Source organism: Engystomops pustulosus, chromosome 3, assembly GCF_040894005.1.
Source record: "Engystomops pustulosus chromosome 3, aEngPut4.maternal, whole genome shotgun sequence".
Classification (NCBI taxonomy): Eukaryota; Metazoa; Chordata; class Amphibia; order Anura; family Leptodactylidae; genus Engystomops; species Engystomops pustulosus.
Window position 1 is genome coordinate 136,930,999 of NC_092413.1, and position 144,179 is coordinate 137,075,177.

The following is a 144,179-nucleotide window of genomic DNA, read 5'->3' on the forward strand; positions in this document are numbered from 1 at the left end:
ATACATTATATAAAAGTTTATGCATTTTGTATTAAGAAATAAGTATTTGATCAAACAAGACATAATACTTGGTGGCAAAACCCTTGTTTGCAAACACATCAGTCAAAGTATTTTGTAGTTGATTATGAGGTTTGTGCTCTTGTCAGAAGGAATTTTGGTCCACTGCTCTTTGCAGATCATCTCTAAATCAGTAAGTTTTGAGGCGCTTGGCAACTCAGAGTTTCCCTCCGTAAGTTTCCTATAGGATTTCGATCTGGAGATGGGCTAGGCCACCACATGACCTTAATGTGCTTAGAAAGCTTTTTGTGCTTGACGATGTTATAGAGGTTAGATTATGACTGATTGTGGACAAGAGTCTCTGAAGTATCTAAATGATCTGTATAAGCCAGAACTCTTAATTGTTGGTAGGGGATCAAATAGTTTCTTTCTTTTATGGTCGGGCATGAGCGCAGAGTGATATTTGCCCCTTTCTCCTCCATTACAAGGTGAGCTCACTCACAGACACTTCCAGCTGGCAAGCACCATGCACAGACTTACTCTACAAGCTACAGGCAAGATAAGATCTTCATAGGCAGTGAAGGAGTTAACGAAGAGCTGACAGTGTATGTTACAGCTGAGATATAGTATCTGATATGATCATCTGATCCAAATCATCTCTCTTCCACTATGGGACAGATATTAATAGAATGCACATTCTCAGCACACAGCATCTCACAGCACTAGAGGAATCATGAAGTGTCTGCTTAAAGAGTCCCCGCCCACTGATTTCACACTGATCCTCATTGAATGGGCTGGAGGGTAGGTCACTGGTTGTGCCACCCTATGTGTAAAAATGGGATGTCACAAAGGCGCTGGTCCTCAGGGGTAAAAGGTGTCCTTTTATTCAGAGATATTTTGGACAGCGCGTTTCGCACTCCAATGAGTGCTTCCACAGGTCTAATACAATACACAAATAAATTAATTTTAATATTGATGATAAGTTAAAAAAGAGAGTCAACAGATGTGCCCAACCTCTATGCCTGTGTTGCCATAACATTAAACACAATGCCAATACCTTCCAGTCTAACACCACCTCTGAATGCTTTCATACCAAATTCGTCATATACCTTTTGGAATGCCCCTGTGGACTCCAATATGTGGGGAGAACGACACAGGCCCTGAACAGAAGGATCAATGGCCACAGGGCAAACATAAAGAAGGGTTTCCAACTGCATGGGATGTCTAAACATTATCTCATGAGACATGCCAAGAACGAGAACTTGTTAACAATCATGCCTATCAACCATATTATGGAGGACATCCACAACAGATATGAGACACTCTGCAAGAGAGAGGTCTTTTGGATTTTCAAACTTAACACCTTAAGCCCCACGGGTCTAAATGAAGTTACAGAGACTATCATTTATTGAATTCATCTAATTCATATAATTTTTTTTTTCTCTCTCTTTTTTTTCTTTATTTAGACACACACCAAACGTACAAGCTGTGTGGTAGGGGACCGTAGTTTACCAACAGCAACAATAAGTATTACCAAATACTTGGAGCAAAAAGAGGCAACACCCTCAGGGTATATTACAAATCGTATGCTTTATTAAAGACATAAAAAACAATAATCAAAAAGCAATAATGGACAGACTACAATGCTAAAATTAAAATACATGTGTCCAAGAATAACCGCCATCAAGGGCATAGAGGTAGGCAAGGCAAAGTCACTACACAGTAATGGATCCCATATAAATATGGAAATGTAGAGTGGTGAATAGCACTTAATAGATACACAAATAATGTGACTGAGCTAAAGAGACCATACCAGACAGATGGAACCACATGCAGCTGACCCCATGCGATAGGTGCCGAGAGCTTGGTGAAGTCACGGCTTTCGGCACCCGAAGGAGGGCGGCTACAATGAAGGAGGCGGGAATAAAATAATATTTTTTTTTTCTTCATCATTTTTATGTATTATCTGTCTCCTCCACTTCCAATGTGATCACCAATCACCTCAGAGGAGGCCATAAGAGTATCTGTTTATTTATTGTATTTTCCCTGAATGTACCATTTTCTAACTTATATGAACTTTTTAAAGCCTATGTTTTATTCCTTTTGGTATACCAATCCTCTGCATCCTAGTCTCTTTTTTAACTTATCATCAATATTAAAATTAATTTATTTGTGTATTGTATTAGACCTGAGGAAGCACTCGTTGGAGTGCGAAACGCCTTGTCCAAAATATCTCTGAATAAAAGGAAACCTTTTACCCCTGAGGACCAGCGCCTTTCTGATGTCCCATTTTTACACATAGGGTGGCACAACCAGTGACCTACCCCCCAGCTCATTTGCTATATGCCCTTGTTACCCAACCTTGGGGCGAGGGTGGGGACGCGGCAGCAGTTACTCATCACATATGCCTGACCCAGAGTTGTGCCTGTCTCTACCACAGCCAGCAAAGGTGAGTACCCAATCTCACCCAAGAGCACCTCTTACTCAAGAGCACCCTGGAACTAACCAAGGATAATCTCGCACTAGGTAGCGCAGTTTCTCTGAATATCCACAGTGATCATCATTGAGTTATAGGAGCTAAAACAGCAATAAAACTAAGTAATATTATATTACTCTAGGGGATTATAATTTGAGAACTTTCTTTCATAGACAAACTTACAAAATCAGCCAGGAATGAAATCATTATTTCTGTATCACCTTAAACTTTACAAAGTGATATACAAAAAGATTGTAGTGCGAGCAGACTAGCTAAAGTCTGTGTTATCAAAACACTTAGCTTTAGCTAGTTTGCCCGCACCACTATTTTCTTTTTCTATATGCCACTCACTATATATATATATATATATATATATATATATATATATATATATATTAATAAAATGGATTGTACGCTGGATTTTCTGTATTATTTGGAGCATGCATGTTTTGCCTGTTGGTCCTTGCTTATGGATAAGGAGGCTGAGAGTGTGAGCTTATTCATTATTCATTGAGGTGTGCCCAATCTACAATGTTTTCAATTATGATGTGACATATAAAACAAGTGTGTTATTTTATTGGACTCAGTTTATATAACTTATGATTTGGGGTGGTGACTATGTTTGGAGATATCCCCCCTAACTGTTCTTTTTATAGAATAATATTGGCTGATCACTAACGTGAAATAAATTTGTCTTTGATGCCCATTAGGTTTGCAATTTGAACTTATGATTAATTCAATGGTTTGGGAAGGTATTATTATTATTATTATCATTATTATTATTATAATTATTATTATGTGAATTGTGATTGATGGGTATTTTATTTTCTATACTTATCTAATTTTTTATCATTTTCATATATACACTCTGTACACTTCTGTAAACTGTCTGCGTTCTTGCACATGCATTTTGGCCTGTTTAACTCCTCTGTTTTGGGGTTTTAATATTGCACTATGAGCAATTGCCTATATACTCATATTTGTTTATGCCTGGATAGACTATAGTTTTTTTGTCTAGACCTAGTAAAATCTTGATAGTATGATAACCCAAAACTCATATTCACCCAATAATATCCATACCGTGATGTTTTTGAGTTCATATGCATGTATGCGTGTGTGTGTGTCTATACAAAAATATATATATATATATCACATACATACAAACATACATACAGGCAGTCCCAGGGTTACTGTATACAGATAGGTTCTGTAGGTTTGTTCTTAAGTTGAATTTGTATGTAAGTCGGAACTGTATAGTTTATTATTGTAACCACAGACAGAATTTTTTTTTGGTTTCTCTGACAATTGGATTTTAAAAATGTTGGGTTGTCATAAGCACCAGAAGTAACAATAAAGCTTCATTGCAGACACCTTTTATAACTAGGGGTCGTCTGTAACTAGGGGTCGTCTGTAAGTTCGGTGTTCTTAAGTAGGGGACCGCCTCTGCCTATATATATATTTATATTTTAACGACTTCCTGACTCAGGTTGGAATAGTACTGTACCATACCTCTAATTGCAGGTGTTGAGCCTAAATATCCTAAATGCAAAGGTGAAATCACAACATCATCATGACTACATGGTTTAAGTGGCACTAATCAGTCTCAGAGGAGAAAGTAGGACTGCTGTGGGGGAACAGAGAGAGGTGAAAAGCTTTGTGTTGTTCTATATTTAAATAAATAAAAAAATAAGGAGAGGGAGAGCACAATGTGCGAAGGAGGAAGGGCCACAATATATGGAAAGAGCAAATTTTAGCTACATAGCTTTGGCACTGGCACAGCGTACCATGTACATATGTGTGGTCTACTGTTCAGTGGTTGAAGTTTTGTTATTGCTCACAACTTCACAATAATTCTATTCACTACCGTTTCACACTGATAATACTTACTTTTCATTCAGTCATAATAAACGTATCTCAGCACACCCATGAGGAATCTTATTAACAGGGTTTGGAAGCCCTGTAAAGTATTTATTAATAAATTAGTTGTATATGTTGTAAAAATGACAGGTTTTCTGATAAGTTTTCAATTTAAACATCGACTTTTCTTTGTTGCCTTATTGAAAGCAATATATATAGGTTACGTACAGAATAGGTTCTGTTGGTTTGTTCTTAAGTTGAATTCATAAGTAAGATGGAACCGTATACATTATAATTGTAACCCCAGCCAAATTTTTTATGGTCTCTGTGACGATTGGGTTTTAAAAATGTTGGATTGTCATCAGAACCAGGATTAACAATAAAACTTAATTGCAGATGCCTTTAATAACTGTTATAGCTGTTTATTGTAGCCTAAGGCTAAAGTACAGTAAATTACAGACATCCAGGGGTCCGTTTGTAACTAGGGGTTGTCTGTAATTCGGGTGTTCTTAAGTAGGGGACCGCCTGTATATATGTAATCATAGTGCTGCCTAATCTGTGCATGTTATATAAATAAAGGAATTATTATATGTACAATTGAAAGCCATGAGTTAAAGTGTCCCAGTCATAACAAGTACACAGGCATGCTAACCAGGATCTATAAAAACATTTCCCATTGTCCATTGAAAAAGCCCATGTTGCAGTGTTCCCAGGTAATTACTACACATAGCATTGTTTGCCAGTATTTGTCTTCTTCAACTTGGTGAATATATGGATGTTGTCACACATATAATAGTTTATTATTTCCTGCAGGTCTAGAATAAAACAACAGTCCCCAGTGTAAACAGCTCAGCACTTAAGACCAAATGTAATCTCAAAGCTATTAAATATGATGTCTAGCAGAAACAGTAGCTGTCTCAGGTTTGACCCATTGCTTGTCGTGGAAGTCTCTGATTACATCTAGGATGTTCTGGTCTTTGTAAATGCCTCCCATAAATATTTCTAGTCAACTTTACACCTTTGAGATGTAGAAGAAATAATTAACTGGTAAAACTGTTTAGACAGTTCCTTTTAATTTGTCCTATTTATTATATACAGTAGTGAATGGTTGTTAATGGTGGTTTCTAAGCAAGAGGAAATGGAAGGACAGGTCAAAGCTGGTTTCAGAATCAATGGGCATAGCATACACTAAATAAGTGTCACTTATTGCAAGAATTAATGCTGTAATAGTTTTCATGTAATAGTAATTGGTACTATAATATTTATCATAACGTACATAAGCTAAAATCTAAATCTACATTTATAGTCTATTGTGTTAGAGCAGTGATGGCGAACCATTTAGAGTCTGAGTGCCCAAACTAGAACCAAACCTCTTTATTTAAATGCAAAGTGCCAACATAGCAATTTAAGTGATAACATGTCGCTACCTGTTTTGTCAGCATCCTGATGACACCAAAACAAGAAAGAGGAGAAATTCAGACCATCATTGTAGCTTCCTTCCAGGGTCCCCTGAACAGGATGAATTGTGGGGCCCAGAGCAGGAGCTCCAATAATAACGCACCCTTGTCTGCACCTCCTTGCTCCTCCTGTAGTCCCAGGCTGCTAAGGATGTGTAGCTTTAAAATAGCTCTGATCACAGCACATCCTGGGTGGCCAGGGACTGCAGGAGGAGGTTTTGAGTCCTGTCTGGGGTAATGGCCTGGGTGCCCACAGAGAGTGCTCCGAGTGCCATCTCTGGCACCCGTGCCATAGGTTTGCCACCACTGTGTTAGAGATATTATTGAAGTGGTTATCCAGAGTGAAGAAATAAATTAGCCAAAGGCTATAGCAAACCAGCTCACCCCCTTAAAAGTTTCAATCCCCCTTCCTTGTGGTGCATAATGCACGCCAAACCTGCCAGGCAGAAAGTCCAAGAAAAGGTAACTCCAGCAACACATGAGGTTTCTTTGGATAAAAGGATGTATTCTTTATTATGTTTCTTGTTTCAAGTAGCCATAGAGCACATATAGTGATACAACTATCAATGAGCTGCTGCGTTGCGCTATATATGCTGCATGAAACAAGAAACATAATAAAGAATACTCCTTTTATCCGAAGAAAAGTCATGTGTTGCTGGATTTTCTTGGTTATGCAGAGTGGTATCTTTTTTTGATACAGGGCTTAGAATTGGAGATAGATACCATTTGTAAAACATGAAAAAGCCGTACTCACTTAACAAATCAGTTCTACTCCTGTTATAATGCTGTCAGAAACCCTGCTGGTCTTAAATTCCTGGTCGCTCTAAAAACCAGAGGAAATGGACCATCAGCCAATCACTGGCCACAGCAGTAACTGGCCTCAATCATTGTTTAGCTGCCCTACATTTCAAGTATGTTTCAAGGGATCAGGAAATTATTTTCTCCAGCTGCGAAACAATTTACCTTTCCATGTATTTACTCTGCTGCTAGCAGTACATTATAGAAGCATTTAAGTCAAAAATCGAAAAAAAACAGCTACTGAAGGTGCATAGGCACCTAAAAGCTATCTGCACACAGAAATGTTATATGTGCAGATGTTATGTGCATACTTTCTGCAGATTTATACAGTAGCAGCCTAATGAGTAGGATTTATCCATATCCCATACATTGGGGGGGGGGGATTATAAACACACTTGCACCACAATTCTGGTGGATTATGCCCAAAACACTGTCTAAAATACCTTGCACCACAGTTATCAAGGCTTTTAGACCTATATTTGGCACTTTGCTGACTTGTCCGATTAAGGGGGGGTGACCTTTTGGAGATGGGCGTGGCCTTGTGGGAAATCATCTTTGCGCTCAAAATTCTGGTGCACAGTTTAGACCAACTAGAAGTAGGTCTAAAGTAGGAGCCAATAGTCTTATACTGCACCAGAATTCATCATCACAGTGATAAATCTGACGCAGCTAGTGCTTTCCAGCTGGAGACTGGCGGAACATAAGACATATTGTTGAGATCCCCCCCCCCCCTCATTGTGTAAGCTTACTATGGATTTCTGTCATTTTTATGCTTCAGATTCCGATGCAACTTTCAACATTTACATCGCAAAAGGTTGAGCAGCGCCCCCAATCTGCTGAAAGTGCAAGTAATAAAAATGCAACACAAACCACAGCCATTCCACATGCATGCCTAAGGTAACATGCACTTGAACGTTGTTTTTCTGTAGCTATGCTCACTTTTATTCTGCAGGTGGCATGTTTACACATTAATTTCAATGTACACACGATTGTGGTTTTTTACTGATCCGTGTGGAGGCTGAGGAAAACTCAGATTAACTTTGGAATGACATTGGAGAGAAAAACCATCTTCAGTGACCCTAAAGAAGCACTTCTTTACTTTATTTATCTACCAACATGGAAAGTAGAAGCAGATATTTAATTTGACTTGTTATTTAGCATAGTACTGTACCTGGAACTAATATCCTGTAGTTCAATAATAATTAGAGAATGTTAAATAAAGTTTGTGGGTGTCTGTGTGATTCTTTGTATACATGTATCTGTTTTGGGAGTGTATATATTCAGAGTGGCACACATGATTTAGTACGTTATCCTAAACACTTGCAGCTGTAGCCTTCCCAAAGAAGTCTAAAAAGAGGACAATATGCAGATAACACATGCACTAGAGATCAAAATTAGAGAACAACACACAATTTCCTAAATGTCAAAGTCCTGGTGTAGTCCTATGTGAGTACATTCTAACATGAGTAAAATAGCAATATTTCCAGCATATTCCACAAATTGAGTATCACGCGATGTTAACGCATGTGTTGAGTTTTGTAAACAGAAGTGTTAACAGCCGTTTAATGAGGCAAATCTCTCTTCAGCTGTAGCAATGTGTTTTTAAACGCATGCGTTAAATGCAATGTGTGTCCGCACCCTTAGATACCAGTAAGGGCCGTTCCACACTTGTGAGTGTGATGCGATGAACTCTCATCACACTCGCAATGCATGCTGCCGGGAACGCATGTCCCGAACGCTGCACCGCGGGAGTGAACTCAGCATGTCAGTTCGATCCCGGTGTGCAGCGTTCGGGCCGTGCGTTCCCGGCAGCACGCGTTGCGAGTGTGATGCGAGTTCATCGCATCACACTCGCAAGTGTGGAACGGGCCTAAGTCTGCAAGTAAGCTTTATTGTTCTTTGTTCAACATTTTTAAAAAGTAATCGTCACAGAGACCAAAACAAAACATTGTCTGGAGTTACAATTATAAAATATACAGTTCCAACTTACATACATATTCAACCGGGGGCGTAACTACAGCGGTAGCAGCCATAGCAGCCGCTATGGGGCCCGCAGTGTCTGGGGGCCCCGTCATCCGACGTGACACAATAAAGAATGAAGGATGTGCACATTTATATCTATATTGTACTGCACATGTCCAGCATAACATGTATATAACATATACTGTGATGTATATATGCAGTATCTGGTGTCTGTATACAGTGTATATATATATATGCACATGAGTGTATTTATATGTGATTGTAACTCGCATGTGTGAGTATACTAATATGTATATTTTTTAAGTGGGAAGGGGGGCCCCATGCAGTAGCCTGCTAGGGGGCCCTGTCTCTCCTAGCTACGCCACTGTATTCAACTTAAGAACAAACTTACAGAACCTATCTTGTACTTAACCTGGGGACTGCCTGTACATTTAAATATACGATATGTGTATACAGTATGCATTATTTACAAACTGTCAGACAGAAAAGAGCCTTCGGTCAGCACTACTACATTCATATTCATAACTCTTTTTTACATTGCTTAAAATAATGTGAAAGTCATGTGTGTAAACAACTATAACTTCATTAAAATTACAAGATGAGGCACCACTGTACAGTACTATTATGAAGGCTATCAGTCAGTTGTATGCCTCACAATAGAGAAGCCACTGACAGTATAAGTACAGTACAGGTGTTATAAAGTGTGTGGCTTCAGTCACACACACCCCTCAACAATAACACTTCTTATTGTAACATAACGCCTTGGTTGACATTGCTAATAAAGGACACCCTAGAAGCCCCCTTCCTAGACAAGTTTTGACGTCAACAGGGTCATCTGGGGATTTCGGGATACTGTAGAAAGGAGAGGAGTCATGGTGGGGTTTCATAAACTAGAGATGGGACCATATTTGTGATTAATCCAATCAGAGACCTATAAAGTTCGCCATCCAATTAATAATAACCACGTCATGGACCAAAAATACTTTGGTTGGCTACTCGCCCACTCTAGTTAATTATAAAAATCCAGACCGACGCTTGATGGCTTGTTTTTTGCGGGACATGTTGTGCTTTGCAACAGTATCACTCTGGAGGACATATGTTTTTTTTCCCTTTTTATTGCATTTTTTGTGGGATTAGAAAGGTAAAAATCATAATTTTTGGCAAGTTTTTAACAGTTTCTTTTACGACATTCATAGTGCGGGTTCAACAATTATTTACTTTGTGTCAGAACCTGTCCAGCTAACGCGCAACCACAACCAGACTTGGCGCTAGCTGTCAGACTACGTAAGTGGTGGCGAACTCACCCTGCGATGTCCCTGCGGGCTAAGGCCCTGCCTGAAGCAGATAAACCACCCTGATAAGGGGCGAACCCACTATCAGGAACCTAACTGACGGTCCCTGAGTGACCCTACAACAGGACAGGGGACACTTACTTCGTCTGGCAGCTGCTGGATGGTGGAGCGGACAGGTAACGGAAATACAGGTATAGACCAGTGTTCACACTGGCGGACAGAAACCAACACAAGACTGAACAGGTAACCGGAATGCAGGAATAGACCAGTGTTCACACTGGTGCACAGAATACAAACGCAGGACTGAGACAGGGACAAAACAATAAAGACAAGTCTTCAGGAACATAATCACAGGTCAGATACAGGTACAGGAGGGATATACACAGGTCAGGTAAGGTCAAGATCAAACGGGTTATATAAAGGTCAGGTAAAGATCAAACGGGTTATATACAGGTCAGGACAAGATCAAGCAGATTATATACAGATCAGGTACAGATACAGGCAGAGAAACGGAGACAGGTAAAACTGAACTAGATACTCAGGGAAGACAAGACTCAAATTAACCAGCAAGCCTGATGGATACAGGTACAGGCGGGATATACACAGGTCAGACTCAAAATAACCAGCAAGGTATGATGGGAATGGGCAGGTATATAAAGCCGATCCCGGACACGCCTCCAGCAGCACACTGGGGGAACTGTCCATCAGGCTAGTAACCCTTCCTGGGCAGGACAGAAATGCAAGGAGCAGGGTGTGGCTCAGTTAATCCAAACACAAGAATTAAGCCACAGTTCACACACAAATAAACGTCTCTATTCCGCCAACTGCGGATAGAGTGACGTTCAGGCACGGACGTTACACTTTTATTCTATGGGTTATTATAGATGCAGTGATACTATAGATGTGGTGTTTGTGTTATGATTTAGACTTTCTTGTGCCTTATATGTCTCTTTATATGTTATTTCTTCCACCATGGAACATGAACAAGCAATCATCTGATTGCTTGTTAATGATAATACTCTGCAATACTGATGTGCACATGCATAGGCTTACACTGTGCCGATTTGTCGGACGCTGAGCGTGAACCGGGTTATATGTTTGTAAAACCACGTGTATGTTTTCACACCACAGAATATACATGTTTAAATAATTTTGTATGTTGTCGGATGCACGACTGTTATATGAATAGCACTTTGCACTTTGCACTTTAATGCATTTACTTGCACACGAGCCCTGAACCCAGCATTTGATAATTTGACTCCATACTGATGAATAGTTAACGATATAACATACCTCCACCCTATGAATTTTATGTTTTAGCGTGATATCCTCAATCACCCAAAGTGACCCACTTGTGATAACAATTTTATAGATTTGTGTATTGTCTAAACTGAGTATTCAATAAAAGAAAGATATTTTGTTTATACACCTAAAACACTTAGCCAATTTAATCTTCAATAGCCAATTGCATGATTTGACATCATGTAAGAGACAGGAAGTTGAGACAATAATGAGTATGTTATGAGATAATAAATAAACTATGATTTCCCTGTAATGTATGTAGCCCCCATATTGTTGTAACTCACAACAGGAACACGGAACAGGAATGCAGGAACAGACTGGAACAAGGGAACAGGATCACAGAACACAGGAACAGACTGGAAGATAGGAACGGGAACACGGGAGCAGGAATAAGAATGCAGGAACACTAGAACACAGAGGGGCTTTCACTTCACATGAATAACTTGAAGATCTGGTGGGGAATGATGGGAGCTACCGAATTATATAGAAGACCCGTAAGTGGCCAGCGTCAATCACCTGTACACTGGCCCTTTAAATCTCAGAGTGCCGGCACGTGGGTCGCCCTAGGGAGGGGCGGTGGCCGCGCTCTGCCTAGCCGGGACGGGAGCCGGAACGTGGAGAGGTAAGTTCGGGCCGGGGGAGCCCCGCCACAGAGAGGAGCACAGGTGTGTCCATGATCAGAGACATGCATTACGGAGGCACCCGTGCCAACACCTACTACTACTTGATGACTGTTATAACCTTCTGAAAATGTCTACACCTATTGCTGTTCTATATTTATGATCATCATGTTTTTTTGCAAAAGATAGGTATTATGTTAATATTCTTTGGTAATTTTGCAGAACACTATTCATAGTGTACCACTTACAAAAATCCTTCAAATATTGAGCAATGCAAATTGCAGTACACTATTTCTGAGAAATTCAAGGGACCATACATTGTTTTCTAATTTTGATCGTATTCACGGATTACTTGCCACATGATCACAATCACAAGGTAACACAATCATGTAACCCTACAAGAGGATGGCACAAGCTAGTGATATAATTTACCAGCCTTCCATTTCAGTGGCGGAGTCACAGATTCTAGACATGAGACAAAAAATGAATTTGAATATCAGAAAAACATCTGTAATTAAAGTACAGTGCCTCACTGGCAGCTAATTTTAGGTGATGTAGGGAGGACTTGTAACCCTTTATCAGCAGGTATTGTTATTCAGGGTGGTCAAAATCTGGTGACAGCTCCTCTTTAAGTTTGTTTGGGAAACTATAGTGTGAGCTCTTGTGGGACAGTGAGGTTAATCTTGATGATCTCTGTGCTGAGCTGGGTTATTGGTTTAGGACTATGTACTGTAAGCAAAAAACTATAAAAAAAAAACAATTTAAAAAATTTGCCATAGAGTCACTAAACAAATACACACGGAATGTGAAACAAGCCTTGTTTACAATTTCAGAATGTTGCAATTTGGTTATTGCAGTAAATATAAATCACCCTTTTTATTTCCATATACTGTATCACTTGTGTCACTTTTCAAACAGTCTGAAATAGATGATCATTGAGTAAACAAATGAATTTCCTTCTCCTGCATATTGTAACTTATTTCTTACAATTATAAACATAAATAGGATGTCATTTATAAAACTGCTGTAATGTAACGTCTGAAATGGAAAAATAGGCACATAATAAATAAGCCAGTGAGATGTTTGAGGAGACCCCATACAAAGGCTAGTTTTTGTGTGCATTTCCCAAAAGTGCTTTGTGCCATTAAATAAATGCACACAGTACAGAATATAAGGAAGTTCAATTGGAAATGTGCTGCTTTTCTGAGCAAAAAAAAAATTTATTACATTTTGGTCATTGTTCAATTACAAAACAAACAAAAAGAAATTTATAATAACAGTTTTACTATTAATCCCTGTAACATGATACTGCTATACAACTTATGGTAGAATGTGCTCTCATAATTCTGGGGATCAAAGTCTGCAAAATAAATTCCAAATCCTTCCTAAAGAACAAACATCAATGAAAGAGTCCTAAGATGCTACTGAATATTACATTACATTCTCTTCAAGTCACCTGTGATCACGACTTAGGCGGCACATTCTCCCTGAGGAAAACACCTGAGAATGTCCCCAGCAAGAGTTTCTGGAAGTTTGTCACTTAAACAGTGTGCTTACATACAGTATGTAGGCAAACACAGCTACTGTGTAAGGGGGTGCTAAGAACAGAAAAAACAACATGACCATGAGCCCTGATTCTGAACCAACCAATTGGTCAGTGATTCCTCCAGGGGCCAAAGTGCAAAACACTCAGACAAAGATAAAAAAGAACAAACATGTCACAATGAAGAGGACATTCACAGTACAAAATCACAAAACAGTGAAGTTGCTTGAATAAAAGCAACAGGTCAGTATACCAGGAAAAAACTATGAACAGTCACAAGCAAGGGAAGGAGAATACTAAGAAACTCTATAGCAGTGGTTTTCAATCTTTCTAATGCTGTGATCACGCAATATAGTTCCTCATGTTGCGATGACCCCAAACCATGTAGAAGAATATAACATCTATAATACTGTCCTCTATGTACAGGAATATAACTACTATAATACTTGTAGACACATACATACATGTATACACTTATACCCACACATTTATGTACACACATCATATACACACATAGGGACATATTTATCAAGACCTCTGCGCAACGCCAGAGCTGTGGGTGGTGTAATTTTTTGCGACTTTTGATGGTGTTTTCATTGGTATCATTTTAAAGACTGTACTACCTTTTGATCGCTTTTTATTAATTTTTTTTATATTTTCCAAAATGGAAAAAAGAGCCATTTTCGACTTTGGGCGCTATTTTCCATTAGGGGTTAAACGCAGTGAAAAAACGTATAGATCGGACATTTTCGAACATGGCGATAGCTAATGTGTTTATGATTTTTACTGTTCATTTATTTTTATATCAGTTCTAGGGAAAGGGAAGGGGATTTTAAATTGTAGGTTTTTTTATTATATATATATATTTTTTTTTTACTATTTTTCAGACTTCCTAGGGTACTTTAACCCTAGGTTGTCTGATCAATCCTATCATATACCGCCATACAACAGTAAAGGGAAGGCCCGAAGCTGTCAGGGCAACGGATCGCCGCTCCCCGATAACGTCACGGGGAGCGACGATCCTTGCAAAGATGGCGGCGCCCATGCGTTCTGTGAGTTAGCACCCGTGATCGGTGCTAGCACCGTCCGCGGGTATTACCAGTAAGCCTTTGCTGAAATATGCAGCAAAGACTTACCGGCTATGGAGAGCCCTCTCCATGCACCCGCACCCAGCATGTGACGTACCATTATGTCACATGCAGTGATTCGGTTCGAATTGAATTTTCTCTAAAAATTTGGTGAACCGGGACGAATCGAATTTGCGCTAATTTGCCCATTTCTAATGTTAATGTCTGTTTTTCATGTCATAGAATTCTTCTGTGACTGCCATAAAGTTTTCCCAGTCCATGTTGCTTGCAAAGTGGTTGGTTAAGTTTAGATAAACACTGGGGATCAAAATTAGAGAACAATGTATGATCAGTTGATTTTTGTCTGAAATAATGTTATCTACATTGATCAACATTTGAAGGTTCTTTTGTAAGGGGCACACCAAGCCACTAGAATAGCGTTCTACAAAATAAGTAAAGTATATCCAAAGTAGCTAAGCCGGACTCTGCAAAAACCTGTGCATAGAACTTTATTGATTTGATGCTGTACAACAGGGTGCGGGGGCCAGGACTGCAGCTATTAAGCACCACTATATTGGAGAGCTTTCATGATTCCTGATTATAGCCTTTTTGCTGCCTGAAGCAAAACTTGAAAATGCTGCCCTCCCCCGGGCGCCCCATGATGCTACCTTACTCACTAGTAGTCAGTCAGTGACACAGAGACATTAGTGACATCTAGTACCTTACCGGTGATGATCTGGTCCATCAGGAAGAGAACTTCTTTACGATTTCTCCTGCCCATGGTTTTTCTCTGCTGAATTCACAGTCAAATGTCTTCAGCTCTATGCAGGACAACGCCACACGGCGCCCCTAAAAATGCCACATTCCCTTACAGTATAATGGATTGTGTAACTAAATATATATTATCCTCACAACATGAGTGAATACATTATTTCCCACAAAATAACATCCTTTATATAGTCACCTGAATAAACTATAGTATATATAGCGCCCACAATTTATTAGGTGCCCTAATTTAGCCCGCCCCCTGCATACACAGCCTCAGCCAGTTATATAGTTATATACACAGCTTAGGCACCCCAGTAATATACTGAGCCTCAGCCCCTGTATAAAGCCATGGCACCCCAAGAAAATAAAAATCTTGTACTTATCTTCGGGCTCCACCCTGGCACTGCACCACAGCTCCCTTCTGTTCTCCCACCAGCAGCTGCGTCTCCTGTATACACAGGCCGGCGCTCGTGATGACATCATTACTCGCGCCGGCCTGTGTCCTACAGAGCGGTGCACACAGGCATGTCTAGCTCTGTCTAGCAGGCGCTGATGTAATAGATTTTTCAGTTAGTGGCGGGTCTTAAAGGGTCCGCAAAATGCAGTCTGAGGAGGGGACTTCACCCCACCTCGTGGCATATGCGGCCCTGGCTATAACCACTAGTCCACTTCATTATCGATTTACAGCTGGATACTGGCAGTAGTGCATTTTCTCTAACGTTATGCATAAGTATATAAAACATATAAAACAAAAAAACATGATGATCATAATTAGTAGCACAGAAAAGGATAATAATAACATTTTATGTTGGTTTAAGCAGTCCTCAATCAGTAGGAATACAGCCATTGCTTTGAATGACTTCAGCCAGGGCCCCTACTATGAATTTCAGGTTCCCAGACTGTGGTGCCCCCTTCCCCTAGCACATTAATCTCTTATCTTATGTGTTCAATGTGTTGTAGTAGTAGTAATAGTAGTAGTATAACATTAAAGGGAACCTGTCAATAGGGACCTCATTTTCACTAAGGACAGGTTACAGAAGCCCATTACAGCTGCATTGTAAATATGCCTTTCTGCTTTCTCTAAGCATTTGCATTACAATATAATTGTGTGTTATAACTAACCTTGAAACCTGACAGAATGCTCTGTGAAGTCCTAGGGGTTGAGCTTTGATTAAGATGCATTTTAAAAAAAACTTCACTTGTCTGTGCTTCAGACTGCTCAACTCTTGGCCCCTAACTTTCTGCTCCTGTACAGCTCCTCCCTCCTGCTCCTTCACAGAGCTCACTGCCTGGTGAGCTGACAACAGTAGGAGAGAGAAGAGCTGTACCGGAGCACTTTGGTGGGGCAAAGTCCTGAGCGGTCTGCATCACAGACAAGTCACATGTTGTTTTTTGAAATGCAACCAAATCACAGCTTAACCCCTGGTCTACACATAGGATTCCAGCAAGCCTCCTGCAAGTAATGTCACCCACAGAACTTAATAAATAATGTCCCCCACAGCCCCCTGTAAGTAATGTCCCCCACAGCTCCAGTATATAAGGTTCCCCACAATGACAAGTATATAAGGTCCCTCACAGCCTCCAGTATATAATGTTTCCTGCCTGCGGCCATAGGGACCAGCCACAGGCACACACAACACACGAGTCACTACACGCTGCCTGCACTGCATCTCTTCCAACTCACAGGCCGCCAGCGTCAGATGTGGGAGATCTATGCACAGCAGTGGATTACAGAGCTGAAAGCTTTATCTGGACAACCTGCTGCCGAAGGGTTTCAGTTATTTTGGAATGGGACGCTAGTTCAAAGTGGAAAGTTAGGTGCCAGTTAAATAGGGATTGTCAGATAATTATAAAAGGGAACCTGTCATCAGAAATTAGTGTAATAAACCAATACCTGTATGTTGTCAAGCAGCTGAGCAGCTTCTAGATGATGTTTCTTTCTTGGCCTGGTGTGGTGGTATCATCCAGAAAATCAACTTTAAAGTGAGATGTACATTGGTTTTGTGAAGTCAAGGAGGCGTAGAGTTTAACACTGAAGTCAAACTTTCCCTGCCTTAATATGCCCCCTTCACTGTAATTATGGTCCTGCATTTAGGGACATCATCTCCTGAAGTCCACGGCATATTGCCAATTACAGGGGAGGAGGTGTTCAGAGGCAGGGAAAGCTTGAGTTCAATGTTAAACCTTCCTGACTTGATAAAACCAAATAGCATCTCACTTTAAAGTTGATTTTTCTGGATGATGCCATGAAGGAAACATGATCTCGAAGGTGTTAAGCTTCTTGGCAACATACTGGTATTGGTTTATTAGGCTCATTTCTGATTACATGTTCCCTTTAAGGAAATTAGCACCAGATGCCAGATTAACACCAGTACCTTGTGTTCTCTGAATTTGATAAGTGTTCTTTTTCATTTATCTCATTTACATTTTTTGTTCTGTGCTTTAGAATATATACAATTTATGAAATAAGCTTAATTTAATGCTATTTTACTCATGTTATGATATATTCACATAAGACTAAACAAAAACCTTGAAATTTAGGAAATTGTGTGTTCTCTGATTTTGATCTCCAGTGTACATATATGTCCCGTGAAAGGTATGTCTGTCCAATCCCTTTCACTCATAACAGTCTACAGATCACTTGGCGCTACAGTGCCTCCACACTGTGCTTACTTGTGTATTAATATAAAACACCAAGGTAGTGTCACCATATTTGCAGTTCAGGCACAATGAGTGGACCATGATACAGAAATGGCTTCTTATCAAATATATTTAAACACAAATTGAAATTTTTGCCTCTTGTACCAATAAATTATACTTTTACTTCAACTGACAAATAAAGCAGGGTTCTGAATTATGTGCAATTTTTCATGAAAGGCTGTACAATTAATGTCTGGATTTACTTGAATGCACAACCTCAGTTAACAAGCTCAGTCAAGATACCTGTCTTGGCCTTAAAGGAAATCTACCATCAAAATCAAGCGTAATAAGCCATAGACATCTTCTCATAGATCCACGCACTGTACCTATGGTAATCTTCTTATATTTGTTATCCATGGCCTCCTTCCTTGTGAAATCAACTTTCAAAATTATGATAATGAGACAGAATTTATAGGGGATGTTACTAGAGCCTCTCTTTGCTGTAGCTTTACAGGCTTTTTACAGGTTGTTACACTGTGTAGGAGCATATATCCCCCTTCCTAGAGAATGTAGTTCCCCTGAATTGGACTATTGATTAGATTTGTGTAGTCCTAGGACACCTAATACAATAGCTGATGGACTTTTGTGTAAATGTGAGATATTCACACTTTTACGTAAGGAGATTTCAGAAATATACTCTAATGCAGTGGTGTACAACCCATGCCCCTGCAGCTCGTACAGACCAATAAGCGCAGTGAGCAGTAAGTGCTCCTCACCCCTCCCCTTTCCATAGGTTGGCCGCACTGCAATATGGGCTTGTAAAGGACCTGCTCTATCTTTTGGTTTGTGTGGCCAATCACGGCATATGCGCATAGTCACTTGCATGAGACTTCAGGAGAATGCTTCAACAGAAGGACCTGAAGATGTTGTCCTATTCCTGCCTGTGTTTGAGGCCAGAGCCTTCCCATAGTAGTCACAATGCTGTCACCCGTGTTAAGTCTGAACTCCTCAGGCCATTTTCGATCATGTGCCAATGCATTAATCTCTTGCACCAAAATCTAACATCCCAGTCTAAATTTTGCAGGATTTGTGCGCCAAAAACAAAGACCCCACACCAAAATTGATGAATTCCCCCAAATTATCTGTAGTTCTGAGAATCTATAGGAAAACCCACAAACATACTGTACATGTGGATGACCTTAGGACTGATTTGGTAGTAATTTGTGTGGGATATATAAATAAAGGAATTATTATTATTAATAATAATTTAGTCTAACTACCAGCAACATATAGTTCTGTGAAACTCCTATGCAAGCAGAGCTTATAATCTTAAAATAATATTGCTAAATGGAAACACATAATTGTTGCCCTAATATTTCATGTGCAGTGTGCATAACAGCTATAGAAAAATTGAGAAAAAGCAGAATGGGTTAATGGTGCTTTGCCTTACTGGTCTCAGATTACAATGAGAAGCCTCTTCTTTCCCAGCAGGGTTTTGCTTACATTGGTCTTTAGATCTCAGTAGAAGAGCGCTGTATATTTATGTGAGCACTACATGAAGGTGGAAATAACAGACTCAGCAGCAGCAGCAGAAGGGTTGTACCTGGACTTCTACAGAATAACAGGGAGCTCCTGAGGAAGGATGAGAAGACACACATGGTAAGGTTATCAGGACGGCACAGCACCATGGGAGCCTAAAGTCCAAGGTGTTAGAGCTAAGTGAAATTGAGCAAGGAACTTGATGAAACTTCAAGCAACTACTGAGACCTGGATTAACAAACATGGAAATACTCCGTTCTGTCCATAATAGAGACGTATTTCACATCCAACACCTCCCACCCACAGCCTAGTGACAAACTACAGCTCCTTGTGGCTGCTGGTGACATCTCAAGAACTTATCTTGTCCCATGGACAAGTGACATTGACGTAAGCAGAGTGTAGTCTCCTGGATTCTAGTGAAGTTTTCTCAACTCCAGAGATAGTCGGGACGGGAGCACCTTCTGAGATATGGAAGTTCTCGGGATGATATTAGCCATATTTTGTAGCTGCTGCTACCTTGTTCAAGGTTTGGGGGAAAATCATGTGCATTCCAGCTTTATTTACAGGAGACTAAGGAACCATGAAAGAAAGGAGATACAAAGGGAAATCCTCTCCATTCTAGGCTTACCTCATAGACCGAGGCCCTTCTCACCTGGGAAACAAGCATCCTCTGCACCACTCTTCATGCTGGACCTATACAATGTTATGGCCAATGAAGAGGATCATGACATATTGGGGTACACCTTGAGTGGGTCTATGATAGAGAGCAGAGGGCTAAGGAGGGGATATCCAGCAGTCGCCAACGGTTACTCCAGGAAAGCCCAAGCCTATCGTGCAGCCCCCCTGACTACTCAGAGCGCCCCTCTAGCCAGCCTGCACGATGCTAACTTTCTCAATGATGCTGACATGGTGATGAGTTTCGTCAATCTAGGTAAGGAATCCTATGATGAATGGTCATATAATTGTTATTGATGTAATGTCATCTGCAAATGACACAGATAAGATGTTCATAGATAAATATATCAAGTGCTGATATACTTTCTCTACTTGAAGGGATCTACAATACTGAATTTTTCTAAAGTTTTACACAGTTCAGCTCTGTTTATGTCTTGGAGTCCAGGTATAATATCATTATTTGACAGATACTCAGATGAACCTCAATAAGCAAAACTCCCGAGGACCTCAGGTAGATTTCTACATAGAGTTATATCTCAATTCCCATCTAAATAGCTCCACACAGTCTTCATTTATCCGCTGACACATTATATACATTATCTTGCCAAATCATCAGAAATCCAATTTATCAAACCTTCCCAACTTCTTGTAGTTGTGTCGAGAGAAGAGAAGACATTTGACAGGTCACATCTTGGACTGATCAACGCTGCTTTGTGGTTTACATTGAATTCTTAAAACAAACATGATGTAAGATCCAAGCCTTCCATATGGTCTAGCTGCGATACATTATTCTTTTCTATAGGAACAAGTGTATACATAGCGTATTGATTGTTCTGTCTGGTCAAAGATCGTGTGTTGCTTGTTCTCTGGCAGTCGGTGGTAGGATCAGGGTAGGGGCTTATTGTATTATCTATGGGTTATCCCATGCGAAGCATGAAATACACAGAAGCTGTATTTAGATCATAAGAAGATATTGCCAAAGAAGGAGCAAATATATGTAAAATGCGCTAAAATAAACTGCTGCAGATTGATACTGGAGCAGCTGGGGAATGTATCAACTTCTTTTAGAGTCCCACTATTGAGCTACTACATGTATCTGTTATGTACAAGGTTGTTACTGTAAGTAACAGCACGACTGGCAGGTATTCTATAAAATAAGTACTACTATTTTAATTATTCTTAAATAGCAAATAAAACTGGAGGAATACTTTATGAAAAAAGCAAGCATATTTAGTTTTACATATTTACAAATCAGAATATTTAATATATACTAAGTGTTTAGCTTTTTCATGCGGACATCTATGTTGTATGGGAAAATCTGTATATACACTATGCATGTATAATTCATATCTATTATATATAGATATATTTAAAATGTGTGATGCGTACATGTTGCTATTTTGGTGTGTGTATATATATATATATATATATATATATGTATGTGTGTGTGTGTGTGTGTACTGTATATATACAGTGTTTGTAAATGTTCATATCATGTAATCATGTACCATCTCCTTATTTACTGTAGTTGTCATTTCACACATATGTAACTATATATTCCTTTGTTGGATCAGGCTGTTTATATTTAAATTGTGTGTAAATTTTGATATGTGTGCATATATATATATATATATATATATATATATACACATATTTATGGTGCTGTTATCTGTGTCATTTGTCTCTCTCATGTATCATGTAACATCTTTTTGTCTATAAATCTATACAATATATATTTAATACCTTAAATGTATTAATTTATATATTTCTCTATTGGATCTATCCAGCTTTCTGACTATCGGTCTGTCTATGGAAAGTTGGGTGCGGCTTGTAATTTAACAAACTGCAATTTGATGGCAAAAAGATTGTACATTACTGTACATGGAGATTGTCCTTAAAGTGCATCAGACAGAGGCGGAAAGTTACAAGGAGTCAGGGTTCTAGCATGGGGGTAAGAGACTGTACCTAAGGATATGGCAGCAGCAATCTGAGCTGTAAAGTCCTAGTGTTTGGTGGGATTCAGGAAGGAAATGATTAGTAAAGCATGGTGCACCCCAAAGAGCATGTACTGGGCACGAATTTGACATAGCGATTCTGTGCTAATAATATTATTATGACATAAGACAACACAGGTTAGGGGGAACTTAAACAGAAACAGATATTCGGAACAAAAGCTGCAATTGTATTCTGATTCAGTGTTCCTAAAGCTCATGTCTGAACTTCTCACCTCTAAAGAACACATTCACAGGGTCTACGACTCTAATAAAGGGAGACCACTCCAGTAGGCACAATTCTACATATTCATGGCTTACATAAACAAGTGGGTGACATTCAGTCTGAGGGAGAGACTGAGAGACTGGGACACATTCTCGGAGGTTATTTTTTCTGTAGACCATGGCCTGCTCCCTACTACAGTAACAGCTGCAAACTGTAAATATTCCTGCATCCCTTCCATCAAATATATGTGATTATATTATATACACAATAGAAAGATGCAGTGTTTATTCTCAACTCCTATAGGGAGGTAATTGCTGTTAGTGGAAATGGCTCTAGTGGGTGGCACAATTTCCTGCAAGTTAAAATCATCTTTTTTGGTCAGAGGTTATTTGTGAGAAAAACAGAAGCTGAGTTTTTGTCCAAAAAGCAACGAAATAAATCAGTGGGAGAAGAAAGGCAAATGATTTAGCATATGCTGAGTGATGGATATAAGGAATAAATATCATTTCCACCGCAGCTGAAGACAGAGACTGCAGTTAGAACTATTTCTGCTAGTCAGGTCAATGGAATAAACGTATGGATACATATTTATGAAGCGTTTAGATGAGTTGCTTATATTATCAATTTCTAATGCTGCAGATTAAATCCATATTCTGAAGTTTGCTGTAATCCTGATTGATAGTTGCTTTATTGTTATTATGAGCTAATCCTAAAATAAGCTTATTAGGGTTAGAGTTTGTTATGGTTGTTAGGGGATAAAATATTCATTTATTAATAGAGATGTCTTTCTATCTCTGTGTTATCTAAACCTAAGTCTCCAGTTTATTGCCGGTTGTTTTATTTTTTAAATACAATTATTATTGGTGTTCTAATAAAGTATACAATGATGTTTGCAGTAATTTATAGGCTCCTATATAGAGTATTCTGGATGTACATTTCGGTAGATTTGATATTTCCGTATATAGTTATAGTAAGACTACTAATCTCCTCATCTTTACATGTTGATCTGAGGTAGATACATCAGTTCTGTGAGTACAGTGAAATATCTCAGTTTATATAATCATTATATCATTACCATGAATAATTCTATAGGCCCCTGACACATCTCCTGCAATTACAGGGTTACCGAAACCATTTACAGGAGATCAAACAGGAGTAAAATTAGAGTTACGCCCCTAATAATAAGAATAGTCCTTTGTTATTCCTGTAAAAGAATGAGCTCATCCTAAATTCTCCTAAAGCTAGATCTAATTCTTGCCGGTAGTGAAAGGGTTTTCTGGATTATGTAGAGAGTGCAGATCAAAGCCGAGCCGGGATCAGACCATATTCACCCCATCACATCATTTGGAAGAATGGAGGGGGGCAATAAAGGATATCACCCAGGAGCAGGAAGGACACAGTGGGTATGTCTCCTCTTATTTGTGGGGCACCACCTAGTCCTGGAGCTACGCACTGAGGTCAGGAGAGCGCATTCCTGCCCATTAAGGGTGACTCATGCTCAAATCAATTGGTTCCGCTTTTAATTTCTACATCAAGGTTTAGATTAAGCTCCAAGCATTTGAAAATGATCAGTTTATGAAGTGCCAATTGCAGGCTCCCTCTGCACTCTGCATCCCCAGGGTTTCCTTGGGTTGGGTCCCTTTAAGTCATTTAAAATGGTTTCGCACAACCATGTACTCAGTTTCTTCATATCCTTTGTTCTTTCTTCTAAAGTCCTTTCATTACTTGACAATTTTATTTGGCCAAAGGCAAGAAAACTGTCCAGCAAGGCAGGTGGAGGCCACAGCCCATAGCTTTAATCTTCATCCCAATACACAGAAATCCACCTCTTTGTTATCAACTGATATGATAGATCCATTCTGATCTGGTTAAGATCAGTAAAATACTCTACAAACATAGTTTTATTTATATCTACACATAATACATTATATATTAAAGTTATTCTAAGACATTACAGATACATAATGCATAATATGACAAATATACACATTACATCATTATTGCACAGTTACATAATGTAAGTACACATTTTATGTTATAGGTATGCACCTACTATATATTAATATTCTTTTCAAAGGTGTATATAATCTACACATAAAATAATCATCAATGTTTCACACAAAATATCCTAGATCAGTTGTGGGATATAATTCAGTAATTCACTGTTATATAGAAATGTATTTCACCATATGTAATAGAAATCATTTAATAACCTGTTGAATAGTTTACAGATTATATGTTTATTATATATTTCCTTCATAACTCTTTTATACATACTCACATTATCTGTATGATAAATATGAGCTAAATATACAGACATGAAATACTTGATGTACAAGACTTTTAGTAAGTTTACTATTGGTACCACTATCTATCTATCTATCTATCTATCTATCTATCTATCTATCTATCTATCTATCTATCTATCTATCTATCTATCTATCTATCTGTCTGTCTGTCTGTCTGTCTGTCTGTCTATCTATCTGTCTATCTGAGGTTAATTAAGATATTATATCTTAATGTGTATAATAATTATACAAAATTCACTGGTATTGCTCTCCATTGATAATGAACATGTTACTGTTTCATATAATTAATTTAACATGCAACATATAATCAATGTGCACAAGTGTAAGTAAAATTGAACTTATGTGCAGAGTACATCTGTGTATGATTTTACTTTATATTACAAAAACACTTCATTATGTTTTTAGATTTTACCAATACTATTTTTTGTAGCTATCACTACTACTAATGATAATCATCATCATTCTCATCATAATATTAAAATAGGACCAACATTCTTCTAACATTTACCCTTTTGAGGGTACACATTTAACCAACATTAGAAATTATACAGTGAAAAACTAATAAACAACAGAAACAAGAGATTTGAGAATCACAACATTTCACAATCTTTGAGGTTTGTAAATGTAGAATATTTTACACCCTTTATTAAAAATGCAATTAATAGAACTTTAAGCTATATTTATTATTATGTATGTACAAAAGATGATATTAACACTGCATACATTATACGGCAGCATTATGAAAGGTTATGTGATATTGCATTTGGTTTGGAGAATGTAAGGTGTAGCTTTCTAATAAATAATAAAATAATAATGTAACAATGTAACATAGTAAAAAGGTTACAGAGTTATCCAGATATTCCCAGACTCCCCTGTTCTCATGTGCTGAAAGGTACATCTCATAGAGTAATAATCTTCCCACCCCCCATGGTTCAGCTAATCTTTTATAATAGTAGTAGTAGTCGTGGGAAAGCTGCTTTATGCTACAACTATCAGTGGCAGTGTGGTGACTGGATCACACTTGGGAGGAGATCAGAGGGAACAAGAAGTGCCATTGTTCTCTACCTATATTAAGAGTGGCCCAGGCTCAGTCACAGATTATATTTTATTGGTTATAGCTTAGGCTTTACCCATTTACTCTCCTCATAAAATGAAAGGTTTGCTATAGACTACAAAATAAGAGGATAGAACATGGGTAACAAGATTATCATGGAGAAGGTTAAGGAGACCAGAATTTCCTGATACAAACACCAGTAATTATTTCTCCTGAGGATATGTCACACCAAGTGTTTGCAGATTATTTTTGAAGCCATGAGAGTTTTTCCTTTTCTTAAAATTTTCAGACAAGGCAGGTAAAAAGTATTTCTTACATTAGGTACGTTTTTTGCCCCATGTACTTCTATTTCCAAAACTGGGCATGGAGGGTCGTGGCAATGACGCCCCAGCCCAGGGTATTTACTGCAGCCTCTGCTGGAAGAAAGGCAAAGGCTACAGCTAAAATCTCTGCAAGGTCTGATGCCAGAATATTTCTTTCTGGTGCACATGACATCCGCCAGAGTTACTAACGTACAGAAGCCTAAATCTGACATGCAGTGCGCCAGCAAGGGAAAGTGCCTGTCTTAATAAGTTTCCTGCTTTACATAAAAAGTAGCAGCGGTAGCTACATAAGAACCCACAGAGCGTTACTATTAATGCTTTAATGTAAGTCTTTGGGGTGTAAATGCCTTGTGTGTAAAGGGCTTAGAATATGCCTACCATTGATTTATGAGGATATGCAATAATAGAAAGCATGGAATTTACAATATCGTATGTATATAATAAACATTTTACTCTAGTTAGCAATTATGCTGGTTAGTTAGGTTAGAACATGTGTAGTAGTGCTTCTTCATTTAACCAAAACTTGGACTTTACTTAGGCCGGTCAGTACCACTGGCGTCTGGTTCCTTAAAGAGAACCCGTCAGGCAAAATAACCCCCCTAAACTAAATATATTTTCATAAACTGCCATTAGAGAGCATTGCTTCTATCCCTTCATTATCCCTCTACATGCCTGTAAACCTAAGCAATGAGGTCCTAAAGCTGTATGCAAATGACCAGTGAGATGTCCAGTGAGTCATTATCATATTCAAGCTGTCCAGCTTATTCATGAGTGGGAGGCACAGCCACACCCCCAGTGCTTGACTGACAGCCTGTATAATGGTGTGAGGCTGTATAATGATGTGCTTCTTGGTGCTGGCGCCCCCTGTAGCCTGTGTGTGTGTATAGGAGAGATACAACAGCTCCAGGCAGCAATGTTATAGCAGAACACATCAGGTACTTGTGTAGCTGATGTCTGTGTCTCTCTGTATTAGGAGGATGCAGCATGTCAGCAGATAAAGCACAGACACTAGCAATGCTTTACTATACATTACACACAGACATGAGCAGGGGGAGAAGAGGGGTGGGGTAACAGGGGTGACATCGCTGCCTCTGACCACGTGACTCACCTCATTTGCATAATAAAGAAAATATGATTTTGCAATGATTAATGTATGAAATAACTAAAGGCTGGGATGGGATCCTTGTGAGCTGCTCCAACAGATAGAGGTGACAGGACTAGTGACACAGACCTGATGACAGGTGTCCTTTAAGTTGTCCATCAACTTCAATTGGGAAAGAAAACAAACATTCTTTATAACTTCTTGTGGTGGTGGTCTTGCCTCATGGTGCTGTGGTGGCGAATGGCTAAGTCACTCAGTGTAGCATTGGGAACTGGTCCAAGTCTCCCATTGGGCTTCAAAGTGAGTTGTTTTTCCGTTTTGTATAGCTATGGCTTTTTCATACGCACAAGTGGTATTTAATTCTCTTATTACTTCATCCACTGGTGGACATAGGGGTTCCTTCCAATGCCTTGTGATGATGAGCTTGGTAGACTTAAGTAGTTGTACCGGTACTGTTGAATTTTTTTGGTCTATTTCTGCTATGTCTATTAGCAGCAGAGCTTGTTGGGGTGAGCATAACTACTGATATATCGGGATAGACATGTAAAATGTTTATTATATACAATTGCATGTTTACTTCCTTTTTTATTTCCAATAAAATATTTCTTTAACCCCTACGGGACACAGCATCTTTTGGCCTAAAGGACGCGGACCCATTTTTCAAATCTGACCTGTGTCACTATAAGTGGTTATAGCTTTGGAACGCTATGAGAAATCCAGGGGATTTTGAGATTGTTTTCTCGTGACACATTGTACTTCAAATTAGTTTAAAAATTTGGATGAAATCTTTTGCGTTTAGTTATGAAAAAAAACAAAATTTGGCAAAAAATTGGAAAAATTCTATATTTTCAACGTTCTAAATTCTCTACTTTTGATGCAGATAGTCATAGCACCCAAATAAATTCATAACTTACATTTCCCAAATGTCTGCTTTATGTTGGCATGGTTTTTTTAAGATTCCACATATTTTACTAGAATGTTATGAGGCTCAGAATTTAGGTATCATTTTTCACATTTTTTGTAAAATCACCAAAACCCGTATTTAGATGGACCTGCTCAACTTGTAATTGACACTGAGAGGCCTAAATAATAGCTAGACTCATAAATTACCCCATTGTGGAAACTACACCCCTCAACGTATGAAAAACCACTTTTAAGAAGTTTGTTAACCCTTTAGGTGTTTTATAGGGGTTAAAACAAAACGGAGGTGCAGTCTGAAAATTGTAATATTTTTTCACAATACACTCATTTTGGGTGGAAAATTAAACATTTACAATGGATTAAATGAAAAAAGGCTCCACAAAGTTTGTTACCCAATTTCTCCCGAGTACACCGATACCCTATATGTGGTGGTAACCTGCTGTATGGGCGCACGCCTGGGCATAGGAGGGAAGGAGGCGCCATCCAGATCCGATTTGCTATGTCACATTGTACAGGCTATAATTTTTTTCTTTTTTTATTGAGGACCTATAGGGGCTTATTTCTTTTGCCACATGAGATGCACTTTTCTGGTACATAATTTTGGGGCATCTATAGCTAATTGGTGAGATTTAATTAAAGCTTTGTTGGTGGAGGAAATGAAAATCGTCAATTTTTAGGAACATTTTTATGTGTTTTTTTTTGGCCGTTAACCATACCATAAAAATAGTATATTATTTTTATTCTATGGGTCGCCACGATTACAAAAATACTTCATTTATATATATTTTTTATTTTTTCCCATTTTTACTGAATAAAAAGTAATTTGGCAAAATTGTTGTTAATTTTAGCATCACCGTCTTTCATATGCATAACTTTTTTATTTTTCACCTCACAAATCTGTTTAAGGGCTTATTTTTTGCGAGAAGGATTGTTCTTTTTAGTGGTCTTATTTTAGATTGCGTAACTTTTTTAAATCACTTTTTAGAGCATTTTTAAAGGGCATTAATAAAAAATCATCTTTTTTTCAGAGAGAGTTTTTTGAGGTTGTTTTTTACGGGGTTCACTTTGCGGATCTAATAACGATTCTGTTTTATTATGCAGATTGTTACGGACGCAGGGATACCAAATATGTGGGGGTTTTGTGTATTTTATTCAATTGTACTGAATAAAAACTAATTTGGAGAAAATCTTATTCATTTTAGCATCACCATCTATTCATATGCATAACTTTTTTATATTTTGGCTGACAAATCTGGTTAGGGGCTTATTTTTTGCGAGAACAGTTGTTCTTTTTAGTGGGCTTATTTTAGAGTGCATAAAATTTTTTAAATCACTTTTTAGAGCATTTTTTATAGGGTATTAATTAAAAATTATCTTTTTTTCGGAACTTTTTTGCGTTTTTTTCCTCCGGCGTTTACCGTGCGGGTCCAGTAATGATTCTGTTTTATTATGCAGATTGTTACGGACGCGGCAATACCAAACATGCGGGGGTTTTTTGTGTTTTTATGTTTTTTATACTTTATTAAGTGTTTTTATGGGAAAGTGACATTTTAGGGGCTTATATTTTTATGTATTTATTTTTTATTTATTATAATGTGTAGTGTTAAGTGTTTTTGCATAATTTTACTTCTACATACTTGAACTTAAACCAGTGATACTCTGATCACTGGTTTAAGTTCAATACACTGCTCTACAATACTATTTTATTGTAGAGCAGTGTAAACTGTCTAAGCATGCTTGCGCATGCTCAGACAGTTTGCAGTCAGACCCGGAAGGGTTCTGGCTGCCATGGAAACCGGGCAGCTCCGGGGCACATGCCAGTCCTCGGAGCTGCCCAGGAGAGGATCGGATCCCCCGGTAAGCGGCACGGGGGATCCGATCCATAGGGGGAAGACCCTTACACGCCGCGGTCATGCTTGACCGCGGCGTGTAAGGGGTTAACACCCGCGATCGGAGTCGGCTCCGATCGCGGGTGTTAGCGCAGGCTGTCAGCTGTACTAGACAGCTGACAGCCGCTGCTTCTGGTACCGGCTCCGTTCGTGAGCCGGTGCCAGAAGCAGGACGTTATAGTGCGTCCTGGTGCGCTAAGTATCTAGCCACCGGGACGTACTATAACGTCCTGGTGCGCCTAGGGGTTAAAAAAAAAATATTGTATGTAAATCTGTTTGTATTGCTACATCTTTCTCTTGCTTTGCATGTTCTTCTTTATTGCTTTAATTCTTTTGTTTTATTTAATACTCAAACTCTTTGTCATCTCTTCTTCTTAAAGGGAACCTGTCACCAGGAGACCCATTTTTAGCACTCCCCCAGTCCCCAAAGAGCATAGTACATACACTGCCAAAGTGTTTTTGTATAAAAAAAAAAATAGGTTTTACAGAAAAAAAGATATGTTATATAGCACCTTTCAATACCATGTGCTGTGTGACTAGGCACTCGTCCACTGGGAGTGGCTGGAAAGGAGCAGTTTTCAAAGGGTGGGGGGAAACTGCTCCTTTCCAGCATCCTTTTCAAATATTTGAAAACACCCATCACTTGGCTTAGTGACGCCCCCTGCTCCTCTACAGCCAACCCCAAATGATTGGATATGGTGGACCTATTACATTTTTTATAAATATTATAAACAGGGAAAAGCTATTGAATCATAAAATAAACAGTGACCAAATCTGCAGATTTCATTTCGAAAAACCATCTATAAAGTATATGAAGTTCTTTACTTTTCCCCCAATATGGCTAAGTTCACACTACTGTTCATTTTAGGCAGATATCCGCCGCACATGCGTTTTTGTGGACGGAGAAAATGACAGTGACTGCAGTACTTCTTCTCCAGTCGAAAAGAAATGCATGGATACTGGATGAGTGCCTAACTGACCATAAAAGGATGATGTAAAATTTACATTTATGTGAATGGGATTTTTAACTGATGCCTAAAATATCTGTTCTTTACTTTTTTAATGGAGGTAAGGAACAGAGGTTCGAATAGTAGTGTGAACTTAACCTAACGCATGTTAAAATTCACCATACCTAAACCCCTATTTCTAATTTCTACTGGTGACAAGCTGATACCAGGGGAAACAGGATTTTTTTTCCATGTACCCACAGAAAATATACTTGACTGAGCCAGTGATGTATACATGGATATTATAATGGAGTTAGGAGGAATAACATGTGGCCTTCAGCTGCCTCAAGTGTATGACCAGCTTTACTCCTCACTTTGTATTCTCATCTCCACTGCTTTTTCATTTTCTCTCACCCGTTTCTTCCCACTTCACCCTAAGTCTTTCTTTATGTTTATCCTTGTGTTTCTAATGTAGAGATTAATCTGCTAAACATCATCGAGCTGCATGGAGTTTAGCCAATATTACCCACACAGTTGATGTTTTACAGATTGCCCACATAGTTGATGTTAAAAGTAAGGGATCATAAAAAATCAATTGCAAATTTGGAAGAGTTATGAAGCCATCAATTAATTTTACTTTGCTCATCCCTTTAACTACTACCCATTCTTAAAATTGTTTGCAGATGGAAAATAGCGGTGAAGCTGCACTGAAATCAAGGCTGTGGCATCTAGTAAATGATGCTTGTAACGTCTTTTTAATGACTATATGTATGTCAGAGAAGAGAGTCAGTAAAAACTCCCCTGTTATTACACCGATACAGTCTACTGCTTTTTTGTAACACCAGTTCACATTACAAATGTTTATATGGGCGATAATAGCATAGACCTCCTTTCAATTTGCACATCAAGCAATTATTTTTACTACCACTGTTGGTCATGTAGCTGTTAGTAAGTAGCAGTTACATTGCTAGTAAGTAATCATATTGATGAGGTTGATTCTTACCATCTTCTTTGCAATTTACTACCTTTTTGGTTCAGCAGCATGTTTATGCTGTTTTTTTTCTCTTTTCCAATGTCTAGAACCTCAGATTTTTTTTATCGCTGATCACTAAATAGTGACCCCTGTCCTTCACGAGAGGGGGTCCCATGCTGTGATCAAGCTTTTATATTGTTAATTCAATGTCTATTGAACCAATAAAAGTGGTAAAGCATTGCCATGTTTTGCTGTATACACAATGAAGTTCGGTCTAATTGATTCATATACATGACACGATTTATCAGAAGTGTATGAGAGCAGAACTGTTCTAGTTTCCAGGACAACCAATCAGAGCTCATTTTTTATTTTGCCACAACTGTTTATAAAATTTAACCTGCAGTCTGATTGGTTTCTACGGACAACTAGAACAATTTTACCTAAGACACTTCTGATAAATCTCCCCATCATATTGGTGGTGATCTGTTGGATCTCTTTGCTAAAAGCAGAAGCCTCTTCCAAAAGCAGACCCTTTGAGAAATTTTTACATTAAACAAATACCTTCTTTTGGAGGAGGGTGTGAACATGGGTGCCATTTTGGACAGGATAGCATGAAGAACATCTTCTAATAAAATTTCCTGTGGTTCCCATTTTTTACTCCCTCCCCAAAATTCATAATGAAAAATTCCCTCCCCCCTCAGACCTATTGTGGCGGTTATAGGGTCGATCAATGAAAGATTAAGTGCATGGGTAGACCAATTGTTACAGCCCTTAGTTGTTTCTCTTCCAGGTCTCTTAATATATTCAAAACATGTTATTTCCCTTTTAGATAGGTACTGTAGGGGTTCAGCTCAAACGTGGGGGTCGGCAATGACAAAGCTCTCTTGGACAGCAGGATTAAAGTTGAAACTGTGCATTTATTCCAGCAAAAACAGCAGTAACAAACAAAACATCAAATAAAAATCCTTGCCTGTCCGGCTCTAACTAAACACTTGGCGGCCCTCACTAGCCACTGGAGGGCTTCTCCCTGCCAGCATGAAACATACATTCAGTAACCCAGTGTCACTCACGTGTGGCTCTCACACAGTCCAGCCTCTGTGTCTCCAGGTAGAGAGCGACTTCTGGCTGCTCCACACCCATCTTTAAGGGATTGCACACCTGGTGCATTGTTAGACCCATTAGAACCTGGAAGCTTTGCTCTGGAGCAATGATCACACTTGTCTCCAATCCTGCAATTAGAGTCCTCTACCAGGTCTTCCAAGAGACCAACACATGGAAAACAGCTTCCAGTTTGACCCCATTCACACTGTGGTCGCTGTAATACACATAAACCTTCATTTTCTCGCCAATTCAATAGTGACTTTGTCACAGTACCCATGGAATAATTCTACTTCATATTGGCTTTCATGAGATGTAATAGGACTTTATCCTTTATTAGAACATTCCATAGTACTTAAATCATTAGGCTACCATCTAGAGAGGTACAGTAAGTACACAAATGAAATTAAAGAATTTTTATTGGAGTCTGTTAATTTTTTGCTTAAAACAATTATTTTTTGTTCGACAAAAGATTTTTTGTCCAGAAATGTGGAGCAGCCATGGGCGGGAGGTATTCTCATATTCTTCATATTGGGAAGAGTGGGCCAACCGGTGTCTCTCCCATGTCAGGTGGTATAGTCGTTACATCAACAACCTCTTCCTGATGGGAGGAACCGGCTTCTCAGAATTTGTTGAATACATCTATGAAAATAACATGAATTTAAAATTCACGTCTTCCTACAGCAGACTACATACATTTTTTAGACATCAATCTTAGAGGTAATACAGTTGTATGCGTGTCCCTTTATATTAAGCCCACGGCCACTAATTCGATTTTAGAAGCCACATCATGCCATCCACGACAAGTAATAAAAAATATCCCTATCAGAGAATTGATAAGAACTAAACGTAACTGTTCAGATTTGTCCACCTTTTATGCAGAAAGTCAGAAAGTATGCAATAAATTGTCCAGAAGTATCCTAATTGGATTTTGGACAGGGCTCAACATACGGTCGATAATATTAATATAGAGAATCCAAACCGGGCGAAACCCAGGGTCGGGCGAGAACGTGCAGCTGGCGTCCCATATTGGAGTTTTATATGCGCATTTTTATCGCTCTTTTGTGAGTATGTTTTTAACCTAAATAAATCCTGAGTGTTAAACTGTACTACACAGTTTAACACTGTGAATTTCTTCCAGCGATCTACCGCAACATATGTTGCATACGGAGGAGGTCACAAGAAAAACGCAGGAATGTTGGTCTGAATAGCGGTATATTCTTATCGGAGGATTCAGGAATTTGTGCTGGAGGAGTGTGAACTGCTCTATTTTGTGAGTATATATTGCTGGAGGTATATGCTAGAGGTAGTCATGAAAAAGGATATCTAATATCCGAAACGCGTAGACGCATTTCTGTTGTCTGTATCCCTTGGCAATTATGCGTTTTTACAAGATGGAATAAAGCTTTGAAAATTTTGCCTATTTCCTGGTGCATCCTTGGAAGCTGGATCTAACATAACTTCTACTCCTTCAGTAAACACTCATAGTAAATATGCTGTTGACTGTTTTATTCACCTGTCTCCTTCAGAATTAAGAAAAAAAAAGCAACCACAATGTAAATGTAAAATTCATATTGGAAGCAGCTGCTCTGATTTATTAAAACATGTCATAAAAAATTGAGCAGAAAGTGAAATATTTTGGTACTTTCATTACTTGTCTAGTTATTTGATATTGTGAGGGTAGAGTTATGTGTACTTTGCAAAACCTAACAGAAACCTGATTTTTCTATGCTTTCGTAGACTTGAATATGAAACTTTAGAGCAGCTTTGACTTGCACAAGATTTGTATCTTAAAATGCAGAATCATTCCCTACTGCACTTTATTGCTTACTAGCCATATTTTTTTTAAGTACATTACTATTAATAAGACATTTTCTCTCCTGACATATAGAGAACATAAAGATTTTAGTGGTGACATCTACTCTATCTATCCTTAGTGCTCTTGCTCTAATACTAATGAGCTGCCAATGATATTACTTCCTGGTAAACCTGTCTTGGCCTTGTATTCGCAAACACTGGTCAATCTAATTAGCAGGTAGAACATCAGCCTGAGCAATAATGAGGCAGGAAGTGTATATCCGACTACCTCATATCCCTGTAGGCACTGTAGTTAAAAGAGTTAATAGGATAGATGATCAATGTCAGATTGATGGGATATGACACTTGGGAACCCCAGCATTAAGCTGAATCCAGCAGCCTCTGACACTAGAATTTTCACAGAAGCGTCATGGAAACTCATTCTATGTGTGGTTGCCGAATCGAATGCTTCGCTTGAATAAGATCCAAGGTACAGTAGCTGTCTCGATAGAGCAGGGAGCTGTTATTCCAGTTCCAATCTCTCTGTTTCTCCCAGAATGAATTAGCTATGTAGCAGGGATCTTAGTGTGGGACCCTGACCTGTCTGATATTTATGACCTATGAATGGGTTATCGGTTTATAGAAGGTGGAAACATCTTTAATCTTTAGACACAATGCTAATGTATTTTGTGGTGTTAGTAAATGAGCACACAGTGAGGTACAGTTACATCACTGAGGACATCGCTGTGACTACTGGCTACTGTGGGGCATCACTGTGACTACTGACTACCGGGGGCATCACTGTGACTACTGAGGGCAATAGTGTGAGTGCTGACTGCCAGGGGAATCACTGTGACTGCTGGATACTAGAGGCATCATGACAACTGCTTGCTACTGGAGGCATCACTCTGACTAAGGGCTGCTGGAAGCATCACTGTGACTACTGGGGGCAATAGTGTGAGTGCTGACTACTAGGGGCATCAGTGTAACTGCTGGCTACTGGGAGCATCACAAAGACTGCTGGCTACTGGCGACATCACTGTGACTACTGACTACTGGGGGCATTAGTGTCACTACAGTTGTAATCACTGTAACTAATAGCTACTGGGGACAGGCACTGTGATTACTGGCTACTGGGGCAGGCACTGCTGCTGGGGGCTGCTGGTGTAACTATTGGCTATTGGGTTGCTGTTGCTGTAGCTACTGTGGATGTCTCTTACTATTAGCTACTCTGTTTGGGGGCACCATTACTTTTTTTGTGACACTGAGTGCACTGTTACTGTGTTGGCTACTATGTACTATATTAACTATGAACAGTATTAAGAGTGTGATAAGAAGTTGGGGAGATGATGATGGAGTTCAAAATCTGCAGAGTGGAGTTGTGGCTGGAAGAAGCTGAAATGGCAACCATTTTGATAAAGAAAATGAAGATTAAAGAGGCTGCCCTGATAAAACGTCATTAGATTTACAATAAGTGCTGGCCTTACACATGAGCTCACAATTCTGCACCTGATACACAATATGAACTGGGTTCAGGTACTTTATTAATTTACTGATCTTAGCTCTGGTGCTTTTACTTCAATGGGAGGTAATGATCTCCTCTACAAAAGTTAATATTGTGAACACTGCTCTACTATAAGGGCTTTCTATATAATTAAAGGTACAGTTGAAAGTAAACAGGTCAATATGGAAATGCTTTGTTATCTGAAACATGTTATAGAGCAGGGCGAGCTGAGCAGATTCAGATTCTGTTTCTGTAAAATATTCTGTATAGTTTTGATCAATGACATACACAAAAAGAAAGCCAGAATTCCATAGATATATTATGCAAAGAATATTTTATTTATTAGAAATAATTGTTTAAAATACAAAGGGACAAGGCTTGTGAAGAAATGTCAGCCATGCTGGAAAGGACAACATAAAACTTCTGGGGGACGTGTTATATAAAGGGATAACAATGGAGACACAAATAATATGTACAATTATCATTAGGTGCCAGGTATAGTACATAAATACAGATAAGAAATGACTGATTGTGTATAATAGTAAACATAATGGTACATAGTTACCTTTGATGTAATAGGTACCTGGCACAGAGTCCACACGTCCACCCAGTAGACTGACACCCCGACACGCGTTTTGGGACACTGCCTTTGTCAAGGGGACAGTTTTGATCAATGGTTTAGCAGGTTGTTTGGGAAGTTGTTGGTGTTACAGGAAATACAGGAATTACCCTTTGAAACCTACAGTAAATAGCTTTTCTGTGCCATTATTTCTGTAATAAAAGAGAGTTAGGTCCATGCAATAAACCATTATTTTAGGTGCTACATACAGTGCCTTGCGAAAGTATTCGGCCCCCTTGAACATTTCTACCTCTTGCCACATTTCAGGCTTCAAACATAAATCTATTAAATGGTAATTTTTTTGATGAAGAATCAACAAGTGGTACACAATTGTGAAGTGTAACGAAATTTATTGGATATTTTAAACTTTTTGTAAAAAATACCCGTATATACTTGAGTATAAGCCGAGGCCCCTAATTTTACCACCAAAAACTGGGAAAACCTATTGACTTGAGTATAAGCCGAGGGTGAGAAATGCATTGGTCAAAGCCTGCCAGCCAGGCCCCTGTAGTATATGACTAGCCAGCCCCCTGTTGCATGCAGCCAGCCATCCCCCTTTAGTATACAGCCAGCCCCTTTAGTATATAACCAGCCATCCCCCATTTAGTATATAGCTAGTCAGTCCCCTTTAGTATACAGCCAGCCAACCCCCTTTATTTAGTATATGGCCAGCCCCTTTCCTACACAGCCAGCCCCCTTTATAGTATACAACCAGCCAGCCCCCTTTAGTATATAGCCTTCCAGCCTCCTTTAGTATATGGTCTGCCAGCCCCCTTTAGTATATAGCCAGCCACCTTTACTATACAGCCAGTCAGACCCCTTTATAATATACAGCCAGACCCTTTTAGTATACAGCCATCCAGCCCCCTTTAGTATACAGCAAGGCAGCCCCCTTTAGTATACAGCCAGCCACCTTAACTATACAGCCAATCCCCTTTAGTATATAGCCAGCCAGCCCTCTTTAGTATGTAGCATGCCAGCCCCTTTAGTATACAGAAAGACAGCCCCCTTTAGTATACAGCCAGCCAGGCACATTTACTATACAGCCAGTCCACTTTAGTATATAGCCAGCCAGCCCTCTTTAGTGTATAGCATTCCAGCCCCTTTAGTATAACACCAGCCAGCCCGTTTTAGTATATAGCTAGCCAATCCCCTTTAGTATACAGCCACCCCCCTTTAGTATATAGCCTGCCAGACCCCTTTAGTATATATAACATGCTAGCCCCCTTTGGTATATAGCCTGCTAACCCCCTTTAGTATACATCCATCCAGTCCCCTTTACTATATAGCCAGCCCTCTTTAGTATATAGCCTGCCAGACCCCTTTAGTATACAGCCAGCCAGCCCCCAGTTTAACCAGCACATAAAATAAATAACCTTACATACTCACCTTATGGCGGTCCCCAATGCTCCCTTCCCTATGGCTCCTCTTCTTTCTTCTCTGTAACACAACCATACACTCTGCCGGCTGGCGCACTATGACGTGATCAGCGGCGACACTCTGCCAGTTAATACAGTAGAGAGAAGAAAGAAGAGGAGCCATGCCAAACATTCGGGATGCTGGAAGGGGAGTATGTAAGTTTTTTTTATTGACTAATGTATAAGCAAAGGTAAACTTTTTCAGCACATTTTTTGTGCTGTAAAAACTTGGCTTATACATGAGTATATAGGGTAATAAACTGATAAGTGAGGCGTGCAATATTATTCAACCCCCTTAAGTTAATACTTAGTAGTTCTACCTTTTTCTGTGATTTCTTGCACATTCTACCTTTGAAAACTGCCCGAGCTCAATGAGGTTGGATGGAGAGCGTTTTCAGCTCTAACCACAGATTGGATTCAATTGGATTCAGGTCTGGACTTTGACTTGGCCATTCAAACACCTGGATATGTTTATTTGTGAACCATTCCATTGCTTTATGTTTGGGATCATTGTCTTGTTGGAAGATAAATCTCTGTCGCAGTCTCAGGTCTTTTGCAGACTCCAACAGGTTTTCTTCCAGAATGGAAGAAAAGAGGCCGCAAACCATGATGCTGCCACCACCATGTGTGACAGTGGGGATGGTGTGTTCAGGGTCATGATCTGTGTTGCTTTTATGCCAAACATATCATTTGGCATTGTGGCCAAAAAGTTCAATTTTGGTTTCATCTGACCAGAGCACCTTATCCCACATGTTTTGTGTTTTTCCCAGGTGGGAAATCTATCATGGATATCTTTGAGAGATGGCTTTCTTCTTGCCACTCTTCAATAAAGGACAGATTTGAGCAGTGTATGACCAATTGAAATCCGCCTTTAATTTCTCCAAAAAAAGTATTGCGGACCTACTTGGTGTGTTCCCTGGTCTTCATGATGCTCTCTGCCCTAGAAACAGAAGCCTGAGATTATCACAGAGCAAGTGCCGTTATACAGAGACCTGATTACACACAGCTGGATTATATTTATCATCATCAGTCATTTGGATCATTCAGAGACCCTCACTGAACTTCTGGAGTGAGTTTGCTGCACTAAAATTAAAGGGGCGGAATAATATTGCCCCCCCCCCCACTTTTTAGTTTATTATTTTTTACAAAGGTTTAAAATATCCAATAAATGTTGTTCCACTTCACATTTGTGTCCCACTTCTTTTTGATTCTTTATCAAATCACAATTTTATATCTTTATGTTTGAGACTGAAATGTGGCAAAAAGTTGAAAAGTTCAAGGGGGCCGAATACTTTTGCAAGTTACTGTAAGTGATAAATGGGTGGCTATTAGAGATGAGTATAGTATACTCGTCCGAGCTTTATGCTCGTTCGAGTATTAAGGTACTCGAAACGGCTCGTTGCTCGGACGAGTATTTCCCCTGCTCGAGATCGAGCATTTAATTAAAAAAACACAGTGAAGAACAGTGAAGAATAGAATAAAAACAGTGAACACAGGATCATTTAAGTGAAAAACAGTGAAAAACACAGTGAAGAATAGATTACAGATGTTCGGCACATCTGCTTACTTGTCGGAAGATACACGCGAAACGGTGCGAACAAAATATTATGTGAAGAACAATATATATGTGTGAAGAACACGGTGAGCAGGACAGAGACACCGGGGAGCAGGACAGAGACACCGGGGAGTAGCACAGAGACATCGGGGCAGCGGCAGCACGGAGACATCGGGGCAGCACGGAGACATCGGGGCAGCACAGAGACATCGGGGCAGCGGCAGCATGGAGACATCGGGGCAGCGGCAGCACGGAGACATCGGGGCAACAGCAGAGAGATCGAGGAGACTTCAGTGGAAGAAGAGGAGCGGATCCCGGGACAGCGCATCTCCCGACAAGTAAGCAGATGTGTCGAACATCTGCAATCTATTCTTCACTGTGTTTTTCACTGCGTTTTTCACTTAACCCTTTCACGACCCGTGACGTAATAGCACGTCACGGGTCGGCCGCGGGTGCATGGAGAGGGCTCACGCGCTGAGCCCTCTCCATAGCCGGTAAGTCTTTGCTGCATATTGCAGCAAAGGCTTACCGGTAACACCCGCGATTGGTGCTAGCACCGGTCGCGGGTGTTTTCACCTCGATCGCCGCCGGCAATGCTGCCGGCGGCTTCAAAAGGATGGCGGCGCCGCCAGCTTTTCGAGGATCACCGCTCCCCGTGACGTCATCGGGGAGCGGCGATCCGTCGCCATGGTAACCGCGGGTCTCGCGAAGACCCGAGGCTACTTCGGGTTAACCCATGCATTACAATGTGCTATTAGCACATTGTAATGTATGACTAGTAAAATCCCCATATACTGCCATACTGTAGTATGGCAGTATATGATAGGATCCTGCAGACCCCCTAGGGTTAAAGTACTCTAGGGAGTCTGAAAAGTACTAAAAATAAAAATAAAAAAAGTTAAAAAAAAAATTATAATAAAAAACCCCTAAAAACTCAAATCACCCCCCTTTCTCTAGAACTGATATAAATATAAATAAACAGTAAAAATCATAAACACATTAGGTATCGCCGCGTCCGAAAATGCCCGATCTATCAAAATATGATAACGGTTTTTCACTGCGTTTAATCCCGTAACGGAAAATCGCGCCCAAAGTCGAAAATGGCACTTTTTTGTCATTTAAAAAAATGTAAAAATTCTATAAAAAGTGATCACAAGGTTGAACAGTCCTAAAATTGATAACATTGTAAACGTCATCAAAATCCGCAAAAAACGACACCACCCACAGCTCCATACACCAAAGTATAAAAAAGTTATTAGCGCCAGAAGATGGCAAAATCCCCCCCAAAATTTTTGTACAGGAGGTTTTAATTTTTTTAAATGTATGAAAACATTATAAAACCTATACAAATTTGGTATCCCCGTAATCGTACCGACCCAAGGAATAAATTAGACATGTCATTTGGGGCATATAGTGAAATCCGTAAGATCCAAGCCCACAAGAAGGCGGCACAAATGCGTTTTTTTACCAATTTCACTGCATTTGGATTTTTTTTCCCGCTTCCTAGTACACGGCATGGAATATTCAATACCATCTCTATTAAGTGCAATTTGTTACGCAGAAAATAAGCCGTCACACAGCTCTGTACATGGAAAAATAAAAAAGTTATGGATTTTTGATCATGGGGAGTAAAAAATGAAAATGAAAAAACAAAAAAGTGCCAGGTCCTGAAAGGGTTAAATGATCCTGTGTTCACTTTGTTCACTGTTTTTATTCTATTCTTCACTGTTCTTCACATCTGCTAACTTGTTGGGAGATAATATATGCGCGGAACAGTGAAGAATAGATTGCAGATGTCTGCATACATCTGCTAACTTATGAGAAGACATTCTTTTTCAATTAATTAACACATTTTATTCCCAAACCATGGTCCCTTTGAAATATGCTCGAGTCTCCCATTAACTTCAATGGGGCTCGTTATTCGAGACGAGCACTCGAGCATCTGGAAAAGTTTGTCTCGAATAACGAGCACTCGAGCATTTTAGTGCTCGCTCATCTCTAGTGGCTATTTATCTTTGCTAGGGTCGTCTCCTTGGCATTTCAGCATAAAAACAGAGTTATAAATGAAGAAATGGCAAGTTACGCAGAATAATTTCTTACAAACCTATATATCAACCTTCTCAGCTCCTCATGATTTTTAACAAGCTGCATGCATATTAAATTTCATTTTTTAATCGGACAAGTTCCCGTTATGATGTTTAGTTTTGCCATTCTTCAACAATCTTGATCATGTGGGAACAGTTGATTTGAGTTAGGGTTTCGCATACAATTCTCCATGCTATGTTAACCCATTAAAACTGCACATGTTTTGGAGATTTTCTGCTTGTTAATGGCTACAATGGCCATGACCTTTATAATTTTATAATACTAAAGTGATTTCTGCCTTTTCTTCTATGCTTCCAACATCAAGGAAGCTGGCCTATGTCAGCTGGATTTTGTGCTTTTATGGCATTGGAAAATAAAGCCCTTTTACACCCAACACAGAAACAGTAAGAGATTAGAAATTGAATGAATCTATGACCACCAACTGTCCTTTGATGGTAGATCCACGTCAGTGGATTATTGCAGACAAGATGGTGGCATGCTAGAATGTGCATCTGTATTTGAGGAGCCACACCCGCGACCCTCAGTACGGATCGCGGGTACACCCATGCCCTTCTATGTGGCGCGGCAACCCTCCTGGCCATACTCACATCTCCAACTCTCCTGCTTCCCGAGTAGGCCGCTCGCTCCAGCTGCTAGGCCGCGCGCCGGCTCTTCAGGATTTAAGGGGCTTACGTCCTCCTGATTGGCGCTGGCATTTCCGGCTCTGCTATATAATCTGGCAGCTCCCAGCATACCATACCGGATCTTCAAGCCATTCCCCCTTAAGTGAAAGTCTCCTGTGTGTCTCCAGCTTGTTCCCTTGTACCCTGCGTTCCAGGTCGTGTATCCTATGGTCCTTATCCTGATGTCCATTCCTGTGTATCCTGTGGTCCGTTCCTGTGTTTCCTGTGGTCCGTTCCCATGTATCCTGTGGTCTGTATCCTGTGGTCCGTTTCCATGTATGCTGTGGTCGTTCTGGGTGTATCCAGTGGTCCATTATTGTGTATCCTGTGGTCCATTCCTGTTCATGTGGTCCGTTCCTGCGGTCCATTCCTGGGGTCCGTTCCTGCAGTCCGTTCCTGGGGTCCGTTCCTAGAGTCCGTTCCTAGGGTCCATTTCCATGTTCCTGTACTCCTGCCATCCTGTGCTCCTGCTGTGTCTTCCAGGGTTCCTGCCCAGTTTTGTCCTCCTGCCATCCTCTGGTCCTGCTTTGCCTTCCAGGGTTCCAGCCCAGGGGTGACTTCCAGCCATCCTGAACTGCTGCCATCCTGTGGTCCTGCTGTGCCTTCCAGGCTTCCAGCCCAGCGGTGTCTTCAGTCCATACCAGCGATACCAGTGTTCCTCTGTGTTCCTGCTGTCATCCCAGGCTCTGTTTCCTGCATTTGTTACCTTGGCTGCCACCGCGGGTCTCATACCAACCATCGCGGTGGTCCAGATTGTCCACAGACTCTTCCCAAAGAGACTTTCCACACTCCCTGGAGTGTGACAATCACAAAACGCTCCTCATGTACAGATGTACATTCCTGCATCCCACCATCCTGCCTTCACTTATCCCTTGACGTGGCTCTACCATTTCACAGAGGCAAGTGTGGCCAAAATAATAACAATAACGAATATTGGAGCCAAAATAAAATTACTTGTAAATTGTATCAATCCAACGAGTGCTCTATTTATGTTTAAAAGAGTATTAAATCTATTGAAGGGGTGGGAACCCGAAAAGAAATAATTCCATTTGCCTTAAAATGGTTTAGAAAATGTTGGTTGCTTTGTCTCATTTAAGTCGGCTTCTCACATGGTTTATTCTGTCACATTTGTTGAAAGATGTTGTGACCTCCTATAGTTTTGTTGAAGGGGTAATCCAATTGCAAACTACATTTAACCATTGAGGACAGGCAGAATCCAGATGATATAAAAATCAAGCTGATTTGTAAAGCAACCACTTTCCAGCGACCACTTTCCACTTTATTTGCTTCTATCCTGGCAGAGTAATATCTGATACATATTTGATACTTTCATTCATAGAATTGTTTGTGAAAAGAAATACTTGCCTGCCTTTGCACCTGTGGAGACTAAAAAAGTGGTCCAAGTTTCTAGGTCATTTCCAGTACAATAAATATAATGCTAAATACACAATTTTGTTTAACTTTTAATATTGCATTGCTAGTTACATACAATGTATTAGTAGAATCACATCCCCAATACGAGCAACATTATTAACATTAACAATTGTTATATCCACTGCAGGTAATCAGGGCATAGTGCAAGAGTACTTCATATGTGTCTAACCTATGGTGTATGTATATGGCCACTTCTACAAAAATCCCACGTGTCCCTTAACCCCTTAATGCCGCAGCCCTTTTTTGGTTTTGCGCTTTAACTTTTCACACCCCACCTTCAAAAATCTATAACTTTATTTTTCTATGTACAGAGCTGTGTTATAGCTTATTTTATGCACAAAAATTACACTTCAAAATGGTGGTATTTAATATTCCATGCCGTGTACTGGGAAGTGGGAAAAAAATTCCAAATGCAGTGAAATTGAAAAAAAAACCCGCATTTGTGCCGTATTCTTGTGGGATTGGATTTTTACGGATTTCACTGTGCGCCCCAAATGACATGTCTACTTTATTCTTTGGGTCGATATGATCATGGTATATATAAATATTTTTTTATGTTTTCATACATGTACAAACATTAAAATCTCCAAAAAAATTCTTCATTTTGCCATCTTCTGCAACTAATGACTTTTTTCATACTTCAGTATACAGAGCTGTGTGTGGTATTATTTTTGTGACTTTTTCAATGCTTTCATTTTGAAGACTGTATGGCTTTTTGATATTTTTTTATTGATTGTTTAACATTTAGCAAAATGGCAATGAAAGTGGCATTTTCGACTTTGGGCACTATTTTCCGTTACGGGGTTAAACACTGGGAATAATCGTTTCTATATTTTGATACGGCAATATCTAATATGTTTATGATTTTGACTGTTTATTTATATTTATATAGGTTCTAGGGGAAGGGGGGTAATTTGAATTTGAATATTTTTTTTAACTTTTTTTACTATTTTTCAGAACCCCCTATGGTACTTTAAGCCTGGGTTGTCTGATTGATCCCACCATATACTGGGGGATACCAGTGGGTGTTTTATGCAATATGCCCATTTTGTATGGAGAAGGCTCAGTCCATGAGCCCTCTCCATACACTGGCAGCCAACATGTGGCGTAATATTATGTCACATCTCGGTATATTACAATATATTAGTAGGATATATATTACATAGGAGCTCCTATATCTCTATCTCAACATCTCTTTAATTACCAATCTATGGAGTTTTAATACCTATTAATTTTTTTTTAATCATTATTATTTTTTATGTCTCAGTTGAAAAAGTGGTTAATTACGCCCTCATCCCATCCATTTTTCAAATCTTGAGATAGTGATGTACACATGTCTCGCAAAAGTCTAAAAATAGTTGTAGACGTGAGTCTTAAAAAGCCAAAATTGGCCAAAATTGACGGGAATGGTAAATCCACCCCACTTTATGCATCCATATAAACTACTAACATTTTCTGATTTGTATGTTGCATTACATCCAGCTTGAGCCAGACACAGAAGTATCATGACCTTTACAAAGACTTTTGTGTGCCTTGCATTTGATTTATGCCATGTAGTAAACGCTGGGCACTGAACCTTGTAAAATGACCTAGAAAAGTACACTAATATTTTACTGAAAAGATTTGTGTTGTACCATTAATTCTTGGAATGTTAAGACATTACCCTTTTAGGAATAAACTCCACTGCAACAGTGATTTTTATGTACTGTGAAGTGTTATCCTAATGTGTACAAGTCAGTGTGGAGGAGGAAGTGAAGGGTTAGTTGCATCTGCCTAAATAAGACACAATGGAATAGAAACCCTTTAAATAGCTCATTCTCTTTTATCTACATTTCCCAGTTTAAATATATTTTTTTCCCCAAAAAATAGCCTGATACCTCTATGAGCTAACAGGCCTTATTTGGAAACTATGATGAATTTAGCAGAAAATTCAGAGTGAATTATCGGCTTTGGAATGGAGGGGGGTAGAGAGGAGCAACATGCATTCATAAATGTATTTTTCTATACTATGATATAATTTTGTTATGTTGCTATTGTTATGTTGCTTTAGTGAAAATGTGGTCACTATTGAATGCTTGTTTGCCATGTGCTTAGGAAGTAGATATATTCAGGATTGGAAAACGTATTTAGCATCATACCTAGATAATATTTTCAATAAATGTAAATTATGTATTTTACAAGCATTATACAAAATTTGATCCAAAATTGTAATGTAAAATCAACTAATATGGATCTGATGGTGCACAGATAAAAGAGGTGTTTTCATTTCAGCAAATGAATGTTATTAGTATAATAAATGTCTGTATCAAGTCATCATGTTTTCTAAATCTTGTTTACTTGTTTACTTCCAGTGGACAGAAATCTGACCATGGTCACACAGGTGCACGTCTTGTTATAACCCACAGCTCTAATTACTCTCTGTCATATAATGAGCAGTGCACCTGTGTAACCATGGTCAGATTTCTGTCCACTGGAAGAAAACATAGAAGCTTTGTATAGAATGACAGCAAGCAGAGATCTAGAAAACCTTATATTGGAAAATTGTACAACTTTTCATTATACAGACAATAACATTTGTCTGCTGAAATGGGAATATCCCTTTAAGTAAAATAATTGTAAATATAACCATTGTTTTGGCTATTTACCCATCTGCCTCATATTTGTTTATCTATTAATCTATATTTCTATTGAACCATTTGCCTGCCTGTCTGTTAATCTACTTACATTCCATCCATCCATCTATCTGTCAATTTATATATCTATCTTTCTATCAACCGTGTGGCTTTTTTCCATACATTAGACATGTCTATCTATCTGTCTATCTTTTTTTTTATTTTTTTATTTTTTTATTATCAATATGAAAAGTATACATCAATATAAAATATGACATTAGTTATTTTCAACAATCATTATCCATGTACAATGTGGCATTAATTATTATCAACAATTCTTACTTTCCTTAATAAATATATAACAATTTACAATTTCCATTTTTTCTTATCTATATATTCCCTCCCCACCCCTACCCTCTCTTGGTGGTTGACGACCTCTTATATCTATTCTTTTAAATAATCTGCAGCAAATAGGAAAAAAAAAAAAAAAAAAAGGAAACCAGGTATCTAGTTACATTATTGCACCCTTCCCTGTTTTTAGTACAAGTGGGCTCTTGTAAACCATTTTTCCCTTAATTTTTCCATTTCGGTTCCTTTACCTATTTTTTCTAGCTGTTCAGCGTGTAGTAAAACATCCATTCTCTCTTCCCATTCTTGCACGTTTGGGGTGTTATTTTCCTTCCATTTAAATAGAATTAGTTTCCTTGCTAATAACATGCCCTTCATCACATAGAGCACACTACTAGGAGACCCTATCACCCCAATTTTAGAACCCAATATACACACCACCTCTTCGTCTGGAATTGTGCAGCCGAATAATGATGGCAATCTTTCCAAGACTTGATTCCAATATAGGTGAAGTTTAGGGCATCGCCACAGCATATGTATTAGATCTGCATCCACTAGATTACATTTTGGGCATTTTTCATCTCTTGTGTTACTGAATCTATTAACTCTTTTTGGGGTGTAATGAGCTTTATGGAAGATGAATATTTGGGAAATAATATGGGCCAAATTTCTTGTGGTTTTTTTATTCATTTTGAGTGCATCTACCCATGCTTCCTTGGATAAATCGGGGATCGCTTTCCCCCATTCATCAAATCCTCCTTTAGCTGGAAGTGTTTCTTGATTGTTTAATAGGGCTTTATATACTCTAGACACTATACCTTTTCTCCTTACCTTGCTATCAAAAAGAAAGTCCAATGGATGTTTTACCACTACATATTAATCTCTTTTTCTATATTCTTTAAAGGCATACCTGAGTTGCACATAGAAGTACCAGTCCCTTTCATTTAGATTGAATTCCTTAATCATCTCCTCAAAAGACTTTAGATCACCCTTATTTAATATTTGTGCAAAAAAACTCACTCCTTTCCCCACCCAGAATTTAGAGTAGTTCAAGGGTCTTAGATTTCTTCTTGTGTATCCCCACAGCGGTGAACTTTCTAGATATCCTTTATAGTGTACTTTTTCTTTAGATTTTTCTTTACAAAAACACCTGTTTCTAATAGTGACCAAATATTGTATCTATACAAAATCCTATAGTTTAACTTTAATGTGAATCTTATCATATAAATGTCGTGATCCAATATATTTTGCCATTGTGTTGCTATAAAGTAGGAAGTGAAATCCGGTAATGCCAGTCCTCCTTCATCAATTTGTGACTGTAGTTTACTTAATTTTATTCGTGCATTTTTCCCGTTCCATATAAATTCCCTTAATAAAGTGTTTAGTGTATGCCTAATTTTAGTTGAGATAATAACAGGGCTGTTTTGTAGTTTGAAGAGTATCTGGGGCAGCACCATCATTTTAAACACCACTACTCTAGCAGCCATTGGTAAGTTCATTTTCCTCCATACTGCAACTTTGTGTCATATCTTGGATAAGGGGGTTGATGTTTAGACGAATATAGTCCTTTAGGTTTTTACTAATAGTTATTCCTAAATATCTCATCTTATCAACCACTGGAAGTTGATCCAAGATCCAATCTGATTGGACATCTGAATCCAGAGGTAGGCATGATGATTTACTCCAGTTTATACAGATGCCCGAAATTTTGCCATGTAATCTAATCAATTCAAGAAGTTCTTTGATGCTTTCCTCATATTTATTAAGAAAGAGCAGCATATCATCTGCATATAACTGGAGTTTGATCTCTCTTGTCCCCCACTTAAAGCCCGGGATTCTATTTGACGCTCTTATATTGCACGCTAAGGGTTCAAGTGCTAGTGCAAATAGGAGTGGAGAGAGAGGGCACCCTTGTCTCGTGCCCCTGTATAGTTGCAGAGGCGCCGATGCCCTCCCGTTAACACTAACTCTTGCCGATACTCCCCTGTATAGGATTCTAACCCAGTCAATAAACTGGGAACCAAATCCCATCTTCTCCAGGGTGGCCCAGATGTAGTTCCACTCGACGCGGTCAAATGCCTTGACCGCGTCCAGTGAAACCACCATCCGGCCACCCCCAGGCTCGCTTGGGGTTTGTAAGCTCCACCAGAGCCTCAAGATGTTGTCTCGGACCGATCTCCCCGGCATGTACCCCGACTGATCACTATGCACAATTGATTTAATTACTCTCATCAGTCTTGTTGCCAAGACTTTAGCTAAGAGCTTATAGTCGGAGTTCAGCAGGGAGATCGGTCTATAAGCATCTAGCTCTAATGGGTTTTTCCCCTCTTTGGGGATCAAGATAATAATAGCCTCTCTCATTGACTCCGGTAACTGTCCCTTCATAAATGAGTAGTTGTAAAATATCGGCATAGTTTGTTATTACCTCTAAGGGGATTCCATCTGTACCTACCGCTTTCCCTTTTGGGGAATCTCTAAGGGCTGATGTTAATTCTTCTAGGGATAGTGGCTGATCTTATAGAGCCCTATCTTCTAGTGACAGCCGGGGATCTGTCTATCTATCTATCTATCTATCTATCTATCTATCTATCTAACTATTATCTCATATATGTCTATTTGTCATTGGTAGTTAGTTTTGCATGTGTAAAATGAAACTTTAGTGATGTTTATCACAAGAATAAAGAGGTTGCTGGAAGCATTCATATTAAAAAGCATATTGAAAACACATGTGCTGTTATGATGCAAATATGTTTTCATTTAGTATTGTCATAAATGGTCACTGAGATATGGGGGTCATAATTAGTCTAGGGGATACATATATATTTATATATATCCTTAAACAATGGAGAAGTTTGACCCAGCAATTTCACATTAAAATTTCGGAATCAGGAACAGGATAGTTAAAATAATATTTTATTTCAGTTCTGGGCAAGAGGACAAAGGAGGGTTAGTCTTTGGGTTTACAGCTCCATATTTCAAACAGATTTATGTTTCTCATTTGTGTGTTTTATTTCTTTTGCCATTGTAGGATGTTGTTTGTTTTGTCTCTAGCTTCTTGCAACCTCAATGACCCTGACTTTCCTAGCGTTGTTCTTATCTGATGACTGTCTGACCTTTCTTGTTAATTGTCCTCAATTACTTCCTTCTCAAACTGTTCTTTAGTGATTCTGTTTCAATAATTTTTTTTGCTAACAAAGCCAAAACAATCTCTGGGAACTTTGTTAAGGGATTTTTTGGGGGGTTAGTGTTGAATCTAAAAATATTGATATTCATTCTAACAGAAAGGAAGTATCTGCACAGTTACTCAGGTGCCCTCAAAGATGAATGGCTATCATTGGCGACCATGAACGTAGCATTAGAATAGGTTTTTAGTGCTAGATACACAACATTGACTGCCCATGTGTAAGAGTGGATGTTGACAAAGCTATAAACACAAGGTCTTTTCTAAACAGACACCTATGACCATTGAGGTCTTCTACCATTGTTTTATTACTATTTAACATGTTTAGAACAAATTTACAAAGTTACACATCATCTTCTGCCAGTTATTTATACTTTAACAATGATGGCAGTAATTGTCAATACAAACAATTAGATTCAGTGTCATTTACATGTTCTTGTTATAGGTCAGGAAAGTAAGAACTGTCTAGCAGTTTGCCTAGCAGGTGTGTGGAGAATTACAGCCAATGAAGCTCCATTGGGGAATTCTTGGAATTATGCAAATACATTTTCCAGAATGGGATATGGAAAATATTGCCTCCTAGCTACCTTGTAAGGTAGCCCCCTAAACATCAAGCATTACTTTAAGGAATACTATATGGTAGCTATATGGTATATTATATGGTGCGGGTTAAAAGCCATACCAGTATATCTATTCCAGAAGGAACAGATTTGTGTGAACTGAGGTGAAGTGAGAAGGGGGAAAGGGTCTGCAATAAGGCTGGCATTGGGCTAGTCATCCAGAACAGGCTTGGTAGAGAGAATGGCTGGATTAGCTGGGATTCAAGCAACATCCATCTGGGTGCATTTTTGGGAGCGGCAATAGAGGGAAGTTGGGGTACTGGAGCTGCTTTATAATAAAGGGCGAAATTGGGAAGTGACTTACCACCCAGGCTACCATGTTTGAACATGGTAGATAGTGCAAGATGTGGGCATTTGTTGTTCCATACAAATATGGAGATATGGGAGTGGATAAGCTAGAATGTTTTTACAGGAATTAAAATGAAAAAATATAAAAACCGTGGTCGGACCACCATTTTTATTGTATGAATCGGCCTATCCAGGAAAGCATGGGCTTCTATTTGGAATTGTTGTAATAGTGATGTGTAGTTCCAGAGGAACAATGTGGACCTGTGATTCGTTAGGTGCACCCCAAGTTATGTGATGTAGTGTGGTTGAATCTTAAAACCAAAGGAATTCTATTATTCTTATTATTGATATTACATTTATTATTATCATGAAAGAAATGCACATCTCACTATCATCAAGAAGGGGTTATATGTATACACTTCAGGAAAAAGCCAGCTCTCCAAAGTTCAAGTGAAAAACCGGGTTTATTTATTCCACGTTGCGACATTTTGGCGACACAGCACCTTTTTCAAGCTTAGTGTTACATGATCATTAATCAAACATATATAGGCCGACCTTCCATTTCATTGAACCATGGTTGGGGTGTGAACTTAATTCAGATATACTTAAAGCATAGAGATATTCAGGAGTGTATTACATCAATCCATGTATTTTTCATTTAAAAAGTGAGTCATGTAGGATTAGGTGTAAGTTATACATATTGTGCAACAAACATTTTAAAAATCCTATACACATCCCACCTATTGGAGTATAGGCAACACCCCCATCTCTACAACTCATTCATAAAAAGAAATTACAACAATACCTTAAGTGGGACACCTGTCTGTACTCCCTAGCGCCTGTATTGTTAATTCGGACGCCACATGTGTTGAGGATCACTGTAAACTTCCGGAATTGGAGTTCAGCTTCCAGTAGTGGCTTCGATCAGCTGACTATGTCTCTTATCAGCTGACTGAGAAAGTAGACGCATGCGGACTAGGTCTTTTGCATTATCAAGCTTCTTTTTGGAATAAGGCATATAGCCCCATGGGTTTACATAGCAAACCCTGGTGAATCTGGTATGGTACTGAAGGTACAAGACCATTTAATCTGAGTCAGGTGCACATTAGTGTGACCCCGTACTCAAATGAATACTGGTCCCACAATGCATAGGGCTCCCTGGTAATCTATGGGAAGGGTTGACATAGTCAATCCTTCTGGGTTACTCGGGATAACTACCGACCATATATTGTGATTACCAGACTACCACTGTCATGGATATGGTGCATTGATACCTCACCACCCCAAACAAACAATGTCTTCCATCCACTGATGACACCAAGAATCTAGACCAGTGGTGGCAAACCTAGGCCCTCTCTATGGGCACATGGGCCATCTCCTCAGCATGGAGTTTACAATAAAGGACTTAGGTCATCCTACTGCAGCCCCAGCAGACCAGAACATTTTGCGTTCACTGCTATTTTCAATACATGACCTGTGGGGTCTGGGACTGCAGGAAGAGTGAGGATGTGTGGACGGGGTAAGATTCTCATTGAGGATTCTGGCCTGTTCCAGCTATAACGGTCATGGACTGGTCATATCCATTATGAGCAGTGTGAACAGAGACATGCTAAATCCTTTAATGTTATTTATAAACAGTGGAGCAATGCCATTTGGTTGAATTTAGCTCCCACTTGAGTTACTATGAAGTATTAGTATGATAATATGCAGGAAGATAATTTGTACAACCTTTGAACTATACGTGAGATGTAAGTTCACATAACTTGAAGCTGAGTGAAGTGACACTTATTAGACTGGTGTAACATAAGCATCACTTCACAAGCCCGTATATCATCAGCAGAAGGAATGTCGGGAATGAGGTCTGTAATTGATTGTGCTGATTTTCTACATAAATAAAGTTGTATCTAGGGGATAGATGTAAAGCAAAGGAAGGAACTCTTTAACACATAGAGGCAAGAACTGCAGTTGCTTATAGATAAAGTTCATCAAGATAAATTGCTTTAAATACAGCCGTACTTGTATGCACCAATGATATTGTTTGGAAAGCTTGGTTCACAAGGCAATATGTCAGCAGAGAAAATATAGAAGGAACTCTCCATTGCTGTTTTTCTAAATGAAAATATACATTGTGTCCACCAGGCAATTTATCATCTGAGTTAGATAATTGTTTATTTTTAAGTTTAGATTCTGTTTGTTATTCTAAACATTGGAGATAGAAAACAAAAACAAATCCTGCAATTCTGTTATATTGGAGAGCACTGATGTCAATTTACAGGATAATTCAAGTTGTTTGGAGCACATGCTTAAAAGAAAATCTCCTTGATTTGTGTTAGTAAAAAATAACAGATCAACAAACCTAAGTGCACATAGTGCATAGAGTGCATATTAATCAATGTGTCCTAATTCCTGCCTTGGGGAGCCCCAGCCCCATTGCCAAAGCTTGACTTATTTCTGAATTTCACAATTTATACCTTTGACTAAAGTATTACGCTATATAGACAAGTAGTGATATATATTCCTCATATAGGCTCCTACTGTATGCTTAAAAATGTATATAACATTAAATACTTTACCACTGGATATAATACTTTAGAATATTATGTTAATTCATTGGAACATAATTACAATTACATGGAAATGTGGAGAAAACATTATCAATGTGTGAAGCTAACCAGTCTCCATGACTGCTGGATCTTTTTTTTTCACTGTTAATCTGGTGAAATTTATAAGGAAAATACAATAAAAATGGAATTTTGATGGAGATGCTGGAATCTTTTTTTCCTTTCTAATCTAATCTGTTTTCCTTTTTAATATGCCATGGTGCAACACATTGGATTAGTTTATTCAATGAAACTAATATGCATGTTGTTACCTGCAGCAGGTACCAGACAGGAACAGTTTTCTGTCATTGATTGACTTAGATTTCAAATCTATACAAAAGAAATTTATGTCATACAAACACAAGTTTGGATTCCCACTAAAATCAATGGGTTTGAAATTGGGGCAAGACGGATCTCCATACACGCCACGTATCTGAACAATTGATTATAAAAGACCCCAACAACGCGTTTCGACTACAAACAAGAGCCTTCTTTTACAATCAAAGTTCAACTTGATATTGGAAGATGTGCTGTGTGTAGGTGGATCCTTTTTGCCCCAACTTCAAGTCTTTCTAATGGGTTGCTAGCACATGGCCAATGCTCCTAGTACTAAGCCACGTTTTCTGCTGTACTCCATCCAGATTGAGATATGATATCCTCAAGTCCTCAAGACTTACATCAGGTAAGCACACTATGAATCTTGCGCTTTGTTTTCTTCCTCCTAACATTTTGCCTATAGATATCCCAATCAGTTTGGTAGCCTTTGCTATAGCTACTACTACTAAAATCTATGGGCACAGATTCATGTGTGATTTCTTGTGAACAAGCCTGTAATATAAAAATATCCTTATAATAAATTTCCATGAAAACAGTTATTTCATGGTGAATGCACATAATTAAAGGAAATCTGCTATTTGATTTCATGCATTAGGAACCAAACATACCTTGAGACTGCTGTACCTACATTGATGCAGAGGCATATCTTGGTTTTGCTGAAAAAACAATTATAACATTCAGGACCTTGGGAAAGCTGGGTGCTGCTGGCAGCCATACATAAACCCATTACACGTGGAGCTTCTGAACTGGACTGATCAACAGGACTAACCTGAGCTGGATCACTAATACACAGCAGCTGGGGCATTGTGCAGCGATTGATTACTTTTGCCCGTCAGGCACAACACAGTGATTGCATAATTCTCTGGTGCAGTCCATAACTAACGTAAGAGGAAAAGCACTGGAGCCATGCAAAGGAGCCAGAGAGCTTAAAGGGGTATTCTCGCCTGGGCATTCACATTCAGTTTCACTAATCTTCCATTTATAAACATTTCTTCAATTGAATGTTATTGAAAAAAATGTAGTCATTCTGTCCCTTAGAAACGAGATGGCTTCCTCGGATACGACCACGTCATACTCTGGCAGCGGTGGCCAGACATGAGCTATTGAGTCCTGTCTGACCTCCAGGATTCAGCAATCATTACCACAGGGTGGCTGTGTGACATGCAGTAACTCCCGGTCATTTCATATACAATAACCTTTTGTTTCTTTGTGCAATCCCTCCAGCAGACGTGGCCGTGTCCGAGGAAGCTATCTCGTTTCTAAGGGACAACATGACTATATTTATGAGAAATTATCTTCACACAGGAACATATTTTTTAATAACATCTAATTGAAGAAATGTTTATATATGGCAGATTTATCAAACTGAATGTGAATGCCCAGACGAGAATACCCCTTTAATTATCATAATGTTATAATTGTTTTTTTTTTCAGCAAAACCACTCAGCACAGGGATTAACCAAGATATGATCCTGCATCAGTGTAGATACAGAATTTTCAAGGTATTTTTAGTAGATTTTTTTAACAGGCATGTGTGAAAATATGATAGGTTCTCATTACAAAGGACCTGTCACCAGCACCAAGTTCTTTAACTGCATACTTCATCATATCTACCTCATGTGCCTTCAACTTTCATGTAAGCAGTTTCCCCCCTGAATCAGTAAAGGCCTTGCAAAGATATTAATTTCTTTAACTTCTATATCTCTTGTGTTAACTCTGTGTTACCTTGAGAGGAGCCTTCCCCTTGGATCATTGTCTGATTTTCAAGAAGCCTAGTGACATGATGTAGTCTAATAGCCAAACCATTAAGTCTTTTCCAAAAGGAATACCTAAATCTTGGCGTTGCTGGTTTGATGTCATTGGATCTCATCAGTACAGTACAGCAAACTGGCTTGGCTAGGTGCCCATAGACAAAGGTCTGTAAGGGATTCATTCTCCTTTGCAGACATTGCTTTTGCAAGATGTTCAGGCATACGGAGTCTTAAACACCATGCACACTCCACTGGGAACTATGGGTAAGGATTATGTAAATACATTTTCCAAGGTGGGTAAAAAAATATGCCTATAGTACTACTTTAGAAGGCAGCTCCCACTACATCAATGATTGACTTTCAAGTACAGAGACAGGACAAGAGATAGCAACCAAACCAGTAAATCTGTTCCAAAAGGAATAGAAAATCAGCTGCAGACAGCACTGTTTTGATACCGATCATCAAAATGGATACAATGCTTTGAAATTTTGACATTCAGACACCTTGGGGGACACGTATCTTACAGTATTATTTTTTTATGCATAATTGAGACATATGGAAGGTCTTTTTGTGCCTTATGTATGATCATGTCTTTTTACTTGTAATACATGGCAGGCGCAACTTTTGGCTTTTTTTTTTTTAGAATTTTTGTTGCAATGTCTCAAATGACAAAAGCCATATGAGGGGGTTATATGCAAGAGTGGACAGTACTATACATTTTGTATTTTAGGCTGTAGCCTGCATTTTTAAGCACTGTAGCCCAACCCAGGTGTATGACGACATATGAGGCTGCGGTCACATGTGGTGTTAACAGCTGAGGAGATATGCCTAATTATAATGCTGTAAACATGTCATTTACAAATGCATGCAAGATGTGAACTCCCATGTTAACATAGTGTTAATACATGTATGTGTTAACACAATTTAAAAATATGTTATAACATTGCATTAACACATGCGTTTGGTAAATGGCAATGTAGTTAGGCAAATCTGCTCTTCTCAACTGTTGTGATGCGTTTGAAACGGAAGTGTTAACACCACGTGTAACTTCAACCTTAGAAGTAACCAAGAAGTTTTCAATAAAATGTGAATGCAAAAATTTATAACTTTAAAACAAAAACTTCCCAAATTTTTAATGCGCAGCAGTTTTATGTGCAAAATTTTAAACATTTAAAGGATGTGAAATAATTCCAAAAACAGGGTCCATGAAAAAAATCCTTCCTTTGCACCTGCCCTGAAACAAAAGTCGCAAAAATAAGCAAAACAAGTGATACATAACTGAAAAGTTGTAAGGAACATCTGGAAAATAAAGATACATGAGGCGCACTGCACAAGCTGCAGACCACGGAATGCTTGAAAAACTACCGCAAAAGTCACAGGGCAAGTCACGAAACAGAGAAAGGTTGCAAAAATGACAAAAGTCGCAAAATTAAGACATGTAAACTAGCAGAATTTAAGATACATGTCCCCCAATATCTTATCATCTACAGAAGTTTGAAGTTGACCTTTAGCATATGCTTAGTTATGCAGATCCTTGTCATGTAACAGCACTGCTACTGTTTGTTCCTGCTGGTGAAACAAACTTTTCCTCCTTGTATACTATAAATTACACTTGACCTCACATTCCCTAATAGCTCATACCCCAAGTTTCTTGCAGATTTGTGCCAGCGAACTGCCTAAAATGCCTTGTGCCACAGCTATCACGGTATTTAGACCATTCCTTTGGCACTTTTCCGACTTGTCCGTCTAGGGGTTTATGACCTTTAGAAGATGGGTGTGACCTTGTAAGAAAGGGGCATGGCATGAGGAAAAATCATCCGGGCAAAAATTCTGCCCAGTATAGACCAACTAAAACTAAGTCTGAAGTAGAAACCAGCAGTCTTATACTACACCAGAATTCATCATTACCATCATAAATCTGACACAGGAAAAGACAAGTGTTTTCCAGCTAAAGAGTGGCAGAACCTGACCTGGGAATCCTCCCAGTGTGTTACTAGGTTGATTCCCTAGCGAAAGGTCACTGGTCAAATCGAGGAGTAGCCATGAAGAATATTTCCCCACAAAAGAGAATTAGCTCATCTGATAGTGGTCTCTTGGTTAAGTAAATTGCCAGACTGTATTATGCAAGGCCATGATTCTTAGAGGAATACTAGATGAAGTTCATAAATCCATTCTAAAGCCAATAGATGGACAACCAGGCAAAATATTTTGGTCATCAAGTCAGCTCATCATAAAGTCTATCAGTATGAGTGCAAGATCACATATGTCAATGCAAGTACTGTGCACATTATACAAGTCAAGAACAAGTCTAGAACCTCCAAAAAATGAAGAAGCCTGGACTTCAATATCGTGATAAGAAGCTTCAGCTCAAGCCTGCAAAAATAGAACAAAAAGTGGACAGTAGAGGATTGGAAACAGGTATCAAACAAAAGTCAATAGATCGGGTTCTGATCGCTGCAAATGGATCTGGAAAAAGGGAGCTACCATAAGGAGAAATTAAAGTAACTGACAGGTTCAGGGAGCTTGATTGGGGATGTTTCAAAGAATTCTTGACCTGGATTGTTACAGTTGAATAAAATGGACCTGAAAAGAACAAAGATCCCACAGGACATCAATCAGATTTAATTTGAGACGTGTTTGAATATGATCACGATCATGCCCAGAAGAATTCAGGCAGTGTTTAAACCCAAAGTTATATTAACAAAATACTAACAAAAAAATTAAATTACAATTTAGATTTTTAGGAACTTAAAAAGTAAGGGTGCAGTTAGATGTTAAGAATCTCCATAACTAAGTGTATACAAAATAATTACAAGACAAATGTATGCAAATGAATGCATATAAAATGATGGTAGTCTCATTTTTAAAGTGGGTGGTGACAATATGACAACATTGTTACCCTTTTGCTCTTCAGGATAATTACATCTTACAACTACAGTGAACTGGCTTGTCTTGGTTGCCATGATTACTGTGATAGAACCAGTCCCATTGCGTCTTGCATCTCCCTTATGCAGCTCCCTATACCTTCCACTTCCTTCAACCATTTGTGTTCTCCCACGTCTATGGAAGGCAGGAAGGTGGAAAATAAAAGCTAGATTGTTCTGTCTCTTTGTTTCTACAACATAACATATTTTCCATTTGTTGAAAGCCAGCTATGCGTTGGTAGAAATGTGACCACTATGGTCAGTAAAGATGGAATGGTCACAACATAGCTAAACACCACCATTGCAACCTCTGTTACCAATGAGCCACTGATTGCCAAAACTTCTGTCCCAGCTGGGAGTGTCAGCAGAAGGAGTGGACACTGCCTCATGAAAATACACGGTACCCACCCCCCTTTCCCATCCCCAGAGGGATTTTCAGATTATCTTTTTGATAATGTAGTACACAGTTACTCTGTAAAGGTTGTTGTTATTGTTTGTATTAATAATTAAGTAGCACAAAAGGTTTTATATCCAATTAAACAGGTTTCCCCATTTGAATACTATGGGGCTGAGGCCAAAACACACAAAGTGATTTATGACCTTTTAGTGTCTCGAAACTGAACAGCTACATTAATCTTCTACTTACCTGACACCCAGTGCATCTGATATGTGTAATCTCTGCTTTCAATTGTAAAGTATTTTAGGAACAGTCAAAGGAGTTACTTGTGAGGACTTACAGAGCTTTTGAACATTTTTTTCTGATAACTTAGCCCATTCACCAGAGATAAACTATCATTTTGTTGCATTCAAGATATAAAGTCATGCACTTTGTAGTGTATGAGTCTACTGTAGCCTCTGTCAACTTCAAGTGGTTAAAATTGGCTGATTTACTTTAGGGCTTGTGTTAAAGAATTCAAGGGTCAAACAGTGAAATTAAGTGAGATTAGTGCAGTTGACCTTTGACTTCCACGTGATTTTAAAGTTTCTCGATTTACAACAGTAGGTTAAACAACTATGTACTGAAAATAAACTGTCTGATGAGAATGCACAGTGCAGCTATTTCATGCAGGCTTTCAAGATAGTGCTTAAATGCTGGATTAAACACCAATTTAATAGAAAAATATTAAAGAAAGTAGCACTGGAAAAATATTTGTGAGGATTTTGCTGATGCAATTAAAATCTCTTCTTAAGGTATGCATGAGTTTGCTTTTTTATTGGTCATAGAAACCCTGACTGTTGTAAACATACATTAAAAACAAAAAAAATAGTTATCTATAGAAGAACCCGTTGTTTTATATGCTCTACTCAAAACAAATCTCTATGGTGGAGATTTATCAGGGCTTCCACAGCAGTTTTCTGGTGTACAATTACTAAAATAATTGCAATGTCTTGCCCACTGAAAGAAATTGTGGTTTTTCTGGTGACTACACCACCTTCATGTCATGTGGGTTTGGAATGGGTGTGAAGGGGCGCAGCCACCAGTAGAGTGGACCGGGATGGGGTACTCTTGCCCAGTGCCTGTGCACTTTTTGAAAATCACCACTGAATGTTCACAGATTTTTACTCAAAACTATGCCAGGAGTAGGTGCCATGTCATGGCCAGCAGATACATCAGGTGGTCTAAGCTTCAAGATGAATCCTCCGTGACAATGGGAGGCCATGGCTTTATCATACACTGGCACTGAAGCGTAGGATAACCCCCCCTATGATTTAAAGTGGAAAGATAATAGCCGATTCTCTGATGTACCAGGCCACCAAGCATCTGATGGTCATTTGTTCATAGTTAGGGCTACAGAAAGCCCCGCTGCATCTATAAACTGATGGCCAAGTTTTCTTTACAACTATATTAAAAAAGAAATGTTTGAATGAGACAATTTTTGATGTTTGATAGTTCCACAAAATTGAAGATATAGTAGATAGTATACAGAGTAAAATTATGATGCTTGATGCTTGAGAATGCCTTTAATGATAAGGCGAAACGTCGCATCAATGGTGGAATAAACTTTTTTCTTCTTCACTACATATTGGAGTGCTGCTTCAACCTACTTTTTCAATTGCATTTAGCGAGTCATGTCAGACCCGCTCTGAAGACCTGCACCCGACCTCTGCACGGTGCCGTTCCAATCTGTTCCCTTTTTTCCAGAGTAAAATTATGTTCTTAGGCTCAAGAGGAAGGTCCTTTTTTTTAAATTATTAAATTTGCTTATGAACAGTAATATGTTGCTAGTGCCATGAGCTGGTCATTTATGGGCTTACAATTAAAGGTTCCCATAGCACTATGCTACGTATTGCACACACTGTTTCAGCCAGAAAATTAACTTAAAATGAACTAACTCTGTCAGCCTGCCAGAAGGAGCAGCAAGTTACAAGCAGCACGTGTTATTCATGCGAGTCAATGTTTGACTTAGCCCATATCTGCAGCATCTTCCTCTTCCCATCTCCCTTTCCTGATGACATCCTCTGCTCTGCTCATCCCAAAGGAGAGGGAAAGAGGGAGATGCCAGAGACATGGGTTCAAAGATGCAGGAACTCGAATGAGCAACAGCCCCCCAATGATGCTAGGGATAGGAGATGATGCTAGGGATAGGAGATTACCTAATAGTAGTGTGGGCAAAAGTTAGCACAGTGAGAACTTGTCATTAGGTTTATTAGTGAAAATCTGATGACTGCTTCCCTTTAATCCATGAAGGGAAAGATACAATGTAATCATACAACAATTATCTTAGGCATACATTAAATCAATATAGATGTGCTGAAACAACTGACATACATTAAAGTATATTAATAAAAAAGTCAACAGAGAAATCTAACAGATTGTAAACTATTGTTTCTTCTGACCGTGTTATTACTCTGTAATGTCTTATTTTGTTTGTATTGTAATGTCTTTTTTGTTGTATTATGTGCCATTTAAACAAAGATTTATTTATTATTTATTTATCAACAATTGAATGGTTTTTTTTCGGATTCCTGGAAAACCCCGTTAATTGTCGACAAATACCTTTGTTTAAATAGCGCCATAATATTCCACAGCGTATTATAGAGCGTATTATAGAGGTAGGGAGAGGTGTGAAAGACAATGAATGGGCCACATTTACTTACCCGTTCCTTGGAGTTCACAGAAAGGGCATTGTCCGACGATTATGCACATCTGCCGCGATTCACTATGATCGCGCCCCCGATATAATGCAAGTGTCTCTTCCCCGCTCAGGTCCGACGGAGTTCACCTTCTTCTTGCAACACAATATGAATCTTAAATCTCGTACTCAGTCCGAATTAGTCGGATCGTCTGACGGCCCGCCCCCCGATCTCTGTTGCATGAAAGCCAGCGCAGCTGCGCCAAAATCTGATTGCGTGCGACACAATCCCAGTGCAAACCCCTGTTAAATACCCATTAAAGATGTGGAAATCCCGAAAACAGAGAACAAGCTGTCGAAAGTGCAATCCGCAGCCCTTAGTAAATAAGCCCCAATGTACTTGTACCTAACATGCTTTTTTCTCAGTGGCCTCAACTGTCACTGAGCTCTCCAGTGGGCAAACAGTGGTACTGCCAGAGACGTTTTCCATAACTGGCAGTGTAAAGACAGCCACAATAGTGGATCTGGCAGGTTGAGCAGGGTAAGTAAGCTTACTTCTTTTGTTTACACCTGCCCCATTGGGAATTTCCAGAAATCCTGGTATACCATGTTAATTGATGAAAGCAGACAAGCCAGTCTGAATGTACAGTGGGCTCTGGTAATCATCAATGTCTGACCACTGTCCATAGTGGAAAACGACAGCTCACCTGTCCCCAAATTGCATACAGTCGTAGGGCACGGTCCACCCCTCTGCAAGCATATACAAAACTTTTGTGAGAAAAAAATCCCGTCCTAATCAAGTCATTATTAAGGAGAGGCAAACTGTCTGAAACGCTTTGGACAGTGGTGCACGGCACTGCACATGTAGGATTTTAGTTGGAACGCTTATTTTTTTCTCACTGACCACTGTACAACCTCACAGTGCAACATAAGCGATGATAAGCTTGAACAGCTTTGATGAAGTGTTGTGCAGAAAATGTGTAGACTGTGTCTTGGTGTAAAATGTGTAAATTAAAATGAAATTCAGCTACATATGAAAAAGTCTAGTACTCCAGTCAGTTTAGCATAATTTTTGTAAATAGGATATGAATGCACTAGTCTTGCATTCATATCAGTGTTTGGTTCCGCTAAACATATGTCCTACAGCATACTTGTCCCCCTATAGACCCAAATTAGTTGTTTTTATTTAGTTAGTTATTATAGCTCATTTTTTTAAATATACACAAAATCGAGTTTTAAAATGCTATGCAGTGAAAGGCCATGTTCACAGGAGGCAATTGAATTGTGTTTTGAAACACATTTCATGTGCATTTGAAGTATCTTCTACCCGGACATGTATGCATTTAGACATAAGCATTTGCCTCTGGGAAGTAGCAACAAGTGTTTTTTCCTATTAAAAAAGAAACAAGTGTTGCTACTCTATGAACCCAATCATTTAGGTCTAAACACATTTGGGGATGAGATTCTCTAAATGTACTTCAAATGCATTTCAAAACACAATTCAAGCAAAACTTGCAAACATGGATTTATGATACAGCATTAGGCATCTCTTATTAAAAGCAATCGGTGCCTCTGCCGGCTCCCCCTCATATTGTGACCCCTCATCTCCCCCTTAGATTGTGGCCCCTCATATTTTAAACCCTCACATTGTGACCCCCCTCATATTGTGTCCCCATCTCATCTCCCCCTCATATTGTAGCTCCATCTCATCTCCCCCTCATATTTTTCCCCCATCACATAGTGCCCTTCTTATCTCCCATTTATATTGTGGCCACCTTTTATCTCCTCTTTACATAAGCGCCCTATCTCACCTTTCCCTTATATTGTGGCCCTTGTGGTGTTCATGTAATGGGCCATAAACCCATGTGAAAAATTGAGTGCTTGTGCCAGTCACTGGAAGGTCATTCTCAGCTTGAATTCCCAAGATTTTCTTTCTCTGTCATTCTTAAAGTCACCTTTAAGTATTAGGACCTTTACATATTTAACACTGTGGCCTGGTCCAAAGAAGTGTTTTCCCACAGGTGTGTCCATTTTCTGGCTTATGGTGTGACAGTTTCCCTAATGTATATATTATTTTTGTAACACCTCATGCACAGTATTATTTATACAACATTGGAGGCTGTAAAGGAGAAAGTACCTGAGATTTTATAGTCCTGTTGTATGTTGGGGATGTGGATATGCTTCATCATAGAATGTGGGTACAAGTCTTGCATTTTTTGCAGGGAAAAGTTTCAATCACTGTTGGTGGTGAGTGGGCACTTTCTGATCTGGATATTCCTTGGATTCGGTGGCTGTAGGGAGGGGTAGATCTGGGAATACTTCCTTTGCATTTGAGATTTTTAGTAGTTCAGAGTGAGTTTTATGGTAGGGTGGAATTTATTAAAATTTCTGTGGAAAAACAATAGTACAATTTTACATAATAACTAGAGATGAGCGAACATGCTCGTCCGAGCTTGATGCTCGGTCGAGCATTAGGGTACTCGAAACTGCTCGTTACTCGGACGAATACTTCGCCCGCTCGAGAAAATGGCAGCTCCCGCCGTTTTGCTTTTTGGCGGCCAGAAACAGAGCCAATCACAAGCCAGGAGACTCTGCACTCCACCCAGCATGACGTGGTACCCTTACACGTCGATAGCAGTGGTTGGCTGGCCAGATCAGGTGACCCTGGGATAGACTAGCCGCTGGCCGCGCTGCTCGGATCATTCTGTCTCTGGATGCCGCTAGGGAGAGAGCTGCTGCTGCTCAGGGAAAGCGTTAGGGTGTTCTATTAGCTTACTGTTAGGCAGGAGTGATTCTCAAAGAACCCAACAGCCCTTCTTAGGGCTACAATAACGTTCTACTTTTTTTATTTTAATTTGCATCTTTTACCATTTTGTGAGGAATTAGCAGGGGGACTTGCTACCGTTGTGTTTAGCTCTTAGTGGCACACATATCCATAGCAAAGACCGAAGTGGGAAAATTCAGTAGGGGTTGGATTTCTATTAGGCAATAACTCAGTGTCATCTCATCTGGCATAGTACTGTGCTTCCTTTGATACTTGGCTAGAAAATAGCCATAGGAGAATACAAACAGCTTCTTGAAGCCTACAGTAGCGTTCTATATATTTGATTTCTGGTTGATCTGCTGGTGACTGTAGTTTCTGCAGTGCATGTACTTGCCAATTCTGAGCAATTTGTAGTGGGACTTGCGACCGCTGTGTTCTGCGCTTAGTGGCGCACATATCCATAGCAAAGGCTGAAGTGGCAAAATTCAGTAGGGGTTGGATTTCTATTAGGCAATAACTCAGTGTCATCTCATCTGGCATAGTACTGTGCTTCCTTTGATACTTGGCTAGAAAATAGCCATAGGAGAATACAAACAGCTTCTTGAAGCCTACAGTAGCGTTCTATATATTTGATTTCTGGTTGATCTGCTGGTGACTGTAGTTTCTGCAGTGCATGTACTTGCCAATTCTGAGCAATTTGTAGTGAGACTTGCGACCGCTGTGTTCTGCGCTTAGTGGCGCACATATCCATAGCAAAGGCTGAAGTGGCAAAATTCAGTAGGGGTTGGATTTCTATTAGGCAATAACTCAGTGTCATCTCATCTGGCATAGTACTGTGCTTCCTTTGATACTTGGCTAGAAAATAGCCATAGGAGAATACAAACAGCTTCTTGAAGCCTACAGTAGCGTTCTATATATTTGATTTCTGGTTGATCTGCTGGTGACTGTAGTTTCTGCAGTGCATGTACTTGCCAATTCTGAGCAATTTGTAGTGGGACTTGCGACCGCTGTGTTCTGCGCTTAGTGGCGCACATATCCATAGCAAAGGCTGAAGTGGCAAAATTCAGTAGGGGTTGGATTTCTATTAGGCAATAACTCAGTGTCATCTCATCTGGCATAGTACTGTGCTTCCTTTGATACTTGGCTAGAAAATAGCCATAGGAGAATACAAACAGCTTCTTGAAGCCTACAGTAGCGTTCTATATATTTGATTTCTGGTTGATCTGCTGGTGACTGTAGTTTCTGCAGTGCATGTACTTGCCAATTCTGAGCAATTTGTAGTGAGACTTGCGACCGCTGTGTTCTGCGCTTAGTGGCGCACATATCCATAGCAAAGGCTGAAGTGGCAAAATTCAGTAGGGGTTGGATTTCTATTAGGCAATAACTCAGTGTCATCTCATCTGGCATAGTACTGTGCTTCCTTTGATACTTGGCTAGAAAATAGCCATAGGAGAATACAAACAGCTTCTTGAAGCCTACAGTAGCGTTCTATATATTTGATTTCTGGTTGATCTGCTGGTGACTGTAGTTTCTGCAGTGCATGTACTTGCCAATTCTGAGCAATTTGTAGTGGGACTTGCGACCGCTGTGTTCTGCGCTTAGTGGCGCACATATCCATAGCAAAGGCTGAAGTGGCAAAATTCAGTAGGGGTTGGATTTCTATTAGGCAATAACTCAGTGTCATCTCATCTGGCATAGTACTGTGCTTCCTTTGATACTTGGCTAGAAAATAGCCATAGGAGAATACAAACAGCTTCTTGAAGCCTACAGTAGCGTTCTATATATTTGATTTCTGGTTGATCTGCTGGTGACTGTAGTTTCTGCAGTGCATGTACTTGCCAATTCTGAGCAATTTGTAGTGGGACTTGCGACCGCTGTGTTCTGCGCTTAGTGGCGCACATATCCATAGCAAAGGCTGAAGTGGCAAAATTCAGTAGGGGTTGGATTTCTATTAGGCAATAACTCAGTGTCATCTCATCTGGCATAGTACTGTGCTTCCTTTGATACTTGGCTAGAAAATAGCCATAGGAGAATACAAACAGCTTCTTGAAGCCTACAGTAGCGTTCTATATATTTGATTTCTGGTTGATCTGCTGGTGACTGTAGTTTCTGCAGTGCATGTACTTGCCAATTCTGAGCAATTTGTAGTGGGACTTGCGACCGCTGTGTTCTGCGCTTAGTGGCGCACATATCCATAGCAAAGGCTGAAGTGGCAAAATTCAGTAGGGGTTGGATTTCTATTAGGCAATAACTCAGTGTCATCTCATCTGGCATAGTACTGTGCTTCCTTTGATACTTGGCTAGAAAATAGCCATAGGAGAATACAAACAGCTTCTTGAAGCCTACAGTAGCGTTCTATATATTTGATTTCTGGTTGATCTGCTGGTGACTGTAGTTTCTGCAGTGCATGTACTTGCCAATTCTGAGCAATTTGTAGTGGGACTTGCGACCGCTGTGTTCTGCGCTTAGTGGCGCACATATCCATAGCAAAGGCTGAAGTGGCAAAATTCAGTAGGGGTTGGATTTCTATTAGGCAATAACTCAGTGTCATCTCATCTGGCATAGTACTGTGCTTCCTTTGATACTTGGCTAGAAAATAGCCATAGGAGAATACAAACAGCTTCTTGAAGCCTACAGTAGCGTTCTATATATTTGATTTCTGGTTGATCTGCTGGTGACTGTAGTTTCTGCAGTGCATGTACTTGCCAATTCTGAGCAATTTGTAGTGGGACTTGCGACCGCTGTGTTCTGCGCTTAGTGGCGCACATATCCATAGCAAAGGCCGAAGTGGCAAAATTCAGTAGGGGTTGGATTTCTATTAGGCAATAACTCAGTGTCATCTCATCTGGCATAGTACTGTGCTTCCTTTGATACTTGGCTAGAAAATAGCCATAGCAATAGGATAGCATTGTTTGGTTTTAAAAACTCAAAAAAAAACAAAAAACACAAAAAAAAAAAAAAAAACACAAAAAAAAACAAAAAAAAGTAAAAAAAAAAATAAAGTTATAACTCTCATTTTAAAAATGTTTAACCCGAGGGCTAGGGGTAGAGGACGAGGGCGGGGACGTGGGCGTCCAACTACTGCAGGGGTCAGAGGCCGTGGTCCTGGGCGGGGTGAGACACCACCTGCTGATGAGGGAGCAGGGGAACGCCGCAGAGCTACACTCCCTAGGTTCATGTCTGAAGTTACTGGGACTCGTGGTAGAGCACTGTTGAGGCCAGAACAGTGCGAACAGGTGATGTCGTGGATTGCTGACAATGCTTCGAGCAATTTGTCCACCACCAGTCAGTCTTCCACGCAGTCCACCCATGTCACCGAAATCGCCACTCCTCCAGCTCCTGCACCTCAGCCTCCTCCCCCCCAGTCTGCCCCCTCCCAGGAAAATTTGGCATTTGAACCGGCATACTCTGAGGAACTGTTTTCTGGACCCTTCCCACAGTCACAAACCACTTGTCCGGTTGCTGCTGAGCAATTTTCCGATGCCCAGGTTTTCCACCAGTCACAGTCTGTGGGTGATGATGACCTTCTTGACGTAGTGGAAGTGTGTAAAGAGGTGTCCGACGATGAGGAGACACGGTTGTCAGACAGTGGGGAAGTTGTTGTCAGGGCAGGAAGTCCGAGGGGGGAGCAGACTGAGGGATCGGAGGATGATGAGGTGACAGACCCAAGCTGGGTTGAGAGGCCGGGTGAACACAGTGCTTCTGAGACGGAGGAGAGTCCTCGACCTGAACAGGTTGGAAGAGGCAGTGGTGGGGCCAGACGGAGAGGCAGGGCCAGAGCTGGTGCATCAGCGCCACTGTCAACTAGTGAAGCTCCCGTGGTGAGGGCTCTTGCGGCGAGGGCTAGATCTTCAGAAGTGTGGAGGTTCTTTAAGGAAACACCGGATGACCGACGGACTGTGGTGTGCAACATTTGCCAAACCAGGCTCAGCAGGGGTTCCACCACTACTAGCTTAACTACCACCAGTATGCGCAGGCATATGAATGCTAAGCACCCCACTCAGTGGCAACAAGCCCGTTCACCTCCGGCCGTGCACACCACTGCTCCTTCCCCTGTGTCAGCTGCTAGTCAGCCCCCTGCCCAGGACCCTGCCACAAAAACCCCATCGTCGCCTCCACGATCCTCCACAGCATCCACCAGCGTTCAGCTCTCCATACCCCAGACGCTGGAGCGGAAACGCAAATATAGTGCAACCCACCCGCACGCCCAAGCCCTTAATGTGCACATCTCCAGATTGCTTAGCCTGGAGATGCTGCCCTATAGGCTAGTAGAGACCGAGGCCTTTCGCAACCTCATGGCGGCGGCCGCCCCTCGGTATTCGGTCCCCAGCCGCCACTACTTTTCCCGATGTGCCGTCCCAGCCCTGCACCAGCACGTGTCAGACAACATCATCCGTGCCCTGACCAACGCCGTTTCTGACAAGGTCCACCTGACCACGGACACGTGGACGAGTGCTGCCGGGCAGGGCCACTATATATCGCTGACGGCACATTGGGTTAACTTGGTGGAGGCTGGGACCGAGTCTGACCCTGGGGCTGCTCATATACTGCCGACGCCGAGGATTGCGGGGCCTACCTCGGTCCAGGTGTTTCAGGCCTACTATGCCTCCTCCTCCTCCCACCCCTCCTCCACCTCCTCCTCCGAACTACCATCCGTGGGCACGGCGCCATCAGTCGGTAGCTCTAGGCACAGCAGCAGTGCCGTCGCTAAGCGACAGCAGGCGGTGCTCAAACTGCTGAGCCTAGGCGACAAAAGGCACACCGCCCAAGAGCTATTACAGGGCATCACGGCGCAGACTGATCTGTGGCTGGCACCGCTGAACCTCAAGCCGGGAATGGTTGTGTGTGACAACGGCCGTAACCTGGTGGCGGCTCTGCAACTCGGCAGACTGACACATGTGCCATGCCTGGCCCATGTGTTAAATCTGATAGTGCAGCGTTTCCTCAAGACATACCCCAATCTGTCTGATTTGCTCACGAAGGTGCGCCGCATCTGTGCGCATTTCAGGAAGTCCAGCCCAGATGCTGCCACTCTCAGGGCAGCGCAGCGCCGCCTCCAACTGCCCGCTCACCGACTGTTGTGCGACGTGCCCACGAGGTGGAATTCAACACTGACCATGTTATCCAGAGTTTACCAGCAGCGCAGAGCGATTGTAGACTGCCAGATGTCAACTTCCACCAGAACTGGTAGTCAGGTCAGTCAGCTTCCTCAAGTCTACAATGAGGAGTGGACGTGGATGTCTGATATCTGTCAGGTGCTGAGTAACTTTGAGGAGTCAACACAGATGGTCAGTGGCGATGCCGCCATCATCAGCCTCACCATCCCGCTGCTTGGCCTGTTGAAAAACTCTCTGGTCAGCATGAAGTCGGAAGCTTTGCGCTCGTCACAAGAGACGGGGGAAGAATATTCCCTTGTTGATAGCCAAAGCACCCTGAGGTCTGTTTCTCAGCGCATATCGGAGGAGGTGGAGGTGGAGGAGGATGAGGAGGAGAATGTTGGCGAGACACAAGAGGGGACCATTGTTGAGTCCTTCACTGTTCAGCGTGTATGGGCAGAAGAAGAGGAGTTGGAGGAGTTGGAGGAGGAGGAAATGGACAGTCAGGCCAGTGAGGGGAGTGAATTCTTACGCGTTGGTACTCTGGCGCATATGGCAGATTTCATGCTAGGCTGCCTATCCCGTGACCCTCGCGTTCAAAGAATTTATTCCAGCACCGATTACTGGGTGTTCACTCTCCTGGACCCACGGTACAAGCAAAATCTTCCCACTCTCATCCCTGGAGAGGAAAGGAGTGTGAGAATGCATGAATACCAGCAGGCCCTGGTGCACAAGCTGAAACAGTATTTCCCTTCTGACAGCGCTAGCGGCAGAGTGCGTAGTTCTGCGGGACAAGTAGCGAGGGAGAGTAGGCGAGCAGGCAGCTTGTCCAGCACTGGCAAGGGTACGCTTTACAAGGCTTTTGCCAGCTTTATGTCACCCCAGCAAGACACTGTCACCTGTCCCCAGTCTCGGCAGAGTAGGGCTGATCTTTACAGAAAGATGGTGAGGGAGTACGTAGCTGACCATACCATCGTCCTAAATGATCACACAGCTCCCTACAACTACTGGGTTTCAAAGCTGGACATGTGGCACGAACTGGCGCTGTACGCCTTGGAGGTTCTTGCCTGCCCTGCCGCTAGCGTCTTGTCCGAGCGGGTTTTCAGTGCAGCTGGTGGCATCATCACCGATAAGCGTACACGCCTGTCGACTGACAGCGCTGACAGGCTGACGCTTATTAAAATGAATAAAGGCTGGATTTCTCAGAATTTCCAATCTCCACCAGGTGAAGGAAGCTCAACCTGAATAATTGATCCACTCCTCCTCCTCCTCCTCATTTTCCTCCTTCTCCTCCTCTTTGTACAGTAAAGCAGAGGAAAATGGCTATTTTTTGACAGGGCCCACTGGCTCTTGCTATAGTACTTCATGCATTTAATTTTTCTGGAGGGCCACCTACCCGGTCCTCTGTTTGAAACAATTTTTGTGAGTGCCACATACAGGCACTCAATCTATTCCATTTTTCTGGAGGGCCACCTACCCGGTCCTCTGTTTTAAAAAATTTTTGGGACTGCCACATACAGGCACTCAATCTATTCCATTTTACTGCAGGGCCACCTACCTGCTCCTCTGGTTTGAACAATTTTTGGGACTGCCACATACAGGCACTCAATCTATTCCATTTTACTGGAGGGCCACCTACCTGCTCCTCTGGTTTGAAACATTTTTGGGACTGCCACATACAGGCACTCAATCTATTCCATTTTACTGCAGGGCCACCTACCTGCTCCTCTGGTTTGAAACATTTTTGGGACTGCCACATACAGGCACTCAATCTATTCCATTTTACTGGAGGGCCACCTACCTGCTCCTCTGGTTTGAAACATTTTTGGGACTGCCACATACAGGCACTCAATCTATTCCATTTTACTGCAGGGCCACCTACCTGCTCCTCTGGTTTGAACAATTTTTGGGACTGCCACATACAGGCACTCAATCTATTCCATTTTACTGCAGGGCCACCTACCTGCTCCTCTGGTTTGAACAATTTTTGGGACTGCCACATACAGGCACTCAATCTATTCCATTTTACTGGAGGGCCACCTACCTGCTCCTCTGGTTTGAAACATTTTTGGGACTGCCACATACAGGCACTCAATCTATTCCATTTTACTGCAGGGCCACCTACCTGCTCCTCTGGTTTGAAACATTTTTGGGACTGCCACATACAGGCACTCAATCTATTCCATTTTACTGGAGGGCCACCTACCTGCTCCTCTGGTTTGAAACATTTTTGGGACTGCCACATACAGGCACTCAATCTATTCCATTTTACTGGAGGGCCACCTACCTGCTCCTCTGGTTTGAAACATTTTTGGGACTGCCACATACAGGCACTCAATCTATTCCATTTTACTGCAGGGCCACCTACCTGCTCCTCTGGTTTGAACAATTTTTGGGACTGCCACATACAGGCACTCAATCTATTCCATTTTACTGCAGGGCCACCTACCTGCTCCTCTGGTTTGAACAATTTTTGGGACTGCCACATACAGGCACTCAATCTATTCCATTTTACTGGAGGGCCACCTACCTGCTCCTCTGGTTTGAAACATTTTTGGGACTGCCACATACAGGCACTCAATCTATCCCATTTTACTGGAGGGCCACCTACCTGCTCCTCTGGTTTGAAAAATGTTTGGGACTGCCACATACAGGCACTATCCAAATTAAATTGTCTCCATAGCAGCCTCCACACGTTGTCTCCATTGCTACCTCCAAAAGTCGTCCATATAGCTGCCTCCATACATCGTCCCTTTATCAAACGAGGTGTGTCAGGCAGAAATTTGGGTTGTTTTCATGGATTCCACATCAAAGTTGTTAACTTTGTCGCCACCCTGCTGTGTAATCCCCAAAATATACTGGCAAACTTTTACCATTTAGGGATATTATTTCAGCGCTTCTTGCGCATCTGTTTACATTCCCCTCACCCGGCATATCCTAAACTTATAAGAACGCTACTACACTTGATCTTATACAAAAGGTTCTTAGAAGTGCTGTTTGGGGAGTAGCCTAGAGACAGGGGCTTGGATTGGCGAAAGCTCGCCTGGCAGCGGAACGCCAGCTCCATGCGCATCATGCGCTTCTTGCGCATCTGTTTACATTCCCCTCACCCGCCATATCCCAAACTTATAAGAACGCTACTACACTTAACTTGGTGCAGGCTGGGACCGAGTCTGACCCTGGGGCTGGTCATATACTGCCGACGCAGAGAATTGCGGGGCCTACCTCGGTCCAGGTCTCAAAGGCCTACTATACCTCCTCCCACCCCTCCTCCTCCTCCGAATTACCATCCGTGGGCATGGCGCCATCAGTCGGTAGCTCTAGGCACAGCAGCAGTGCCATCGCTAAGCGACAGCAGGCGGTGCTGAAACTGCTGAGCCTAGGCGATAAAAGGCACACCGCCCAAGAGCTATTACAGGGCATTCCACATCAAAGTTGTTAACTTTGTCGCCACCCTGCTGTGTAATCCCCAAAATATACTTGCAAACTTTTACCATTTAGGGATATTATTTCAGCGCTTCTTGCGCATCTGTTTACATTCCCCTCACCCGGCATATCCTAAACTTATAAGAACGCTACTACACTTGATCTTATACAAAAGGTTCTTAGAAGTGCTGTTTGGGGAGTAGCCTAGAGACAGGGGCTTGGATTGGCGAAAGCTCGCCTGGCAGCGGAACGCCAGCTCCATGCGCATCATGCGCTTCTTGCGCATCTGTTTACATTCCCCTCACCCGCCATATCCCAAACTTATAAGAACGCTACTACACTTAACTTGGTGCAGGCTGGGACCGAGTCTGACCCTGGGGCTGGTCATATACTGCCGACGCAGAGAATTGCGGGGCCTACCTCGGTCCAGGTCTCAAAGGCCTACTATACCTCCTCCCACCCCTCCTCCTCCTCCGAATTACCATCCGTGGGCATGGCGCCATCAGTCGGTAGCTCTAGGCACAGCAGCAGTGCCATCGCTAAGCGACAGCAGGCGGTGCTGAAACTGCTGAGCCTAGGCGATAAAAGGCACACCGCCCAAGAGCTATTACAGGGCATTCCACATCAAAGTTGTTAACTTTGTCGCCACCCTGCTGTGTAATCCCCAAAATATACTTGCAAACTTTTACCATTTAGGGATATTATTTCAGCGCTTCTTGCGCATCTGTTTACATTCCCCTCACCCGGCATATCCTAAACTTATAAGAACGCTACTACACTTGATCTTATACAAAAGGTTCTTAGAAGTGCTGTTTGGGGAGTAGCCTAGAGACAGGGGCTTGGATTGGCGAAAGCTCGCCTGGCAGCGGAGCGCCAGCTCCATGCCAAGATCCAACTAACATAGTTTTAACTGCAGCACCTTTAATCTACTACTAGTTCACTGCCTCCATACATGGTCCCCTTATCAAACGAGCTGTGTCAGGCAGAATTTTGGGTTGTTTTCATGGCTTCCATGTTAACTTTGTCGCCACCCTGCTGTGTAATCCACAAAATATACTGGCAAACTTTTATCATGTACCGATATTATTTGAGCGCTTCTTGCTCACCTCCTTTGGTTCCTCTCTGCTACCCATTGGTTTGAAGCCTGAGTCCATTTAGGGTATGTTGCCATGCCTGCCGCTGCTGCCGCTGCCTCTGCATGCCGTCCCCTATAGTGTCAGGGTCAATTATTGGATGTTTTAGATGCTATCTAGCTTCATTCTGTCACTCTGTCATGGCCATGCTGTTGCCCATAATTTTGGCATAATGGTGCGATTATGCAGCCTCAGAGGCATCCATGCATGCTGCCCCTGCTGTTTCCTGTCCATTTCCGTGGTGTTTCCATCCTTTTCTGAGGTTCCCAGGTGTTTGGCCAAGCTTCCCTGTGCAGAGCCTTGGTCCCCTTGAAAAATGCTCGAGTCTCCCATTGACTTCAATGGGGTTCGTTATTCGAGACGAGCACTCGAGCATCGGGAAAAGTTCGTCTCGAATAACGAGTACCCGAGCATTTTAGTGTTCGCTCATCTCTAATAATAACCAGATAATAAGCAGGTCATCTATATAGTGGAAGTATGCTAAAGGTTTAGTGGTGCAGGTTGTTAGACTGTGTGGAAAGCATTTAAAAAGCTTATGGCATGATATTGGCAAATATATGGGTTATGAATTTTAACCAAACTAACACCAGTGAGACCCCCCCCCATCTCCTTATTGCCCTTCATTGTGTAACATAAACTCCAGTTTTATTTCCTTAGCTTTTCTTAATGATGTATCACATGTACTAATTATTTAAATGTAACATCTCTCAGGTGTTGGGCTTCATTTGTAACCTCACTTGTTGTAGTGGCTTGTGTGCCCTGAAAGTTTGCACTAAATATAATGTTTCTGGTTAGCGGTAAAGGTATCATTCCTTAAGCACTTTAGTATTTTATACAAAAGTATTTAACATCACAGAAGATTTTTTTCTCAGGTAACACAAAACTTCCACACTTTTTTCAACATGTCCAATTTTTGGTATGACTATAATTACTATGCATGTTCTGCGCCATGGGGGTAATGGAGGACATGTGAGGTCACTGTATGTGCCTGTTTTGTAAAACAACAATAATTTATTGGCTATTGAAAACTTGGACATATTTCAGATTTTCGTGGTGTTTAAATTAGTTTGCCCAGTACCAACTACCTGTGGTCTCTATTGGTACACCACCTGTTGTACAGGACATTTTAGTGATTACTGTAATTTATGTTATATACAAAAAAAATAACAGTATCCCTTCTATTTTTCCTTAAAGCATAACGTTAAAGCTATAGTGATTTTACCAAATTATTATATGTTTTTATCATATTTTATTGTGATAAATGTGACCAGGTGGAGGGGAGGCCTTACAGTACGCAAATTCACTACTCCCCAGCCTCAGCTTAATTGGCCTAATTGAGCTAGGTTGTTTACGATCACTACAGGAGGTGCAGCTTCAAGGACTGAATCTGCAGCTGAATCGTCTCCATGCATTTCTCCCCCAAGTCTCAAACAAAGTGCCATATAAACTCTTAAACCAATAGGAGTTATGGTTCATCTCACCAGAAGAACAAATGCATTTTTGGATTTGTGTTATTCAGGCGATCAAGGAGGTGCTATTTGCGGGGCTCAATGCGATCCAGGAATTCACCAGGATCCATTGATACCAGAACCATGACCCCACGACTTCTCCTTGAGATGTTATGGCTATTCCAGAGCTCTGGTTGTAATACCAGGTAGGAGGGACCCATGACTCTTCCTATTGGGTGGGCAGACGTATGACTCCCCCTGATATTATCAGGCACCTCTGAATGTGCCTTGTCTTTTGTCTGTGAACCATTTTAACATCAAGAGCATGGGAGGATCTTAAGGTGTGGACTATCAGGTTCCATTAGCCACACACAAAGGTAACGAACTTACTGAATTGCTGTTACTTGTAGTGCTACCTTGTATTTTGTACTCTGTGTAACTATATACATCTCTACTGTATATATTGTTTTGTCTAGTGTGCAATAAGGCAATTAAATATAAAATCTAATCTGTGTTACTCTTTTATCTCAATCCACGAATCCCCATGTCCGAGTCTCGCTTATATACATGCTACCAGGTTGGTTCCGCACCCTATATAATCCCGTTACGGACCGGGCTTATATTAAAGGAGAACTGGTGGCGGCTTCTCAAGGTTGATAATATTCTGTCTCACTGAGGCTAGTGAGAAGATCTTATAGCCATTGAGGGCTGTGATTTATTGTTGTGCCATATCCGGAAGTTGTGTGGACAACTTTAAATCACTTCCTGCACCTCTCAGAACCCAAGCGTTCTGAGAGTGTCTATAAAAGGATAACTAAGTGATCTTGCATACCCTTCAGATACGCAACGTTGCGGTTTCCTTCACAGTTATTATATGATTCTCCCCTTGAAAACAAACATAACCATGCCTACTTTGTGCTGCTCATCTTTTTCTTTTTAGTTATGGCATTTTCTGTTCTGAAAGTGTTTGACAAAAATCTTTCTCATCAGAGGTAAAGTGGGTCGAGACTTATGTCTGTCAGTCCATGCCCTTAAGCTGAGGCCCGTTAGATTGCCCACAGATACCATGATGCAGTGTGTTATCTTTCAAAGTAATTTAGCATTAAATCCATTTAGATTCCTACTAAAGTAAATCCACTGAACACTGCACCGTGCACTGACATGTTTTATATGTACAAGAAGGAGCAGGGAACATGTAACAAGTGGTAGAAATCTTAAGTAAACCAGTAACATAAAGACTATAGCCTTTGCTGTGTGAGCATTATGGGTTAATATCTGCACAGAGCTGATAGTGCTCGTGACAAGGTGGTGGAGGAGAGTAACATGAGGAGAGGAGACAGACAGAGAAATGTGATTCTGTAGAATCACAGACTGGGATGGAGGGACTGATAGGGAACACGGAAGATCTTGCACCTCACTATTATGTGCAGGAGACATCTGCATTCACTGTCTTGGACACATCCAGCTCTGCTACATATACTGTCACATGACCAGCAGCTCCTTCACTCCCACTCTTCACAAAGTATGGATCCATAGGACTTATCAGCACATGGAGAAGAAGCAGCCATTGCAGCACTAAGGTAATCTGAGGGGGATAGCAAGTAAACTACAAGATATAGGTAGCAAAGATAATAGGCAAAGTTATTTTACATCCCAAGAACTATTGATTTGTGGAAAAATAAAACTTTACAGTTACTCCTTAAATGTGCCTAATCAGTGTGCAAAAACTGGAATCTTTTTATGAGCTGTTTCTTTCAAAATCTTTTGACCTGCTGACCATTCCAGACTCCTGCATCAAAACATATGACCCCACTGCTGCACCATCCTATGGTGGGATGCAATGCTCTCACTATTCCAAACCTATAAATAATCAGGATAGAGAGATAGACATACTTCTTCTTCCATGGTGAACTTTTTAGAATTTCAGTGTTTCATTTCTAGATATCAGGAAGAAGATAATTATACTAATAGAAATAACATTTTCAAGTTACTTTTACAGGTGTGTAGAGTCTTTAAGAATACAGGATAAGAGAATTCAGGATAATAAATGTGTAAATATGTTTTCTAGAGTTACTTCCAGTGCTACTTAAATTTTGTTTCCCAAAACATTATTGCTCGACACTTGTGACATGTATTGGGATAACAGTATGGTTGCCTATTCATTTTGGTAGAGACTCAGCAGTTTGGCTTTTGTCCCATACTATGTCTCAAGACTTCCTGAAAGACGGCATTGATGTCTTGGGAGATCCCTTATTTACGTTAGCATTGGGGGTATACAGTGGTTTTAATTTTTCCCATGGAAAACACATGTGTTATAGGTGTACTACATCTACAATTTTCTTCTTTACATTTTGTGCAGTATAATTGACCTGTTATTGTGAACTAATATGTTAGCATGTCACTTGTGCTAGCAGACTGAAAAAATATTCATTGTTAAATCTGTACTAGTCACATATGTTTAATTTTACTATAAGTCAGAATCATAGAAGTTTCTATTAATAAAATTAAAGCTGTGAAGACATCAGAGAAAGAGCAAAAGAAAGAGCATTGTCATGTATAATGATCTAGTGAGATCCCATCTCATATAGCAGTGATGGCGAACCTTTTGGGGACCGAGTGCCGAAACTACAAGCAAAAGCCAAATATTTTTCACAAAGTGCCAAATGGCAATTTAAAGTAACTCACAGGTTTCAAACGTATTAGCGTCCTGAGGGCACAAATACAGTAGAAAGTAGAAGAAATTCTGTTTATTATTGTAGTTTCCTCTAAGGTCCCTTAATAGGATCAATCACAGGTCCGGAGAAGGGTCTACAATGATAATCCAGCTCTGTCAGCACCTCATTGCTCCTCCTGGACTTGTAGTCACTTTAAAATAGCGCTGAACGTGGCACGTACTGGGCTGCCTGTAACTGCAGGAGAAGCTATTGAGTCCTAAATGGTGACCTGGGTAATGGCCTGGGTGCCCACAGAGAGGGCTCCGAGTGCCACCTCTGGCACCCGTGCCATAGGTTCGCCACCACTGTCATATAGGCACATGTAGAATAGGCACATATAGAATCTGAAACCTTAAATTATTTTAAAGTTTTTAGTTTGGGTGAAGCTAGTTCATTTTCAGAAATCACAAAATGTGCCACCAAATTGGATTTAAGAATACCTTAAGATGCACATCTCTTTGTCAAGCTATAAAATCGGACTAAGCAAGCTTTTTGGTTCTTTTCCTTCAAAGATATTTGTAATACAATATTCTAAATTATATAATACAATGTTTAAATTAAAGCATGTTAGTTATTCACCTCAATTCTGGAGATCCCACCTAATATAAGAAACTGATAACAAATTTCAAGTTCAAAGGGGGGTGGCTTAAGGCACAGGGAAGGACAGACAGAACAATGAGCCCTAAACTGAGCCCACAAAAGCTGTCATCTTCTTAATTTCCTCCAGTATCCTAGGTGATAAAGTACAACCACAAGGACAGTCCCTCTTTAAGCCACAATTCAGACATGAAACAAGACTGACAAACAAACAATACAGAAAGCGAGGTCAGGGGTCCGGATCACAATAGGTCACATATAGCATATATAGAATAATAGAACAGCAATAGCACAGGCAAAAGCACATGCAAGATACAAATCTGAGATATGATCACATAACCAGCAGGGTATAATGGAACTGGGCAGGTATATAAAGTAGTTACTGGACTGGATTAGCTCAATCAATCCAAACCCAGAAGAACCTAGTCACAGTTCACACAAACAGAAATTAACGCCACCTAATTTGCCATCCCAGGACAGAGAAACGTCCTGACCCACACGTTATACAAAGTTGTTATGAATGTCACGATAAAGAAAAAGGGTACAGGCCCTAAACTCACACAGGTAACCCATACAGTTTAAGGATACTGTCAACAAACAATGTGAAAAATTATTGGCATTCAACTGTTTTTCCAGTGGGAAGAAATTACACATAATAGAATTACAATCGAGAACCACCAAATCGCAGTCAACCCCTCAGAGAGAGGCAGATTTGTGATAAAACTCACAAATAAATGTGTCCAGGGTTTAGACAGAAGAGGCAAGGAATCAGTTGTCTTAGTACAAACATAACATGCAGCAACATATTTCTTCACATCATATAACAAGTTAGGCTACTGGTAACATTCAGCCCCGTTACCCGTGTCTGCTGATGTTCCTGCAGTGGAGGACTTGATACAGGATTTAAAAGCTATCTGGGAACAAGTCGGTACCTCATTGCTCCAAGCTTCTGCTCAGACCAAGCAGCAAGTGGACAAAAGACGCAGACCATACTCCTGCCAGGGTATGGCTATCCTCCAGATATGTCTGGCTAAAGATCCTTGGCTACAAATTGGGACCCCGGGTCCATTTGAGGTCATTCGCATCAACCCTTTGGCCTACAAATTGCGACTGGCTCCTAGCATGCGCATACCCAACTCCTTCCACGTTTCTCTCCTCAAACCAGTCATATTCAACTGTTTTGCCCTGCAAGTTCCTCCTCCTCTGGCGTCACAGGCTGATTCCACGGATGTCTTAAAGGTGAAGGAGATCCTGGATATGAAGACGGTGAGAGGTAAGTGGTTCTTTCTTGTGGACCAGGAAGAGGGGGAAGCCGAAGTGGGGGGGGGGGGTTGGGGTACTGTCACGGGTGCTCCTGTGATCCCTGCGGTCCCTCCATGTGCCCCCGCTCGAGCCACAGCTTCGGACTCACCTGTCCCAGCTCCGGCTCCCCAGTGGACTGCCGTGGGTGCGCGTGCGTCGGCTGTCACAAATTTAAAGGGTGAGTGCACCGCTAATTGGTGCGCTGGCTGAACACCTCCACCTTTTAAACTGGCACCTCCCTTCCTGCCCCGCCGGATCTTTGTGCCTATGCCTTAGAGAAAGCTCCACTGCAATATTCCTGCGTTCCTGTATGTTCCTGCTCCCGTGTCCTTGTATTCCTGTCTCCCTGTGTGTTCCTGCTCCTGAGTTCTCGTGCTCCCGTGTTCCTGCGTTTCTGTGTGTTCCTGCTCCTGAGTTCCCATGTTCCTGTGTTTCTGTGTTCCTGCGAGAACCTAGAAGAGAATCACTAGCTGCCCTGCAAGTGATATTATCGTTTGGCACACAGGAAGAATGCCCAGCCACAATGTGCATGCCACGACTAACGACAGGCTCACTGTCTGAAATATGGGAGAGATAATTTTACCCTCACCTTCATTGTTTTATTATCATGAAGTGCTAAGATATTTGCAAAAAAAACATCCCTCAGGAGCACTAGATGAACGTCAGTTTCTCTCTTGATGGATTTCTAAAAGATTTTAGTTGCACTAAAAACCATATTTGTCAATGCTTAAATTGTCAATTTAGTTACCTATTGTGAATTATTTGTCAACACTTTTTATAAATGGGCCACATTGTCATTACCATCATCAAAAGTATTATGTCAGGATTCGGACTTCTCTTGTAAATGAAACATTGTCGACGTTAGTGGTAGAGATCATAGGCATTTTGTACCATATCCTGTTTCTCCTCACAGACAGCTCATTTATCTTTGGCTTGAGTGTGGCCAGTTCTATAAGCCTGCCTATTTTCTGTCTCATTTCTCCTGCTAACCTCTACATGAAATAAAATCTGAAATCATTTTCACATTTGAAGTCAAAGGGGCTGTTAAAACCATTTCCCTCCTTATGTTTGTTGTTGGAAGAGGCTGAGGTTTTGTTACTCAAAAGGGACTTTGTGTAAACCATGTAGGAACATTCTCTCAGTAAGGATTAAAATGCATTTACTGGTTATTTTTGGTATTGAGTGTAAAGGAAGAAGATAAAAACATACTCAATGGAGACTAAAACAAATAACTATAGTATTCGCATAAGCATAAGAAAATACATATATTGGACTAAACTGTAAGTAAACCTGTATACACAAACATGGTCATAAAATGAGTAGAAAGGTAGCATTTAAGAAGCATAAAAAGCTATACGGCACTGCCGGATGGTCTCCACTAAAGTGAACTTTTCCATCCTGCAATATTCTGCTTAAAATGTATTGTTTTGTTATGTATTGTTCTGATTAAAATTTATTGTTTTGTTATATTTTACAAAAGCAATAATTAGAACATGGTAACTTAGGAAATTCTGTTATACTGAGATGTATATTTGGATTTTCCCTAACAAATGCTGTTCTGCTTTGTGCAGAGTAGATTGCCACTGAACATATTCAATAGGCATCAAAATAATAATTCTCCTATTTTTTTTAACAAAGTGTATTATTTCATCTATAAAAAAATGTTTGATATATAAAGAATGAAAGCAGTTAAATATTAAAAGTGAAATGATTAAAAATCAAATATATTTATATCTTGTGTCACCCCTTCTTCTTTATGGATTGTTAGTTATGGAGTTAGTTTTAATGTAATGACTTTAATATTTTCTGTACATTCTCTCTACAATTTGTACAACGTTATAGAAAATTATGGTGCTGTAAATAATGATGCATTATTATTTAATGTGGCTGGAAATCTTTTTTTCATAGAAATAGCATTGTATAAATAAAGATTTCATAATTATATTTCAAAAGTAGAGGACTAGTGATTAATATGTTTTAGCCATGAATAAACAATGAAAATAATGCAAGCAGTAGCATGCCTGTGACCAGACAACAACAGGAGATTGTATAAACCCAGCTTGTCATTGATTAAAATAGGAAGGATATCCTCATAAACTGAGTAACATGCAGTGAGCTGGGAGGTAAAGCTAACAAATTATTTCCTGACTGAACAGATCTTTTTCGGAAGCCAAGGAAAGGAACTGCAATCCATCTCGTACTGTAAAATACCAACACAATTTAGAACATATTTTCTATGTATTTTCATATTTCTTGCAAGCAATAATGGTATTTAACTCCTGGCTTTCAGACTTGAATTGCACTGAAATTTCCCTGATTTGAATGTAGTTATAAGCTGGCCTCATTTCTACATAACAGTTTGCTTGTTTTTGATGTTTAATAAAAGTAGATACACAGAAGATAAACTGTGATACTCTGTTGTAAATTTGCAGTATCCATGCATTGGACAGGTGGATTAGATTCAGTCTTTTTCTCTAATTTTATTGGAATATGATTTTTGTGGTCGAGTTTCCTGAGAATCGCATACTATAGTAACAAACTGAATACCCAGATGTTCTAGTAATTGATTTAACATAACATCTTTATAGAGGTGTACAGTAGACACATAATACAGAGGCTTTGTGGCGATAAAATCTGTGACCACAGTAGCAGTGACAGCATTTATTCTTGGAGTAAGAACAACATTTATTCCACTGATAGGTCACATACATACAAAATATTGTAGATTATGGTTTTAATAATGCAAACTGATCTGTATCATTCTCAAACATTTGATGATAATATCTTTCTCAGAATGTATGATATGTGGCTAGTTTTTTTAACCTTTGTTACAATGGAACTATATAGATGTGCTAATTACTCCACTGGAGATCAAATTAAGAGAACATTGTATGATCACTTGATTTTTTTTAGAAATAATGTAATCTTAAATGATCACCACTTGCTGTCTTATTCAGTGAAGAATGCAAGGAAGGAATCACAATTACATTCACTCTGCCATGTAGTTTTTTGAAAGCTCCAACTCCTGCTGCACAAAACAGTCCCCAAACCATGACACTTCCTCCACCACCTTTCACTGACTACTTCACACACTTTGGATCCATTTTTGTGGATTAACATAATGTTTCCCGTCAGATACAAATAAATGAAACTTACTTTCATTACTAAAATGAACTGTGAACCACTTCTCCTCTCTTTACACAACACGCTATACAGCAAAGGTAAGTTCAGCCTTTTGATTCTTTCTGCTAAAGAGAAGTTTGGTCACTGCAAAGTGGGCTTTCAGTCCCAATGCTCTTAAAAGTTATGACAATACATGACAAGACACGTTCTTACCCTATTCAGTGCTGAACTGGTGTGCAATTCCAGCTATGGTGTTGATTATCCATGGAGATTTTCTGCATTTTCCTGCCATTTTGGGGAACTTGAATGAGTTTGTAATGTTGTAAAGAAGCAATATTCTAGATATCACAGACTTTGAATGACCAACTTCTCTTACCATGGCTAATAGGATCACCTCTTTGGCCTGTGGACATTCTGCTGCCAGAGCGTTTCAGTCACTTTGGAACGGCACACGTTTTTTTGTAAGGTCCGTGAAAACTGGAAAATTAGGCTGCCAGTTTAAAAGGGATTGTCAGATATTTAAGGAAATGAGCACCAGACGCCATATTTACACCAATAACTTGCAGGTATCTGAAAATGTTATCTAATTTTGATCAGGCATCTTTTACAATGATATAATTTACATATTTACTCTGTACTCTAGCATATATACAGTTTATGAAGCTTAAAATTTTATTCATATTAGGATACATATACATAGAACTACACAATGGCCTTGACATTTATGACAATTTTGATCTCCACAGTGTGAGTGAAAATAAAAAAAAAATATATATATGTAAATCCATAATAGTAACCTATAATACATGGTATCTCAGTATTCATGCATTAGTATTTTATTTGGATTAGAATTATGTGATTTGTTTTTCTACTATAATAACAGAGATTTTTTTTTGCATAATGATGAAAAAAGTAACGGAAAACTGCTGGAACATTGGCCAAATTCTAATTTAGTCTGTGGAGATAAAACAGATAAAACTACAACATTAGTTTTTATCAAAGGAAATCTACCATAAAATCAAGAGACTCTAGGGATCCAGGCAGTGTGACTAGGGTAGTCCTCTTATATTTGATATCTGTGGCCTCCTTCCTTCAAGAATCAACTTTTAAAATTACACTAATGAGCCTGAAGTGGTATGGGGGTAGAGTTAATTTCAGCACCCAGTGAGAGGGGTAACAACCACCAAAGCACTAGAATATTTTTATTAGAATATTAGAATATTTTTAAATGTTGATTTTAGAAGGAACGAAGTCCATGGATTTGCTCCGTTTACCAAATGTTGCAAATGAACCGTTTTTTATTACAGCAACAATAAAGCGAGACGGGCAACTGTTTTTAATATGAATATAATAAATATGAGACCAAAAAACATTATGTAAGGAAATATATACAACTGAAAAAACATGTATACAAAAATATCTACAAAGTTAATATTTGAAAGGCAGTGAAAGGTAAAATATGTAAAACAGTGTGCATACCTAAATGAATGGATTCAAAAAGTCAGGGACTTCATGATAACATACTGAACTGAAGACCTCTTGATTAATATCGTTAACCCCTTTCCGCTTTTACGCTCTGCAACAGATAAAGCTGACACTGAGCTACGCTAGTTAACACCATAACCTCAATCAGTAATCATGGGGTGTCATCTGTAACTAACATCATACACCCCAATTTAACACCTGAGGTTGGAGTGAGTTCTGATTGCGGGTGTCAACCTGTTAAATGCTGCACTCAGGACCTCAAGGTTGTCCATAATCAGTGCCTGTAAAATTCTCCATCTGCATAGGCATCAGTATGGCAGGGTATTATCATGAACAAGCAATCAGATTATTTCTTTTAATTGTCCCATAGTTGCACTGATAAAAAAGTTTTTAAATAAAAAAATGGATATATATTAATAAAAATGCCCCATAACCCTTCATTACTTACATTTAATGAAAAAAAGTGGAAATCACCACACAAAACACGAATATCACTGTGGCCTAAATCATTATTGAACTGGCACAATGAAAAGAATTTAAAAGCTCCACCAAAATAATGATCTTGTCACACAAAAATGCAATAAAAAGTGATCAAAATATGTATCTACTCCAGAATGGTACTGGTGTATAGAAGCAATGTAGACAAAAAATAGGTAAACCTCTTGGAAGATGGCGAGGCCAAAAATGTATATTTTTCAGAATAATTTGTAAATCATAAGAAAAAATCTAGAAATTTCATATAGTTGTAATCATACTAACCAATAGAGTAAAGATAACATGTAATTTAGGCTGTACGGTGAACATAAAAAACAAGTCAACATTTATTACATTTATTTTTTTCAATAAAAATGCATCTCATGCAGCATAAAAATAAGCCCTCACATGGCTACAATAATGGAAAAGCAAATATTTCTTAGCTTTCTAAAAACTGATATATTCTTTAGAGAAAACGAGGCTGCCGAATGGCCCTTCTTCTCTTCTGTGCCTCACTGTGCACCTGTACAATACATTCGCATATGAGGTGTCTTTTAGATGGGTTTGCTTTTATCTTTTGTGAATGTGTCAATTTTATTGCTAAATGAACATATAACCAACAAAGTTTTATTGCTATGAAGCTGAAATGGTTAACAATCTTTCTAAAAGTTGTTTCAAATTATTCAAGGGATGCAACTATGATGCCAACATAAAGCAGAAATATGATAAAGGTTAGTTTGCAAATAATTTTTGTCATAAAATATAATTTATTTTTTATAAAAAGCAGATCATCTACAAGTTTAACCCCTTCAGGACCGCGTCACATAAATATACGGCAGCTTTTACTGTGACAGATTGCAGAAAGGACAATTTTTTTTACATCATGACAGTGGCCAACTTCAAATGGCTATATACCTCCAGACGGTCAGCAGAAGGCAGAATGTAGAAGGAGCTGCAGGAAACACTTTTACTTTTCATTATTGCAGAAGTACATGCACCCTCTGCATCTGTAGCTGAACCATGGAACAATGCTGTACATATTTATAACATAGTTTGGTAAAAGTTACTACTTTAATACTCACTTTAATAAAGTGACAAAAAAGCTTATTTTTCACATTTGTAGTCAAGTATTGGCAAATTCAAATATGTAATTATTAAATCTATGGTATCAAGATAAAGTCCCACTTGTCTTGAAAAACACAATGTTAAATTTGTTATGATATGTAAAGCTTTTCCAGAGATATCATTTAAAGAACGTCAAAAATTGACCTGGTCTTTCTGGTACCAATGACCATTGGTATTGAATGGGTTAAAAATGATGAACTTTTAATTTTTTTTTTTTTAAAGAAATGCATATAAGATTACAAAAAAAGGGGGCTGAGCCGGAAGTCATGAATTGGCTGTATCCTGGCCAAGTAAGCAATGGGCAATCCAGAGAAAACTTAACTGTTTCACTTAAAAAAAAAAGTTTAGTTAAGAAGAGTACAAACAGCATCCTGAAGTACGCTGACGCTGACCCTGATACTTCTTCTTCCCCCAGAGGAAGTACCATTGTGGTGAAACATGTGTCGGAGTCAGTGTCTATGACCTTTTGATCTTTTACCTTGCATGGCCATTCAAATTTTAACTTTGTCTGTGAAAAATGAACAATACTGTAGATATAAATTTTTATATATATGTATTTTATTTTGCATATATATATTTTCAGTTGTATATATTTTCTTAAAGACATTTATTTGGTCTCAAATTAACCAGGCAACAATTTTGACCAAAAAACTGACATGACTGTAGTGATACATCCGCCCATTAAACTCTGTGGAACAATTTTGCCTGGATGCTCAGTGATCTGTACAGAGGTCACTGTCCAGGGAGGGAGAGTAGAATAAATATGAATATCGCTTATTCACTTCTCTTGGGAAGTGTTTAAAGGGCATGCTCTGTGACCGCTGAAGAGGTTAATGTGCAGAGACTAGAGGTAACTGTCCCCTTAACTTGAAACTCCTGTGTTATGTGGCTTCAGTTTTACAATAGAAATGTTACCCATTATTAAAATCTTGACGCTGATTATACTGATGATGCTGATGATGCTGAAAATAAACCTTGACTCAAAAAGAATCTCAATTATTGTCAGGGTCAGTATTGAAAATGCAAGATTTCGATTTTTTTTATACCAGATTGTAACAAGGAAAATTTGATAAATATCTGCAAATCCAAAAATTTACATTTAAAATATACTTTTCCGTAACCAATAGGCCAAATACGACAGTAAGTCCCATAGAGTAACATGTTATTTATTTCCATTTGTGTATAAGTTCTCTTCCTTGAATAGCAAAACATGATTTCATCCCAAATGATTTTCCTCAAAATAATATTCTGGTTACTATTTTTTTAGCAGTCACATTTTTAAACCACAAAGGTTAAACTAACATGTAATATCCTGAATTCTATCTCCTTCACCGAAAAAATAGGTTCACTTTTCCTTCATCTGGGAATTTCACTTATTTTTTTATCAATAAAATTCCCATTTATGTTATATTACTCTTTGCTCTATAATTTTACACTGAATCAAAGTATTCATCATTTGCTGTTATGATTAAGATATTGAAATAGCTAAAGATCATATGGTATTCAGGTTTTTTTGCATTATAGATATATTAAATGCATGTTGCCTTTGTAGGGAAGAAATATTATTATTTTTGAAAAGTTTTTTACCATAAGTTTTTTTCAATGATGGTATAGAATAGAGTGCCAAATAATCTGTACTTTATGCTCCCAATGTGAATTACAAGAAGCAGCAGGATTCATATTTTTTGGCTGCAATATGAATGTTGCATGCGACACATATGTGGCACGGGCACTTCTTAAATACATGTGCAAGCAGTTTGCAATGAAAAGAATGTGCAAAATCCACCAGAAAACTTGTGCAACCACCTTAGTACATGTGGCCCAATGTCTGTTGGGGATATGCAACTTTTTGGCTAAATAGTCACACAAAAGTAGCAAATCTGCATTAGCTAGCTTTTCATGGAGACGAGAAGAGTGGAGTGGATTTATGCCGAAATATGCATATTTTTAAAAAGTTGCACTTTATAAATCTTTTCATCACATCTAGATTCACTTGATAAATTTGGAGTGAGTTGACACAAGTAAGAAAAAGATGCAAAAAAGGCCCACATTAGGAGCAAATCAACGGATGCATCAATTGTGAGATATTTTGTAGACAAAAACATAAGTGCAACAATACATTCACCCTACAGTACAACATGCATACAAAATAATACATAGTTTTAGTAAAACACTTGAAAAAACAACAAAAAAAAGACCATTTTGAAAGTACATGGAAAAATCCTGTTACTACCATCAACCAATTTTACCCATTAGAACTATACTGTTGATACGGGCAATGTAGCCAATTTTTTTTATACATTTTTGAGGTACACTAAGGCACATTCAAGACTTCGAGAGGATGGGGGCATAAGCAGAAATGATTTCAAATACCTTCAAATTTTATGAACAATAAATTCATCACTGTCTCTCTGAGCAGTCACTTACTAAACATTGTAGATTATTGACCTCAGTTTAAAAGATCTGCACATGACACAGATAATATTGGTATTAATGTGTTAAGATGGGAAGATGTGACTAATAAAATGTGACTTGGTACTCCTATGCAGCTTTGCTAGAGATTTGGATTTTCCATAAAAGGGATTTCCCTACACTACAGAGTCCTCTTTCATTCTTACCTTTCCCTTGCCTGTGTCTGAAACTACTTTTATAGCATGAATGTTTTAGCTATGTTAGTATTATTTCCAGTTGCTCTCGTGAAATTTAAGTAAACTAATGAGTTTTTTCTTTCTCGTTTGAAGTGAACACTATTTCTCCCTTCACCTGGAAGCTATGTCTGGATTTGTGGTTTTGCTGTTTACCCACTGTCATACGGGGCTGCCAGAATGTTTTCATTTCTAAGTCATATAAATTCACAGTTAATCATTGACTGTATTTAGGGTTCACTCCTGGAATTTTCTTTTTTTTTTCCTTTCAGTTGAACGAGACAAGGACTTTTCACACCAACGGAGGCACTACAAGGAATTCCGATTTGACCTCACTCAAATCCCACATGGTGAAGCTGTGACAGCAGCTGAGTTTCGCATCTATAAGGATCGAAGCAACAACCGTTTTGGCAATGAAACACTAAAGATTAGCATCTACCAGATCATCAAGGAATATTCAAATAGGTAGTGTAAAAAATCCATTTCATTTCTAAAATATCACTGTCATTAACAAAGACCAAAAAATACTGCAGACCATGTAACTTCTTTTGTAATGGAACTTTCACACATTTTATATTGGGTTGCTACAAAACCAAATCCATTTTGGGCATTTTATTTCAACATTCTGAAAATTCTGCTGCTGAATTTCCATCGCATAAATTAAACAGCATGTCTGTGACGTTTGCCTTTAGCCTTACGTTGATTTGGAATGTTTGCAAAAAACTGAACCCAACTTGGATGAATAGACTAAAGTGATATGGTTATCCAGAGTGTAGAGTATTGTGGTCATAACACAGACATAAAAAGGACAACTATCCTGCCTCATGGAGCGACAGCATGTGTTCTAACTACTCCTCCACTTAAACTCATCCTCACTGTTGTAATGGAGTTAGGAGGCATGGAGGCCAATGTTAGTCCACTGACTGGCCAAAGGAGTCAAATGAATAGAGGTGTTAACAAGGGGTGAAAGAGCTCGGGTGAAGTAAATTTTCTATCTGCACCCTCTTCGGCTTCCCAGAGGTCTTACAGTTTAGCTGGAAAATTCTTTCTATAAAAAGTGCTACAATTTTCTAATATACTCTGACACAAATATAACAGGACATAATAGGACACCAAAAGTATACAATCACAAGGCTGTCATCTCCATCATTATTGTATGAAAGAGCCCCCTGCATCTGCATCATTAGCTATTATAAAATAAAATTGAGAGTGAGACTTCAGGTTAGTTTTTCCTAAGCCACAATAAGATCACATGAAATAATTGAGGATGGGATCATGGCAGGTTATCATTTCAATCTGAGACAAATGTTAACTGCTTTAGCATGATTCCATGCAGAATAATACCCTGCTGTTGCTGTTTTGCAGAAAATACTGTTTGGATAGGATATTTGTCTATTGATAGGTAGTTCTCATGGAGGCAATTTACTCGATTTAACGAACAACCACCATATGTTTTTGCTGGACATTCACATTGAAAATAGGAATACATACCATATCAGGTAGGAAGGAGTATGACTGCAGAATCAGATTTCTCAAGGTGAATTTGATGTCTTCTCATGGAGGTGTGCACAGCACTGTAAACCTAAAATGGTAGCATATTTCTATGGGAAATTATTTGTTGGGTTTGTTTAGGAAACCTGTCATGAGATTTTCACCATTAAACATCATGACAGGTTCCCCCAGAAGTATTCTTACCCAGTCAGTTTATCTTATATAAATCCATATCCCTCATCTTTTCTCTTCTGCTGACTTGACCAATGCCTGCCTTAGCTCTCTCATTCCCTTCTGCCTCCTTCCCGAGGCAGAGGGGAATATAGGAACTGGGGGAAGCGTTGGCCAAGTCAACTGAAGAGAAAAATGGTATCTCTCTTACTGTACTGATCTGTAAAATAAAGGTGTTGTGAGCCCTGAAAATATTGTAATGACAAAGCCAGTAAATAATGTCACAGTTGGATTTTTTTCTATTGATGATGTTCTAGTCTAGTGATGTTTTTCCAGCATACTAATGCATTCTATTGAAAGGAAACAGCAAAAGGCAAGTCATCACACTACTATTGGATGAAAAGATAAAATAAATACTGCTCTTGGAATGTTTAGATGCCGTAACCTGGGAAGGAGGCAGAGAACTACCTTCCTATACAGACAAAAGGCACACAAAAGAGATAGGGCACACCACTAGTGTGATTTCATATATGTAGACTAAGGAGGTAAATAGTGTATAGTCGGGTGGTCTCTCACCTGTCAGCGCTATATTAGCCCTTTGTATAGTGGTCCCGGCTGACAATCCCTGCATGTATGTCTTCCGGGTGTCCAGGGAAGCACATTAAGGAAAGTTAGACTAGCTGTAAATGAGATGTGTAGAGATGTCTGGGACTCAGGAGGACATAATGGGTGGCTAAAAAATTGATTTGGTTGATCATCAAATCTTTTTATTGAGAAAATGGTATGTGTTTTGTTCCGGAACCTGGGGCCTTGTCAGGCAGATATTTTGGGCTGGTATTGCTTTCCTTTCTTTTGGAATGGTAAAGAACAAAAATGGTAAAATGACCTGTCAGGAAGGGGCTAAAGAGATTCAATATTTATTGATCTGCAGGCTGACATTTATATATGGAATTCTTTATCTGAATCACGGCTAGCAAAATGATCTATTAAAATTGAAAGTTAAAAATTCTCCTGATACTTAAAAAGACATTATGCTAAAAAGTGAAATAAGCAGTTCGTGAATGTATTCTACCAGTCCAACTATGATGAAAGGGCAAATACTGATATCAAATTATAGTGTTGTTTGTTTGCTGTTACTGTATGTCTTTTTAGCGTGGTGTAGACGGTTATTAAGTCAGCAGGTTGTGCCAAGTTTACAACTTATCCCCTTATTATGGCCAAACTGTGGTCAGATTTCAGGTTTCTATGGTGATTTAAATTCAGTTTACTTGAACTTTGGAGAGGCTCTGGGATTGGGGAAGTAATATAATTGTTATAATTAGTCTGACAGTTTGAATGAGGTCTCAAGGAAATAATCTGTTGAACACCCAAAGTGTGCATATGTAAAAACAAAGGTCCCCTTAAAAGGAGCCAGGTTTACAGCTTATCCTGCTTCCACAAATACAAATTTCAGACATTTTGCAGACTTTTGCACATTACACATTTAGTACAACATATAATCAATTATTTCAAGTGTCAAGACTGTAAACTAAAGCAAAGTAAAAAATGATTCCATAATTCGCTTTCTTGTTTTCTGTAGGGATGCAGACCTGTTCTTGCTAGATACTCAAAGAGTTCCTGCATATGAAGTTGGCTGGCTAGTTTTTGATATCACTGTAACGAGTAACCACTGGGTGATTAATCCACAGAACAATCTGGGTTTACAGCTATGTGTTGAAACATCTGACGGTAAGTTGCAAATTCAACAACTAGTAAAACTGTTTTAGGATATTAAATGGGTATTCTATTGTACAGTATATGGGGATGTTCTGGTGAAGAGACCAAGGCACTCATTGAAATGCTGAAGTCTGCTTACACTGAAAATTCATAAATTCCCCTTTAAGTGGGGTTGTGTTGTTGCGTTTCCTTTTAATTACTACATGAGCCTTTAATATTATTAATGGATTCTTAGAGGTGTTTTATTCATTCAGTTTATTTTTTTATTTTAATGTTTATGTAATTTATTATAGATTTACTATAACTCGCGCTATAAAACTGGCACATTCAATAGCAGAAAGTTAGGCTTGTCACCGGCAATTTAAAGAAGACCTGTCACTTTTAAAAACAGCATTAGGAAGTTAGTAAAGTAAGCAGCTCCTAGTGCTTCAACAGTCCCAGCAGTTTTACAATGCTAGCGTTATCGGAAACCTCAGATAACGCTAAGCAGACACGATGTACACTAGAAACTGGTGTATTCATGAGGGGGCGGTCTGAGGTGCTGCCTCTTCCCCAGACTGCCCCGCTCACTCCATAGGCCGGTGGTGACTGCCCCTAATCCCGCTCCCTCATGAATACCGGCCTACAGAGTCGACGGGGCGGTCCGGGGAAGAGGCTGCACCTCGGACCACCCCCTCATGAATACCCCGGGCCGCTTACAGCATGATCCGGCAGCTCCTAGTGCCATTTTTAAGGGTGACAGGTCCTCTTTAAAGTTTCTATTCTGGCACAATTGACTTTACATGTAAGATGTCAATTATTAAGAACAAGAAGCAAAAGCCGGGAAATAATGTAGACCAGAGTATTAGGCCCTAATCCCAATACATTTTAACTTTGCATGTTTTACTGTTATTAACATAGCTGAATTATAACATACATGGTGCAAAGCTGTGATCAGAAAGTTTGTACCATTGTGCTGCTGTTGTGATTCAGTAAAGGACAGGGCTCTGCTATTTTCAACAGTTACAAACTCCATGAATAGAGAGGCAGAATACATTTCTGTTAAATGGGGAACATCTGACCCCTGCTTTTATGACCTGTTGGGGTCCTCGTGGTTGCAATTTCAGTGGTCATACAAGTTAAATTGTGATTGTTGCCTCTCAAACAATTATATTTGACTTTATGTAGGTGCCAAAGATACATATTATGTATCTAATAGTACTACAGTACATAGTTTCTGATGATGGGATCATGTCCTGTTTTTAGTAAGGAATTTAGGGATGTAACATGGATGATTAATAAACTGCCTGGAGAATACAAGGCGTGGAGATAGCATGTACTCTTGTAATATTATGGCTTCTAAGCTGAAACATGGTAAAATAAATTAACTATATCTATTAAGCCTAAAGAAGCAGGTATTTCAAATAAAATATGTACATAATGTCAGGACATCCTCAGTGCTTTGCTCCCTAGCATTATATCCTTATTTCAACCCGAGTGACCTAATACCACTATCATCTTGCTGTATTATGCTGCAATCAATCTATCATTTTAATTAGAAACAGCCTCAGTACAGAGAGAGGTCAGAAGAGAGGGAGTTGAGGCATTGCAGCACCATACAATACAGATACCTTTCCCAGCCACTATAACATAGGGCCACCATTTCTTATGATCTCTATGAATGCAAAGACTGTTGTACTTTAACATAACCTTCATTAGAACTCTGTTTTACCTAGGTTTATTCAGCCCGGTAGCCCCACACAGTAGCTAGACTGTCTTTTCTGATCGGATGCTCTTCTAGACAGGGAGGTGAAATGACATGCAGACAGTCTGGATTTAAGTAAACTGAGATCATAAGAGAAATGTTTTCTTAGAAAATGCTCAATTTGAAAATGTAGAATGGAAATTAAGAAAAGTAAAACAATAAAAAAATACAATTCAGTTTAAGGAGTTCAAAAAGGATTTGGGTGTTTTTCTAAATGCTGCCCTTTGACTCATTATGGGTATTTGCTTGGAATTGGTCATTGATCTGGGTGTTCACTGGGTCAGATAACATTTTGGGTCCCAGGCAAACTTAGGACTGTCGCCCCCCTAATCCACAATGCTGCTACACCTGCCAGAGCAGAAAGTCTAATGCTCCCACCTTTACCGTGGCTGTATCTGCATCCTCATGCAAATGAAAGAATGCATGGGGATGTGGGTAGGCATCCTGTACCGTCCAGTTGTGTTTTTTTTCAAAACCCATCCATGAGATATGATCACTAGGGATGAGTGAACAGCAAAGTTCAGGTTCATACCAAACTTTGTCAGTTTGGGTCCCCCGGAAACCGACCCCAGACTTCACAGATCGCGGGTGTTAACTGATTAAATGCCAATGACAAAGTGGCGTGTTACATTTAAATTGATCTGGTAGAGAACACTTTTTCATTTTCAATACATCGATCCATAGATTCTATATCTATCTACGTATCTATCTATATATCTATCTATCCATCCTTCAAGCTAATCTATCTATCCCTCATAATAGTTGCCATCTATAGATGTCTAATTTTTATCTATCTATCTATCTATCTATCTATCTATCTATCTATCTATCTATCTATCTATCTATCTATCTATCTATCTATCTTTTCTTTCTATCTACCTATGAATCTATCTACCTACCTACCTATCGGTCTCTCATTTCTAAATGCCTACCTATCTTTCTTTCTATACCTCATATTTATCTATAATCTATCCATGACCTTTTTTTTTATCTATATATCTAATATTAATTGTTTATTAACTATTTCTGTTTCGTCTATTTCTTCATGTAAAAAAATGTAAAACTGCCACTTACTATCTGAAGAATAACGGATCACTGTACAACTGATGACATCAAAATTTACATTGATTTCAATGGGATTTAAAACTGATCCATTCTCTTTCAGTTTTTTACTTTTCTAGGCAGATACTAGAAATGAAAACTACAACTGTAGTGTGAACTGAGCCTAAGAAGGTTTCTACACTAGTTTCCCCATGTGAATTGATTGATGGTGCACATTTTAAGTGCTACTAGTGAAAGAGCATCCTTTAATTATGTATATAATGTATTGTGAAGCTGTAAAAAAATAATTATTTTTTATCCAGACTTTTTGATATTTAATGTTTTTATAAGCACTAACCAATTAATGGCCAGCCATATGTAGCACATTTTCATACTTAGTGAAATTAAGGGCTATAACTTTTTTGCAGTGTAACTGTCATGAAACATAGGGCCAGTTAATGTTAACAAATGTTAACAAAGGATGAATTTTTTCCATGTTTAGTTTTTTGAGGGGGTGGTATAAAGTTTTTTTTGTACTATAAAGTACCTTTTTAAATTTATAAAGGATCTCTCAATATGTATAGTCTTGGGCAGAGGTGGATGAAACTTCTGCGTTATTCACAGTGTAATATATGGCTCTGGTGTACCTTACAGATAGAGACCCAGTCTAAAAGACGTCACTGCAGACTAGTTCTCCCACCAGCTGATGTCTTAAGGCTGTGGGTGGTTGGTATCAGGTTTATCTGACCTTTTTCTACAGCTTAGTGAAATACTGCAATAACATGACATATTTGCATTTTCATATTCTTACCCCTTATTATTTTTTTAATTTCTTTTTCCGTTACAGTTTACCATACAGGATACATACTTTTATGTTGTATGCCTACGTATCACACTACATTATATTTTAAAAGATTTACTTCTACTTAGGCAGCTTGTTATAGATAAACGGTGACATTAATCAAAGTGGATCTCAGGTTCGCCTACTTTTGCACCTGGTTTGTTCTCTTTTTTGGCTTTTGATCTATGATGGATCTAGTTTTGCCTTAGTAAATGCGTTTTGGAATTGTCACATGTCCGATTCATTTGAGCCTAAATTTGCCCCAAATTTGTCTCAAATTATAAGATCTCATTTGTGACCAATAAGACTGAGAAAAGGTGAAAGGATGTTCAGGGCTTCATTTTTGCATTCTTGAGAAATTTTACATTTCAAAACTGCGCTGAAGTATTTTTTATGTTGCAGAGAGGCAATTTTTCATTTGGGAAGCGAAAACCTTTGTTTTTAGTAGTAAAAGTGAGGGTTTTTTTTAAAGTGCACCTGCTCAGAGTAGGTGCATTTTTGCGCCTTTTTTGCTTCTTTTTAGGCGCAAATTTGTGATAGATCCCGTGCAAACACCTGTATAGCAGCCATGTCAGATAAAGCGCAGGGACTCAAAACCACTAAGTACTGGACTTTGCCTTGTGCCAGAAAATTTCGCAAAAAAGTGCCAAATTAACTAATTGCACCAGATTGTTGCGCAAAAAAAACGCTAGAAACAGTCTAAAAAACTATGATTAACGTCCCCCAAAATGTATTGAGAGCTTTCAATCTCTTCAGTAAGAGCAGCAGTTATGGTGCCTGCCACTACACAGACCAGCTTCTAATCTAATAGATCTGGATGTCAGGAATCAGCCACTGACTGACCAGATATTGATGTGTTTTACTGAGGACTGGACACCAATATAAAATCCCCTTAAGCACCTTATTCTCTATATGAAATCTAACACAACCATGCTTTGATCACATTCTGTGTCCAATATAAAATTGGAAAAAAATCAGGTATCAAGTTTTGTTTTTATAAAACTTAATCGTTTCTTTCATTCATTTGGTATGAGATAGCTAAGGTATAATAAAATTAGATTCTATGTCAAGTGTTTGAAAATGCTTGGTTTAGTCTAATAAGTAACCACTTTCGGAATTCATACTACCTGTCATCTTTGTTTATAAATACATAGATACAAACTTTAAGGTTAATTTATGAACAGAACAAAGTTCAACTTTGATTTGGTTGTATATCTACCAAGTGTGGGAGCAATGGAGCAGTCAACTTGAAGAATTTTCTTTACTTACAGTACTCTACAAATTGTGCTTATGCATGCAACTGTAAATGGCAAACCAATAAATTAATTCAACCCAAGGAGAGGAGGAAATCTAACTTACACTGTGACTGTGGTAATCTTCTTATATTTGTTATACGTGGCCCCCTTCCTTCTAAAAGCAACTTTTACCCTTTCTGTTACATTGTCTTATCCCCTGGTTCCTCAGCACTTGTGCAGTTGAGGGAGTAAAAGTAAGTTGACCTATAGACGCCCTCGTAGCACTTTCCCTTCACTTAAATAAATATTAAGGTAAATTCTTATTAATAGTACTGCACCAAATCATATAAACATAGGCTATATTCACCCTGCTATGAGCTACACAGGAACGTTAATGGTGAATACAACCTTATAGCTACAGTATATTTACTTTAAGATCAGTAGCATTTTATGGTCTTAATGAATAGTGAATAATATTTAGGTTTAGAACTCTACAAACATTGGTAAATGGAATTATAGAATTTTGGTGCAATTGGTACAATTGCATTGAACACTCTTCTAACCACCATATTTTTCAAATTTCCTGATATCATTTTTGTGCAATGTTTTTGGAGGAATGGAAGTGGGAATTTCCAATGACCGATTTGGCCCAGTCCATACAAATATTTATATTTGTTCTTAATATTGTTTTCCTTAAAGATTACAATGCTAGAATAGTGTATTTTCTTATAAAAACTTATAATAAGTCAACATATACTACAGCCTTGCAGCTCTGGGGTCCTGGTTTCAAGTCCCATCCAGGTCAACATCTGCAAAGAGTTTGTGTGTTATCTCCGGGTCCTTCGGTTTCCTCTCACACTGACTCCAAAACATACTGGTAGGTTGAATAGATTGTGATCCCCATGGGGACAGGGACTGATTTGGCAAAACTCTGTGCAGCGCTGTGTAATCTGTGTGTGCTATATAAATAAAGAATTATTATTATTTACTAACATATTAGGTATTCCTAGCATGAATAAATCACAGTGAAACCACAGTTAAATAATGTGCTAAATTATAATATTTTTTAATATACTTTATATTTTGTCCTTAGGCAAATATTTAAATGGATACAGGTGAATGAATACAATGTATCTTGACATATCTAAGTAATATTCTTGAACATTGTAACGTATTCCAGATTTTGACTAATTGTGAACTGAACTAGCCTTTTTATCATTAAGATTATCTTCAGTAGAACAATAAAAAGGACCACAATATTATGAGAAGTCCTGTATGGTTTGCATTCCATTACATGACAAACATTCAGATATTTTCTATAGACCACAAGGATGTGTTTGGAGATATGATCTTAAAATTAATAAATTTTTATTAGAAGTAAAGGATACAAGCCAAATACAATCTTAAAAATGCTTAAAGCAATAAACTGTCTAACTTGCTAAATTTATCAAGAGACATATAGTAAACGAAACATGAACAGTACATCAGAATTGGAAAAATATCTATCAGATATGTTTTATCATATTGGGCTACTTTCGATGTGATGTTTATTCCTATTTTTACCTCTTTGGAAAATGTTCTCAGAAAAATGTTTTTTGTATGATTAACATGATGTCAAAAATACATAACAGGATGTCAAAAATACAGACTCTTATTCAACAGGTTTGTAGAAAACAGCTTATGTCAGATGACTGCTACATTTATATGTATTGCATTGCACCAAAAACCAGAAAAAAAAGTTTCCTCCAGGCATCCTTTTATAACGTTAGGTCTTGCTCAGAAAAAATAAATATAGCAGATCAGTTTATGTGATCTAAATACCTAATATAGTCTAAGATCGTGCCCGTAACACACAGTAAAAGTGAAAGCAGTAACAGAGCAGAGGAGTGCATTATTTTTTATTATACATGTCATATTTTTAGCAAAACCACAAAAGAGAAAGGCTGCAGATTTTTTGTAGCAGTAAACTTGCAATGATTCTTTCAAAAATCCACATTACGAAAAATGTGAAGTTTTAAAATCCACTTCACACAGCTTTTAAAGCAATTTTTTTGGAAGTATATACATGAGATTTAAAAAACTCATCCATGAGGCTGGAAAAATTTCACTTGAATTTTTTTTTAATTTAGACTAAAATCTAGCTTGGTTACTAAATAAACCTCAGTGAACGGGGACCGTAAGTGTTTTAATTTTTTTTTTTTTTACAAATGTTTTTTTGTGGCTGTGAAGAAACTTCAAAATTCACTGTAAAAAGACCTTTACCAAAACAAATCATGCATACTATTCGGATTCAATCAATCAAATTAGCAAAAATTATGTTTTTTAAAAATTATGTAATAGAAAAAATCTTTCTTGTACTGTATAAGATACAAAATGCCAAAATCTCAGTTTTTTTTATTATATATTTAAGACACTCATCAATACCAGCATACAGCAGTCGCCTGTTGTGTATGATGAGCTCTCTCCATACAATATTAACTCCAATTGCCATAAAATACTTATTGTTGTTACCATTACATCAGAATATCCAGATTGTCAAGACAGAGAAAAAGTGGAAGACCCTAAACTCACATATAGCCCTGTGCTAACTCATAGGGACCAAGTGGTGAACATTCCCTACTCTGAGTATCTGCTCAGAACAATAAAAAATGATCTGAGAGTGACAAACAGAGGGATTCGCAGACAGACAAAATAACAAGATGCTGGCAAGGTACAGAATTGTTAGGTCAAAGAGTAATAAAAAACAAAGCAAGTGTCAGAATACATAGCAGGCAAAAAAGTGAACTGAGGATTAGGTATTTATGGAGATTCTAGACTCTGGCCCAGCCACTGATTGAATCGGCCGTCCATCACTTAAACCAGACATGACAAAACCTAACTTAAAAACAAGATGTTATCACCCAGGTTTTCACAGAACATACACTCAACTCAGCCAAAGCAACTAACTCTGCAGAGCAGCCTTGGGTATGGTTGACAAACCCAGAATTCTGTAGCAAGAACCCATTCAGTGAGTTTTGACACATATACCATATATTTTCAGTTGATCAAGGTCATAGAACATTGGGTGGCCCAATGAAATGCTTTGAGCACACTATCAGTCATAGATTAAAAATTGCATGATTAACATGACAAACCAGGAAGCCATATCTACAGAGCACATTTTTTATGTTAAATTATTCATTATACCTCAGTTGAGAAAGGCTGACTCTCAAATGAGGGAGACAAAAGATGGAGATCAAAGATTTCAAGATTGGGAGGTGAATGATTAGCCATGGATGTTGACATCATTTTGATCTGATTTGTTCTAATTCCAAGTGGTTGCTGTGTAAAACCTTAAGTCCCAACTTACAATTTTAGCTACAACCTAAGTGTTGAATTCTTCTAATATTATTATTGCTTATTATAATGATTAAGCTGGTGCTTCATAATCTTGTTTCATTTGCTATACTGTTTTAATGGGCTTTTCTGTCATAAGCAAGAATCTATATTGCTTATTTACATGGCTTCGTTGGCAATAGCAGAACTTGAATGACAGTGAAGGTCAGGTCAGAGTACGGAGGAACACATTGCACATACTTTCCTAATGAGATGTCTGTTGTTGGGGAGAATAATGATGCTGGCATTATGTTCTAGAAATAATAATGTGGTTAAAAAAGGTCAAAATGTTTGTGGCCATTTTCATATGATGAAACTTGGAAGTCCAGCATGGAAAGTGAATAATAAAAGTTACTCGATACTTTTATTAAGGTAACATGGAATGTTGGCAAAGTTTGACTCATATAAACTCAAATGTAACTCAATAATTGTTTTATACATGTCATATTACACTTTTATGTGGATTAAGAAAGGTCTCCTTTGTGTTATGTTTACTAAAATATGCTATTTTTAAAGCAAATTAAGGTAAAGGTATCTAGATGTCAAGGAGTTAATCTGTGCATATTAGCCAGCCTTAACAGGTATCCTTACATATAATTGGACTCTGGAAAAGGCTGAGACCCATGGGTATCCAGAGCACTAGGCCATTACAGTCCCAGGGTATTTTTGGTTCTTTATGACCAAACAAAATATATCCCTTATTGCATCTGTTTAAGGGTGACATTAGTAAAGTAGTAAAACTTCTACTTTTCATAAAATTAAGGCCTCATTTAGACAAGCGTCTGCATACGAACTACAATCTATGGCCAGGCGAGCACATGTCAGTGCGCTGGAGAGGAGGAGGTATAAGCGCTGTTCACTCCTCCCCTCTCCATAGAGAAGTGCAGGGCCGGCGCCGATACATGGCAAAATATATGACATGTCCTATATTTTTCCGTGCACAGTCACTTTGCTGAAAGAAAACGTGTGCTCACCGCACTGTGGCCGGGTGCCATAAGCGTTAATGGGGAACCATATCCTTCACTATTACGGCTATATGAATGAGGCTAAGCATTCTCCTATTACGGCCATCGGAATGAGGCATTCTCCTCAGTTTAACACACCTATATGGTGTTGATAGAGTGATCTGTCTTCTATTAAGCCAGAAACCTGTGCAACTATAACATAAAAGCTTCACAATGAGCTCCAATAGGAAATTCGCCAAAACAGAATTACATAATTTTACAATAGGAAAAATTTTTACAAAAGTAACAAAAGACCATTGGGGAACTTTTCTTACTGTGCTGGGTCAAGTTAGACATAAAAGTGGCCAGTAGTATACCAGTATCCTACTCATTAAGAGATTAAAGGGATTTTTAATTTTGTGTATTTGTAGCATATCCAATGCATATTTCATAAATACATGATAGATGCAGGCCCTACCTCTAGGGTTCCTATAACACCTATACTGCAGCAGAGCCAAATGTTAAATCTTCAAATAGAGTAGGAAAGCTGGTAACAGATTTCCTTAGCTTAGTGGTAATGTGTCCTTACATGTTATGGCAACTTTCATCTGTTAAGCATGAATAACTCTGCATTTGGCATAGCCGTGTGAAGAGGGTCAATGAAACCTCTTTTTGAGATAAGACGATACATGTCAAAAAATCACAAGATCACAGATACATTATGAGGCCAACATATCAGAAAACTGACCTGCTAGACATAGAAAAGTTACTATTTTTTCTCACTTCATGGAAATCCTTGATTTTTTGTCCTTATAAGCCCTGCTTCCCACTTAAGAAATGTCAGCAGATCAGGCAGGGGACAAATTGGGCCAAGAGTGGGGACACCTTGGCTTGCTAGATTTAACATAACCATTCCCAGAAAACTGGCACAGGGTTAAGCTGAAATCCTTTCTATTTTCATTTGGATACGAGTAATGCTAAAGAATTGTCAAGAGGTCTGGACCTATTAATATTAATTTATAAATACCAATGTGTTTGAAAAAAGAGAGAGAAGAAATGGTAAAAGTCTGCAGCATAAATATAGTATGACTTAACTTTAGAGAACTGAACTGCCAGATCCTCAACCATTTGAAGAGATAACCAGTATAAATTATTTATTATGGATTTCTACTTGGGCCAACCAAAATTAGTTACTTCCTGTACTCTAATGCTCCATTACCTACCACACTGGACTTCCTAGTTGTTTCCTAACACTCAACGAAATGCTGAAAGAGGCCTCTGCCAATAAGTGTTTGAAACTGTCAACCACCTCTTTCAGGATTACCTGTGGATTAGGGAGCAAGAGAGGAGGTGTAGGGCAGCAGAGACCAGGAGCATCAGTACAATACAACAATTGAGCTGGGAGCAGTACGTAACTATAATTGATATGACCCTCTGTAGAAACCCCATTTTTTGTTTTGTTTTTTTCTTCAGTGGGTAAGATTGTGAAAGATTTTATTATCTTTCATAGTATTAACCAAATAGTTGACAAAATAAAATAAGCACTACCCAATACAACAGGTAAGTATTCTCTGTATAAAGCAATAATTATACATAATCTTAAAGCGGTATACTCATGAAGACAGAATTTTTAAATGTACCCAGGATAACAGAATAACACATACTCTAATTCAATGTTATTTTTAAAAAAAATGAAGCATTGCCTGTCACAATCAATCCTGGCATTCACATTTTGGTTGTCCCTGGATCTGACCATAAACTCCTCACTATGGTGACTATGGTTGGGCAGATTCCTCTGGCAGGAATAGCATCTCTTGAACTGCAGGGGGAGGGGTAGGAGGCAGAGAACACTGCAGTGGACAAGAGCAGCAATACAAATTACAGACAAAGGCACTTTCTGTAGGCAAGCAACTTGCAGAGACCTGCTCCAAAAACTACAGAAGAGTTAACGTCTGGGTCAGAGGGTAGAAGGGGATAAAATAGCTGGGTGCTTGCTTTATTGGTAAAATTACAGAGCTGAGTGTGTCATTGTGTCTTATATTAATTTCATGACTCTAATTTGTCTCATCTCTCATTTTTCATGTGTCAAATGCTAGTAGATGCTCAAGAGCAAAATGAAAGTGTAGATAAACCCTGTACCCTGATAATCTAAGCACATTGTCAGCACACAGCATCTCACAGCACTAGAGGAATCATAAAGTGTCTGCTCAGCCAGTGCCCGCCCACACTACTGAATTTTACACTGACCATCACTGAGTGATAGGACCAAAAACCGCAATAAAGCTGAATAAAGTTGTAAAGTATGGGGTTAAAAGTGATCTTTATTGTGTTCATCACTAGGTCATTAACATTTGAGAACTTTCTTCCACGGGTAAACCCCTTTAATAAACAGCATGTAAAACAAATCACCAATTTTTAACTTTAATGTCACAATATATCAAGAAAGCGTGTGAGAGAAATCCTGATACATTATTCTATGTGCCATTAAACCACTGATTGCCAAAAACCGTCTGGCAACATGTTGTCATGTAGACTCTTTGGTAATTGCAAACATTCTGTTTTGCAGCAGCCAATATTTCATATTGTTCTTCAACACAAAAAGAGTTAAAGGTGTTGTTCTTGGGACCTTCCTTAAAAAAATTGGCCTGCTGCCTTTGTGCTCCTCATGGTTTCTATTTAGTAGTTGTCATCACCACCTTTAGTTGTAGAACTTGGCAAACATATTCTTTATAAAAGAAAAACATCTGGGTCTTCTATGTCTTCATAGTTTTATAAAGGGATCTCTCATTAAGAATTGCATTTAATTTATTTGTTAGGGCAGATGGCAACTTTGCTACTTTTTACATGCCCCCACCACAGAATGATTCAATTTATTTTGCTTTCCAAAAGAGTTTCTTCACACATGGACATCCATGTTAAATGAACCTAAGCAAATATATCAGACCAATGCACAAAAAGCTATTCTCATGTTTAATTATTGTTGGAATTGGTCCTTTTATAAGTGGTTCTGTAAAGAATTCAATCCACGTCCCATTTGCTGAATGAATCTATCAGCTAAATGTATGCTGCTCCTCTGAACAGCTTGAATTTTATCTATGTCTGCTGAAGCAGCCAAAAATATTTTCACCTTCACTATTGTGTTACATGAATGCTCCCACTGAAAGTAGCCATCTCTACGATGTGTCAGCTTTATGTGTCACCTCTATTAGTTTCATAATTGGAAGTTGAAAAACGTAAGAACGGCAGTGGTTCAGCTGCATGGTAGAAGTCTTTACAATCTTATGACATGAACTGTCCACAATGGAAAAGAGGTTTATCCAGGATACAGCCATTTTTTAGTAGTTGTCTGTTAAAACACCATTTTAAATTTGGACACCTTGCTTGAAACACATAGGGGCAGATTTACTTACCTGGTCCTGTCGCGATCCCGCGGCGTGTTGTCTGACGAGGATTCAGGTCCGGCGGGATTCATGAAGATCGTGCACCCGAGTTCCTGCATCCGACGCTTCCCCTCCGAGGTCCGCCGGAGTTCACCTGCTTCTTCCCGCGGTTTGTCTGAATCCATTGGGTTGTCTGACAGCCGGCGCCCCGGTTTCTGTCGCGTGCAAGCCAGTGCCGATGCACCACAATCCGATTACGTGCACCAAAATCCCAGGACAATTCGGCGGAAAAGGGGAAACCCGGCGAAAGTACGCCCGACAGACCCTTGGTAAATGAGCCCCATAAGGTAATGTGGGGATCAGGCACAGAAAAGACAGTGAGCCCAAATACTGGACTCTCCAAAAATCCCTAACTGCTTGCCTCATGTACTCTAGGTAGTAGGAGACAAATGGTCGACAATCCCTCCCTCCCTAAGTGCAAAACATATAGACAAGGACAAAACAATACAAACAGAGACGATTGGTTTACAAGTCAGATCACAGCAGAGAGAGAAAACAAAGTACAAAATCAAAATTATGAAATGGAACAGGAGCTGAGATTAGGATACTAGGAATGCAATGAATAAACTCTCTAACAAGGTGTTAATCAAGTCAGGAAAACTTTTATCAGGACCCTATGAAGGGTAGGCAGGACACTTACATAATGTGGGAGCCATCAACTGTATAATTAAAGTTTGGAGAATGTCCAGAATTGCATTGAACTGTAACATTTTGTGGGCTATAAATGTACTAGCCCACAAAAAGCTTCAACAAAGAAGGTTATCCAGTTTCTTACAAATATGTTGCTAAAACACAATTTTCAGCTTATAACTATATACTTATCAAATTGCTTATACAATCCCTTTAAGTGTCAAAGGTGAGCATGGGTACTTCTGTTTGGTCACAAGTGAACACCTAATTTTTTCTTATTTTCAAATACAATAAGTTAATAAAACACTATAATTTACGTGATTAATTTGTATCTATTCAATTGGCAGAAGCTTAACCCTGAACATTCTCAGGGTGGTATAGCAGTACCCTGTCTGACCAACATCTTAAACCAATTTGATGTGCTAAACACCTGAATAAACACATTCTATAAGTGTTCATGTATTGAAGTAGGTCAGTTCAAGGTATGGTATTTGGCTAGAACTCTTAATTTCTCTTTTTACAGCAATAAGGCTGCCAGAAGGAGGAAGTCTGAGCTGAATTAATACATTTGTTACAGTAGAAGTAAAATGAAAACGGCTTTAACCTCAAATCAAGCTGCCTCTTTCATTTATGCCAGTGATAGGCTTTTTTTTTAAGGAATGTAGAATTTGGCACAGTGCCACAGCAAGTTTTTATTTTAAAGCAGAACCAGGATGGTTATTTGTTTAAGGTTTACATCTATGATTACTTGTGAGTCCTGTCTCTACAAGGATTTTGTTTTATATTGTTTCACATTTGGGATGCAGATGCCCACTAGTAGTGCTTGTGGCTATTTTCCATCATATTACTGCAATGATAACTATCTGTAATATTAAACACATTTTTTTTCAATGTGTTTCAGAGCAACTTTTGAGGACACTGATATTGCCCAGAACGGCACATAGCTTTCTCCAACTACCTTGAGTTTTAAAAGGACCTCTGTGTCCTACTCCTGTCTAAAACAGCTGCACAGCTTCACTTGACACTGTCTGTGTTTCATGTGGACACACAAAGTTATTTGAGCTGCCAAAAAAGAACAGGTTTATTTGTAGAGACCGTCCCTGATGCAGTCTAAGTGACTTGTTATATTTTTCTTTTGTTCCAGAGAGAGGTACAAGTGTAATGTAACAAGATAAATGCAAACTCAGAACTATGTAACATGCCTGAAAGACACACAACTTGTGAAAGCAATTGTACGTAACCATGTTATTTTTAAAGTTTCATCCATCTTAATGAAAATAATTTACAGGACATATGTGAATAATTGGAAAGAATAAATGCCTTTCACCGAGTCCTTGATGGTTGAGCTATTAGGTTTTAAAGCAATTCAAGTTAAAAGAAATACAAATTTCAACATAATTAGAAGAAGAATATCTACAATCCATTGGGTTCCTCTTAGATCACCAAGCACATTAGATAGAGAGATAGACCATTGCAAGTAACCTATAACCACTATATGAATGCTAGTCACACTTTGTGCGTGTGGTGGTAAGGGGGCTGAGATGAATGGCTTGTGATATCTTGTGACAAACAAATCTTGATCTCAAGTCAATTATTGAAAATATCTGAATCTATTACTAGTATTATTTGAATGTAACAATAATCCCCTTTCTTAATAGCTGTGATAGAGGATAAATGTATACAGAACACAAGTTGGTTGATACCGCAATTTCTCCTGTATTCTACATCCATTTTGTAATAGAAGAGGTTAAATAGAACTTCTTTCGAGGGGATCCATCCTTGGGCAACCCTTCTTCTCCAGCCTGAACCACAGTATCTACTTGTTTGCCTGCTTGCACATCCTTACACCAGCTTTCACCCTTATACCCTCCTTTTTAACCAGCCTGCACCTCTATATCCACCTCATGCTCCAGCCTGCAATGATGGATGATAAAATGGTCCTAATTTTTAGTTTTTGTTTTCCCTGTGTTGAAGGACCTTGATAATGATGTAATCTCTGGCCCTTCTAGCAGTGGAAACACAAATTCATTTGATGGTATTTCTGCTGTTAATTGTATCAAAATGCCATGAAATTCCAGCCCCAGTCTGATAGGGAGTTTCACCTGCTAAATCACCCTACTGTTTAAATTGCATGTTCTTTAATCTGAATTGAAAATATAACTTACTGGTACTGGTAACCTACTTGATTACTGTGGCACCCTGCATTCCCCACACGTTATGCCACTGCCAGCTAACCCTCATATTATTTTAGTGTGCCCCCTGAGCTCCTTATAAAATTATGGCCCCTCTGTACATGCAGTTACAATGTGCATGAAATGTTAGATTTTCTTTTAACTCCACAATAATATATAGGGGGTAAGCACCATATATCCACATTTTTATAAAATTTGTATAGTTTACCTTATACACTAATGCCAGCCTCTTTTTCTCATACATTAGTGAATTTTTGGTGACCTAGCGCCAGTCATCCCCTTGCTACCAGCACAGTGTACTTTGGTTAAACACAGGATGTCTGTGTAAGAGTGCCATCCCTTTCTCTTTTTTACACATGTATTATAAGTTTGGCGTGTGCTGTTGTTTTGGACTTTTCTGCTGGTCATATGTATCTTAACATTTTTTCCTTATTGATGATACATGTGGCTTTTCGGTCTCTAGTGAATTTTCGACTTTTTAAAACAAAAGTCGTAAAAAGTTGCAAAAGTCACAACCAGTTCCAAGTTAATTTCTACACCTGTTCAAGGACAGCCATAGATTTGCAACAAAATTTGCTGCTTTTTAAAAAAGTCACAACTTTCACATCTGGATACAGGTGATAATTCAGAAAATACTGCTGGAGAGTAGATAATGGTGAACTTTGAAAGGAGTAGCAAATGAGCAAAGGGCAAGCCAAAAGTTTGATACATGTGCCCCAGTAACTCACCTCTCCTCGCTCCCCTGCAGCAGCTCTTCTTTCCTCTATTGCTCATGTGTGCCACAAGGGGGTGACATTATATCATTGTGCTTGCCAGCCTCTTCACTCAACAGCGGCAGAGGCATTGAGATAATGCAGAGAGAGGATGGCTTTCTGCATTATCACTGTATTTAATAGAAGCTGATGTCCTGGGACATACCTCTCTGGGATTTTCCCAATGCATCTCGGGTAGTTGGGAGGTAATTATGCTGTCCATATAATTTTGTCCTACTTTTGATGCACACTAAGGACGGGATCTAATATACATACCAGTTGTGAGGCATTTAAACAATTAATTTAAATCATGTGTACAAAAAAAATACAAAAAGAAAAGTAAAATACCATATTAAAACAAGTACGAACTTAAAAATGCTGTAAAATATTACTGTAAAGATGAAAGGATTTTGAATGGTCTACAGTGAATGCAGTACCTATTCTATAATAACATACCAAACACACTCCTCTTATAGCACATACTCTTACTACATCAGCATACTGTAGTAACTTAAGTAGTTAAGGTTAAACACAAACAGCCAAGTTAAGACAATCACTGTGAATTTTTCCTTCAACTCCATTAAACATAATTGTCTCCAGTGCTCGCAGTCAGAATGTAATGTGGAGGTTTTTACATTTCATTTAACAGAATTCATGCAAGGATAAAAGTGTTTAGAAATGTTCTGCATTTCTGGGTAAATGTAGCTTATTTTCTATGTAACCTACCCAGCTGTGGACGTGTAAAGCAGTGTGGAGGAACGTTTCCACAACATGAATATTTATATATATACGATCGCTTCTAGCAATTCTGGGAAGATATAGTGTTAGTGGTGATTAAAACAGAATCACCTATAAATGTTTTTTGTGCATTTAATTCAGTATATTTAAGTTTCAATTAGACTAAAAGGGTCATTGTTCTCCAAGCTATGAAAACTACTGCACATCTATCTCTATCGCTTCCGGAGAGCAGGGAGCATTAACCATTTTGCAATTTTATGCCTTTTTGTTTTACAATGTATTGTAATGTATTGTAGCAATGGTTATTACTGCAGTTTGACCGTATTGTTGCACATACAGCTGTATATCATAGATACATGACTGGCACTGGTAACATACACTTACATGAGTTGTATAGACATCACATTTTAAATCTGTGGGCATTGATATACACTTGGTCCAGATTCTGTTGATCAAACAGCTTTCTCTTTTCTGGGAAGATTTGTATATGTGTCTGTATTTTGTGTGTGGGACTTTTTATTCATTCATCCAGAAGTGCATTTGTGAAGTCATATAATGATATTGGATAAAATACTTTGGCTCAATATCTCCATTCTAGTTGAAGGGGTTTGTCAATAAAAGAAAATTTTTAATTTTAAATCCCATAGTGATGTTTACACAATAAAAATAATTTGTAACCCCTTACTTTACAATTTTACTCAGTTTTATTGCAGTTTTGGCTCCGCAAAAAGTGATGGTCTTTGCAGTGATGGTCAGTGTAAGATTTCAGGGCATGGACGAGGACTCTCTAAGCAGACACATTGGGGCAGATTTACTTATCCAGTCCATTCGCAATTCAGCGGCGCGTTCTGTGTGGAGGATTCGGGTCTTCCGCCAATTCACTTAGGTAGTTCCCCCGATGTCCACTAGGTGTCCCTGCTGCACTGAAGTTCGTCGGAGTGCACTGAAGTTTACCAAGCCAGGCCGGGTGAAGGTAAGCGCGTGTCAAGCGACACTTTTTTAAAAAAAATGTGGCGGTTTTTCAGAATCCTTCGGGTTTTCGTATGGCCATGCCCCCAATTTGCGTCGCGTGCACGCCGGCGCCAATGCGCCACAATCCGATCACGTGTGCCAAAACCATGGGGCAATTCAGAGAAAATCAGCGTAAAACGGAAAAATTCGGGTAACCCGCCAGAAAAACGTGATTCGGGCCCTTAGTAAATGACCCCCATTATGATCCCTCTAGTTTTATGTGCTGAAAGTGGTCTAGGTTTATATAGACTGAACATTCTACTAGTACTGACACATAGAAAGAGAGATGAGACAGATGAGAGATGACATGATGAGATCCATTAGATGTTACATATCTGCTCTCATACTATGAGATCTCCTGTCCCTCCCTCTCCCTTCCCCAGATAAAGTACTTATCTGCCTGTAACTTGCAGCTTTTCTCTTCTCACAATTTGAGGTGTCTGCCGGCAGACAGTGAGTGTGTGTCTGTGATCTCCGTCCTGGAATGCAGGAGGGAGGGGGTTTGAGGCAGAGAAGAGCTCAGCTCCACATCAGATAGAAAAGCAAGATGGCTTCAATGACCCTAAGTCAGAAGATCCAGGGTCAGAAACCAGGGGTAACTGAAATTGTGTACACCAGGACTGATAGAGACAGGTTGGACTTAAATCTGTTAAATGATGTATTTTTTTAATAACAGTAAATTAGATAATTTGTTATTTTGTTATCCTGAGTACATTTAAAAAATGTGCCTTTGTGGGAATACCCCTTGAATCTAAATTGTGTTCAGAGGGTTCAAAATGGCCCTGCATCCGGCAGTTCTTCTTCCACACCATACTAACGAAACAATGTATTTATTCTGCAACAGACAAAAGTCCCTATGGTGCTTCTAAATGGAAGCATACAATCGAAAATGTCTTTCTATGTTGGATGTTTAAAATTTAACTACACCAACTCTCCTAGGCCAACCTGTGAAGGCCAACCTCATATTTCTTTACATTTTTTCACCAAACCTAGACTAGTCCATAACACAGTCAAATAGAGAAGTAGAATCTGTTTAATTTCTATAGGATATCAGTCCAGTGATGTCAAGATTAACACCACCCTATGCAATGTTTTGTATTGTGCTTAGCAATGTTGTCAGAATTAGTGTGTCAGGCCCCAGGGGTAGTGGACCCATTGGACCACCAAAGACAATGACGTAAGCCGACACCTGGGAGCGGAGTCTAAGTTTTCACCAGAGCCCGCCACAAAACGGGTTAGACTTGCTGCTGCGTGGTACCACCAGGTTGCTCCACAGGCGCGGCTTTGTTTGCGGTGGTGGCCAAGGCACTGTACAGATTCGTAAGGTAAGATCATGGTGGGGGATTGGCAGGAGGTCGGGAGAGGCAGCACAGGATCAGAGTCGGAGACGTAGTGATAAGTCAGGACAGGCAACATGGGATTGGAGTAAAAAATGGAAGTGGGGTCACAACAGAAAATCGCAGAGTAAACACAGGGCATCAGGAACAAGCTTTGGCTATAAGCCACACAGACCCGGCGCGGTGTGCAGAAAGAGGCCAGGTTATAAAGAATTCTGGAAATGGCCAGCACTAATCAACGGTGCACTGGTCCTTTAAATCTTCGAGAGCCAGCACGCCCTAGGAAATGGGGACGCAACTCCCTAGGAATAGGGCCTGGTGAGTGATGGTGTGGGAGTTCTGTAGCACAGAAAGGGGCATGGGTGAGCCTGCGACCCAAGACGTGGGTCGCGGGAACACCTGTGCCAAATGTAAAGCATGCAAGCAGTTTTTGGCCATGTTAACAGTGTCATAAAGCTCCTAGAACAGTTCTTGAATTAGCAGAATGTTGCTGATTTTATGCATTAAACCCAACAACACTGCTCTGTGGCTTTCAAGGGCTTATCACTTGGGGGGCTGAGTTTCTGTTTTTTCATGTTTCCACTTTTCAATAATAACATTGGTTTCTTATGGAAGATCTAAGAGGATAGAAATCTCACAGACTGACAAGAAGACTAGTAATTATAAGCATATAAAAGCAGTTTGCTTTACTGTTGATAATCATAATTATTTCTATGTTTACTTCAGGTAGGAGTGTCAATGTGAAGTCAGTGGGCCTCATTGGCAGACATGGCCCTCAGTCAAAGCAACCTTTCCTAGTTGCATTTTTCAAGGCTAGCGAAGTTCTACTCCGCTCAGTCAGAGCTGCAAATCCAAAAAGGAAAAAACAAGACAAGAACAAGTCTACAGCTCAACATGACGCATCCAAGATGCCCACCAATGCAGGCAAGTAATAAATGACCATATGAATGACCATTCATAAGGAAATCAAAGATAAAACATTTAAATGTGGATTAAGGGCTGGCCCCAGTGATTAGTAGGCCCGTGGGCGGCAGAGCCTTTGCAGTGAACATTAACAATTCAGAAACGAAAAGTCTCCTGTTCCCTAAAATATTCCTTAGTTCCCTAACAGCCCTGTCTGGTCAGGGCAGGACGAACCTTAAAATTTGCACCCCTCACCAACACCAAGTAATAAAACTGAAGCCTCAAATTAGCTGCTGCAGAACACAATACACACCTCAGCTGCAGCGGAACCTCATAATACGTATTTCAGCTGTTGTGGAACCTCATAATATACATCACTACTGCTGCAGAACCCTATAATAACATTACTGCTGCTACAGAACCTCATAATATGCACTTTAGTTTCTGCAAAACCTCATAATTCACAACTTTGCTGCTGCAGAACCTCATAATACACATCACTGCTGCTACAGAACCTCATAATATGCACCAGCTTCTGCAAAACCTCAAAATTCACATCTTTGCTGCTGCAGAACCTCATAATACGCTCTTCAGCTGCTGCAGAACCTCATAATACACAACTTTGCTGCTGCAGAACTGCATAATACACATTTCAGCTGCTGCAATACATCATAGTACACACCTCAGAAACCTCATAATATGCACTTCAGATGCTGCAGAACCTTATGATACACAACTTTGCTGCTCTCTGGGCCCCGACACTTGCCTAGGTTTGCCAAGTGCTGGAGCTGGCCCTGTGTGGATTCCCCATTTAGAGAAATGTTTGCTGTAACAATATAGCAAAAGTATCATAGATATGAAGGTATGCTTATGTCTGATCAAGCTTACTTATTAACTAAAACCTGAATTTATCACATGGCACTTAAAATGAGTCCAGGTCAAAAGTACCTCCTAAACCAATAACAGTGCCATTCAACAGCAGAAACATTCATTTTAGACCATAAACTGATGAAGCAATGCAATGAAATCCATCCTTTTCTTTTTAGTGCAATACAGGTAGGTATGATTTGCCCATTTAACACAGATCTACTATTGATGATCCAAAGAATAAAAAAAACCTATTAAGATGTCATTCTTAATGAAATGGTTTGATCCAGTTTTAGTTGCACCAGTTTTAACCAAACAGTAGGAAGTGTATATTTCGACAAATCAACCAAGCACCATTTAAATCACACACTAGTAAAATTTAAGTTATCCCAGTCTAAATAAAAGAGAGGATAGGATAATTTGCACCACCATTTTCAATGGCAACACAAGTTCATATAAGATGTAAGACTGTTTACTGGACATGAAAGGAACCATGGGGGTTGCTAAGAATTTTTTTTGTTATGTCTGTACTCAGATTACAACACGAGTGAACAGAAGCAAGCATGTAAAAAACATGAGCTCTATGTCAGTTTCCGTGACTTGGGTTGGCAGGTAAGCATACAATGTTCCAGTAATGTTTTTGGGCCTCTTTTTAATACAGATATATTGTTTGCAAATGAAAACAGAATGAAAATTATCTGTGTCCAGTCATTACATAAATGTAGACTTGTCTTGACAATTCATCTATAGACAACAATGTCTTCACAAGTCAACAACAGGTAGTTTGTCTACACTCCATGAGGGAGATTTAGCACTACTTCTACTCTAGTTTGCTGGCATGGAAGCAGTGAAATCATCACAAATTTTTGCACAGTGCGAGAATTTGCAATTAAAATAGCTAATATGCCACCTCCACACCATGTGAGCATGTGAGAGCGTAGAGGGGCATGGCAGACGGTGGAGGGGGTGTTCTATTGAAGAACAGGCAAACTTTCGTTTGTTGGTTTTTACGCAAAACTATGCCAGGTCGGACCTGTCGGCCTTGCCACCCACCAGATACATCAAGAGGCTTACCTCACCGTACATGGGGGAGGAAGGGGGGAGGGGCATGGCCGTTATCATATGCCGGCACTGGAACCTCTAAGAGATTCAGGCCTACAGTTGGACATTTCCTACTTCAGCCTATCAAAGAACAGCATATTCACAATATACTGTAATAAAGTTTTATTGTGGTATTCATTCAGAGCTCCTAGGGGTCAAATGCCTTAACCCCTTCAAGACCAGGTTTTTTTTCCCCCATTTTTCACTCCACTCCTTCCACAAGCTGTATCTTTTTTATGTTTTCATTTACAAACGCTGGAAACAAATTCCAAATGTGGTGGAATGGGCAAAAGAACACAGTTGCCCCATATTTGGATGGGTTTTATTTTTACGACTTTTAATGTGTCGCCAAGATGACACCTTTCCTTTATTCTTTGGGTGAGTATAATCAAAGAGATGCCAAATTGTTATAGTTTAGTTATGTCTTAATAATATATTCTGACTCCCAAAATTCAGTGCAGCGAGCTATGCAATGTGTCATTGTTTGCGGAATGAGAGTACATTTTCATTGGTACCGTTTTGTAAACTGTACAACCTTTTGATCACCTTTTAATTAATCATACTTTTATAGACAAGACATTTTGTGACATGGCAATACCTAGTATGTTTATGATATTACTTTTTTATGTGTGTTTTAGGGAAAGATGGTTTGTTTATATTGGTTTCAAAATTGTAAAACTTTTTAAATTTATTTTTCATTATTATTTTACCATATTACAATAAACTGCATTGTAGCATATTGTAAACTTCTTTTATATTACAGTATGTCTCATTCAGACTGTAATATAGATATCATAATGACACTAGCAGGCTTCCAGCTGTCACTGCACTGAACGGCACCCTCCAATGAATTCACAGTTCAACCACGGGACCTAACAGTTTCACTGTCAGAAAGTTGTACAGTTATAGTACCAGTAATCTCTGCAGTTTATCCTCGAGGTGACAAGACATTATACATCTCTGTAAATGGAAAATAAAAATATATGTATTTTTCAATGGGAAAGTAAAAAACTTGAAACTCATAATTTTGGAAGGGCCTCGTCATCAAGGAGTTAAATATTTGTGCCTTTTATTGATATCCATAACCTTCAACTCTCTGATTCTTCTCAAGTGGATTCTGCTGTAAAAGTTAGTCTTTTTAAAGGGAAAGTTTAGCAGAAAACATTTTTTCAACACCTCACAAGTGTCATGGCCGTTCATCTTCAGTTTTAAAGATCTGTGTATCATCCATTACAATAGAAATGCAATGCACATATTTTGGGAACAGCAATAGGAAGAATGGATGACTATCTCACAAGATTAATGTACAAAGCACCTCTAGAAGGAATACATTTTAGTAATAGTATAGACAAAGGAAATATCCACCCTGCAGATGATGTCACTCATTTTTATAGACATATCAGAAGATGTTTTAAGGTCACGCAATTTGATATGTAAGAAAGAGTGAAGCTGAATATTTTATAATAATGTCTTTGTTTGGTCATAGGATTGGATTATTGCTCCAGAGGGTTATGCTGCCTTTTATTGTGATGGGGAATGTTCATTTCCACTTAATGCTCATATGAATGCCACAAATCATGCCATAGTGCAAACTTTGGTAAGTTAATAAAACTATATAGAATTACTATGTAAACTAGTGTGTGCCTGCACAGTGATCAGAAAATTTGCAGAAATTTCACAGATCAAATTATTGTTTTTGTACATTTGGTACATTTTTTCAGAATACATCAAGAAAAAACTAAACAGCACTGGTAGTATTTTTAATGCCTGTAGTTTGCTTGTCAGTTAGTCTTTTATGTCTTTCGCATTCTAAAATATCTCTGAATGTTGTGAAATTTTACATTTTTATTTGTTATTAAAATTTGGGGAAAGGGGGGGGAAAGAGAGTGGTATGAATTCCTTGCCATCTATTACTGACAGTTTTTCTGTAATTTTAATTCACATTGATCCCCAACTATTCAGATTATATTATATATATATTATTATATATTATATAACTTTATAGTTATTTTCATTTTGTGGGGGTCAATGAGTTCAGAACGCTGTTGTATAGGTTGTTTCACTAACCATTGGTGAATATACCTTATTGTCTCTTCTGTGTCGGGTAGGGAGTCTTTTGTGAGTACTGTAACAGTGCAACAGTTCAACCTTCACCATAGCTGTTGTACCCCCAGACATAAGTCTGTAGCTGCATAGGGGTGCAACAGGAAAAGTGTGGGGGGCAGTACATTTGTCATGTTATTATTACTACATGTAAACAGTTCTTTTTGTTTACTATTGCAGGTCCATCTCATGTTTCCTGAACATGTTCCTAAGCCATGCTGTGCACCAACAAAGCTTAATGCCATTTCTGTTTTGTACTTTGATGATAGCTCCAATGTTATTTTAAAGAAATATAGAAATATGGTTGTAAGATCATGTGGGTGCCATTAAAATGAAGATAAGAAGACATTTTACCACATAATAGACAACATCTTTCCATACAGAAATTAGCTAGAGTACACATTTCTAATACTCATCATGATATACATGTACAGTTTTATGTAAATATTAGAATTTTGTAATTTATTTTGGTATAAAATTGCATTCATTAAATGTGACATAATTTGATTAACACAATTTATAACAAACATCAAAATTTTATTTAAATAAATCAGGGTAAAGTACATTTTATTCTGAAACAAACATTTATAGCCATTGCTAGTATTTAATGATGTCTCCGTAAGAAATCATTTACACCCATAAAGCTGTTGCGTAGTATTTATTTAGAAAATAACCTTAAAAAGGCAATAATTAATTATATTGATTAGATTGTCACCTGTGCATTAAAACTATTTGAAACATTTGTTTGGGTCAAATATTTTATTTTTCTCTACCCTACATTAAAAAAAACCTCCTTGTTATGCAATGGAATTATTTTTGAGGAATTCTTTATTTATTAATTTGTATCTTGCTTAGAGAATCCTATGGGAAATTATAAAACAAAATTACATGTACAGTGCATACTGGGGAAATGTATCAATCTGTCACAGGATAGTATTAGAAGTATTAGACAAGACTACACCAGATTTATCAAACAAAGTTTAAAACTGTCAAGTCCTTCTTTGCACCACTATAAGTTGTTCTATTGTCTGAGCCAAAATGTGGCACATCATCTTCTTTATTTTGATATATTCACATCACTGGCTCAATGATTTCCATGGATGTCTCACAAAGCCATTTTTTCAATTAGTGTTTTTATATTGGCTTATTTTTTCACTGATCCAAAGCCCATAGAAGTCTATGAGGGCGCAAATAAAAATGGAAGAAATGCCCGTTTTTTTTCACTGATGAGGCTGAAAACCCAGGTGTTATGTTTTCAAAGCAATGCTAAATCTTCATTTTTTTGTGGACACAAAGACAACATGACTTCAGGGAGACAAAACGGAAGAAAAACAAAGAGACAACTATCCTTTGGTTCAGGACACAGACACAATTAATATGTTTTTTAAATTTTCATTAGTGAGATGCAGAAGTGTGTTTTCCAGTAAACGAGCAATTATAACCACCTGAATTTGGATGATTTACTAAAATGGGATTGGAATGGGTTCTCCAAACTTTTCTGTAGTTGTCAATGATGGAATTTATTTATAAAGCATGTGTAATATTCACTTTTGATCCCTTATTCCATATACACAGCTGTAAGTCAAATTCAAAGTGTGAAAAGTACTGATAGAGTCAATGTCAAGTTCAAGATGCTTTCCAATATAGTATATTTTCTACACAAGTAAATGTAGACAAGTCAAGGTATTCCTAATGTGGACTTCTGATAAACTATTATGTAAGAAGATGGCACTTCAAAGTAATGTGCATTATGCAATTCATTGTGCAAAGAATAATCTTGAATACCCAGTGTAGGTTGTTGGAACAGACTAGGTTGTTTATGATAGAAGTATCCAGGGTGCATGTTATAAACAGACAACAGGAAGGTTTTTAACAAACTTAAAGAGGGGGATTTATTACCTGTGCTGTAGGATACGACTTTGGTGTTCCCAACTAGCTTTTTCACTGTAATAGATGTGGTGCACAGACATAATTTTCTTGTTAGTATATGTGATTATATGTCATTATTATATTTTGCCGCATGGCAATCATAAATAAGACAAAGCCCAGATTATGTCAGAATCAGGTCTGTAAGTTGCATTCAATTTCTATCAAAGTGTTTGCAGATACAGTATATTGCAGTGTTTTGCAGGGATAAGGTGTTTGCCAAAGGTTACAAAGGATAAGGATACCTTATTAAAGCATAAATAGAGTCTGATCGCGGGCACACATGTGCCCCTACTCCCCCCATCCTGCACTCACCTCTCCACGCTCCTGTCATTGTCAGTCTCCTCTCCGGGAAAACCTTACCCTGGGCTACTCCTCTAAGGGACAGAGGCGATCAAGTCACTGCTACCCATACTGCATTCTTTGCGGAATTCCACTCCGTGTTTGAAGTACCCGCACAAGCCTCCTCTGCTGAAACAATGCTCCTCAACCTGCACCAAGGGGATTTGTCCGTGGGTGAATATGCTGTCAAGTTCCGTACTCTGGCTTTCAAGCTCCCCTGGAATTACGCTGCCTTGTCCGCAGCATTTAAAAAAGGACTGTTTTCCCAAGTCAAAGATGCTTTGGCTGCCCGTGATCTGCCAGCAATCAGCCTGCCCACTCAGATAGACGTGCGGTTCATGGAGCGTGCAGAGGAGTTGTGTCACGAGCAACCCCAAGCCCCACTTCCACATCTACCTCGCTTGGCTCCTTGGCTTGGCTCCTGTTTTCCAAAGGCTGCTCCAACCTCCGGCTGCACAGTCGCAGAGAAGCCTATGAAAGTTGATAGAGAACGACTCCAACACAAGGAACATTCCAGATGCTGCCAGGAGAATCTCTGCTTGTACTGTGCCAGTCCAAATCACTTCATTGGGGCTTGCCCGGTCAGTCCCCAAAGTGCGGGTAACACCAGCACCTATGGCTCTTTGGAGAAGCGTCCCTAGTTGTGAATACAGATTCTCCACACCTGACTATTCCTCTCGAGAAGCCTCTTGTTATTTCCTCAGTCAGCTGTCAGCTTCTTTCCGATCTGGTCCGGTACCGCATTGAACCTGTCTGTCTTCAAGTTGGAGCTCTTCACAAGGAAAGACTGTTTTTCTATGTTTTGCCACGCTCCACCTCATCTTTTGGTCACACCTCACACCTCGGTCCTCAACTGGAGGACTGGGGAGATCCTGCTTGGGGACACGAATAGCACTCACGCTGCATGGTGACACCTATACCTGTCCTGATTTCTTCTGTGTCTCCCAACTCTCTGTAGGGTCTTCCAGCATACTACTAGGACTTTTGCTTGCCAATGTTTTTTCCAAAAGACAGGCAAAGACTTTGCCACCACTTCGTCCCTATGATCGCTCTGTGGAGCTCCGGTGCCTCTCCTCCTGGAGGCTGTGTCTACCCTCTTTCTGTTCCTGAGATGGCTGCCATGTCTGAGTACATCAAAGAGAACCTGCAAAGAGGTTTCATATGCAAGTTTTTATCTCCGGCTGGTGCAGGGTTCTTTTTTGAAACCAAGAAGGATGGCTCCTTGTGCCTCTGCATAGACTATCATGGGCTAAACAAGGTCACGGTAAAAATCGCTACCCCCTGCCGTTGATCACAGAACTCTTTGACCCTCTGCGTGGTTCCAAGGTGTTCTCCAAGCTGGATCTTCGGGGTGCTTACAATCTCATCCGCATCCGCAAGGGTGATGAGTGGAAGTCAGCGTTTAACACTCGCGACAGGCACTTCGAGGACCTAGTGATGCCCTTTGGACTTTGACATTTTCAGAGATCTCCTGTATACGTGCGTCGTGGTCTACCTTGATGACATCTTGGTATTTTCCCCAGACCTCGAGACCCATCAGTCCCATGTACGGCAAGTTCTTGGCAGCCTCCGGGCTAACTGTCTCTTTGCCAAACTGGAAAGATGTCAGTTTCACCAACGCAGCCTTCCATTCATTGGCTACAAAATCTCCGACAGAGGCCTCCAGATAGATCCTGCTAAACTGTCTGCAGTTCTACAGTGGCCATGCCCAGAAGGTCTATGAGCTATACAGAGGTTTCCTGGGCTTTGCAAACTATTATTGCCAGTTTATTCCGAATTTTTCCACCATGGTGTCTCCCATCGTGGCACTCACCAAGAATAGTGCCATTCTTCATTCCCTGCACACTTCAATCTGCTGGTCCATTTCTGCCCTGCGGACAAGAATACACTGTCCCATGCTTCGGATGTCGTTGGAGAAGAGACAGTTCCTCGGCATATCGTCTCGCCTAAACAAGTTGTTGTTGCAGCTCGGGTGGATCTTCGGCAGCTACCTCCCAGCAAGATTTATGTTAGACCTACACTCTGGAAGAGAATTCTGTCTTGGGGACATTCTTCGCGATTGGCTGGGCATCCAGGAGTGTACTTTCCATGGCCCTCATCTCCCACTACTACTAGTGGCTAGAGCTGGTCAAATATGTTTGGGATTTGGTGGGATCCTGCTCCTACAGAGTCTGTAACAAAGCCTCTCGCCTCAAACCAGCTGGACTGTTACTTTTGTTGCCCTTACTCAGTCACCGGTGGTCTCATGTGGCTATGGATCTCCCTCTCTCCTGTGGCAATACTGTCATCTGGGTGGTGATGGACCAGTTTTCCAAGATGTGCCATTTTGTTCCCCTTCCAGGTCTTTCATCTTCTGCATGGCTTGCCACTTTATTCTTCCAGCATATCTTCCGGTTGCATGGACTTCCACTACACATCATCTATGACCGTGGGGTACAGTTTGTGTCCAAGTTCTGGCATTACTTGTGTAACCAGCTGTAAGTGAATCTGGACTTTTCTTCTTCTTACCGCCCTCAGTTGAATGGTCAAGTAAAAAAGGTGAACCAGACTTTGGGATGTTACCTCCGCCACTTCGTCTCAGCACGTCAAGATAACTGGGCTGATCTGCTACCATGGGCTGAATTTTCCTATAACTCCCTGGACTCTGAGTCTAATGGGGCAGCTCCTTTCTTTGTGGTCTACGGAGGAATCCCTTGTCCTCCTCTTCTACTTCCTCCAATGCAGTAGAGGATCTGGTGCAGGACCTCAAATCTATTTGTGACCAGACCCAGGCTGATAAGAAGCGTCAGACTCCTCCTGTCTTCTCTCTCCAGGTGATAAAGTGTGGTTATCTTCCAGATACGTCCATCTGAAGATACCTAACTACAAACTTGCAAAAGACCTAACTACAAACTTGGTGCCCGCTTCCTTGGTCCTTTTGAAGTCATCAAACGCATCAATCCGGTGGCGTACAAGCCTCGCCTCCCTTCTTCGATGTGCATCCTGACTCTCCCTCCTGAAGCTTTTCATATTGAACCGATTTTCTCAGCAATTTCCTCCTCCTGTTCCTAAGGCTGACACCACTGATGTCTATGAAGTTAAGGAGGTGTTGGACGTGAAAACCTTGAGTGGAAAGCGATTCTTCCTTGGTGACTGAGAGGTTCGGGCCTGAAGAGAGATCCTGGGAGCCTGAAGAGAATATCTTGGATCAAAGTCTCCTCCAGAGGTTTCTTGGGACCAAGAAGAGGGAAACCCGAAGGGGGGGTACTGTCATGTCAAGGATCAGCTCTCCAAGATTTAACACATGCAGCTGCAGCTGATTGGCACTGGCATTTCTGGGTTTTCCATAAAGGCCGTCTGTTCCCATCATTCTCTGATGGATCTTTGAGCTATATGGTGAGAAGAGAAAGATTCCAGTTCCCAGCATTTGTTCCTTGTCCCCATTTCTGCCTTGCCTTGATCTCCTGTTGCAGACCCCGGACTTGAACCTAGACTCTGCATCTCTGCCAGCAGCCCTGATTACCAGCCTTAACCTGTCCACGAGACTGTGTGTTAAATTGGTATCTCGACCTTGGCTGCCACCCCGGGCTAGTCGCACCTCTGGAACATCCCGCTTTGCGGAAGGCTCGGGTGAAGACCAGGTACCACTTCGATTCTGGTCCCAGGTGTCAACTAGTACCATCTCCAGCGGTGGTCCAGGGGCCCTGAGTCCTGACTCTTGTGTTCCCGATGTCCCAGAGTGGCTAATGTGCATGTGACACTTCCACAGAAAAAGTGACTCTCCATATATGTTAGCAGTGCCAAAACCGTGTGTATAACACTGTATTATCTTTAAAGGAAAGATTTTTATTTTTATCTTTTCACCGTAGATGTATGTGGATGGCAGTAGATAATATAAATAGTATAAAGTTCAAGAATAAGGATACTCTAATCATACTTCCTTTTTAAAGATTTCTTATTAGGACATTAAAAAACATCCAACTTTAAATAAAAAACAAACAATGAAAACAAAATTCTAAAAAGTTATAATAAAAACAGATAGTTATGAATGATAAATACAAAAAATACTAGATAAAAGGAACTAAGTTTGGTGTTACATAAAAATATATGCGTTTGTAGCTCTGCTAAAAAAGACCTGTCTATAAATACAAACATTTTTGTCTTTAGTAAGTCGGAAAATTCATATTTTATTATTGTAAATCTAGAGAAAAATTGTTTCTGTTCCTGTGAAAATGAGATTTTTAACATTTTTTTCTGTCATGGAAACAAGGATTTTCATTAAATATTCATTATAGACACCTTACAGCTAACTAAAGCAAAGCATCCACAGAGTTTCAGCATGGGTCACAGTAGGTCCATCTGTAACTAGGGGTCGTTTGTAAGTCAGGTGTCCTTAAGTCACGGATGACCTGTATAACAAAGCAAGAAACCATTATTTGATTGTTATAACAAAGAAACATGAATTATGACTCTACCTTGATCTAATTAGTCCATTAAAAATACACCCAGCACTGGCTATGCAGTCAAACTTTTCAGATACCCTTCCTGGATATACATCTTTTTATGCATGAATTGGATTATTACCATTAGTCTATAAATACTTCTTGATTACAATATTTTTGTGCAAATATATATCTGCTTTTCTGTCATTTTTCTTTTGTATTTGTGATTTATTTCACTATTTTTAATATGCAAGGCAACAAAAAGTATCGGTGCTCTTCATCCAATAAAATCAGTTCTTTTTATTCAGGGATCTTAACTCTCATGTAAAAATAATAATAATAATAATATTATACTCATTGTATTGACATGTGCCTTTTCCCCATTTTTCTTCATTATTGTTCCTATTATTGTTCCCAGTATTATACACTTCAAATTAGTATATGATATTCGGTCACTCAGTAGTGCAAGCTTTTGTCAATCTCTACAAGCTGATAGCATTATTTAAATTGGGAAATTAGGTTACAAACCATTGAGATAATGCAGAGTTCCTTAATATCATACAAACACCACTATCAAGCTGATTCAGGAACAGGATGTAGTCTCAAATAAAATCTCTTTTATTTCATCTGGTTAAAAGGAAAATACATTGTTTAGTTCCAACGCGTTTCGGATGCAACAGCGTCCTTAGTCATTGATAATTTTCTAAAACAGCACCACACAGTTTTAAAGGTGGTGGTCAACATCACATGATAATGACACCATAGTTAGGGGAGGGGGTCGTGATACGGCAGGTGTAGGATAACTACCTGAGTTCACAGGTGAGTGTTAACCCTCTGTTTGCGGATAAACACACATATACACTCACGGGCCACTTTATTAGGTACACCATGCTAGTAACGGGTTGGACTCCCTTTTGCCTTCAGAACCGCCTCAATTCTTCGTGGCATAGATTCAACAAGGTTCCTGAAGCATTCCTCAGAGATTTTGGTCCATATTGACATGATGGCATCAAGTTGCCGCAGATTTGTCGCCTGCACATCCATGATGCGAATCACCCGTTCCACCACATCCCAAAGATGCTCTACTGGATTGAGATCTGGTGACTGTGCAGGCCAGTGAACTCATTGTCATGTTCAAGAAACCAGTCTGAGATGATTCCAGCTTTATTACATGGCGCATTATCCTGCTGAAAGTAGCCATCAGATGTTTGGTACATTGTGGTCATAAAGGGATGGACATGGTCAGCAACAATACTCAGGTAGGCTGTGGCGTTGCAACGATGCTCAATTGGTACCAAGGGGCCCAAAGAGTGCCAAGAAAATATTCCCCACACCATGACACCACCATCACCAGCCTGAACCGTTGATACAAGGCAGGATGGATCCATGCTTTCATGTTGTTGACGCAAAATTCTGACCCTACCATCCAAATGTCGCAGCAGAAATCGAGACTCATCAGACCAGGCAACGTTTTTCCAATCTTCTACTGTCCAATTTCGATGAGCTTGGCAAATTGTAGCCTCAGTTTCCTGTTCTTAGCTGAATGGAGTGGCACCCGGTGTGGTCTTCTGCTGCTGTAGCCCATCTGCCTCAAAGTTCGACGTACTGTGCATTCAGAGATGCTCTTCTGCCTACCTTGGTTGTAACAGGTGGCGATTTGAGTCACTGTTGCCTTTCTATCAGCTCCAACCAGTCTGCCCATTCTCCTCTGACCTCTGGCATCAACAAGACATTTCTGCCCACAGAACTGCCGCTCACTGGATGTTTTTTCTTTTTCGGACCAGTCTCTGTAAACCCTAGAGATGGTTGTGCGTGAAAATCCCAGTAGATCAGCAGTTTCTGAAATACTCAGACCAGCCCTTCTGGCACCAACAACCATGCCACATTGAAAGACACTCAAATCACCTTTCTTCCCCATACTGATGCTCGGTTTGAACTGCAGGAGATTGTCTTGACCATGTCTACATGCCTAAATGCACTAAGTTGCCGCCATGTGATTGGCTGATTAGAAATTAAGTGTTAACGAGCACAGGAATGAGTGTATCTGATGTTAATTATGATTGTTATTTTTACTTGTAATACAAGACCATCTCATTTCTGACATTCATGCCCAATGGGAACTTAGTGTTTAATTGTATGCTTTAAAATGCTTCCCGACCTAACAGTAAGCTCTTAATGTCCCCACCTCTTTTAGGTTTATTAACCCTTTCAATGACAAACCCTGTTAGAAAGGCTATTAGAATGGCTATGTTCCTTAATATAACTTCCTACAAATGGTTGGTACTCAAAGTGTGTTTACAGCAGATTTTTTCGACAAAGTTTTAGCTACCTCAATGCTGGTTGAAAGTTCTCCATTAAGGAAGCTAAAATATACTGTATCTACCAGTGCTGAATACATTATTTTTTTTACGTTGGATATAGTGGAGTGCTGCCAAGTTTTGCATTAATCGGAACTATTGATCACATTTTCTAAGAATAGTCAAAAACCTTTTTTACTTATTACTTTATATAAAACTGTTAAACTTCCAATATCCTATAGCAACTGTTAATTAGGTGAAACTCGCTCATTATCAGGGAAGACCACTTATGTAAATGTTTTCTGTAATGTACCACATGTCTTTTTACCTGAAGTAAAAAAAAGCTAAACCTTTTTACCTTAATTAAGATTGATCTTTGTTTCATTTGCTACACTTGTTGTTTTACTTGTCACATAAATGCTTATCATCTGCATATTGTGATGTTATTAATGGAGAGCTAATGCACACACTCACAGTACTGTCAGGTACCACCATCTAGCTCATTAATGAAGTTGACAATGATTGATCCAAGAAACTCAGTTAATGTGACGTCCACATTTTCTGGGCCAACCATGGCATGGATGAAGTGATCTCACTACATCATTGTGATTTATGAGGCTGTGTCTACAAGATGTTCTGCTATCCTGTACCTAAAGCAGTGTTTTTTATAGAATAGTAGATCCATAGTCAAAATGGAATACAAAGCATCTGTGACTCACTGTAATACAATGTTCTCTCTTCAGCTGAAATGAAGTCATCCAATGTACCCCATATCCAGAAATGAACATGACCATCTGGACATATGGTCTTAAAGGTCTTAAAATAAACTTCACTTGTAGCAGAGTCACTCACTTGTTACATGGTTTGATCACAAATGCAATAGTTGACTTAAGCATTATAAAGTGCTATTAGAACTGTTCTTACACACATTATATAGAGTGTGGTTAAACCATCAGAATATTTCATGACCTGGATCCAAGGAAACACATTATGCACACATTGGAAGACCTGCATGAAAATGTGCCCTTGACCCTATGTACCTGACGTGATTGTGGTACAGGTATATGATCAACCGTGTGAATGTGTCAACACATTAAAACAGGTAGGGCTTTTGGCTGGTTCGGTACTCAATGCCTTTTCTATGTTCTTGTACCTGGTCCTTTAATTCATAGCATGATAGTTCTCTATTGAACATAGAGTCTGCCATACAACCTCCTGCGGAAGACAGTTCCATAGTCTCACTGCTCTTACAGTAAAGAATCCCTGGCAATAAAAGAATCGCCTCGCCTCTAGGCGTAGAGGATGCCCCCTTCTCCTGGTCACAGGCCTAGGTATAAAAACTTCTTTGGAGAGATCCTTGTTCTGTCCGTTCAGGTATTTGTACATTGTAATGAGGTCTCTTTTTTTTTTTTCTAAACTAAATAAGGTTAGTAATCTATCATTGTATTCTAGTCCTCCCATTCCCCTCATAATCTTGGTTGCTCTCCTCTGCACCCGTTCCAGTTCTACTATGTCCTTTTTATACACTGGTGCCTAAAACTGTAGACAACATTCCATGTGTGGTCTGACCAGCGATTTGTTTAAAGGCAAAACTATGTCTTTATCATGAGAATCTATTCCTCTCTTGATACATCCCGTGATTTTATTTGCTCTGGTCATTTTAATGAAGTTTACCATCCACCAATACCCACGTCTTTTTCAGCTGCAGTTTTACCAAGTAATTGACAGTTTAAAACATAATTGTACTTTCCGTTTCCATAGCCCAAGTGCATAACTTACATTTTTCTACATTAAACCACATCAGTCATTTATCTGGCCATCCCTTCAGCTTCCACAATTCCATCTGTAATGCTAAACTATCAAACTCAGTATTTATTACTTTACACAGCATAGTATCATCTTCAAATATTGAAACTTGACTGTGTAAACCCTCTAGAAGGTCCTCAGTAAAAATATAAAAAAGGGGGCCCAATACCTACCACTGTGACACTCCACTGGTAACGTCAATTCAATCTGAGAATGTGTCATTAATGACAACCCTTTGTTTTCGATCTCTAAGCCAATAACTTACCCAAATACATAAATTTTCCCCTAGTCCAAGCAGTCTCATTTTATGTACCAAGCTTTTATGCAACACTGTATCAAATGCCTTGGAAAAGTCCAAATATACAATATCCACAGCCACCCCCAAATCCAGTCTGGAGCTTACCTCCTCATAGAAGCGGATCAGATTATTCTAACAGGACCGATACCTCATAACTAGAAATGAGCGAGCACTAAAATGCTTGAGTGTTCATTACTCGGGCCCAACTTTTCCCTCCAGGCCTCCAGCCCCCGCTCCGCTCCTCCACCGTTCGGCGCTCGTGTCTTCGGCTAAGTTAGCAGATGTTCGTAACATGTGTTCTTCACTGTGTTCTTTCACTGTGTTCTTTCACTGTGTTCTTCACTTAAATGATCCAGTGTTTACTGTGTTCACTGTTTTCATTGTATTCTTCACTGTTCTTCACTGTCTTTTTTTAATTAAATGCTCGATCTCGAGCAGGGCAAATACTCGGGAGTATACTCGCTCATCTCTACTCATAACCCATGCTGATGCTGGGTGATAAGGTTATGTACAGAAAGATACTTCTGGACAGCATCTCTAACAAACCCCTCAAATATTTTCCCCACAACAGAAGTTAGACTCACAGGTCTGTAGTTTCCAGGATCACCTTGTGATCCTTTTTTTTGTATATTGGCGCCACATTTGCTATGCACCAGTCCTGTGGAATAGAAGCAGTCCTTAAGAAATTTTTAAATATTAAAAATAATGGTCTTACTATCACTTTCATGGATTTTACAGCTTTCACTGTGCGCCCCCCAACTGACAGTTTTTTTTAATTCTTTTGGTCGGTGCAGTCACCATTTTTTTCATACTTTGGTGTATGGAGCTGTGGGTTATATAATTTTTGCAATGTTTGATGACTTTTTCAAGGCTTCTATTTTTTGGATTGTATGGCCTTTTGATCACTTTTTATAGAATTTTTTATATTTTTCAAAATGGCAAAAAAGTGCCATTTTCAACTTTGGGTGCTATTTTCCATTACGAGGTTAAATGCAGTGAAAAAACATTATTAGAATTTGATAGATCGGGCATTTTGGGACGCGGCAATACCTAATATGTCTATGATTTTTACTGTTTATTTATATAACTACTATTTTTCTGGCCCCACGCGCCATCATCTTTTTGGACGTGGAAACACTCACAATCGTTTGCTGCAATATGCAGCTAAGACTTACCAGCTATGGAGAGGGCTCAGCCTGTGAGTCTTTCCATTCACCCGCAGCTGATGCGTGATGTACTACTATGTCACTTGTTGGTAAGGGGTTAAGCAACTTAAATGCCTTACCCTTCTCATTTATTGCTTGCCTTACAGTACTAGTTAACCACATAGGCTTTTTCTCATTTCTTTTATGCTTTTTCTCATTTGGTATGTGTTTTTCAGAAGCCTTTTTTAGAATATTTGTGGAAATTTCCCATTTTTAGGGTGCTTTTGTTTTTGAGAATATTGTCCCAGTTCATGCCTATAAGATCCTCCCTTAGCTGCGGAAAATTTGCAGGGGGGGACCATAGTCGTGTGAACAGCCCGGGGTCCATGGGACACTTAATCCGCCACTAATTCCTTGCCCTGAGCTTGTGTTCTAAGTCCCTGAAGTAATTTTTAAGGACCTTCCACCTCCCTCTTACTTTGTCATTGGTGCCAATGTGGACCATGACCGCTTGATCCTCAACAGCCCCTCCCAGTTATCGGTCAACCAGATCAGCAACATGCCGAACCCAAGGACCCGGAAAAAACAACACAAATGGGGGGATTTGACAATGTGTCTCAGGTTCCACCAGTTTTTAGCTGGAAAACACTAGTCTTTTGCTGCGCCAGATTTATCACTGTGATGATGAATCCTGGTGCAAGATAAGACTGTCGGTTCATACTTCAGACCTACTTTTAGATGGTCTAAACTTTGCGCTAGAATTTTGGGTGCACAGACAATTTTCTGCAAACCACACCCCTTTCTCAGACAAGTCGGAAAACTGCCAAAAAACGGTCTAAAAGCCTTGATAACTGTAGTGTAAAGCATTTTAGACAGTGTTTTGGTGCAAAGCCACAAAAATTGTGTCACAAGTGCATTAATAAATTCTCCCAAATGTTCGGTATGCACAGTCTTTGTAACAGATTGACCTGTCTGTTCCTCTAATAATGGAATCTCCTACTAAAAGCACCTGTCTGACCTATTTCTTACCCCTGGTTGCCAGGAACCATGTCTTGCTCCTGCATCGCTACGCCTGTGCTAAACTCCCTGCAACTCTTCCCTCTACCCCGCCTTCTACATGTTACCCAACTAGCTGCCCCCTCACTCTGCACCTCCATACTTCCCTCCCCACACCCATCTTCCCCGGAGAGTTTGTGCTCCAGGTGCAGCAAACTTCGCTCCATATTGTCAATTGCCGGCAGCCTTGAAAATCGCACATTTAGATCCAGAATCTGGGCTTCCAGATGAGCAATTTTCACACATCCCACACAGCAGAATGTCCCCTCAAACGGTTGTTCAAGGAAAGCATGCATGGCACAGGATGTACACTGTGTAGCATTGGCACTTGGATATACAAGAGAAATACGGAAGAAAAGCAGAATTCACAAAGTGTACCACAAAAACAGCAGTTACTTGCTAAAGTCCCTGAATCTTGAGTCCCTTAATCCTAAATCCTACTTTGGACACTGCACACACTTAGGATCAATGCACACTCGCACAAAGCTCCCACACTCGCGTTTCTGTTTGCGATTTAATAGGTTAGATGCCAAAATAAGCGTCTGCTTTCCCTGCAACAAATACCTGTCTGCATAACCCCAAAAAACTATTATGGTATTCTTTCTAAATAGATCCCTAAATAGAAGTGGGATAAACAGATTTTTGGATGGCACAATAACTCTATTTTAATAGTTATCTAGAAATTTTATAGAGAAGATGACTGGATATATTTTACGTGATGTTAAACTAAACATTGTGTGAGTTGATAGATTTTTTTTTAGAGTTACTGGGAATATATTTTTTTTAGTCTCAGAAATCTAACAACCTTTAGCTGTAATGCTTTATGTGACCCAAGGGTAATATTTTAAGAAATAAATCCTCCAAAAGACAATCCTATCGCATGAAATTTGGAAAGGGGACTATTTTAAAAATAAATGATTGATAAAGAATCCTTCATTAGGAAGAATTGTTGCTGCACATTCCTGGATCATTGCCATTTCTCTTGATATGCTGATAAAAGACTAATGCCTGAGAATAAACATCTGGATGTAGTATGTGTGAGGTTGATGATCGTTTTTTATATAACATGATATTTAACACGACTATAACAGATATCTTGAAATAGAGCATGTCAATGATAGTCTTATTTTCTATTGTATGGAACCAATAATCTTCTAAACCTGAATTTTAATTGTAGCTCTACATTTTTCAGAGATTACATATTAAATATCAACATGGTATACTTGAGGCATATATCCACTTTAGAGTAATATGCCCTTCTATAGCATCTGTATATGTATACAAGAAAATGCGATGCATTAGCTACTATTCAGAAGTCCTTCTCAACTGTGTGGTTCACAAGGCTTATGTAGTAAAAATATCATAATACAAGTAATGTGATAGCAATCATGTACAAACATAGACAAATAACCATCTATCAAAAGTGCTACTATCTAATACACCCCTTTTTCTATCCAGCCAACATATCTCAGACAGTGTAACAGTCTGTAAAGCCAGAATTTAAGCTCAATTTATAGTCTGAAGTTTGATGCAAACTATTCCAAATCTGGCTTGCTTTGCTCACAATGGCTACAGACAATTTATATTTAAAAAAATGCTGTCACAGGGGGCAAAGGTGCTCTAGGTGTTCATCTCACTGTAGTTAAAGGCGTTTTGGGTGTTCAGACCCAGTTATTAACAATGCGTTAAAAGAAGAAAAACCACAAACCCTTCCTGTCACTGCAGTTAAAGGCACTCTATTCCTTCAAACACTTTTATTTATATAGAGAATCTAAGTGCATTTCAAAAAACCACAAAGCTGTGGTTAAGGCGCTCTGGGTGTTCAGACCCGGTTATTCTCTCTGTGTTAAAAGAGGCAATAGGAAAACCAAAAACCTTTACTATCTCTGTGGTTAAAGGCAACAAGACTTTTCTGATTCACTTATGCATGCATGCTTTTAACTGACAATGACATTTATCTGATTCACATATCAGTGTGTGCTTTTCACTGACAACAAAACTTTTATGATTCAAGGTTAAAGGTATTCTGAGAGTAAAGACCCAGTTATTCCCATAGCGGTAAACAAAGCAATGGGAAAACCACAAAGCCTTCCTCTTACTGCGATTAAAGGCAACAAAACTTTTTCTGCTTTACTTAAAAATGCACAATATTCACTGAAAACAAAACTTTTATGATTCACATATTATTGCATGCTTTTCACTGACAACAAAACTGTTGTGATTCCTGGTTGACTTTGCGTTATTCACTATGATGAGCACTTTTATGATCCACTTATTACTGTACACTATTCAGTGGCAGTAACAATTTTGCAGTCAAGGTATGATTGATGATTCATGATTTTTCTGAAATTGAGTACTATACACAGACAGGATCTTCTAGATCTTGCTGGATGATGCATTAAATGCTCATAATCTTGTCTGGTCTTTTCAGAATTGCATCAGGCTTCTGTATATATTTTTACAGATTATAGACAATCATACGGCACTACTTGCAGAGTGCCCTTATAAGGGCAATTATTTTAGATTCCCAAATGTCCCTAAAAAATCTCACCTTAGCTGTCTCCTGCTCTTATACTGCAGAGTTGCATGTCCAGCCTGGCCAATTACAGGCATGCCTACACTGGAAATGCCTGTGGTTGCTAAGGAGCTGGAAGCTGCTTGATTGGCTGCACTTGTTTGATCTCTGGGTTTATGGGAGCCAAGTATGCCATTATGCACTTCGGTTTTATTCATTACCAATGCTAACATTTACAGAAATGAAAATTAGACTTTACAGAGTTTGAACAATTGAAGTTAGGGCCCTGCTCACAAGAGCTGACTATCTAAATAACCCTATATTTATGTTTAGTTTACTATATTTATCTTTTGTAGTGTACTGTCAAGACAAAGAAAGTTGCAGACCCTGAACAGACTCATGACTTACGTCCCTGCCTAATTGCTACGTTCTGTGCAAACCCACTGGCGGCAACTAGTTAATGTTCCCTACTCTGAGTAAGTGCTTAGATTAGGTGATATTATATTTATCAAAAATTAGCACTGGAAAGCATTATTAACCATAAATCATATTTCTATCAAGTGGCTCAAATACAAATTAAGATATACAAGTAAAAACTAGGTCTTTCTGAATTTTTAGTCATTCAATCTAAAGTAACATGCTTGAGATTAAACATTTGCGGACTAAAGCACACTCACCGCCAAAAAAGACTAAATATATATTAGTATAGAAGATTCAAGAAGTAAAATTTGTTGGTGTGGACAATTAGTTCAGTACAGATTTACAGGAAAATGTCTTGTGACAGCTTGTCTTATGTACAGTATCCATTCACATCAAACAAAGTTTGCACACTTTCTATTGCAGTGTGAATGGGTGGTGCAGAAACCTGCCACCAGCAAAGTATTGCAGGCTACCTGAGTAGTACAATTCAATCACAACATATCTCACAAAACATCAACCTGAGCATGGCCCCATAGTGGAAAAATAAAATTTAAATTTAAAATATTCAAACATGACATAGGAACTTTTTTGGTAAAGTGTTTCTTATCATGTAGTAGTAAAAAATGTTTTAAAAAAATTAAGTATCAAATAGAGTTTTTTCCTCACAGTTTAAGTAGTCAATGGATAATTTTAATTTCTAAAACCACACAAATCCTATGTAGCTAAAAACCACAGTTGCTGAATACAAGTGGGTTAAGGTTATGTTTTGACTTATCGTCATCTTGTAAATGAATTCATAACAGTATAAGATTGGTAGTTATAGAGAGTAGAGAGCAAATCTTGATAATGTGACTTGTTTATGAAAATCCTATTACAATATGGGAACATTTACAGTTCAGTGCCTAATTAGACAGAGATCTGTTACCAGTTCACAGCTGGGAGTTGTCTGGTTTCGTTGTTCGGTTGTTTCTGCCTGTATTTGTTATTGCTTGAAATTCTAAAAATGTTTTACTCAAATTTAGAAAGCACAACATTTGGACAATGATAAACGAATGATATAAACTGTAGTGGAAGACCCTGCAGAGCACACCCTGGGAGAACAGCATGTCTCCAGCTGTGTCTTTCACTACAGTCAACCAGTAAAGGATTGTGTTTTCAAAAGAAAGGATAATTATTTTCTTTAAGCTTGAAGACGTAGGGGTTTCTTCTCGGAAAGTAATACTGATATGTTTTGCAATAAGGATGGAGGACACAATGGCAATGTATGTTTACAGTTAGCATGGGAAACCTAGTGAAGGGATATAAAGTTATACTCAATAAATTATGTTAAATGCAACCTTTTTCTTCTGCATTTAATTTATTTCTTCTATTTATAGCTATTTAAATGGAATCTGTAACAGGTTTTGGTCCCCCAAAACTCACCGTGATACAGTGTAGACATAAGAATACATATTTCAGACCTACCTTTATTCAGTTGACTACCCCATTCCTGATACATTTTGTCTTTATAGTTATGCTAATTAGATAGAAGTGCTTTGGGGTATGTTTCCGGAGACACTCTATAGCTTCATTGCATAATCCATGACTGCTATAACACTTTCCATTCAATGCCATTATTAGCGTTTTCAATGTACAGGTGCACTGTGAAGAAGCAGACAACTCACAAGTATGTACTAAAGGATGCACTATGATGAAACAGGCAGAACCCAGTGAAAGTGCTCAGGACTCACTTGCTGTGTGCTGCCTGCTTCTCCTCAGTGGTGGATTATGAAAACCAAAAACTCTGGTGTGTTCATAAAATCTTGAGCCACAAGACTACCTTTTTCCCACCACACAACTTATCAATACAAAATACTACCTTCTTGTGCCAGCAGGATTATTTTACTAAGCTCCAATTCAGGTCATGGTTTTGCTGTTTACATTAGGACTCGCTTCCGGGCCTGGTGGCAGATAGAGAGTCATCAGATCTCCCGACAGAAGTGGATCATACCTCTATCATGTATTTATGACAAATAGAACAACTATGAATATCCCTGCTATGTAGTAATTGATTTGAAAGGTAATAGCCAAATAAAAAATAATCAAAGGGGTAATATTTGGTGGTGTATTTCAATTGGTTATTAGGCAGGAGGTTGTTGTGTGAGGAGGAAAGAGAAACATAAAATTGAAGTTTTTTTGTGGGTAGAAAAGGAAGGTGATAACAGTTCTGTGAATTAGTTCTAGGTATTTGATGGATTTTAATCCAGCAAATATGGAATTTGATTACTTAGCATCTCTAACCACCCACTCAGGCACTGGCACAGCCAATAATAATAATAATAATAATAATAATAATTCTTTATTTATATAGCGCACACAGATTACGCAGCGCTGCACAAAGCATGCCAAATTGGTCCCTGTCCCCATGGGGCTCACAATCTAAACAACCTAACAGTATGTTTTTCTTAAGTGTGGGAGGAAACCGGAGTACCCGGAGGAAACCCACGCAAACACGGAGAGAACATACAAACTCTTTGCAGATGTTGACCTGGGTGGGATTCAAACCCAGGACCCCAGTGCTGCAAGGCAGAAGTGCTACTCACTCAGCCACCGTGCCGCCAAGTCACATGGGATCCATGCCTGGTTCATCTTAATGAAAATGAGCATGTCCATGTTGGCTGTGAATAGGCAGATCCTATTGTTGGTGATGATGCCCCTGGTGGTGCTGAACATTCGATATGACAGCACACTTACTACAGGGCACAACCACACCTCCAAGGGATATAGGGTAAGCTCTGGACATGTACCCAATTTTCAACCCAGAAATCAGATTAGGTGTACCCATGATTCAGTACCCGACATGCGGAAAGATAATCCTCCACCGGAGTCACATTGAACATGGCAATTCACAGTATGGCCATGCAGGTGCCCCTGCTGCTTTGGAGATTTTCTTCTCCTTGTAGTGCCACTTAGCACTCAACGTAGAGTAAGAAACTCCACCAGTAATACCTCCACCATTGTGTGCTTGTACTCACTCAATTTTCTATCACTCTCACTGGTGTAATGAATCATGCTAGGCAATCCTTGTACCATGGATCCAGCAGGGTGGCCACCCAGTATTCAGTATTGTTGACTCTTCAGTCAACTGAATTCAGGTGTTGTTGCGCAGGCAAGGCAGCATGTATTGGCCCATGTGGCAATGTTCCACAGAGGCATGGACAAGCTATCCTTAATGGGAGGTCTTTTATTCTCCCTTTGCATAGAGACAGGTTATGATCCAGTGATGCCTGTGTGCTGCTGCGGCTATCACGCTGCTGTGACAAAAAATGTTACTTCATCTCTTCCTACTACATTTTCAAAACTTTTACCTGGCCGGCCATTGGACCAACACCCCAACCTGTTGAAGGCCCAGTTGTTGGTGGTGAAGTTCTGTTGGTCATTACTTCAATGCAAATGGGTGTTCTGGAGCCTGAAATGAACTGCTCCCTGCCGCTACATATACATCCTCACTTTGTAGGGAGACAGGTGGCCTTGTCACTTTTGAGGAAGTGGCACAGGGAGCCTCAGGTGTTTGCAGGCTTTTTGTCAGATTGCCAGTTGCTTAGATTGTTGAGACCTCAGCCGTGTTTTGCATACTGCACTCTACATAAAAAATGTTATGTCGTGGACACCTTGAAACAGACATTCTAGGCATACTAGATAGTATCAGGCAAAGTCATGGCTGCTACTTCATTACACCCTGTCAAATTTTCAGCTGGCTTTCCGAAACTTCCTGCCCACAAACTTGTTCAAACTACCACAAAATTCCATCCATGTTGGGTCTAGGACCTCATCATCACACTTTGCATTTTCTACCACTGAACCCTTACTGCTGCCATACTTCTCTGTCTGCAGAAAAATACAGCATTTGGCAGTTTCATCATTATTGGAATTCTCTTCTGATAATCCGAGGTCCACAACCTCATTCTCCAACACAAGTTCTTGGGAATCTTGTAACTCTACATCTGGGAAGGTGAATGGACCACAGAATAACAGCTAGGAGAGTAATCATACAGCATGAGTGACTTCTCCATGACTTTTGTCTTAGATTGCTTTGTTTTTTTGTAGGGGGTGAGGTGCAGGCTCTGGAAGTTGATGCAATGTCTGCCATGTAATTGACCAGAGACTTCATTTTGTGTAGCCTACCAGTCTATGCTGCAGACCCAGGCATCTATTTGCACAAAAGAAAGTTGTAGCAGGCAGAGATGGAACACTTTCTCTCCTTGCAGCACTAGCTCCATAGCCACCAGCATCAACAGCACCATGGCCATTGTCCTATCCCTTTATTCCTGCTTTCCTCATTAAAAAAAAAACTTGTAGTAACATATGAGGTTCTAGTTTAAATAAATAATAACATGACATTACAATGTAGGAATAATTAAATTAGTACTATGTCTTATACTGTAGTACTGTATGATGCAAATAACACAAGAAAAAAATATCATAGTAAAAACATCAACAGACGTCCATTGGGAGAAAAACTGATGCGCTTCGGACAAAAAAACGTCCTCAGTTGTAACCAGGCTACGACTAAGGAATTTTTTTTTGTCTGAAACGCGTCAGTTTTTCTCCCAATGGAAGTCCGTTGATGTTTTTACTATGATATTTTTTTCTAATAAAGTGGATTTTTAATCTTATCCTTTTGCCTTTCGTTGGAAGCTGGACTACAACCTCTTTTCCAAATAATTCTATGACTGGTAGTGTAAGGTAACACTGACACAAATACTTCTAAAAGTGGTGGATTACATTAGCACTAGAGATGAGCGAGCACTAAAATGCTCGAGTGCTCGTTATTCGAGACGAACTTTTCCAGATGCTCGAGTGCTCGTCTCGAATAACGAGCCCCATTGAAGTCAATGGGAGACTCGAGCATTTTTCAAAGGGACCATGGTTCGGGAATAAAATGTGTTATTTAATTGAAAAAGAATGTCTTCTGATAAGTTAGCAGATGTATGCAAACATCTGCAATCTATTCTTCACTGTTCCGCGCGTATATTATCTCCCGACAAGTTAGCAGATGTGAAGAACAGTGAAGAATAGGATCATTTAAGTGAAAAACACAGTGAAGAATAGATTGCAGATGTTCGGCACATCTGCTTACTTGTCGGGAGATACGCTGTCTCCGTGCCCCGCTGTCTCCGTGCCCCGCTGTCTCCGTGCCCCGCTGTCTCCGTGCCCCGCTGTCTCCGTGCCCCGCTGTCTCCGTGCCCCGCTGTCTCCGTGCCCCGCTGTCTCCGTGCCCCGATGTCTCCGTGCCCCGCTGTCTCCGTGCCCCGCTGTCTCCGTGCCCCGCTGTCTCCGTGCCCCGCTGTCTCCGTGCCCCGCTGTCTCCGTGCCCCGATGTCTCCGTGCCCAGCTGTCTCCGTGCCCCGCTGTCTCCGTGCCCCGCTCTCTCCGTGCCCCGCTGTCTCCGTGCCCCGCTCTCTCCGTGCCCCGATGTCTCCGTGCCCCGCTGTCTCCGTGCCCCGCTGTCTCCGTGCCCCGCTGTCTCCGTGCCCCGCTGTCTCCGTGCCCAGCTGTCTCCGTGCCCCGCTCTCTCCGTGCCCCGCTCTCTCCGTGCCCCGCTCTCTCCGTGCCCCGCTCTCTCCGTGCCCCGATGTCTCCGTGCCCCGCTGTCTCCGTGCCCCGATGTCTCCGTGCCGCTGCCTGATGTCTCCGTGCCACTCCGTGCCGCTGCCTGATGTCTCCGTGCTGCTGCCCCATGTCTTCGTGCTGCTCCCCGGTGTCTCTGTGCTGCTCCCCGGTGTCTCTGTGCTGCTCCTCGTTGTCTCTGTCCTGCTCACCGTGTTCTGCAATGTGTTCTTCACACATATATATTGTTCTTCACATACTATTTTGTTCGCACCGTTCCGCGCGTATCTTCCGACAAGTAAGCAGATGTGCCGAACATCTGTAATCTATTCTTCACTGTGTTCTTTACTGTGTTTTTCACTTAAATGATCCTGTGTTCACTGTTTTTATTCTATTCTTCATTGTTCTTCACTGTGTTTTTTTAATTAAATGCTCGATCTCGAGCAGGGGAAATACTCGTCCGAGCAACGAGCCGTCTCGAGTACCTTAATGCTCGAACGAGCATCAAGCTCGGACGAGCATGTTCGCTCATCTCTAATTAGCACTCATACAAATACTACTAAGACAAATATTGTAGGTTAACACTAGAGATGAGCGAACATACTCGTCCGAGCTTGATGCTCGTTCAAGCATTAGCGTACTCGAAACTGCTCGTTGCTCGGATGAATACTTCGCCCGCTCGAGAAAATGGCAGCTTTTTGGCGGCCAGAAACAGAGCCAATCACAAGCCAGGAGACTCTGCACTCCACCCAGCATGACGTGGTACCCTTACACGTCGATAGCAGTGGTTGGCTGGCCAGATCAGGTGACCCTGGGATAGACTAGCCGCTGCCCGCGCTGCTCGGATCATTCTGTGTCTGGATGCCGCTAGGGAGAGAGCTGCTGCTGGTCAGGGAAAGCGTTAGGGTGTTCTATTAGCTTACTGTTAGGCAGGAGTGATTCTACAACAACCCAACAGCCCTTCTTAGGGCTACAATAACGTTATACTTTTTTTTTTTTTATTTGCAGCTAGTACCATATTGTGAGGAATTTGCAGGGGGACTTGCTACCGTTGTGTTTAGCTCTTAGTGACACACATATCCACCTCAAACACCAAAGTGGGAAAATTTATTAGGGGTTTGATTTCAATTAGGCACAGCCTGCCATTTACTTTTTATTTTACGTTTATTTTTTTAATAACTCAGTGTCATCTCATCTGGCATAGCAGTGTGCTTTCATACTTGGCTAGAAAATAGCCATAGGAGAATCCAAACGGCTTACTTACGCCTACAGTAGCGTTATATATATTTGATTTCTGGTTGATCTGCTGGTGGCTGTCCTTGCTGCAGTGCATCTACTAGCAAATTGTGAGCAATTTGTAGTGAGACTTGCGACCGCTGTGTTTTGCGCTTAGTGATGCACATATCCATCGCAAAGACCGAAGTGGGAAAATTTATTAGGGGTTGGATTTCAATTAGGCACAGTCTGCCATTTCCTTTTTTATTTTACGTTTATTTTTTTAATAACTCAGCGTCATCTCATCTGGCATAGCAGTGTGCTTTCATACTTGGCTAGAAAATAGCCATAGGAGAATCCAAACGGCTTACTTACGCCTACAGTAGCGTTATATATATTTGATTTCTGGTTGATCTGCTGGTGGCTGTACTTGCTGCAGTGCATGTACTAGCAAATTGTGAGCAATTTGTAGTGAGACTTGCGACCGCTGTGTTTTGCGCTTAGTGACGCACATATCCATCGCAAAGACCGAAGTGGGACAATTTATTAGGGGTTGGATTTCAATTAGGCACAGTCTGCCATTTCCTTTTTTATTTTACGTTTAGCAAATTTAATAACTCAGCGTCATCTCATCTGGCATAGCAGTGTGCTTTCATACTTGGCTAGAAAATAGCCATAGGAGAATCCAAACGGCTTACTTACGCCTACAGTAGCGTTATATATATTTGATTTCTGGTTGATCTGCTGGTGGCTGTACTTGCTGCAGTGCATCTACTAGCAAATTGTGAGCAATTTGTAGTGAGACTTGCGACCACTGTGTTTTGCGCTTAGTGACGCACATATCCATCGCAAAGACCGAAGTGGGAAAATTTATTAGGGGTTGGATTTCAATTAGGCACAGTCTGCCATTTCCTTTTTTATTTTACGTTTATTTTTTTAATAACTCAGCGTCATCTCATCTGGCATAGCAGTGTGCTTTCATACTTGGCTAGAAAATAGCCATAGCAATAGGATAGCATCGTTTGGTTTTAAAAACTAAAAAACACAAAAAAAACAAAAAACACAAAAAAAAGTTAAAAAAAAATTAAAGTTATAACTCTCATTTTCAAAATGTTTAACCCGAGGGCTAGGGGTAGAGGACGAGGGCGGGGACGTGGGCGTCCAACTACTGCAGGGGTCAGTGGCCGTGGTCCTGGGCGGGGTGAGACACCACCTGCTTATGAGGGAGCAGGGGAACGCCGCAGAGCTACACTCCCTAGGTTCATGTATGAAGTTACTGGGACTCGTGGTAGAGCACTGTTGAGGCCAGAACAGTGCGAACAGGTGATGTTGTGGATTGCCGACAATGCTTCGAGCAATTTGTCCACCAGTCAGTCTTCCACGCAGTCCACCCATGTCACCGAAATCGGCACTCCTCCAGCTCCTGCACCTCAGCCTCCTCCCCCCCAGTCTGCCCCCTCCCAGGAAAATTTGGCATTTGAACCGGCATACTCTGAGGAACTGTTTTCTGGACCCTTCCCACAGTCACAAACCACTTGTCCGGTTGCTGCTGAGCAATTTTCCGATGCCCAGGTTTTCCACCAGTCGCAGTCTGTGGGTGATGATGACCTTCTTGACGTAGTAGAAGAAGTGTGTAAAGAGGTGTCCGACGATGAGGAGACACGGTTGTCAGACAGTGGGGAAGTTGTTGTCAGGGCAGGAAGTCCGAGGGGGGAGCAGACTGAGGGATCGGAGGATGATGAGGTGACAGACCCAAGCTGGGTTGAACACAGTGCTTCTGAGACGGAGGAGAGTCCTCGACCAGAACAGGTTGGAAGAGGCAGTGGTGGGGCCAGACGGAGAGGCAGGGCCAGACCTGGTGCATCAGCGCCAAATGTGTCAACTAGTGAAGCTCCCGTGGCGAGGGCTCCTGCGGCGAGGGCTAGATTTTCAGAAGTCTGGAGGTTCTTTAAGGAAACACCGGATGACCGACGGACTGTGGTGTGCAACATTTGCCAAACCAGGATCAGCAGGGCTTCCACCACTAATAGCTTAACTACCACCAGTATGCGCAGGCATATGAATGCTAAACACCCCACTCAGTGGCAACAAGCGCGTTCACCTCCGGCCGTGCACACCACTGCTCCTTCCCCTGTGTCAGCTGATAGTCAGCCCCCTGCCCAGGACCCTGCCACAAAAATCCCATCGTCGCCTCCACGATCCTCCACAGCATCCACCAGCGTTCAGCTCTCCATACCCCAGACGCTGGAGCGGAAACGCAAATATAGTGCAACCCACCCGCACGCCCAAGCCCTTAATGTCCACATCTCCAGATTGCTTAGCCTGGAGATGCTGCCCTATAGGCTAGTAGAGACCGAGGCCTTTCGCAACCTCATGGCGGCGGCCGCCCCTCGGTATTCGGTCCCCAGCCGCCACTACTTTTCCCGATGTGCCGTCCCAGCCCTGCACCAGCACGTGTCAGACAACATAATCCGTGCCCTGACCAACGCCGTTTCTGACAAGGTCCACCTGACCACGGACACGTGGACGAGTGCTGCCGGGCAGGGCCACTATATATGGCTGACGGCACATTGGGTTAACTTGGTGGAGGCTGGGACCGAGTCTGACCCTGCGGCTGGTCATATACTGCCGACGCCGAGGATTGCGGGGCCCACCTCGGTCCAGGTGTTTCAGGCCTACTATGCCTCCTCCTCCTCCCACCCCTCCTCCACCTCCTCCTCCGAACTACCATCCGTGGGCATGGCGCCATCAGTCGGTAGCTCTAGGCACAGCAGCAGTGCCGTCGCTAAGCGACAGCAGGCGGTGCTCAAACTGCTGAGCCTAGGCGATAAAAGGCTCACCGCCCAAGAACTATTACAGGGCATCACGGCGCAGACTGATCTGTGGCTGGCACCGCTGAACCTAAAGCCAGGCATGGTTGTGTGTGACAACGGCCGTAACCTGGTGGCGGCTCTGCAACTCGGCAGACTGACACATGTGCCATGCCTGGCCCATGTGTTAAATCTGATAGTTCAGCGTTTCCTCAAGACATACCCCAATATGTCTGATTTGCTCACGAAGGTGCGCCGCATCTGTGCGCATTTCAGGAAGCCCAGCACAGATGCTGCCACTCTCAGGGCAGCGCAGCGCCGCCTCCAACTGCCCGCTCACCGACTGTTGTGCGACGTGCCCACGAGGTGGAATTCAACACTGACCATGTTATCCAGAGTTTACCAGCAGCGCCGAGCGATTGTAGACTGCCAGATGTCAACTTCCACCAGAACTGGTTGTCAGGTCAGTCAGCTTCCTCAAGTCTACAATGAGGAGTGGACGTGGATGTCTGATATCTGTCGGGTGCTGAGTAACTTTGAGGAGTCAACACAGATGGTCAGTGGCGATGCCGCCATCATCAGCCTCACCATCCCGCTGCTTGGCCTGTTGAAAAACTCTCTGATCAGCATGAAGTCGGAAGCTTTGCGCTCGTCACAAGAGACAGGGGAAGAAGATTCCCTTGTTGATAGCCAAAGCACCCTTAGGTCTATTTCTCAGCGCATATCGGAGGAGGTGGAGGTGGAGGAGGATGAGGAGGAAGAGGAGGAGAATGTTGGCGAGACACAAGAGGGGACCATTGTTGAGTCCTTCACTGTTCAGCGTGTATGGGCAGAAGAAGAGGAGTTGGAGGAGGAGGAAATGGACAGTCAGGCCAGTGAGGGGAGTGAATTCTTACGCGTTGGTACTCTGGCGCATATGGCAGATTTCATGCTAGGCTGCCTATCCCGTGACCCTCGCGTTCAAAGAATTTATTCCAGCACCGATTACTGGGTGTTCACTCTCCTGGACCCACGGTACAAGCAAAATCTTTCCACTCTCATCCCTGGAGAGGAAAGGAGTGTGAGAATGCATGAATACCAGCAGGCCCTGGTGCACAAGCTGAAACAGTATTTCCCTTCTGACAGCGCTAGCGGCAGAGTGCGTAGTTCTGCGGGACAAGTAGCGAGGGAGAGTAGGCGAGCAGGCAGCTTGTCCAGCACTGGCAAGGGTACGCTTTACAAGGCTTTTGCCAGCTTTATGTCACCCCAGCAAAAGACACTGTCACCTGTCCCCAGTCTCGGCAGAGTAGGGCTGATCTTTACAGAAAGATGGTGAGGAAGTACGTAGCTGACCATACCATCGTCCTAAATGATCACACAGCTCCCTACAACTACTGGGTTTCAAAGCTGGACATGTGGCACGAACTGGCGCTGTACGCCTTGGAGGTTCTTGCCTGCCCTGCCGCTAGCGTCTTGTCCGAGCGGGTTTTCAGTGCAGCTGGTGGCATCATCACCGATAAGCGTACACGCCTGTCGACTGACAGCGCTGACAGGCTGACGCCTATTAAGATGAATAAAGCCTGGATTTCTCATAATTTCCAATCTCCACCAGGTGAAGGAAGCTCAACCTGAATAATTTATCCACTCCTCCTCCTCCTCATTTTCCTCCTTCTCCTCCTCTTTGTACAGTAAAGCAGAGGAAACTGGCTATTTTTTGACA

At 40.0% G+C, this 144,179-nt stretch overlaps 1 protein-coding gene across 1 annotated transcript; it reads left to right on the forward strand.

Annotated features, from left to right (window-relative positions):
- Positions 1 to 19,299: 19,299 nt before the first annotated feature.
- Positions 19,300 to 117,382, forward strand: BMP5 (bone morphogenetic protein 5). Its single transcript, XM_072142259.1, has 7 exons — positions 19,300 to 20,270; positions 89,281 to 89,473; positions 92,250 to 92,398; positions 112,393 to 112,590; positions 113,972 to 114,048; positions 116,024 to 116,134; positions 116,821 to 117,382. The coding sequence occupies exons 1-7, from the start codon at positions 19,808 to 19,810 to the stop codon at positions 116,968 to 116,970; spliced, it is 1,341 nt and encodes a 446-aa protein (XP_071998360.1). The 5' UTR covers positions 19,300 to 19,807; the 3' UTR covers positions 116,971 to 117,382.
- Positions 117,383 to 144,179: the final 26,797 nt, after the last annotated feature.

Bases quoted from the DNA above. Each gene is read 5' to 3' on its own strand.
- BMP5 (XM_072142259.1), top strand. From the start codon at position 19,808: ATGGAAGTTCTCGGGATGATATTAGCCATATTTTGTAGCTGCTGCTAC. The intron at 20,271-89,280 runs GTAAGGAATCCT...TTTTCCTTTCAG, and splicing joins GATGAGTTTCGTCAATCTAG to TTGAACGAGACAAGGACTTT. The intron at 116,135-116,820 runs GTAAGTTAATAA...TTACTATTGCAG, and splicing joins ATGCCATAGTGCAAACTTTG to GTCCATCTCATGTTTCCTGA.